The sequence below is a fragment of the Rattus norvegicus genome, chromosome 10 (genome assembly GCF_036323735.1).
Source record: "Rattus norvegicus strain BN/NHsdMcwi chromosome 10, GRCr8, whole genome shotgun sequence".
Classification (NCBI taxonomy): domain Eukaryota; kingdom Metazoa; phylum Chordata; class Mammalia; order Rodentia; family Muridae; genus Rattus; species Rattus norvegicus.
The window spans coordinates 69,227,501-69,367,500 of NC_086028.1; the positions used below are offsets into that span (position 1 = coordinate 69,227,501).

The 140,000-nt window shown below is 45.3% G+C and overlaps 3 protein-coding genes and 2 long non-coding RNA genes across 24 annotated transcripts in view; 3 read left to right on the forward strand and 2 right to left on the reverse strand.

Moving 5' to 3' along the window:
* Window positions 1-5,876: 5,876 nt before the first annotated feature.
* On the forward strand, window positions 5,877-59,860 carry Hnf1b (HNF1 homeobox B). Of its 3 annotated transcripts, none has more exons than NM_001308148.1 (9): window positions 5,877-6,371; window positions 10,815-11,014; window positions 16,495-16,759; window positions 18,691-18,926; window positions 37,560-37,720; window positions 43,410-43,545; window positions 47,407-47,601; window positions 50,198-50,316; window positions 58,924-59,860. In NM_001308148.1, exons 1-9 carry the CDS (start codon window positions 6,028-6,030, stop codon window positions 58,942-58,944), a joined length of 1,677 nt encoding a protein of 558 aa, NP_001295077.1. In that variant the 5' UTR covers window positions 5,877-6,027; the 3' UTR covers window positions 58,945-59,860. The 3 variants fall into 3 exon arrangements, with proteins under 3 accessions (NP_001295077.1, NP_037235.1, NP_001295078.1); NM_013103.2 differs by having other exon boundaries at window positions 43,413-43,545; NM_001308149.1 differs by having other exon boundaries at window positions 16,573-16,759.
* LOC134480708 (uncharacterized) lies at window positions 33,764-37,673 on the reverse strand. The gene is made up of 2 exons (XR_010055432.1): window positions 37,481-37,673; window positions 33,764-34,234 (listed from the first exon to the last, which is right to left on the reverse strand). It is a non-coding gene; the product is annotated as an uncharacterized LOC134480708 (long non-coding RNA).
* A 34,701-nt stretch (window positions 59,861-94,561) lies between the features above and the next one.
* Ddx52 (DExD-box helicase 52) lies at window positions 94,562-117,356 on the forward strand. Of its 2 annotated transcripts, NM_053525.1 has the most exon segments (15): window positions 94,626-94,718; window positions 95,699-95,897; window positions 100,814-100,947; window positions 101,746-101,931; window positions 103,918-104,061; window positions 104,978-105,089; window positions 106,484-106,556; window positions 107,338-107,541; window positions 108,590-108,680; window positions 110,257-110,379; window positions 110,470-110,620; window positions 111,142-111,217; window positions 112,973-113,044; window positions 114,753-114,839; window positions 116,943-117,356. In NM_053525.1, coding segments are annotated over 15 exon segments (1,797 nt in total). In that variant the 5' UTR covers window positions 94,626-94,631; the 3' UTR covers window positions 117,001-117,356.
* Window positions 117,357-118,653: 1,297 nt separating this feature from the next.
* The window catches only part of Synrg (synergin, gamma), an 82,561-nt gene continuing 61,214 nt past the window's right edge, over window positions 118,654-140,000 (forward strand). For 16 of the 17 annotated variants that reach the window (XM_039086970.2, XM_039086972.2, XM_039086973.2 and 13 more), the window contains exons 1-6: window positions 118,654-119,727; window positions 128,849-128,889; window positions 133,758-133,876; window positions 135,343-135,473; window positions 138,270-138,375; window positions 139,048-139,159. In XM_039086970.2, the coding sequence (XP_038942898.1) occupies window positions 119,657-119,727; window positions 128,849-128,889; window positions 133,758-133,876; window positions 135,343-135,473; window positions 138,270-138,375; window positions 139,048-139,159 (580 nt within the window). In that variant the 5' untranslated portion in view covers window positions 118,654-119,656. The remainder of the gene's footprint in view (window positions 119,728-128,848; window positions 128,890-133,757; window positions 133,877-135,342; window positions 135,474-138,269; window positions 138,376-139,047; window positions 139,160-140,000) is intronic. The other variant, NM_053419.2, reaches the window with a different exon arrangement.
* LOC134480841 (uncharacterized) lies at window positions 120,936-124,050 on the reverse strand. The gene is made up of 2 exons (XR_010055717.1): window positions 123,476-124,050; window positions 120,936-121,050 (listed from the first exon to the last, which is right to left on the reverse strand). It is a non-coding gene; the product is annotated as an uncharacterized LOC134480841 (long non-coding RNA).

The window sequence follows — 140,000 nt, forward strand, 5'->3', positions numbered from 1 at the left end:
ACTTTTCAATAAGCACGCGCATACACACACACACACACACACACACACACACACACACAATCCCATCACATTTGGATGTTTGAGGGTGATCCACCTGGGTTAAGAGGTTGATCTGGCTGGCTAGTGGACTGTCTCCTTTCTTCCTCACCATGCCATGTGCTTCCCTGCAGTAGCTATGTGCTGGAAGAAAAACCGGCTCCTAACAGAAAATAAGTCTTGAGTCAAGGGTTTAAGGGTAGCAGCACTCACCTGCTAGAACCTCAAAGCAAACTCTCAGAACTTAATTTAATAGTACTCTGAGGACTGATTCCAAGAAATGTTGGTAAAAGTTACAGGTTTTTGTTTCCTTTACACTTTGACCTATCATATCATTATGAATAAATAGCCATGGCATACCTACTATATGCAGAACCCATGATATATTCTATAAACATCCAAGGATTATCCACTGTGTGCTGGGCTCACCATCAGTCTTGATACAGGTGTTACAGAGGGAGGAAGCAGTGTGCTCTACTGTTCTGTAATGAAGGTTCTCTATGCTAGGTGTAGTATTTATTAGTTTAATATCATACTAGACTGCTGGTTTTTAATTTAATCTTTTACAAGCTACTGGAAACACCCTATTTCTAAAAATGACCCAGCAGGAGAATGTGGGTTGTTGAATCAAAAGACAAGAAATGTCTGCCCTTAGGAGTTTCCCTGGCTAAGTGATTTCATAGCAGCAGGTCTGGGGAATAGGGGCTTGGAGCTGGAAGTGATTTTTTTTTGAAAGGTGGGGGGTGGGCCATGTAGGTTTGGATTTGCTGATTCATTCAAAGGGCTTCACGCATAGGGAATATTTAGCAGTGTTGGTAGTGAGCTTAACTGCATGCTGGGTAGTTAGAAAAGAAGGAAAGGAAGGGAGAGAGAGAGGGAGAGAGGGAGAGAGCGAGAGAGGGAGAGAGAGAGAGGGAGAGAGGGAGAGAGAGAGAGAGGAGAGAGGGAGAGAGGGAGAGAGAGAGGAGAGAGGGAGAGAGGTAGAGAGAGGGAGAGAGGGAGAGAGGAAAGGGGGGAGAGAGGAAAGGAGGGAGAGAGGGAGAGAGAGGAAAGGAGGGAGAGAGGGAGAGAGGGGGGAGAGAGAGGGAGAGAGAGGAAGAGAGAGAGAGGGAGAGAGAGGAAAGGAGGGAGAGAGGGAGAGAGGGGGAGAGAGAGGGAGAGAGAGGGAGAGAGGAAGAGAGAGAGAGGGAGAGAGAGAGAGAGAGAGAGAGAGAGAGAGAGAGAGAGAGAGAGAGAACTCCTGAGCTATGAGTTATGACTGAGCAAGCACTTGATTCAAGTCTTGCTGGAGCTGACCCATTCAAGATATTTCTCTGAGCCAAATCATTGAACTCTTCCAGCAACTGGATGAGGCATAAATTCCATTGTCATCAACACTTCCACATGTTCATGATAGAAAAACAAAAAGAATTAGAATAATGTATCCAAGTCAAACTAGGCATTCCCAGAAAGGAGCTGGTGCATCTGTCTCCAGGACTTCCTAATGTCCTGGGTTATATTTCTTGGAAAGTCATTTCTCCTCCCAAATAAGGCATCTGCTTCCTCATCCCGGAGAGGGAAGAAAGGACAGGAGACCATTTTAAGGTCGATTTGTAAACACAGGTCCTGACCTACAGAAGCACTTACCCAGGTTTAATGATGTGTGGCCCATGAACCAAAAACATTGTCAGCCAATGTTGTTATTGTGTGGGGTTTTTTGTTTGTTTGTTTTTGTTTTCTCACCCCACCCCCCAAGCACACACACCCAACAGGGTTTCTCTGTGTAGCCTTGGCTGTCCTGGAACTCACTCTGACCTCCACCTGCTTCTGCCTCTCAAGTGCTAGGATTAAAGGTAAAGCAGGCCCCATTACCACACGGCAGCCGATGTTTTTAAATAAATAAAGTTTTATTGGAACAACTACAGATACTCATTTGTGCATTGTATGCAACAGAATTGAGTAGTTGCCACCACAGAGACTTGAATGCCCATAGAGCCTAAAATATTTACTATCTAACCATTCATGAGAAAGGATTGTTGACTATTGGGACATACCTGATAACCTACTACATTTCTAGGTTTTTGTTTGGCTTGGTTTTCATTTTTGAGACAAGTTCTTGCTGTGTAGTCCAGGCTGGCCTCAAACTCTGGATCCTCCTGCTCAGAGATGAGATTAGAGGCATAAACCACCCCACCTGGCCACCCAATGGATTTTAATAATAATGGACTATATATGTGGTGAATAGAAAAGATTCTAGAAGATCACTAACCAATTATAAACAATTGGTAAACAAGTTAATGACCACCACTGTATACATTGGAATTCCTTTCATGTTGTTGATTGAGGCAGGGTTTCATAGAGCAAGCCTCGAACTCTCCCAAACTGGGCTTGAACTTCTGATTCTTCTGCTTCTACCTCGAAAGTGCCACCATAAACAGCTTTGGAAAAAAATTATTCTCCTAATTAAAGTATAATTTATGTACAGGAATATGCACACACAGAACAATATATACAAGTCCTGCTGATGTAATCACCTTTAATCCCAGTACGAGGGAAATAGATGCAGGTGGATCCCAGGAGTTCAGGGCTAGCCTGGCCTACATAGTGAGTTTCAAGTCAAAAACAAAAACATAGACTCTTCGGGAATTCAAGAGAATCCCTCAGCAGCTAAAAGCACGAGTTGCTCTTGCAGGAGTTCTGGCTTGATTCGAGGTGGATCACAACTGTTTGTAACTCCTATTCCAGGAGATCTAGTACCCACTTCTGTCTCTAAAAGCGCCAAGCACACATGTGATATGTAAACATACATGCAGTTAAAAACACTTTTACACATAAAATAAAAATAAATTATTTTGAATGGGGGACTGGAGAAATGGTTTAATAGTTAAGAGCACCTGCTGCCCTTGCAGAGACCCTGGATTCGGTTCCAGTGCCCACACTGAGGCTCACAACCACCTGTAACCCGGGCTCCAGTATCAGATGCCCTCTTCTGGCCTCGCTAGACACTGCATACACATACTACACAGACATTCAGGCACACTCACATTAAAAATAAATAAACATGGAGAGATGGCTTGGTGGTTAAAAGCATTGGCTATTCTTCCAGAGGACCCCCATTCCCAGGTTTTTTCTTTCTTTCTTTTTTTCTTTTTCTTTTTCTTTTTTTTTTTTTTTTTTCGGAGCTGGGGACCGAACCCAGCAAGCGCTCTACCGCTGAGCTAAATCCCCCACCCCCATTCCCAGGTTTTAGTCCAGGAATCCACATGACAGCTTAAAACTGCCTGTAACTCCAGTTCCAGGGGATCCAACACCCTCTTCTGTCTTCCAAGGGCATCAGGCACACACGTGGTGCACACACATACACACAAGCAAATCACTCATACAAATAAAAACTGAAAATAAAATAATAATTACATGTTCATGGGCATCCCATCTGCACACACATCTGTAATTGCAATTACTTGATAGTGCCCTATATTGCTCTGAGTAAATGAAGAGTCTGGGTAGGACAATCTCAGGGTATGAACACCTTGAAGACCTACCTGCACTCTCATAAGCTGTTCCCTGGACTCGAAGTGCAGCTTCCTGTTCATTCACATGGGTGGCTGGTGGTGGGGGAAGAAGGGGTTAACACTGGAGTTTTTTGAGAGGGAGAGGTTTGAGTATCTGGTGGCACAGCACAGTTAGGGCTACAAATTAAAACTGCATTGATTAGTGGGCAGTGCTGGTGATGGTGGCTTTTTAATGGGTTTTCCCAGCTCAAGACAGAAACCGATGTTCATTACTTCAGTCATGATGATATTAAGTAAGAGACAGGAGAAACAAAAAGACATTTATTCGGAACACTTCATTATTCTGTTTGGAGCTGTGAGGCAGAAAGAGTCCTCCTACTGGGCACAACCATAAGAATCAGGGATCTGTCACCTGTCACAACAAACTAGGAAGCAAGAAGGTGAAATGAAGGGCCCCCACTTCTGTGAACTTATGACCCCTTTCTCAGATAAACAGCAATAGGTGCAAACCTTGCGTGGGATCCCATGCATACAACCACCTCCTTCCTGCTCCCAGAGTCCTCCCTTCCCACAGGTGATCCAGGTACCTAGCACCTGCCACCAGCTGTCTTTCAGTGAATCGTCACCCTAACCAGACTGAATCAAAACCAGCAGAGTCTACGCACCATCGGGAGGTCTGATCCTGTGCCTAGCAGACAAGGGCTGCCAGCCTATCCCTCGTTAATATTCATCTCTATCTCTGACCCAACCACAGTTCCTCCCAACTGGTTGTGTTTGAAAGTGCACGCAGTAAGAGAATGTCCATCGAAGTTCCTTTGCCCTCCCGACCGGTTCTGAACGTTTGTCCTTTGCCCAGTTCTTCCAACCCCAGCGTCTCCGATTCTAAGAACCCTAAGCTTGCAGTGGACTAGGTTTGACCACTGGCAACGGCGGCCTCCGGTCTTTACAGACTGGGAAGTGTGTACACAGGTGTTAGCCAGCTTTGCACAGGTGGTCTTCCTCAGTGTCTACAGCCTTCCTGCCTCCTGAATATTAGGAGAATATTTCACAAATGAGGGAACCGAGGTTCAAAATGGCCTCTGCCCCGGGAGTGTGTGTGTGGATCTAAGCAGAGCCTTTCCCCGCAGGTCAGGTCCCAGCCTGGAGGTCTGGGTGCGGCCTGTGCCTCCTTCCTTCCTCTCTGGGTCCCAGGGGAAATGTAGGACCGAAACTCCTGCCTTGCCGAAAGGCTCAGGGCTTCCTTCCGGGCCAGACCTGGGTGGGAAAAATAATTTTTTTTTCTTCAATGACTTTGGGGGTGCCTGCTTTAGGTGTCATACAAGACTCCTGCCGCCGCCACCACAGTGAACTTGTGCTTATAGAGCGCGACTCCCGGCACAGCGGACATCCTAGAATTAAGAACCTGAAAAAGTGGGCCTGGGTAGCCCACAGCTGCAATAGTCAGTCGAGCCACTGGTCAAGCTACGCACTCACTACTAGAAAGGAGATTCCGCAGCCCTAGTTTTGGGTGCAGAGCCCTGGCGCGGTTATGTTCCGGGTTTAGGCAGAGGGCGAGCCCCAGGAATCCTGCTCCCCCTTGGCTTGGCGGGGCAAGTGGCTGGTGCAGTCCCGCAGCCGCAGAGCTCCACTTTCGCTACTCCCTCTGGCCATAAATGAATCGGTGTCTCCTTTCAAGGGTCCCGCAGGCCTCTAGCACGCTAACAACGCACGGCCCCGGTCAGGCAATTCTGCAAATCCAAACTACCAGGCCATCTGAGGGGGGCCTGGAGAACAGTAACCGAGGTAAAAAAAAGAAATGGGGTCCCTCCAATTCGTTCTAACTGGCGCCCATTCCCAAACGATCGGATTCTGGCTACATCTCCAGGCTTGCTACCTGAAGACACCTTGGAGACTCTCTGCTCTCCTCATCCTCCCCCACTCCCCCTTTCCAAGGCACCCCAACTTTCTCCAGCTCTCTCACCTGAAACCCAGAAGCGCAGTTTCTTCTTTCTGGACTAAAGCCGAACCTGTCGCCAGTGGAAAGGCCCCCCCACCCCCACCCAGCCTAGGCCGCAAGCCACTTGCTTTAAAGTCCAAAGGTCACCTAAAGTTTGATTGATAAACAGAATCGGTAGAGAAGATTTGGAGCCCCCCAGCGTGAGTACAATGGGCTCTGGCAAGTCCCAATCCCGGCCCAAGTCTCTGGCTCCGTTGGACTGTCCCTTAGGCTCTCCCACTTTCTCGGTTTTTCCCCCTCCCCACCACCATTTGCATCTTGCCGAAAGCCGAGCCCTTCCCACTCATTTGCATATCTTATATGGCCTAATGGTGGCGATCATGGCAAGTTAGAAGTTTTCTGACTCCTCTCGGAGGAGTCTCCGGGACCCCAGAGAGTAACAGGTGTCTGAAAGCTAAAGGGTGGAGGGGTTCCAGGACTTGGGGTTCTTTGTAAAACTCCCCTCCACCCTCCTCTCTCACACCCACCCATCCCCACAACCCCTTCTTTTTCCGTTCTTGGAAAATGGTGTCCAAGCTCACGTCTCTCCAGCAAGAACTCCTGAGTGCCCTGCTGAGCTCCGGAGTCACCAAGGAAGTGCTGATCCAGGCCTTGGAGGAATTACTGCCGTCCCCGAATTTCGGGGTGAAGCTGGAGACACTGCCCCTGTCCCCCGGGAGCGGGGCGGATCTCGACACCAAGCCGGTTTTCCATACTCTCACCAATGGCCACGCCAAGGGCCGCTTGTCTGGGGACGAGGGCTCAGAGGACGGCGACGACTATGACACTCCTCCCATCCTCAAAGAGCTCCAGGCGCTCAACACCGAGGAGGCCGCGGAGCAGCGGGCCGAGGTGGACCGGATGCTCAGGTAAGCGAGCGAGCGAGCGAGTTACGCCCTGGAGCCCGCGCAGTCTCTGGAGTCCCCGGTCCCGGCCAGAGCCATGCGGTGCAGACTGCTGTCCCACAAGCCCCTTTCCCACAGGAAAAATATCCCGGGGGCGCTCCGCTTCTCTGCTAACAACTGAACCTGGCCCTCCGCCGGGCGACCAGGAACCTCGAGGCTTCATCTGCCTCTACCTAGGCGGGCAGCTTGGACCCAAGCACCTTGCTGGCGGTACCCAGGCAGGAGAACCGAAGGTGCGGAGCCTTAGGTCACATGACCAGAGGGGCAGGTGGGTGCAGCGATACAGCTGCGATTCCCCCAGAACCCACCACATTTCCCAAACCTCAAGCCACGCATTTCTCCCAGAGACCTGCAGTTCTTTGCAGAGGGCCTGACAGCATCGGTGGCCGAGGCCTGGGAAGCAAGTTCTCTGGTTGGGTCCTAGCAGCGCCAGTGTGAGCTCCAGGTTTAGAATTATGAGGTGGAAAGTTTGCAGTAGGGTCACCAGTGCCGGGCAAAAGAACCACGAACGCAAGGGAGAGAGAATAAGTGGGGAACGTGCTTCTAAGACCACCACCCCTTTTTGCAAAGGTGGGCGTGTACGCATCTTACTAGCGACACCCCAGCGGTCCTGGGGGAACCCAGGCTGGCTGGCGGTCTCTCGGGTGGCTGCGATCACTTGCCGGTCCTCTCTCCCGGGCCTACGCTTTGACAGCTAGTTACTAATTATCCAAGGAGCCAAGCAGCTCCCTTAGACTACACGTCGCTCCGGGGCCACTTGGCTTCAGAAAGGAGCCCCTCGCGTGGCCTCTTGACTCTTAAGCCCTGCGGCTTCAAAGTTTCAGAGTTCCGGAGTGACTGCGGTGGCCTCAGCGGCTCGGCTTCCTCTCCCGCAGCGCGCGTTTCGGGTGGGATATGACCTTGCATTTGAATTTGCGCTTTGGGGACCCGGCCACTTGCCCTCTAGCCAAAGCAATCTGGAGAACTTCTAAAAAATATATATATTTTTAACCCCCTAAAATGTTATTGCTCTAGTTCAGAAGCTTGGGCTTTTTTCGTTGCTGTTTCTCCATGTAGCAATGATTTCTCGCTGGCTGGGTTTAGGGGCCTGGATGGTGCCAGGCATAGAGAGTACAGACTGGGGTACCGAGCTCCTCGGAAGGTCTGGGACGACAGGCTGGCAGGGAAGTTGTCCAGGGGCCTGGCTCAGTCAGTCGCCAGCCCCCTGGGGCCTAGGTCCTTCCTCCTGAGAGCCACGTCTAGCTCACTTCGGAAGCCGACTTAAGGAAGCCCAGGAGGCCTAGGGCGCCTCTGCACCGTGGTCCCCACGCCGGGCTGGACACAGCAGAGATGTAACATAAACTTCAGCACGTGGAGTTGGGGTGTTATTAATTTATTTCTATAAATCATCAACAGAAAGTACACAAAGAACGTGATTAGGTTGAAAAGAGAGGCGGGTTATTCATTGGTGAAGTTGTAAACGCGGCTTAGAAAGGGAAGGAAATCAAAACGCAGGAGGGGGTGCTCGCAGGGCACACGCACGGAGCTACGGGGAGCTCCCCCAGGTCCCCGGGTTGCTCCAGGAAGCCGACACCCGCAGAGCTCTGCGGGTGCAGAGCCAGTCGGAATCGGGAGTCTTAGGACCTGGGCCTTCTTCCCACCCCCAAGCCATGGGGAGCAGAAGGAGAGGAGCTCAGACTGTAGCTGGGGTGAGGACCCAGGACACACCCTGAAGCTTTGTCCCATTCGCAAGCTGGTGCCGCCTTCCCTCCCCTGGGCCTGGAGCGTCCGACTTTATTAAAGTAATTTTTCAAGAAATTGCTAGCGGCTCTCAGGTCACTGCACAGCCGACTACAGGGTACCAGGCACTCTCTTTTGTTTTTCTCTCCCCGCTCCACCCCCTTGTTCCCCGTAAGTCAGAAAGAAAAGAAAGGTGTGCGGGGGAGGGGGGTCACTCGTCGGAGCGCCCGGTCGCCTTCGCCCTGTCTGGAAGAGCCTAGCCAGAGAGGAAGGTTGCAAACTGCGGTATCCTGTGCTCCCCGGCTGTGACCGGAGGCTGGTGTGCCCTAGAGACCAAGGCTCATGGTTCCCCGTGAGCTGGGGCCCAGGGATTCTCTGTTCCCGGGCAGCAAAGTCACCATTGAGGAAGGAGCGAACCAGACATTGTGGCCACTGTGGGTTTGCATTTGACACCTGCGCTGGCTCTACAAAAGCCGAGCGCTTCTCACTACCCCGAACTTATCCTGGTGAGGAAACTGTGTTTCCTAATAACTCTTTACTTGGGCCTCAGAGCTCTCCTTTAGGGAATATGAAGGACATTCTAGGATCCAAGAGGTTTTTTTAGCTTTTTAGTTTTTTTTTTCTTTTATAAGGTGTAACTACGCCATCTTACCTCCAGTTCAAATCTTTTAATTCCGGGCCTCAAGGTTTTGTCTCAACGGTTTTTGTTTTGTTTTGTTTTTCTTTTTCTTAATTATCTCGCTGTTAATTCCTCCTTTCCCGGAACCACTATTACACTAGGTGGTTTTGTTGTTGGTCTTTTTTTTAGGCACGTAGAATAACTGGTAAAGACGCTAAACAAAGGGAAAATGGCCAAATGATCTGTTAAAGCGATACAGTATTAATTTTTAAAACCCAAATACTGTTTTCTCTAACTTTTGAAGCTAGCGTTCATATCTGTTAGAAATGTTTTTTTTCCACCCTAAAAATATCTATGGGAATGTTAACCAACAATGTGCTTTTAGACGATCGCTGGTATTTACGTGGTTATGTCTAAAATGTTGATTGCCGTGTTTTTCTCCTGCTCAGTGTGAATTCTCCAGGTCTGACATTTCTTCTGCTTTTGTTTTTACTATTTCATTGTGTCATTTTACTTTCTGGGCCTTTATAAATGCTTGAGAAATTCGTTAATTTATGTATAACTAATGTGAACGTTTACAATTCTCAAAAACATCTCATTCAAAGCCTGGCTTTCTCGCAAATTCCATAGCCCAGGCTTTCTGAAATTGTCACAATTCAAATTCCTTTAAAATATCTCCCTTGATTGCTGGAGATTTTAAACACGCTAAACAAACTAATTGATTTTTCAGGCACCATTGAAAAATAATTGTTTTACCACTGTATCTAATTTGGTCTCAGCTTTAATACCAATTTTTATTTCATCTGAACCCAATTTTCTCTTTGCTTTTTGATGTTTCGTTAAGGTAATATATTACATATATATTATATATATATTATATCAACATGTAGTGAAGAATTGTTTCTATAGCTGTATTAAATTAATCATATACATTTGTAATGTTCCTTTAATTCTTTTGATCTCTGCTGTGCATTATGAGACTTAGTCTCTTTTGACTCTGAGGCTTTCTTTGTCTCTTAATTAAAATGACAGATCTCATTCTAAGTCACCTGTTTAACAAGCAAGAAAAAGTAACAGTGAAGTTAAAAACATTGTTTAAAAAAAAAGCCTAGGAGATACCCTCGTGTCTTGTTTATAGTGCAAGCTGTGCCTGTATTTGTGAGAAATAAGAAGCATGTTGATTCTTAGTCCAAACTTGAAATCCAGGAGAACTGCTGCCTCCCAGGTGGCCTTTCTATATCAAAGAGATGCAATCATACAGGCAAACAGAGTATTTGGGATCATTAATGTCTCCCTCCCAATACTGAAATTACTTTTCCTTGATGGGTTTTATTTCGGAGGTGGGGTTGTGGATAATTTAAAAAAAAAAAAAAAAGCATACCGCTTTGCAAGTGTCCTGTTCAACTCAGAGAGAGCATATTTGAGAACACTTTTCTAAAACTCCAAAACCAATGTATTATTCGACTACAAAAGGGATCACAACTATACAAGTGCTTATGAAATATTTCAGTTTGATTGCTGGAGGTTTCTAGACACATCAAACAAAAATAATTTTGTTTAATATATAGGCAGTCTTTAGAAGACTGTTGCTTGTGTCCCAGGAGGTGTGCACACAGACCTACCCCTGTTTTAACAGACTGGACCTCATCAGAAGGATAATAATGTTGGAGAGGTTTCGACTAAAACTTTTAAAACCTTTAAAACTGATTTGGCTCCATGTAGGGTCATCTTAGCTAGCTTGGGCTCCAGGCATCTCCACTCTCCCGTGGGACTCTTGTCTTTACGTCTCTTGACATCCAAGAGAGAGCAGAACAAAGCACAAGCATTTTCTTCCACAGCTTAGGGGATGGGGTATGGGGAGTAGGGATGAGCCTACGTCAGAAGGAAAAGCTAAGTCTTGCACCACAAGGCGGGAGGTACCTACTGCTCTCAGTTTGCTTTTACCCTCTACCTCTCTCAAGGCTGCAGTTCTGACAGTATGGGGAAATGAGTTTGCTCCTAGCAGGTGAATACTTTCCCTTGGGCATCTGGCACTCATCAGCATCCTAATGCTCTGTTTCTCTGTCTAGTGAGGACCCATGGAGGGCCGCCAAAATGATCAAGGGATACATGCAACAGCACAACATCCCCCAGAGGGAGGTGGTTGATGTCACAGGCCTGAACCAATCCCACCTTTCTCAACACCTCAACAAGGGCACCCCCATGAAGACCCAGAAGCGAGCTGCCCTGTACACCTGGTACGTCAGAAAGCAACGGGAGATCCTCCGACGTAAGTGTTTTAACCTTGCCTCTGCTTCAACCAACAGGGACTTTTGCCTTCACTCCTACCTCATGGGATGCCTTAGTTTCCCCTCCATCAAGAAGGCCTGTTAAAGTAGTTGGCAATTCTAAGAAGTTGACAAGTAGATTTAGCCTTATAGTTACTACACGGTGGGTTATCTTGTATCATTTCTCTCTCACACAGCCCCTCTGCTACAAAACTGCTAACAACACTGAAAAGGCCTTCAGTGTGTGCAGTGTACTCTGAATGTTTTAAGTCCTTCTTCCCACTCCTTTCATTGTCTCTGGTTGACATATGAAGACAGTCTTGAGTTTCCAAAGAAGAGATTACCTGATGGTCAACAATATAGATAGATGGTCACTACTGAAATTTTCTTCCCCTCTGGAAAAAGTATAAATAGCTAAGGTGTCCGTCCCCTTATAAATAGTTAAATTTATACTTAGCTAAAGTATAGGTAGCTAAGATCATCAGAACCTGACCCTGTTCCTTGGAAATGGTGGTGGGGTGGTGGCAGGGGTGGGACACTGAGTTCAGAAGCAATTTAAAGCAATCACTCCCGTTTACCAAGATTAGAATTTGGGCTCAGCTGAGAATGACTCCATCTAGTGAAGACACCCTTTCTGTTTGAGGCAGGATACAGTTAAAGTGCACTTAGAACTCTGACCAATTGGATTTGGTTGTTGTTTTGTTTTGTACATAATTTCAATGAAATGTTTTTAGTTTAAAAGAAATCATTACAGGGAAACAAGGGATTCTGAACTATTTTGCATCAAGTTGCCTACACAACCCACATGACCCATCTCCCTATACTGTATGTGTTGTATACATGTTATTCCACACACTTTTCATACAACGTCTAAATTTACCAGGTTACCTTTGAAATGCTACTACCATGTAAAACTCAGAAGCCCTTAGAATGCCCTCTGTTATACCCACAATAATGTTTATGGGGCTACCTGATTCGAAGTGACTGGTGTGGTATGCTGACTCAATTCTCATCACTTCAGGGTTATTTGTTTGGATTTTGTGTGTGTGTCATTGTTGACGTTGCAGTTTTAGGGTTCTTTCTTTAGTTTTTGTTTTGTTTTGGTTTGGTTTTGGTTTTGGTTTTTGAGACAGAATCTCCCTGTGTAGCCTTGGCTCTCCTGGAACTTGCTCTGTAGACCAGGCTAGCTTTGAACTCAGAGATCCATCTGCCTCCCAAGTGCTGAGATTAAAGGCCTGCACCTCTATACTCAGTTTATAGTTTCAGTTCTTAACCCAAAGTCTTCTTTCTGTCCCAAGATTCCTTCTACCCAAGAATTCTGAGAAACTTGGGTCTTTACACTGAGGGGAGTTTGAACCTCGAGCTGTTTTTATTTGGGGATATTCTACCTTGCCATTAAACTTGAACTCTTTGGTTCCAGCCCATTCTTTAGAACTGTTTTAGCTGCCAACATCCCCAACTATTCTCTCTCTCTCTCTCTCTCTCTCTCTCTCTCTCTCTCTCTCTCTCTCTCTCTCTCTCTCCCCTCTGCTGTGAGCCTCTGTGTTTTTGCCAGCATGTTCATTCCCATCATTTTCTGCATTTTCTGGGTAGGAATCTTTCTTTCTGGATGGTCAGTCACTTTAAAATTGCTCTTGGATTTTTTTTTTCTACACACTGCTTCAAAATGACTGTGTCTGAGTTTGTTGTGCCTGTGGTCAGAAAGGCCATCCATGGAAGGAAAGGTTTGGGGCACTTGTCTCTGGCTGAGGTTAACCCTTGACTTGGAACATTGTATGGGCAGAGTAGAAGACTCCGTGGAGCTCTTTGCTGTGTAGAGGAGCAACCCTTAAAGTCTGGGCTGGCTCCGCTTCATGGTGGTCATATTCAAGGAACTGACCTCCTGACATGAGGCATCTCTACAGTTCCTGCAAAACCTAAAAACATCCTCAGGAGCCACAGTCTGCAAAGGCCAGAGCACTGAGGGAGAAGCGGCTTAGCAGTCAGAATGATACTCACTCAGCAACCCCAGGACAGACAGGGAGACACAGAAGACACTGGTCTAATCAGACGCAAGTCCCAGAGCCTCAGGGTGCTCAAGAAGGGATAATTGACCAAGTGGATGGCAGGCTACAAGGGACATTTTTGTTCAGTGTTATTATTAGTTGTTACTGGCTTATAGTTTACAGGAGACAGAACTTAAGGGCCTATTCCTCCTCCTGTAATTATCAGACATGCACCTGCCGTGGTACCCCAAGCACTATGCTAGTCTGTGGGGGGATGCAGACTCACACTCTCCTGAAGGAATGGAGAAACCCGAGTAATTCGTGAGAGCAGCTTTCCAAGCCCTCTAAAAGGCATGCAGCGGGCAACAGGGCAGCTGCTATAGAACCTGGAGAAATCCTGGAGGACTTATTGGAGGAGGTAGCATTTGTAGCAAGACTTTTTTTTTTTTTTCCCAGAGCTGGGGACTGAACCCAGGGCCTTGGGCTTGCTAGGCAAGTGCTCTACCACTGAGCTAAATCCCCAACCCCATTTGTAGCAAGTCTTAAAGGATAAAGAAAAGACACACTAGCATGGGACCAAAGGGGGGGAAAGAGAGGAGATAAATAAAAGAAAGACCAAATGAACGAATTGAGTGGAAATAGAAGAATATGAAAAATAAAATTATACACAAAAGTTTCATGAAAAAAAAAAACAAACCAAACTAATAAATAGTATTCTTCAAGGGCTTGTCTGTACACATAGAACTTTCCTGACTAGCTCCTGAGCCCTGGATAAGGCTACTGAAGCAAACGTTCCAATGTCATTCTTATGGGCATCAAACATTTTCTGTTCCCTTTACTTTGAAAGCAAGTGGAGGAAAATCGGTGGTAGCTGGAGGGCCTGTGGGAGTCTCGTTCTTCAAACACTGGGTGTGGCTGGGCCAGGTCCTTTAGGGCTATAGGCTCTGCAGGGCCCATGGGGGGAAGAGGAGAAGGAGGAGGAGGCGGGAGAAGAGGAGGAAGAGGAGGAGATATTAAATAGTCCCCTCCCCACTGAACAAGGGACTTCTGTCTCCACCTTCACCCTCAAGTAACAGCACTTAAAGAGTTGCTGTAAAGACCAAGCAATATAAAGGGTGAAGAAAACACCTGGAAAAAAAATCTGACTGTGGGAGGAGTCATTTGACTGTGGGAGAAGTTAGACTATGGGAGGAGTTATCTGACTGTAGGAGGAGTTATCTGGCTGTGGGAGGGGTTATTTGACTGTGGGAGGGGTTATCTGACTGCGGGAGGAGTTAACTGAATGTGGGAGAAGTTAGACTATGGGAGGAGTTATCTGACTGTGGGAGGAGTTATTTTGCCCACATTGTCTCACGAAAGCTGGTGACAGTCTGCTTTTACATTTAGCAGAGACCATTTCAGATTTCTAAAAACAGCATGGGCTACCATGCACAGGTGGCCTGAGGACATCCAAATCAAGGCTCCAGTGACAGCTGCCATTTATCCACCTGGGAGATGTTTCTGATTTGGCCATTGGCCACTGGTTAAAAAAAGCCAACCATGACCACTACTGGGATCTAAGTTCGGGAAGCCACCATTTTCTTCTAATGGGCCAAAATAGAAAGAGAGCCCAAGACAGGTCATAAAATCCCAGGAATACAGACCGGAGACACCAGGAAGGGTTTGTGGTTGTGGTTCAAACATTAAGTAGTGAGACTCTGTGATCCAGTTGTCCCAGATAGCATTTTAAATTTACGTCATGTCCAGAGGCATTCCTGTAGCGCTCTGGAGGTTGTGACTGGACACTGAGAACAATAGGACAGAGAAAGGAGAACACCAAGGTCCAGAACAAGGGCAGTAGGGACTAGGAAATGAATTTATGTGTCCTGCACCCCCACGAACCCTGCTCTGTGCAGACACAGGGAAGAAAACAACATAGCTCCCTTCTTCTTCTTTTTTTTCGGAGCTGGGGGCCGAACCCAGGGCCTTGCACTTCCTAGGCACATAGCTCCCTTCTTTTTTTTTTTTGGTTCTTTTTTTTGGAGCTGGGGACTGAACCCAGGGCCTTGCGCTTCCTAGGTAAGCGCTCTACCACTGAGCTAAATCCCCAGCCCCCATAGCTCCCTTCTTAAAGTGGATATCAAACCTCAGTCCAACCACACGAGTCAACATGCTGCCACTGGGCCAGGCTTCTGCCTTTCATTCGTTCGATGAAAGTGACTTGAAGATAGTTCTGCCTGAGTCTGACAGATAGGTTTGTCCTTCTGCCTTTCTCCAGCTCCTTCCCTGTCATTCCTGCAGAGGTCTTCTGTTTTGGACTTTGTACTTGCCATCTTTCAAATTGTGTAGGCAGATCATAGCCAACTCCCTCATAAAAGGGCCCCTGGGACACACCACACACACACACACACACACACACACACACACACAAATGCACATACATAACACACATATCATATATATACCACACACACTCACACAGACAGACATGACAAACATATCCCATATACATGACACACATACCTCATATATATCACACACAGACACCTCACACAACACACACACACACGTACATACACGACAAGCATATCACATATATACCATACATAGAGACAAAGACACCTCACACACATATGCGTATACACACACACATATGCACACGTGCACACACATGACACATGTATCACACACACTATACTAGAAGTCTAAGGAGCATCTTCTCTTTCAAATTCAAAGATGTAGGTAGATTTATTTCAAGGCATGATTTTAAAGGTTTGGAGTTTCATGGTTTTCAAAGAACCTAACATTAGAATGCAGGTACCCAGAGTAGATGAAGAGTGGAGGGCAGAAAGGCCCACACGTGCCTCTGAATATGGTAGATAAGTCTGAGTTGTACCTTTGAACAATTTTCCCCTGGCCTGAGACTTGACTGCACTCATCCCCCTGTCATCAAAATACAAGCATTCAGATCCAGGGGATGGTGGCTCATGACTTTAATCCCAATACTCAGGAGGCAGAGACAGGTGGAACTTTGAGTTCTAGGCCAACCAGGTCTACAGAGCAAGTTCCTGGACAGCCAGGGACACACAGGAAACCCCGTCTCTAAATAGATAGATAGATAGATAGATAGATAGATAGATAGATAGATAGCAACAAGCATTTTGGATTCAGAGTGTTACTTCAATGTCAGAAGGTCGCCAAAACAAAGGAAAATAATTAATTTTCTCAAAACATTGACATGGTGACATTTGTCCAAGAAAGGAGAGGGTGGCTTTGCTGAGGGACACAAGATGAGCAGGGAGGGGCCTGTTGTAAGGTGTCCCCCTCTGTATCCCCACATAAAACTGGGGTGAACTGTAAAACTTAAGGGAGAAGAATTAAGGCGTCTTTGTCCATTGGTCCACCTGTCTGTCTGTCTAGTGGCTGTCTGTCTCTGTCTAGTGTGTCTGTCTGTCTGCCTGTCTGTCTATAGAGTGAAGGCTACAGGCTCTACCAAGTCTACTCCTTTCTCTTTTCAGAGTTCAACCAGACAGTCCAGAGCTCTGGAAACATGACAGACAAAAGCAGTCAGGATCAGCTGCTATTTCTCTTTCCAGAGTTCAGTCAACAGAACCAGGGCCCTGGGCAGTCGGAGGACGCCTGCTCTGAGCCCACCAACAAGAAGATGCGCCGCAACCGGTTCAAATGGGGGCCCGCATCCCAGCAAATTTTGTACCAGGCCTACGACCGGCAAAAGAATCCCAGCAAGGAAGAGAGGGAGGCCTTAGTGGAGGAGTGTAACAGGTAATGCCAGGAGCCCCCTGGAGCAGGAGGGCAAAGGTTCAGCCCCTTGGTCCTGAGATGTTGAAATATTCATTACCCAGCTAAGTGCGACTAAATCAGGGCCTCCCAAAGTGTATTCTACAGAACCCCAATTTAATTTACTAATAAATAGGTTTGAGACACGTCATGAGAGTGCTTCAGGAGTCAGAGCATATTTTAGTATTGTAAAACCTCTGAGGAAAATGGGCAAGGTGATTTAGAGGGCTAAGGCACTTGCTGCCAAGCCTGACTGCCTGGGTTTGATCCCTAGAATCTACATGATAGAGAGAGAGAACCAAGTCTCGAGAGTTGTCCTCAAAACTCAGTATATTTGCTACAACACACACACACACACACACACACACACACACACACACACACACACACACAAATAAAATAATGTTCAAAAGAAGAAAAAGACCGAAAAAACCTGCATTTAAGAAGCCTGCTTAGCACTGACTTTTTCAATCATGGAATCTCCCCTTTGTGAAATGCTAAATTATTATTCCTGTGAGTGCTTATTTTAAGCAAGACACTCTAGAACTTCTGACATAAAACATGATGCTGGAGAGATGTTTCCACTCCACAGAGGCAACACTAAACTGTTCCTTAACTCTGGCCTCCACTAATTGTAACCCCATGAGACCAGAAAGAATCTGGGACCTGGCACAGGTTTTATAAGAAAGCTTGGCACACCGGAACATACCTGTGATCCCAGCACTCAGGAGGCAGAGGGAGGGGGAGGATCAAGGATTTGAGGCCATCTGGGCTACAGCAGCATGAGACTCTGTCTCAAGCAAGCAATCAAGGAAATTTGGCAGGCGAGTAAGACTTGGTTGGATCTGTTTGGTCCGCTCTGTGCACACTGACTCAACAGACTCCTTTTTGTATCATATATATATATATATATATATATATATATATATATATATATATATATATATATATATATGCAAACACTGGAAGTCCTTGGAGAATCCTTTGGCTGTATTCTTTTTCCATATTTTTTTTTCATTCTTATATGGATTCTCCAAAAAACATTTACTCCTTGCTATAGGGGAAGCCTGTGGAGTCCTTGCTAAGTCTCCAAGTCCAGCAGCTTTGGCAGTGAAAATATAAAGTCAGGAAGGCCAGGTGGGGAAACAGGCCAGGTTTGGCACCAGGTCTTCAGGCTGCAAGCCTTCACCAGCAAGTGGTGTGTCCAAGAACAGGGGTCCTGGTGGTCTGGGGATTTCACTGGTGCTTAGAACCAGAGACACCCCTACCCTTCTTTTTTTTTTTTTTTTTTTCCTTCGGAGCTGGGGACCGAACCCAGGGCCTTGCGCTTGCTAGGCAAGCGCTCTACCACTGAGCCAAATCCCCAACCCCACCCCTCCCCTTCTTAACACCCGGTTCCTCTTTGCTAGTTCTTGGCCTCAGAGCAAGAATATGGGATCTGGATTCCCTGCACCCTTTTAGGGTGCAACCCCCCAAAGTCCAGATGTCTCTCTTATATTTTTGGTTGTGAGCCATCTCAATGGCTGAGCCATCTCTCCAGCCCCAGATGTCTCTCACAGTGCCTGGAAGAGACTCAGACAGAGCCAGCAAAGGACTCTGCCTTTCATGAAGCAGCAAAGGAGGCGCCAAGAGGCCAATCACGGGACTGTCTTGAAATTGCCCATCCTTGGTTTGCCCTCCTTTAATAGGCGCCACATAGGGGCCTGTGCTCTGCCTTTGAGGCAACACGGCTTGCTCAGGGCCTGCACTATAGCTTCTGCTGAGCCTTCTCAAATACTGTGAGGATGATCCTTTATCTGGACAGGCTTTTCCCCCACCCCAACTGACCTTCAGCCCCTTAGATTTTTCGTTTGGGGCCTAACACACACAATCCCCAGCCACCCTCATTCACCGTCTCTCCTCTCCGTCCTTTGTAGGGCAGAATGTTTGCAACGAGGGGTCTCCCCCTCCAAAGCCCATGGCCTAGGCTCCAACTTGGTCACGGAGGTCCGTGTCTACAACTGGTTTGCAAACCGCCGGAAGGAAGAGGCATTCAGACAGAAGCTGGCCATGGATGCCTATAGCTCCAACCAGACGCACAACTTGAACCCCCTGCTCACCCATGGCTCCCCTCACCACCAGCCAAGCTCCTCTCCACCCAACAAGTTGTCAGGTAAGTAGAGGTCAGGCTCTCACTGCCTCAGAACTGGCTGCCGCTGTCCTCACCAGTCTCACTGTTTACCATGGTGCTTCACGCCAGTCTCCAGTCTGGCTGGCTGTTCATGGTGCTTCAGAGGAGTGAACGCCTTGGGATGGTGACAGACATGGTTTCTTCCCGTTGCCAGAATGAGCTCATGAAAGAGTGTGTGCCTCTGGTCAGGTTTCTTCCCATCCCTTGCTCAGCTGCTTGGACCTCAAAGGAGCCCTTTGCCCTTTTCTTCTCTCTCTTCCTTCTCTCTGTGTGGCTGCTGATTCAGCCACACTGATTATCTCCTCAGAAGGCTGCCTTTTGGGGGATGCCAGGTCTAAGCTGCAGGCAGGGAGATCACAGTGATGTATCACCGGTCACTATGACCCCTCGGTGTGTCGGACCATATCCTACCCGCCACTCTCCAGTTTCAGCAGGAGTCAAATGGTTGTTAGGGAAAGGCCACTTGGGTGGTAACCTCGGCTGTGCTAAGCCAGGGTTAAGATGGGGTCCATCATCTGAGATTGTCTGTGATGAGTTGGCTAAAGAGTTTGTAGCATGTTGGCCTGGATCAGAATGTCTCTGTGATGGGGTTTGAATATGTCAAGATGGATGCCTATATCCTCACATGAAAAAGGACCCCTATGTGCTAAGCACTGTGCCAGTCATGTCTTCTCCTAGGTCTTAATTCTCCTTAGAAAACTGGCTCACCAGAAATGAGATTTTTGGTACCCATGCTTGTTTGAAACCTCTGTATACCAAACCCAACCCAGCTTTCTGGAGGAAAGCTTGAGAAAAGAAAGCCAGCCATTCATTGCTGTCATCTACAGTCCTCCGAGGTCCCTTCCTCCCCTCCCCTGAGAGTTACCTTTTTGGTGAGAAAGGCCCAAGAGCTGCAAGATGACCCACATGTTGGGTTATCCAAGACATCAGGACAGGGTCCGAGCCAGCAGTTGGGCAATATGCAGGCATTTGTTCCAGGCCTGCGACTCATAGCAGGTATGGTTTTTGAGACCTGAAATTGATCAGCATGAAGCATGACACCAGGCTAGGGTTTCTCTGAGACGTGCTCTGAGAGTAAGGGAGGGCTCAGACACTCCAGAAGAAAATTGGCTTATTCATAAAAAAGGCAAAGAAGCTGAGGGTAGTGAGGAGAGAAAGTGTTGGCCTGACTGAAGAGTCACTTAACCCCCTTACAGTGATACAAAGGAAGGTTCAGCAGATAGGTGGTGGATGGCCTATGGCTGGTACTGAGCAGGGCTGGAGAATTTGCCCACTATGGTGATCCATGGAGCTGAATCTGGAAGCTGTGGGGGCGTGGTTAGGGCAAGGAGCATTGTTGAGAAGACAATGGTCATTGTGCTGGGACCTGTGATCTCCACACCAAAGTCAGGGAGCCCGCAAGCCAAACAAAGGGCCAGCGGATTTCTGACAAGCTGGGGTTGTGCTGAGGTCACTGCAGGGTCGCTAGTTTAGGTTCTCCATGCCCTGGCTGGGGAGCCAAAGAACTAAGGTGGCAGGGCCAGGTGTTAGAAACAGAGCAGAGGCAGGGACAGGGCCAGAGACAGTCTGAGAAGAGTATGGTCCACTGAAAATCGGATCTCTGTGCTGCTCTGAAACTCTGGATCTTTATAAAATTAAAATAAAAAAGGATAGACCCCAGAAGGCCTTCAAAGAAAGAAGCTGAAACCCAGGTAGAGATAATTTGCTGACACTCACATGATGGTGATTAGACATCCGGTCTGCTGATTCTTGCAAAACAAACACACGTTAAATGCAAAACCAAGTCCTGGCGACATGAATTGCGATGTAGCTCAGTGGTGGAGCGTGTGCCTAGCCAGAATGTGAAGAAGGAAAAGGAAAATGCTGGGACACATAGCCCCTGCATCCCCAGGATTTGTATTCTGTAGGGAGCCTCCAGAACCAGCAGGCATCAAGGTCATCTCTGGGAGCACCATGGGCTTTTCTAGGGAGAGAAAGCTCCTACAGCTGTCTCGGGAGGATCCTTGAGGTACGCTGGATGTTTTTAGTAGCTTTTTAGACCTTCCTTTCTACTCAAAGTCTATCAGGGGACTCATACCCAGAGACTGGATTCTCTGGACATACTTTTGAACCTCAGTTCTAAGTAGATATGTGATGAGTGTGACTAATTCACATAAATTCTGAGTTTCTTATCTATCAAATGGATGTTGAGTGCATGCAATGATTAAAGGGGTGGACCTTATAAATGCCACCTTTCCCAACAAACCCCAGTGAAATCCACCCCATTCCCCTCAGTAACTGAAAAGGATAACTGGAGCCAATGGGACCAAGGACAGCCACAAAAACAAAACAAAACAAAAACTGTTTTCTTTTTAATTCCACACGCTTCAACATTAATCCTAACAGCAGTGAGATGAGATGCGTTCTCATCCTGGGACCGACAAAGAAGTGACCACTGTGCTGGAATTAGAACCCTGCCCTTCTCAGGCTGCCAAGATGGCTCTTAGGACTGTGCCCAGGTCTAGGCAGACAGGCATGCTCAAGAAAGGCTTTGGGCGGGGTTGGGGATTTAGCTCAGTGGTAGAGCGCTTGCCTAGCAAGCGCAAGGCCCTGGGTTCGAGCCCCAGCTCTGAAAAAAAAAAAGAACTAAAAAAAAAAAAAAAAAAGGCTTTGGTCTACAGAGCCTCCCCTACCTACTCTGTAGTGGGGCCTCCTCAGTCCCATGCCAAAAACATAGATAACTTGGAACCAACACCAGCATCAGCACTGGTTGTCTGTCTGTCTGTTTATCTGTCTGACTATGTCTTGCTAATTCTCTCTTGCTCTCCATGTACATGTATGTGTACCTGTGTGTGTGTGTGTGTGTGTGTGTGTGTGTGTGTGTGTGTGGTGTCTAAGCCACAGGGTTAGACATTGCTGCAAGCCAATAAGGATGCAATACAAAGGAAGCTAGGAGAGAAGTAGCAGTTTGATGCCCAGTGTCTTTCTTGATGGTTCCCTACCTTACTTATCGGCCAGAGTCTCTTACTTGAACCCATAACTCACTGATTTGATTACTCTGGGTAGCTCTCTTAACTCTGAGGATCCCCGTATCCATCCATCTCCCGCTGTGCCATAATCACAGACAAACCCTTTCCCCGATCAGCATTTACATAGGTGTGGAGCTCTGAACGCCGGTCCTCACGCTTGTACAGGACACTTTTACCCCTAACACTGGCAATCTCTAAGGTTGAGCTGGGTAGGGACACAACCCCAAGATCTAAGGCCCCTGCTCTACACGGTGCCGTCTCCAAGCCCCAGCACCTAAGCCGGGAGCTCTGGCAGCATCAAAGAGAAGAGTCTTCCCCAGAGCCCTCTTCCTGCAGAGTTGTACCTCCTTTTCCTACGCAAGCCCTCTCCTTCCCAGCCATGCTTCCTTGTGCCCCACTTGCCCACGATGACCACAATGTGACCCTGGTCCTGGAATGTCCTACACAATAGAGATGGCAGGAGAAGCACTTTGCCCCTGTCAGCGGCTAGTCGGTTACAAGGTATCCTACAAACACACTCAGCAGAATCAGCTGTTTTCAGCCTTACCCCTCTTTGCCCTTACAATCACACACCAGCATGCAGCCAAGGGTTGTCATGGCTTTGTCTCCCCTTATGCATGCTTAATTGACAATTAAGCCGGGGCTTTGAACCAGCCTGGCTGCTGCTGACGGGCCTTCATCTTTCCAGTGTGTGTCACAGGGGCACCCTTTGTCTCTTCTTCTTGGGGGCCTAAAGTTACTGTAGCAAGGCTGCAGGCGGCCATTTATCTTCAGACTGGAAGGCCTTTATCTGTTGCCCTCCCTGCTCCAGCTCTGGCCAGCAGGAGCTGTCCCTGGTTATAGGGCCCCATGACAACCCATTCTGGGGCCATTGAGCAGGCCCGGAGTGATGGCCTTTACCTCCATTCTGGAGCTGAATCAAGGAAAAGGCCCCCAAAAGGTCAGAGGGCAGGGCTGTGGCAAGAAAAAGGAGCAGGTTGGAGACTGGTGCTTGTATTGATTGCCTCAGAGGAGGAGGAAGCTGGGGATGGGAGCTGGGCTAGCCTTGGCCCAAGGCTGGTATCTGCAGCCCGATCTGGGTGGCCTTGCTCTTTGTACACCTTGATCCAGTCTAAGTCACCTGGCTGCCTCCCCAAGGAGGCAGGGAGGGACACGAGGTTCCCAGCAGCCTTTGCTCTCCCACACATGTCCTTACTCTTAAATGATCTTTTCATAAGGAAATGGGGACTCGTTCTTCAGCAAAGTCAGTGAGTCACAGAAGGGAGAAGACACCTCCCCAGGATAAGTTTTAGACCTCTGGGCCACAGCCTAAAAGGACATGTTGTTTCTGTGGCTGCTGCTTCCCCTGCCTTTGAACTCATCCCTCCCTTTCCCAGCCCGGCAGACTTGGCTTCCGTGACATGTGTCAGAACTTGAAAACAGAGCCCTGCCTCCTACCTCTTCCTCAGCATCTCGATGGCTGCAGGAATCCAATCCCACGGCTTAGACAAAGCAGATTCACTCCTGGCCCGGGTACAAATGGCCTGTATAGGTGTACTTCTCCATGGCACAAAATGCATATTGTACCCGAGGAGACCTCAAACAGAGCCAGAAGCAGGTCACAGACCGGAGAGGAGAAATTAGGATGTTCACTTTCCTGGTGCCAGGCCCTGCACTGGTCACCTCTGTGCTTCATCTCACTTAACCTTTCCCAAGACCTAGGATGGGTGCTGTCACCTCCCCCTATCTGTCAACTAAGGAAAGTAAAGATGGTCAGAATGTGGAGTGATTTACCCAAGTTCGCAGTTAGTCAGCAGTGGGACAGGTTTTGACCTCCAATACACTGTCCATCTGTCCTTATTTATTCTATACAGACACAACTTTTAAACTTGAGAACTAATACTAATACACACACACACACACACACACACACACACAGAGAGAGAGAGAGAGAGAGAGAGAGAGAGAGGCAGAGACAGAGAGACAGAGAGACAGAGAGACAGAGAGACAGAGACAGAGACAGACAGCTCTCCCCTTCTATACTGCTGTTCTCATCTGAATGACAGAGCTGAGGCAGGGAGAAGACTCAGAACCTAGCTAGTTCACTGTTTCTCTCCCAGCTGCTGCCCCTGAGCAAGGTGAATTCTGTGGAAAGAAACCGAGGCTTCTCTTTCCCAAGCCCATTCCTATCTGTGTGGGGATTTGAACTGCCCTTGCATTGGGCCCTGTCTGGGGCACTTAAAAGCTTTAACAACTTAATGGGGCCTGTGAGACAGGGTAGGCACCTCAGCTCACCTCTGGGAGCTCCACCCCCTCCCTGGGCAGCAGACAAGAGGAGGGGTTTATGAGGGCAGCTGTAAAAAATATTCATCTCAGCAGCAAGGGTTCCCAGAGTAAATGAGCCAGTCCTATTGTCCTTTAGGAGGAGAAACAAAATTGCCCGGGATCCTGGCTTGCTCTAGTGGTTCAGAGGTGGACTCGGCTCCAACGTTCTGCTTCTCAGGGGACTTAATCTGACTGTCATTTTATCTCCTGAATTTGGAGGTCATTTTATCTTGTGAGTACCACCCCATCAACTCCCACTAGATTGGGGAAGACAATCAGGATATTAATGAGATTAAGAGGTCCAGTCTTCAAGGTATTCTGCTGCCCAGCCCCCTAAGGGGCCAACCCTGGTCTGAATACAAAGACACGGGGGTGGGGGGGGCAGGTCTGGTGGGCTCTGGCCTCAGCACAACAGGGCCCCCAGCTGATAACAAACTCCTATCACCTGAGGCAGCCTGCTGGCTATGCCTAATCCCTCTGAAGGATCCTTAGAGGATCTGAGGACTTCTTGCTACCACAGTAACTTTTGGAGAGGAAGGAGGCTGCCAGGAAGCATAGAGTCCAGCCTGCAGCTTACAGGAGAAGTGCTCTTGGAATCTGTTTGTAGAATGTTTGATAGGAAGTAACAGGAACTTGGAGAGAATGAAGCATTGGGAGGCAGAGAGAAGCAGAGGTCTGGGCAAAGGGCCTTTGAAGCCACCTGCTTAATAGATGCACAAGAGCTCACCCTATCCACCTACCCACTTCTCAACAGGAAGTAAAAACACAAATGTGGAAGCAAGGAGGGAAACCTGTGTGTGTGTGTGTGTGTGTGTGTATACACGTGCTCGCATGCACCTGCCTGTGTATGTGCATGTATGTATGTGTATGGAAGTGTGTATCTTATATGTGCCTGTGTGTCTGTGAATGTGTGTGTGCATGCTCAAATGTGTTTGTGTGTGTGTGCACCCACATATGTGTATATATGTATGTGTATGCAAGTGTATCTGTGGTTATGCCTGTGTGTGTATGTGCACATATGTGTATGCATGTATGTGTGTATATCTACACATATAATGTGCATACACATGAACATATATGTGTACATTTTATATAATATTTATAATGTATATTAATATAATATAACATATCTTTACAATAAAGCATTTACTCCTAATTATCATCCTGGGCTATTCACAGGTACTAAAGAACAGAGTCAGGTAAAATTTTCACTAAAGAGCCAAAAAGGGAATAGTTCGAGCTTTTCAACCAATACAGTTTCAGCCACAGCCTTTCAAGCCTGCCTCTATAACACAAATGCTGCCATCAACTATGCATGCATGAGTGTGTGGCTATCTCCCAACACAGCTTTATTTATGGCCTCTGAAATTTGAGTTCATGGCATTTTCATGTATCATGACATATCTTCCTTTGGATTTTTTCCAAACTATATAAAATTAAAAATAGAAAAACCAGGGCTAAAGAGATGGCTCGGTGATTAGGAGTGAGACTTGAATTCAATTCCCATCACTCATGTCAAGCAGCTCATGACCGCTGTGTAACCCCAGCTCCAGGGGCATCAACACTTCTGATTTACACATGTAATTAACATGTGTATATATACATGTATATAATGTCCATACACACATACACACATATAATTCTTGATTCACACATTATATGAAAATAGGCTGCTTAGGTCAGCAAATACAGCCCAGCCTGATTACGTTAGACTCTCTAGAGAGTTAAGCCAGGCATCAGTAGTGACTAAAACTTTCCAGGTGAGCCCAGTGTGACCACCATGAGTTGAAAATTAACTCTAAAGCTTCTCCATGTTAAAGTGCATGTCTGTTACTGGGTATGTGTCAAAATGACCCCTGGTTAGGGGTCAAGGGGCAGGAGGGGTAGCCTGAGTTTCTGTATTTCGGTGTTGGCAAAGGAGATGGATGGCTCAGGGGCCTCACTACCAGTAGTGAGCATCTGGGCAACTCCATTAGTAACTAATCTCCCCCTGTCTCCCACCCTCCCCTTGGCTGACAATCCTGCTTAATATGTCTTTATAAAGTTCTCTACAACAGAACCACGGGTCACGGAGGAGACCTCAATTCCAGCCTCACCGTAGTCACTTATTTCTGTGTGACCCTAGGCAAGCTTCTGGAATCTGAGCCTCAGTTTCTCAGTGTACAATGGACACACCCACTTGCACAAAAGCTCAAGGAGGAAATGGTGTGATGCCTATGTATACAGGGAAAACACCCAGACATGGTCGGCTCTCATAAATGATAGCTATCGTTATTTGGTATTGTGTGTTATTTGGAAGAGGGTTTGTTTGTTGATGTTGTTTGTTATATGGCAAGGGGTCCCCTTCGGTGCCTGTCTCTGTTGGAGTCTTGTTCAATCTTGATTTTCAGAGAACTTGGGTATTTCCAACTAGATATTCATCTTGGTGTCTGCCGTAGACTCAGGCTGGTTTCTGGTCACACGGTGGATGCGAAGCAGTTTCTCATCTTCCCTAGGACTGCTCAGTGACACCTATAAGGTGTATCCAGCGTCACGGGCATTCAGTACAGTGAGAAGCTGCTATTGGGATGCATGGACTGAGGTTGGGATTAAAGCTCAGGACTATACATCAGGAGGTCAGGGGCAGCAGATGATTAACGTTTCCTGTGCCTGGCAGCATATTTTTCTCCTTTAATGAAAGTAGGTGTGAGTTCCTCACTAATATGTACTGCTTGTCTATAACTGGGCCACGGACGCTGCCCAATTAGAGGGAGGTTGGATGCTTTCCCGATGGAAGGCGCACCTGAGAGGCTTCCTGCCCTTTGTTCTGAGAAAGGGAGCTGACTCCAACTTCAGGCAGAGTGTGCACAAAAGAGGGAGGGTGGACTCTAGCCTGCGGGTGAGCACAGGAAGCCTCAAAATTCCTGAGAAGCCACTGCACTCCCCTTTAGTACCTCCGTACTCTTACCCTGTGCTCTGACTCAGCAGCCTCAACATAGCACAGTGGGTAGCTCTGGTCACCTCAGACTAGCTTCAGCCTCATCAGGGAAAACTTAATCCTTCGAGAACTCTGGGGACATCAAGAGCTAAGTTTCTAGAGCAGCATACTCCGGATGTTGGAGACACATCTTGGAGGTGGGCTTGGGAACTTAATTGCTTTTCCAAGAGGAATCTATGTAATGTGGGGTGCTGTGAGATTTGCTGCTTACAGATAGCCCTTCCCCTCACTTAAGACCACACTGAGCTAGACGTGCCTAGAAGCAAGGTGTAATACTCGAAACATAGTTCATCGAAACGGAGGTTCTGTCACCACCTGGCATCCTGTCCTCAAATAAGTTCCTTTACTTCATCAGCTCTGTAGGGGGTCCTACTGCATACATAGGGTTGTCACAAGGCTTTGAGGTGATAACATAGACTCCAGGTCGTCTTATGACTGAGCAGGGAAAATTCACTGCCCTTGCAGAGCTCCTGAGCTCCCCAAGGAAGGGCTGCAGGTCTCATTGGGTTCTTGTTAAGGGCGTGGCTTTGACGTTTCTATGAACTTTGGTCATCATTTGAGACAACCAGAACCATGCAACTGAAGCACTGGCGAAAGCTGGGGTTCTCCTATCTCCTTCCTAGAGCACATCAGAGTCATCTGGGGAGCTCATTAAAAACGGGCATGGTAGGCTCCACACACATCTATAGGATCGAGATTGTTGTTATGTGGATGTAGAGCATTGCAACACCTGTCCCAAGACACTGGATGCACAACCGGGAGTTGCCTGTCACTCAGCCAGACAGAACAGGAGAGTATTCTGAAGGACTGACAATGCTCTAGTGGTTCTCTACTCAGCTAGAAAATGAGAGGCAGCTAAAGTTGGGGAGCCCTGAACCCCAGAGGTAACATTTGGACAAAGCATTAAGCTAATTGAGGGTTCTGACCTTTCATTACTTGGAGACTGTGTGTTGCTTCCAGTCTTGAGGCCCCAAACTCTGCCGCTCGTGTACAGAGAGAGGTTTGTCATTGTGCTACTTTATTGTTAAGCTCATCATCTATCTCCCTCCCTCTCTCTTTTTCTCTCCCTCACTCCATCCCTGTTTCAGGAACTCTGTGCTGTTAGAAGCCTTCCACCTTTATTAGGGACCATTAGGGCTTTACAACATTGGCAGATTGGGTGGGGCCCGTCACAATAAACAGATTTATACTGGGTATAAACAAGACACCTATAACTGCCAGAGGTTAACACTTCCGGGGCTTTTGAGTGGCAATCTGTATGCCCTTGCGTTGGAACCTTGTCTGTGGCAGAATGCCTCTTCTTGCTCAGCACCTGTTGGACTATGGTGGCCATGAAGCCTGATTGAGTACTTGAGCAGCAAGGACAGAAACTCTCCAAACAACGCCTGCAGTTTGCAGAGTGCGTGAGAAGCAAGTGCTTCGTTGATCTCTAGGTATTTTAAGGTGGGAGCAGAGATGTGCGGTCTATCTTCTTTGTTATCTAGAATTCTACTTCACAGCTTGCATCCCTTCCGGTCAAAGAAAAACAAAACAAGAATGGTCTGCCTTGTTTCCATAGTGAAGCAGGGCCTTTGGACGCCTGGCTCACTGCGCATGTATTCAGAATGATAGAACCCTGAATTGAGCTATATCCAAGTCTCTGCTGGATTCTTCACTGTCTCTCCTGCTAGGCCTGGCATGGCGGTAGCCACTCTCCTTCATTATGAAATGATGTGTCTGGTTATGACAAAAAAGCTAAAGGCCTAAATGCTCTGAGGCATTGTAGATTTGTTATTCCATTTTAGAGCTGAGCTTAACATTAATTTTTCTATGGCATCTATAAATAGTATTTGAAGCCTAGCTTCTCTCATCTGGAAACAGTGTCCCATCTCTTATCTCAAGTTTACAGTTTATAAACTAGTGGCAACATTAAATGCTCCCAGAAACTTCTCCAAGAGCACCACTTGGCTTTCTCCCTAATGTCCTCCTAGCTCTGTTTCTACTGATTTAGCCCATTCACCTAGTTTAGTTGTATTAGTTAGTACCATGGTCTACCATTTTAGAGCCTTTTATGATCTCTTACTAATCAATACTCCTTGGACAAGAAAAGTGTTAGACTGAGTCATTCCGAGTTTCCACTGAGTGACTGAGGTCTAGACTCTCCGTGTGTCTGAGCTGCCAAGAGACAGAAGAGAATCCGCCAGACTCTGAGCATCTCTGATGGTGTTCCCCAAACGCTCACCCGGTGTTCGGTGTTCCTCCTGCCAACGGCTCAGTGTCTGGTACCCAGGGCTCCCTGGAGTGAGCATCTACTCATAAGCTCGCTGGGTGATCAGCGGTGATTTGTCATGATGATGCTGATGATGATAGTGATGATGATGGTGATGATGCTGATGGAACTGTCCCAGTGGCAATGATAAAGAGGCTGGGGTTTGACCAGGCCCCATAGAGAGGCAGCTCTAATACTTGTCAGGCCTCAAAAGATCTTGTCCCTGGGCATCCCCTCCCAGTGGGCGTATGGCTTATGAATAGGTCACAGTGGAAGACCCTCTCTTTTCTAAGGCAACTTTATTAGCCCTTCAGTCACAATACAGATGTCTGTTTATAGATCCTTACTTTGTGTGGACACCCAGCGGCTCAGTCCTCTGATGGCTTTACAGCCTCCTCACATCGCCCAGCCCACTAGGAGTATCACCATTCTCCTTGTCAGCAAAGCGCCAGAGCCTTTGTTGCAGCCATATTACCCCTGCCTGCAAAGGCAGCCTCTTAGAAAAGACAAGACCCCAGAAGCCAGACTGTATCAGGACACCGTCTGCCCCCACAGGCATTAGACTGACATACCCAGCATTAACCCTTCTTAGGTCCTTACCTTGGTTTCTTTTTCTTAAAAAGCATGGCATGTTGCCACAGTGAATGCCCACAAACAGATCCTTTTCCTTATCTCAAAAGTCAACCCGGTGGACTACAAACTGGCTTCTAGCTTGCTAAGTATGAACTTAGACATCTACAGGAGCAGTGAGGCTTCCTTGCCGAGCAATAAGATGATATGGGGCATGTGCCATCACTCTCAAGCCTCAGTTTATAAACAGTCAGCTTATACTAATAAAAGCATTTGTCCTAAAGAGCCCTGGATCAGATGTTAAGCTTGGGTAGCAAGACTAGAGAATGAAACACACACACACACACACACACACACACCACACAGCACACACACATACCACACACACCACACACCACACACCACACACCACACACACACACACACACACCATACACACAGCACACACACATATCACACACCCCACACCACACACCATATACCATACACAGCACATACACATACCACACACCACACAAATACACACACACATATACACCATACACACACATACACATATACACACCACACACACCATACACAGCACACATACATACCACACACATATATACACACACATTCATACCATACACACACATACACACACACATACACACACATACCATACACATACATACACACACATACAAACACACACCACACACCATACACAGCACATACACATACCATACACACCACATACACCACATACCACACACACACATACACATATACACATCACACACACCATACACAGCACACACACATACCGTACACAGCACATACACACACACCACACACACCACACATACCACACATACACACACATTGCACACACTATACATACCACACACACACTTTGTACACCACACACAAACACACCACATACACATACACACCACACACACACACACACACACACACACACACACACACACACATACATACTATTCTGCACAGGATGAGATCTCAGGTGCAGAAGAAAGTAGCCTGCTGCATCCCCCATACCCATCCATGCCCTTGTCTGATGCCTCCCAACATGAAATTGCTCAGACCTGTCAATAATCTCTCTCTCTTTCTCCTCACCTCTCTATATATATCCCACAGTTGCTTCTCATGGAGCCCTCAGTCTAACCATTCTTTCTTATTGATTCCTTCTGCAAATCCTTGGGTCCCTGACGTAGTTCCTGTTCCATGTAAAAGTTGCTGAGGAGGAAGTGGAAAGATGGTTCTGTAGTTAAGCGCACGGACTGCTCTTCCAGAGGTCCTGACTGCCTCCTTTGGTGTGCATGGAAACAGAGCCCTTATATGCATAAAATAAATAAATCTGTAAAAGGAAGTTGCTGAGGGGACTATAGCCTGCCTCAGGATGTGTATATCCTCAGATACATATATTCTCATGATAAATGCAGCCAAGAAACACGGGTGAAAACCTATAAAATTATTTGAGACTATCTGTGGGTCATGATAAAGTGGCTTACCATATCAGGAGTCCACTTGGGGATTGTAGGGGAGAGAAAAGGGAGTCAACTGCAGAATGTCAGACTTGCTAGGTGGCCCTCAGCAAGAGGCATTTTAAATCACCTCAGAACTTCTGCTGTCCAGTGTGTCACATGGGCCTGTGGCCACTGGGAAACCAGTATAGACACTCATCTGGGTGAGGCCTGCCAGGGTTCTTCAATGCCAGGCTCTTTTGGCTATGGCCTTGGGCTCCAGGCTGAAGTGATCTTACAAACCACCTGATGTTTGCTTGCAGAAACCAGCTCTCTGGCAAGGACACGAGGACAGAGTACTAAGACCAACACTCTGAAAGGAAGGCTGTGGGTGTCTGTCCCGCCCTCCTCCTTGCCTAAAAGTTATGTCTGAAGGCACCATGCATGCTAGCACCTCTTTGCAACTGCTTGCTCTCTCTCTCTCTCTCTCTCTCTCTCTCTCTCTCTCTCTCTCTCTCTCTCTCTTCTTTTCCCTGCTGCTCCTGTTTACTTTGATTTCTATAAGAAATCAGTGTGTGGGCCTCCCTGAAGTGTCATTCAGTGCTTTATACCCCTTGAATCAAGAATGTTTGCAGTCCTCCCAGGCCTGTCTGTGTCTCTCCTGCCATGAATGTGGCTTCCACCTGAGGTCTTTAGGATCTAGAACTGAGACCCACCTAGTGTTTAAATTGCTTTCATTTTACATCAATTTTTTTTCTTCTTAGGCTTTCAGACTTTCAATCTCCTAAACCCCATGCAAACATGGGTCTTTATCCTTAGGGCGAAACGGTATGCAGAATGGCAAAAGTCCCCTGCTTCCCATGGAGAAACTGAGGCAGCTGTGCCAATTCATTTGGAAGCTTTGATTTCTCGAGTCCTCGGTTTGAAGCTAGGGAAGGAAATTGTTCACATTCTTTCAATGATAAATGAGTATCTGAGGAATTCACCAGACTGTAGTCTCTCTTGCCTCTGTCCTCAATAAAAGTGGCTGGTGTTTAGGTGAGGGAGATGAGGGGTTATGAGGACACATGGCTAGGCCACCAAGACTAGTTTAATGCCCCCACCCTCCACTTCGGGCACAGTACAAGGTTGGGACTTCTTCGGAAACAGTTCTGTCTGCCCATGGTTAATGGGCACAATGGCTTCAGTTTGGAAGAACTTTCTCCTTTCATGCTCCCTTCTACCCCAGTTCAGATATCTAGTTTTCAGACCCAGTGGGTTTGGGCTGCGCTCTGCATGAGGTTAGGAACACAGAGGAAGAATGTGTGTGACAGAGCCCTAGCCAGCTGAGTAATGTTTACTCTGCCAGTGGCTGGGGCGCTCACTCGAGCTGGCATAGGTCCACTAACTGGAGGAACATTCCTCCATTATCACGAATAGGAGCTGGCTTCAAAATGAAGTGCCAGGGGTGAAGGCATCCCACCAGGTTTGGGGTTCAGCTTACAGATCCCAGTCAAGAGAGCCCCCAGGCTTCAGTACCAAAGGCCATGTGAAGGACAAGCAGAACCCATATTACCCAAGAGTGCCCACTCTCACCTCTCTCCTTATACGAGAGGAATTCCAGACACAATTTCCTGGTTGGCATGGCTCTTCTCCTCACCTAGCATTTTGTCTCCCAGGAAAGCCACTGCCTCTTTTAACATTATTATATTAATCCAGCTTCTATCACCAGAGGTAGGAAAGCTCAGAAAGTCTCTAAAGTTCTTTAGAAAAAAAAAAAAAAGACCAAAGTCTAAAGAGTTGACTGATCCAGAATCATAATGGACTTAAAGGGAAGATGGGAAGAGAGAGAGAGAGAGAGAGAGAGAGAGAGAGAGAGAGAGAGAGAGAGAGAGAGTGTGTTAAATGTCTAGGGACTTATGCTTTTTCTGGTTTCCAGAATTGAAGTCTTTGCTGTTTTTTGAGTATCTTAGAGAGGTGGGCTACGGTTAGCTCTATGAGCTACAGGTAGAAACCCCTGAAACAGACTTGTAAGATACTGGACCTTCTCTGGAGTCCTCCTGTAAGGTAATCAGGGTTGGCTTTGAACACAGGAGGCACTGCTGGTCTCATATAAACCAGCACATGCATCTACACACACACACACACACACACACACACACACACACGTCACCTACGTTGCATAAGAATAGACACAGGGCTGGTGGGGGAATCGCACCATCGGTGATGCGTTATGAAAGAGCAAGCTTTCCATCAAAACATGAGCAGAGTCTGCAGTTGTTGGGTGGCTCAAAGCATAAATGCTGTCCAATAACAATCATGGCAGTTGGGCCTGAAAGGGTCCTGAAGTTTGCCTAAGGATGTAGGTGTCAGGAGGTCACAGGTCACTATTGAGACATGCAGGACAAAGGATTGTCTGCAGCCAGAAGGAATTATGATTCCTGATGAGCACAGATGTGGCTTATAGCCCTTGAGGGATCGAGGCGGCTGGCTGATATTCAGGCGGCGTGCGTGCATGCACAGGGCCGTTTATTATATTCTGTGTGGTCCTATTCGGCTTTGTGCAAATTTCTGAATTCATCCAGTGCTTCTCAACTGTGAAATCTGTGTGACTTCCCAGCGATCCCCTGGTAACAGGCCCGGAGCAATTCACACCTTCAATACAGAACTGACCATACTTTCTCTTTCTGCTTGTTCCTTGATCAAAGCGGCTGTGGTCTTCCTCCTTCAACCTGTAAATACGCAAAATGCTCTTTTAGCAACAATAACTAAGGCATCTCTTCCTTTGAGAGGAAAAGTAAACGCATCGGAGCTCAGGGAGGCTCCTGATGTAAATCTCTAGAGCCGCAGTTCTCAACCTGTGGGTCATGACCCCTTTGGGGGTCCAATGACTTTTTCACAGGGGTCAAATATCAGATGTCCTTCATATTAGATATTTATATTCTGATTCATAACAATAGCAAAGTTACTGTTATGAAGTAGCAACAAAAATAATTTTATGGTTGTGGGATCGCCACAATGTGAAGAACGGTATTAAAGGGTTGCAGCTTTAGGAAGGGTCAGAACCACTGCTCTAGAGCCTTCAAAGCCTTGAGGACAGGACCATTAAGTAACAGAGTAAATGAAGAACTTGTTCCCAGAGGTACTGTAGAGAAAAGAACTGTAGAGGGGACAGGGAACCACATAGGCAAGGCACAGAGTCGATGGCAGAGCCATCAGATCTGAGGTGACCCCATGAACTGTGGTGAGAGGTGGTTCATTTTAAATACGGCAGGATGCAGATAGATGTAAGGACCCCATTCTGTCACAGGTATTTGGGATCCCTCAGAAAGCAGCAAGGGGTCATCAGAAGCTTCTGAGCAGAAGATAGAAAGGCCTTGCAAGACGGAGGACCTGAGTTTGATCCCCAATTACCTCCCCTGACCCCGTGCAAAATCTGGGTATGTTGACCAAGTTTTATAAGCCCAGTTGGAGGGAAGCAGAGGCAGGCAGATTCCTGGGGCTTGCTGCCTAGCTACCTTAGCATATTTGATGTGTTCCAGGCTGGTGAGAGACCTTCTCAGAAAAAGAAAAGTTAATTATGGGATGGCACACATACACACAGAAATCCCAGGGTACAGGTTGGTGAAGAGTACCCTAGAGATGGATACTGGCCTAGGAAGTCAAGGCCAGGGTTGCTGTCTCTTGGAACTGTACATTTCTTATGTTCTTTTGATACTTCTAGTTAGTCTTGTTGGGTGGAAACCACTCTGTCTGTTTCATAGGTTGCTGGAAATTCAGTAATCACCCTAGGTCCATGATGCCCAGAGAACAACAGCATCCAGCACCTTGGGGAGGTCTCTAGATTGCACTTGGGTTCTTTCTGTGACCCACAGGGTCCATGATAGAAACATGACCAAATAGTGACTTAAGCCAAGTAGCGAGTGGAAGGCTTCTGGTCATGGTCTGCCACAGCCATTTCTCCCAAATGTCTTTGTGACAGTTAATCTGGTATCTTTGGTAAATCAAGGTTAACCCAGAGGCCTTGTCACCTATCTCCATGGCCAGAGCTAGGACAGCAATTGAAGAAATAAAGAACAGTCACTTAATGAAGTTTCCAATGTTTGGATGAATACAGTCTGAGAGCAGGGGAGTGGGTGGGATACTTGGAGCAACTGCTATGTGTCCATTGTACAGTATATGCCCTGAGTACTTGCACATTCGCTAATTCATTGTGACCTAAGGGGTGGACCTTGTTAACAATGAGGAAATCGAAGCCCAAGGGAGGCTAATAATGTCCCTGAGCATACATGGCTATGGCCTGATGGAGCCAGGATTTAAGCCCAGGTCACCCAGCTCCAGAGCCTACACATTCTGCTTTCCTCGTTCATTACCATTTCTCTCTTCTGAAGCACTTCTGCCAGTGCTCTTCTGAATTCATGGAATATATGAAGACCTGGGCTCTATTTTCTCTAATAAGAGCATCTCTTCCTGGTGTGTGGCCTGTGCACAATCTCATCATATCTGTCCATTCCCACTCCTAGAAGATCACTCCAGTGCCTGTAACATCTGAGAGGAGTACCCGTGAGGAAGGATGTAAATGGACCTAGAGCTGGCAGGCCTTCTGCCTGGTTCCCTTCACACTGCACTGATGACAGTCCCCTTGCCACCATCCTCCAGCTTCTAGATAAGGGACATGGGACTCACCCAGTAGATAGATGGCAAAGCTGTGATCAAAACAGGGATCCTCCAGCTCTCAGCCAGACATCATAAAGGGGGAATTTAGAGACCCATCTGTGCTTAATACAAATGCTAGAACACGACAAATGTGTTCTGCCAACTAGTCTCTAACAAGAGGTTCTGAACTCTTACCATACCAACCTTGTGAAGGCTTTTGTTTCCCATGGGTATCCTTAGTTAATTATTTTAAAATAAATAATCGTGTAGCCTGTGGTAGGGGAGAAGCCTCTGTGTGGCCCATATTTGATCATCAGAGGACTGACTCTTTTCCTTCAGCCAAATTAAATAGGCTAAGTCCAGAGACTGTTTGACTTGAGACCAAATCGATGGTGGGGACAGGCTGGGAGGTGAGCACATACCTGACTCCCAGTGTTATCACCGCTCTCTTGGGAGCAGGGTATCTTGGGAAGGTAAATAGCTGGTCAGGGAGTCAAAATATGCAGGTGAAATCAGAGTGAAGTCCAGATGCTTCCAAAGGAAAGAGCAGCAGGACAGCAGCCAGGTCTGCCAAGTAGCTTCCTGGGTAATGCAGCAAGCAGTCTTGCCAGAGCAGGAGCCTCAAAAAATTGCTCTCTACCAGAACATTCCATCTGTGCTAAGGATGACCTTAGGAGTCCTAGAATTTGAGAATCTTCATATCCATGTCTTGAGGTCTATCCTACTACCAGCTCATCCTGCCATGTATCTTTGCTTGCAGTTCAGGGGCATTTAGCATAATGCTAGGAGCTGGAAAGAGGTTGCCTCCAATCCTTAAATAGCCCCAGAGTGGAAATATTCCCATGGGAGGAGGCAGAGGTGCAGAGCGAAGGCAGGATTTGAACCTGTTTGTTCATAAATCCTAAAGTCTGTCCCCTTCTTGCTAGAAAATTCTTCCTAGTTGGAAATGTGCCTCACCCTTGTGGGTTGGTCTGCCTCTGCCTTCAGAGAGATCCATGCTTTCAGAAGGTTCAACTCTTTCTCCTGCTTTCCATCTGCCCATCCCACCCCTTCGTCCTTCAATAGAAGTTGACTAGATGGCTATCAAATGCCACAACCCTGGCAATACAATAAAGAACAAGCCAAAATGGACCCAAGTGTCTTACACTGTGCTGGCTCCCAACCAAAAAGGCAAAACATTATATTTGTATATGATATTCATATATAATCTTATATTCTGCAATTAAAGTAGAGATCATGCCACCCTCATTCCAGAGAAGATTGCTGATCATTCTTATGAGTGAACATGGAGGAAAAAACAATGTTGTTTTCTTGTCACCCACCACTGAAAACAGGAGACACTGAGTCATTGTCCAGGGGCCCTGGTGACACTAATTTCCATATTGGGTTCATGTTTTGCAGGAGTACGCTACAGCCAACCGGGAAACAATGAGGTCACTTCCTCTTCGACAATCAGTCACCATGGTAACAGTGCCATGGTGACCAGCCAGTCAGTTTTACAACAAGTCTCCCCGGCCAGCCTGGACCCAGGCCACAGTCTCCTCTCACCTGACAGTAAAATGGTGAGTACTCCTAGGCCACTGGAGCTGATAAGATAAGAGGCAAGACAAACAGAACTTCTCACAAGGCCTGCCTCAAACAATGAACCATTGTAGCCCCACCAGGGAAAATGGGGGCTGTACAGAGCAGGAACCAAAAGGTAGGCTGGTGACCCAGCCTTTGGCGGGTAGAAGAGGTGTTCAGTTTGAACCCAGCCAATAAATCTGACAGAGCCCTGCTCTTGTTTTATTGATTGAATGCCTCATAAAGGAGCAAGCCGGGTGGGACGCTATTTGTTTTGGGGCTGCCAATGACATTTGTGTTGATAAAATGTTCATTCATCCTTCCCGTCCAAGGCCTCAAAAACCAGATTTTTTTTTAACCCAGAAAGCACCTCACTGTGAAACAAGCCCCCAACTCCTTTCCTGACTCCTTTGGTCCTGATGAGGACAGTGTCAGGATGTAGAGGACAGCAGGAAATGGGACTCCTAAGCTGGGAGGGAGGACATTATGGCAGGTGTGGTGGCTGGAGTAAGAAACAGTGACTTCAAAGGTTCAGTTACCAACTCTCAGATCTCAGCTCTGGCACCTCAGAGTGGTACAGTCTTGGGCAAATTATGACTTTGGTTCTCCCTCCTCATCTATAAAATAGGGGTAGCCGCCATCAGGTTGTTGGGGAAGTGTGATAGCATATATGAGAACGCTCAGCACAGTGACTGTTTCATGAATGGTTGTGCTGTCCCTTCAGGTTTGATGGCATTTTTACTGAAGTTTTATGTGGCTCTAACCAGAGCCCCACAACCAGATGAACCCTTATCCTGATCAGTAAGGCTCATCTGAGTGTTCTGAGTTCTGAGTCATACACACACACCTAACTTTTATTGAAATTGTCCTTTGACAGTTTCATACATGTATTATAGGACATTCTGATTCCTGTTACCCCCAGTCTCTGTGAACCCCTCCTTATGCCCTCCCACCCCCACCTTAGACCTACTCTCCAATTCATGGCTTTGCGCACACAAGGGCACGGGAGAGGGCTTTTGAGACAACAGGTGTATTACAACACTAACCGTGAGGGCAGGAAATGGAAAACTTCATTCTCTGGGTCATGCTCTGTTTCATGGGAGGGAGGAGCTGAGGGTTCCTGACTTCCACGCCGAAGGCGGAGTTGCACACATTCCCGCAAGGTGCCCGATCCCCACCTGTGACCATGGCTGGTGGGGGCTGGAAGGTGGCAGGGAGCATTTGCCATTTTAGACCTTGACGTGTGTGGTGTGTAGGCAACACAGGAGAAGTGAGTCACAGGTGACCAAGTCTCCAGTTCCTTAGAAGAAAAACAACATGTAGGTCTTGAGGGGAGCCCTGGTCTGGACAACTCCAGTTTCAGGAGACCTGAGCTGGCCTCCCTCATGGGAGTCTTTGTAAACAAACCAGATGGGGCAAGCAAGTAGGAAGCATTTCTCTGTGCTCTCCCCAATCCCTAAGAGACCATGACAGCAATGTGTGCACACTGCCTTTGTGGTTTCTTTTGTATGTGAATGAATATTCTGCTTACATGTGTGTGTTTTATACACTGTGTGTGTTGGACCCCCTGGGCCTGGAATTACAGAGAGTTGTGAACTGCCAGGCAGGTGTTGGGAATTTAACCCAGGTCCTCTAGAAAAGTAACCAATGCTCCTTGACCCCTGAGCCATCTCTCCAGCTCCCCAGTTTTTATGATTTCTTGATAGTCGAAACACAAGTTAGGGTTGAAGCATTGTTCAGGATACCTTGGAAAAGAGGCCTTTACTTCTCAATGAATTAAAATCTCCTAAATGTGACCAGGGAGGTAGTTCAGTGTTTAGGACAACTTGGTTATTCTTTCAGAGGACCGTAGTTTAATCCTCAGTACCTACATAGTGGCTCACAACTGTTTGGAACCCCAGTTCTGTGGAATTCAATACCATGTCCATGGATACATGTGTAATGCACAGACGTACATACAGGCAAAACATTAAGACACACAGAATAAAATTCCCAGGTTCTGGGTTAGGGATGTAGCTCAGTGGTAGAGGTGCTTTACCTAGAAGAACACGCACCAAAAAAAGTAAAATTCCAAGTCTTAGCTCTTACTTCTTAAAGACCCCTGGAGTCTCTTTTTGTGCTCTCTTGATCTTCCTTCTGAGGTACAAGCTACATTGCCCACATCCAGGCTGTCCCATACACAGTCTACAGACACACTCTTAAGCTTTCCTCAGCATTACCCTTGCTAGGCCATGTGCTAGATTGATGATTGACCAAGAAAGCACACCTCAGTGTTAGCAAACATCTGGAAGCTTGTTTGCAGGGACCAGCTTCTCGCTTGTCTCCAACACCCTGGTTCATATGTTTTGTCACTGTTGCTCAAAGTCAAGAGTCTGTTCCCTGTTAATGTATAACAAGTGCATCCCAAACTGTGGTCCCCCGGCACAAAAGTGGAATATGGTTTAAAGGACATGGTGGGATGTGGAGATGGACTGCTACATGAGCATAAGGGACTGAATGTGGATCCCTAGAAGTCACCTAAAACTGAGCATGGTAGGGGGATAGGGAGATGAAAGACCAAGGGAGTTCCTGGAAGTTCAAAAGCCAGCTCATCCAGCTAGCCTGGCCATAGAATGGCAAACAACAGGAGACCCTGTTTCGAACAAGGTAGAAGATAAGGACCACACAGTCATACACACATGTCATATACACATGCGCATGCACACATACACAGAAACACTTCACAAACCACACATATACACCATACCATACATCACACAAACACACCACACATACATATATACAAACACACACATACATATACACACCAAACATACCATACCACACATCTCACAAGCACCCCACAGATACACACTACACACACCATACCACACATACACACCCCACACCCACACCATACCACACATCACCCGAACACACCACACATACATATACCCAAACGCACACACACATATACATACCACACACACCATATCACAAATCACACAAACACACCATGTGTACATACACACCAACACATATACACACATATATACATACCACATATCACATAAATGCATCACACACACACACACACATACACACACACACACCACATACATATTTAGAAATAAATAAATAAAACAGGAACATGGGCAAGAGAGCACAAATGTGCGGTCTTGGCTCTATCAGTGCAGGGTCAAAGAATTGCTTGGACTCAGCTTGGCCTCAGCATCTTCGCCTGCAGACTGAGAGAAATGATGCCTGTGTGACAGGGTTGGTGTAAAGACTGCTTATGGCTCTGTTTGGGAGTAAACCCTCCCTGCCACCGTGTGCCAGAATGGTATAGCTACTTTAAGGCTGTGGTTTGTGTGTGCTGACTTCTTTTTAATTCCTGCAATACTTTGCCAGTGTGAAGTTGGACCTTACAAGCAGACTACCTGCTTTCAGCTACCACTTAAGGCCTTTCTTGTCTTTCTTTTTATTTGAAGAATTAAGTTTAGAGACATTTCTTAACCTCTCTAGACTATCTTCTTTCTGCACAAGCTAGGGCTAATGGCACTAACCTTACGTGTTATAGCTACATAAAGAAATCATCGAATCAAAGGTATTACAGAATTCAGGCTCTCTGAATTGTTGTGTTAAGGGTCATCATGGTATCTTTGGCAACTCTCTGGCTTCCATCCATCCCGGAAGCAAACAGGAAGTAATGGCTACTTCTTCAAGTGGGAAGTCACTTGACCAAGGTTACCAAGCACAGTAAGTGGGTGAGACTAAAACAACCCAGCAAACCTTGGCTTGAGCATGGTCTCCCTCACTTACTGTCAAGTGACATACAGCTCATCTGTTTCTCTCAATAGGTAACACAGGGACAAAAGTCATAATGCTTGTTCTGTTTGTGTCATTATGAACTGGCGACTTCCGGGAAAGTGGTTTACAAACAGTAAAGCTACGTATGCATTGTTTTTATACTGACATCCATATTTTTGTGGCAGCATCAAACTGAAGTGCTGCAGAAGTGAACTGTGCTCCACTGACTTTCCCTAAAAGTCCATATTACCCAAGGGATTTGGTCTGAAGGCAGGGCACAGATTTTTTTTTTTTTTTTAATGACTCTGACATTCTGAAAAACAAGTTCAGCAAACAGGCTGGTTCTCTCTTGTTTGATGTGGTCAAAATTCCTTATTGGTCATGTGACCTCTAACTCATTTCTCGATGTTCATTTTAAAAACACAAACAAACCTATTCAAGATCCCACCTCCTTTATTTTTTTTTTTCAAGTTAACCTTGGAAAGTGTGGGGTTGACCAGAAGGACGGGACAGGAGCTATCATCTTTCCAGGTAGAAGTTTGAGACCAAGAATCTAAAGAGCTCTAGAGAGCTTTGTGTATGACAGACCTGACACCCTAACTTCTCTCCAGGGTTCCTGACTCTCTCAGCAATACTTGGGTCGGCTTAGGAGGAGAGGTGGTCTTTTCTTAAGAAAAAAATTGGTGGTGGTGGCACACGCCTTTAATTCCAGCGCTAAGGAGGCAGAGGCAGGCAGATCTCTTGAGTTTGTGGTCAGCCTGGTCTATAGAGTGAATTCCAGGACAGCCAGGGCTACACGTAGAAACCTTGTCTGTAAAAAAACTGAAAAAAAAAGGAAGAAAAGGAAAAAATTAGAAATTATTTTAAAATCGTGACTAGCAATATGTCCGCAAATGAAACTGACTTTTATATGACTATAACTAGTATAAGGACATTAGGAATATTTCTGATAATATTAGGATAAAAAGAACACATTTTTATAGGAGTTTTTATTTAACACTGGTGAGAAAGTTTCTGTCAGTGGGCATATAAACACGTTTGTTAAATCAAGGACAAGTCCTTGATAGGATGTGATGCTTGGAGAGATGGAGAATAGGAGAATGTATTAGTGGAGACAAATGAATGAACGAACGAGAACAGACATGTACAGACCTGTCTGTGAAAACTGGTCGTGTTCACCTCTGAGCTTGTCACTAAGATGTGCTGGTGAAATGCAGTGAACTGGTTGTTCTGTCCTTAGTGACATCAGCTCCTTGACTGAAGGAGGAGGAGAAGGAAAAGAAGGAGAGAGAGGGAGAACAATTGTAAAGGATGGTGAGGATGTTGGAAAACAGGAAAAAACCTTAACTTCTCCAACCCTTAGTTGGAGACTTTCTTCTAAAATAGATTTTAGAATGGATCCTGGGTCAGACTGATCAAGGTGAACCATTTCCAAGCCTCGGGATCTCAGGAAGTTGCATACCTACTCTTGGCCTTGGTTTTTCCTCTGAGAAGTGGGCGTGTCAGAACTCCTGAGACTGAGCTGAAGCATGAGCAGGGTTCGGGGAGAGCTCTGGATGCTTCCTGGCTCCCAGTCTACCCTCACGAGAGTCCTAGGTCGTTTCTGATTTTTAACAGTCACCTATGTGGGAAATCAGGACAGAGGGCACAGGAATAGTGAGCAAGTGACCGTCGTGTAACACATGAACAGAAGAACTTCTGGAGTAGGCCAGCAACTCTAAGAGCAGACAAATACAAGTGCCATGAGGACAGGGCCCTTCCTGTCGACCCTCTCCACTGTTTAACTTTTGTTGCTGGGTGAGTGAAATTGAAAAGCCATACATACCATCCTGAAGGCGGCCCTCCTTGATTAATCCATTGGGGTTGCTTGACTCAATCGCCCTTCTTTGCTCTCTCCAGCAGATCTCGGTGTCTGGAGGAGGACTGCCCCCGGTCAGCACCTTGACGAATATCCACAGCCTCTCCCACCACAATCCCCAGCAATCTCAAAACCTCATCATGACTCCCCTGTCCGGAGTCATGGCCATTGCACAGAGTAAGTTCCGCTCTGGGTCAGTAGGGCTGGGAGCAGGGAGGAAGAATGAAAAGCGAGTCATTGTGACAAGAAGAGGCACAAGAGGCCCCCTGTGAGATCCCCTTCTGCTCCTAGACCTTTTTCAGGGTAGGGTGGCTGAGACAGGGCATCGCCATCTCGCTGCCCTTGAACTTGCAGCTGTCTCCCTGCCTTTGCCTCGTCGTTGGAGTCACAGGCATGCTCAATCGTGCCCAGCACACTTGTAGTCTTGACGTTTACTTCTCTGGCTCTTGTCTCCTCTACAATGTTTAGAGCATGTATCCCACAAGAAACATCGTTCTAATGGCTTCGAATCCAGGTCATGATTTCCTAGTTGTGTAACCAGGTCAAATCACTCAACCTCTCTGGGTTTGACTTCCTCATCTATAAAAAGTGTTGTTAACACCATCCAATGATAAGGAATATAGACATGGTTGTAAATCTAGAAAGCAAGACCTCTCGTAACTGTGGCTTATCCATTTGTTTCCTGTTTATTCCTATCCCTTTGTGCTCTCTAGAAAACTCTTGAGGTTGGTCATTAGGATAGAGCAAGGTTTTGATGGGTTTCTGAAGAAGTCATTTCATGTCATAGACAGCTCTTGTTTGGGTAGTGCTAAAAATACAGAGAGGACCCAGAGAGGGCTAGTGACCTAGTATCTCTGAGCTTTCAAATCTTTAAAAAGAAATAGGTTGTTTAACACGTGCCTGAAGAGCTCAAGGAGGCCCTTGTTCTGCAGCCAGCCTTGCCCCATCAGAGGTGGGCCACTGCTGACGATGGGAAGGCTGAAGTTGGTGAGGCAGGCTGGGAAACAGATGGTTATCTCAGGGTGTGGACGTGTTTTAGCTTCACTGTCACAGGTTGTCTGTGTGTTCTGATGTTTTGGGGCTCCACTGTCACTACTCAGGTAAAGTCATTGTCTCAGACCATCTTTGTGACATCGGGAGAATTTCCTCAGATGGAGTCAGAGATACCTGAGGGTGGCACGTGGGCCATCATTTTTCAGCTTCACACTGCCCCTCGGTCCTCTTGGCATCCCTGTGTCAGGTCTCCATGCTGCTTGCTTCCTTGTCTTGTTGATGCATTCTGCTCCCCTCCCCTCCTGTCTTCTAAGAACTGAAATCATGTAAGAGATCGACTTGTGCCTTCTTTGAGTGCAGAACAGATCAGGGCCCATTGAAAGCACATGGATTTATTGAATGACTGTGTGTGCAGCTCTCACCCTGTCTTTATCTGCTGGGTTGCAAACACACTTAGCACTTCTATTGGCAAAGGGGAAATGGGAATAAAGAAGTTATTAAGAAGATTTCCAAAGTTAAAAACGACTTCAAATTCATTTCCATTTCACTGGCCCTCAGACTTCAGCAACCAAACTAATACTAGGGAGTTAGATAAAGAGTGAGGTGCCTAAAACCAGCTTGTTTACCTTCTAAAAGATTTCATGGGCTTGGAAGAGTTGGCCCAGCAGGTAAAAGTGCTTGCTTTTTGATAACCCGAGTTTAATCTCAGAACCCACATAAAGGTGGAAGGAGAGAACTGACTCCTGCAAATTATCTTCTGATCTATATATGTGCATGGGTCTCTCTCTCTCTCTCTCTCTCTCTCTCTCTCTCTCTCTCTCTCTCTCTCACACACACACACACACACACACACACACACAGAAAGAGAGAGAGAGGGGGGGGGGGATGGGTAAGATATCTACTTCCTTATTTTTTCCAACAAACTAACACACAGATTACATGACTTCTTTCTTCCCGTACTAAGTTTGACCAACACACACACTTAACTGTATTATTTTAGGTGCTTTCTAAACTAAAGCTTTCCCTAGGGCCACGCTGTATTTTCCAAGTTTGTTCTCCCCATCATGTGCACTGATGCGTCTCAGCGTCCTCACAGCATCTCCTGAACCATGTAAGCAGGGTGCACACTGACCTTAGGCACATGTGCATATGTGCACTGGGGTAGACAGAGCATAAAGAAGGGTGAGGAGCGGCAGGAAGCTTGGCTGAGGCCCAGGGCCTCCTTTAAGGGAAAGTCGATTAGAGAGATTTCTTGTTTTCCCTTGTGTACAGGGACTTCCCTCAGGACTGAAGGACCCTGGACAAGTGACTTGCCACTGCCAAATCCTCACTATCCTTGTTTCTTCCGGATAAAAGGGCCGAGGGTCACACACACGCCAGGGGAGCTAGAATGACATCAGAGGCTCTGTCCTGGGGCAGAAGCACACCGGGATCTCAGACTACTGAGAATGAGATTCCTGAGCCCCGCCTCTGCAGGCTTTGACTCTGAGTCCTTGGGCGGGGCTCAAGAATGTATGTTTCTTAAAGAGGTCCTCTGGGTGGCCTAGACAGGCTAAAATTCTTTTCTAGGCAGAGATTTTCCTAAGAGAACAGTGGGCATGGGCTCCTGGATAAGCATAAATTCAAGGTTTCTTGGGAGCCAGGAACCAGCAGTAAGAGGACGGAAATTGAAATGGACTTTCAGCATATCTGTGTCCCCCCAGGGGGTGATATTCTAGTGATATTCTGAGGGTGATCAGGTTTTCCAAGCCCCCCAGTCCCACCCAAGGGAGTCAGGAAGAGGGTTATCTGTTCTTCCTTTCTGTTCAAGAGTCTCACCTTTTAAGTTTCTGATAATAGTATCTTCTAGAGCTCCAAGTGAGCAATTGTTGAAGACTTTGCCCTATCTCCCTGGAGGACGTCCCACAATCCTGCTTATGCTTTCAAAGTGTTCTCCCTTTCAGAAAGGGCTCTCTCTCTCTCTCTCTCTCTCTCTCTCTCTCTCTCTCTCTCTCTCTCTCTTTCACACACACACACACACACACACACACACACACACACACACACACACACACACACAAAACACCTGGCACTTACCTACAACAAGCCTTTCTCTGGATGTCTTCATCACAACCCCGACTTCCCAGAAAGCAGGGTCTAAGGGATATTGGCAGCTCCAGGGCAGCGACTGGGATACCTTCTGTCCTTAACCTCTGACCTCTACTCTGATCTTTTCTCGCCTCCCCATGATCATGTCAGGGAGCAGCCAGAGTATGGTGACAAAAAGACCCAGGCCTTTCAGAAGAAGGATGGGTTCAAAGAAGCCTCAGGATATAGGCGTGACACCAAAGCTCAGACTTTCAATGCCCCAGAGCAGAAAGATGGCCAGGCCTACTGCCTTGTCTTTAATTTACTGCTTCCTCCTCTTCCTCAAATCTGGTTCTTCAGGTACCAAACTCCCTAGTACCTATCCACTTCACAGACAGGCGAGATCTTGTAGTTTCTTCCTCTCTGCTACTGTGCACAGAGTCATTATCTGACCTACCCCAGGGGCTTTGTGAGCTCTGCTGTGTGTCCTCGGACCTCTTCCTTCCAGGATTGTAGAAGAAGGTTTGGTTTCCTTGACTGGAAGCCAACAGGCGATTGGTTGGTGGAGTCAGGGGGGATGGGAAGGGTGGGAAACAAGGAGATGCTGCAGGCTGCTGCTCCTTCTAGAAAGACAGGTGTGGGTAACAAGCCACACCCTAAAAAAGATCTTCTTAACTAAGCCAGAGGACACAAGGGCAGGCTTCTCATCCCCCAGCATGGATGGAGACAGCAAATAGCATTCCCAAGGCTCCAGTGACCGCAGGGAGCTGACTTTGGGAGGTTATAGAATGATTTGGGCAGACTCTTAGGCTTCAGAAGTATATCTCTCCAGATCTTAGTCCCCTTGTTTTTAAAGTCACTTTCCATGTGACCTCTTCTATAATAGACACGCTGGGCGGGGTCTCCATCTGTGACTGATATCCCATCACCTCTGTTCACCCCTGGTGCCACTCTGACTTTTCTCCTTTGCTCTCACAGGCCTCAACACCTCCCAAGCCCAGGGTGTCCCAGTCATCAACAGTGTGGCTAGCAGCCTGGCAGCCCTACAGCCCGTCCAGTTCTCTCAACAGCTGCACAGCCCTCACCAGCAGCCCCTCATGCAGCAGAGCCCAGGCAGTCACATGGCCCAGCAGCCCTTCATGGCTGCGGTGACTCAGCTACAGAACTCCCACAGTAAGGATGCGTGTGCCGGGGTGGCAAGTTTCCTGGGAGATTATTGGTTTAGTCTTCCCTATCTGTCAGCAACCGGGGCCATTTTTCAAGCTCAGCTCTTGAGTGTTGTTCTTGCTTTCCTGTCCTCTTCCCTGGCCCCAAGGCTCCAAGGGAGAAGTTTGTACAGGCCTATAATCAAAGGGGGTCAGTAAGCACACGGAGTACATGGCACTTTCCCATCCCAGCCCCTTGAAGGTCTCAGCAGTCAGTCAGTGCCTTCCCCTAAGCATAACATTAGCAGCCATCCCTAACAGGTCAGAGTTGGCATGCTGGTTGGGATCTATTTGTCTCTCTAAAACAAATGAATTTTCAAGAGTCCTCATGCCCAAGGTCTATACACACTGAAAATCTCTAATCAGAAAATGTGAAACTTGAACTAGAAAGACAGTCCTTGCTAAAACACTTGCCCAACAGCATTAGGTCCTAGGTCCAATCCCTGACACTGAGGAGAAAACAAACAGGGCTAGAGAGAGACCTCCATCAGGAATGTGCTTGGTATGCAAGCATCGGAACCTAAGTTTGGATCTCCAGCACCCACATAGAAAATCTGGGTGTGCTGGCATGTACCTATACCCCAAGCTCTGGGCAGATGGAGCCAGGTAGGTCCCCGGGATTCACTGGCCAATAGCTTAGCATACTTGGTGAGCTTAAGTTAGTGAAGCTCACCAGAGGACCAATAACTGAGGTCACCCTCTGGCACACCTATACATATGCACAAATGCAGACAGGCACACATACCCATACATACACATGAACACATATACAACCTAAAAACCAAGCAAATTAAAGCCATCAACATACACAGAAAATACCACCTATCCTCTACCAAGTCAAGGAGCAGAAGTCTCTGTTCCTTACACAGAGGGTCCCCACACTCAGCTTTTCTGCCTCTCCTACATTTGCCTACCCCTGCCTTCCATCCTGAACCCAGGCCTCCACTGTTCTGGCCAAGCCTGGCTGTAGTATTAATTTCCAAGTTTGGGAAGGAGTTATAGAAGGGATGGATATCTTGCCTGCTTCAAGAAGTATCCAGGCTAGACTCGTCTTAAATAGCATAGCCACTGCTCTGAGCCTCATTTGCTTCATGCATACAATAGGAATAGTACATTCATGAGGCCATTATGAACATGAAATAAAAATATGGGTGATCGGGCTGGAGAAATGGGTCAGTGATTAAGAGCACTGAGCACTCTTCCAGAGGACCCAGGTTCAATTCCCAGCACCCACAGTTACATGTCTGTAAGTCCAATATGACACCCTCACACAGACATACCTACAAGGCCAAACACCCAACCACATAAAATAAAAAAACAAATTATTAAAAAAAACATGGGTGATCTGCCTTTCCTAAACATGAAGTGTTGCAGAAATGCAAGTGTTTACTCAGTCACTTTTAAAAGGCAAGGAAGGCAAAGGGGATTTGAGCTATTCCTCCAGCTGCCTTGGATAAACAATGCTCTGAGGTCGAACAGCCACATTCAGCCTTCTGTCCTCAGGGCTCAGTCCTGACTCGGACCTGCAGGGCTGGTTTCTAAGCAGCACCTTACACTCCAATTACATATCTTTGGCTTTTAAAACTCTGCCACAGCCTGAAGAGTTTGGGACCCACAAGGGCCTCATTCTTCTTCCTGTGGGATCTGTGCTCCCCATCCCTCCTCCCCTCACAGGCCTGGGTGGAATAGTATCACAATGGTCGCCATGATCCATGAGATTGCCCAGACACAGTAGACCTGACCAGCCACGAAGAGAGAGCCCAGTGGGGCCAGACCAGGAAATAACCAGCAGCCAGTGACCTTCACCTCTACTTTGTACTGAAGGCCTCCTTGGTAGGGTCCATGTTTTGGGAACATGCTGGTCCCTCCCTCGTGGTCAAGCATCCACATGTTTTCATTTGCTAGGTGACCTAGAATCGACATGATTCTTTTGGATAGCTCACATGAGTCACGGGGGTTCCAGATGTGGTAGGCAAGTATTAAAACAACTAAATATTGAGTCACATGCTCTTAGAGGTCTTATCTCAGTTGTCTCCTTTTGTTTATCCCTCATATTTATGTGACATCATAAGACTTTGGTATCATTGTAGTGAAAATTGGAATAATTCAGAATTATACAGTTAGTTAGTATATCTAATTATTAATTATTAATCAGTCTACAACTGTTTCCCAGAGAAAACAAGGAGTTTGAATTGTATCAGAAACAGCATGCACACATGTGGGCAGATGCTTCATGTTGGCCAGCAGGTGCTCTCCATATAGATAAGGTCACTTGTTGATCCTTAGGCTCCTAATATTTTACCCAAAGTCAGGGAAACAGAATGGTGCACAAGGCTAAATATTTAGTTCAAAGCAGTGATATTTTCCTACAATAGGTATCCATATTTTGCAAGGGAGGAAACCAAGCAAAGATCAAGTACCTTGATTAAGAAGCCAAATGTCTCCTTAATACAATGCTTTCCCAAATACAATCACCACCCCGGGGAAGTGGGAGCTACAGGGTGGTTTATGTGGGTATGTGAATGTGTGTATTTACTGAGCTTGTCTTCTCTCTGTCTCTCCAGTGTATGCACATAAGCAGGAGCCCCCTCAGTATTCCCACACCTCCCGGTTCCCATCTGCAATGGTGGTCACAGATACCAGTAGCATCAATACCCTCACCAGCATGTCTTCCAGTAAACAGGTAATGCCAGCAGGATGGGGCCAGAGTGTGTGTATGCACGTGTGTGTGTGTGTGTGTGTGTGTGTGTGTGTGTGTGTGTGTGTGTGCATGTATGTGCTCATAACTCAGACTCTCAAGGTACCAATGAGTGAGTACATACTCAGCCATGATTTTATTCTCAGGAAATTCTTCTTCAGTTAGCCCCTAAAATGAATCAACCCCTGAGGTCAGAGGACAAAATAGATGTGCCACAGACCAAAAGAGCTTATTTTTCCCCAACTAGAGTATTAAATAAGACTGAGGTTGGATGGGTCACTGGAGTCTGGATGACGTAATGCTGTTAGACTGGAACTGAGCACTCCTGACTGGGAGGGTTGATGATCCATGCAAAGGGTTTTTCCAGAATGGGATGGGAAGCTTGGGATGTCTGGTGAGCTGCCAGATTTGCAAAGGTGGTCAGTGGGGAAAGGGAAAGGAAAATCAGGGCTCCTGGGACTGATTCTCTTAGTCTAGGACCCGTACCACCACAGGCACTAGAAGCCCAAGGAATAGCCTAATCATGTTAACCCTTTGAGGACTCCCCAGTGGACAGTGTGACTTTTTCAGAGGTCTATGCCCATTTGGATGGTTTATCAAGAAACTTAAATTCAACTTCCTGGCGCAGAGAGCACGGGGTAATTCACAGCAGCTTAGTCATTGCCTCAGTGGATGAGTAATTCCCACCTCCCAAAGAGGTGCTGGAGTCATAAAGACAGCTACCCAACAGGGAGGGCCGCAGCTCAGAGAGCTGGACTACTACTACTATAGGATACCGAGAACCAGAAAACAGGACAAGATGTCTGAACGTGGTTGTGGATTCCAGAGAACACAATAAGACCTTTCAGTAGCTGGGGTCTATGACTGTGGGAACTGTTTGGCTTCTATCGATTGCTAGATAAGGAGGTGACAACCTTGAACTTGGTGTCAGAAGCACTCATCAAGGTTTGGTTGTGTTGATTGTAACCCCCCCACCCCCAGACACCCCCATAAGTCATACCTCACCCATTGCCACTAGCTTCTGATCAGACTCTTCCACGGGCTCAGGAGTCCCAACTCTCCCCTTGACTCTTCAGGCCCTAGAGCAAAGTAGGGCAGGTTCTGCCATTCACTTTAACTTTTGTTTCATCTTGAAAAGGACAGTTGTAGCGTCTACTTGTTTCGAGGATTTGGAGCAGTTGTGTATGTTAAGTGTCTGGCCTATCTCGAATGCTAAGTGCCTAGCTTGGGTCGCTGGACTCAGACGTCAGGGAGGGAGAAGGAGAGGTGTGTGGGACCCGCTCTGCCAGTCTTCTCTCACCCAAGTGAAGATTAAAAGACCACCCTCCATTGCCCTGCCCTTCGACTCCCAACTCCCGTGCCATTTCCCACTCTTTGTAGCCATCAGGGAAAACATTTATCTGTGCTCACCAGTCTCAATCAAGGGGTTAGCCAGGCGCAGCAGCCCTCCTTGGGAATACCTTCCTCTTTTAAAGTTTTATCAATCCATCTGCTGCTTGGGCAGCCCTGGACAGGGCAGTGATTAATTATCGCTGTCTTTCCCACATTGACTTTGATGCCTGCTTGTTGAAACGCGTCCTCTGGGTTCGGGAAATGGTCCCTTAACCTGCTTCAAGAAGCTCCCAGAGATGCTGCCGTCAACCCCCACGTGGTTTCTGCCCTCCGCTGGGCAGAGTGGCTAGTCAACCATGAAGTTGACTGAGCAGCTTCCTTGACATATTATGAAGGTGTCTCTGTATTCCAGGACATCACATGAGTGACCGACCCTCATCTCTGCAACATTGAATATGATGATAATACTAATAAGAATTTTTTTTATAAAAAGCCTCAGGTGGGCATGATGCTACAATACTTGTGATAGCAGGATGCAGAAGGCTGAGGCGGGAGGAGCACTGTCCCACAAGACAAATGGAAGGCTTTATAGTATTGAGTTGCTGTTTTCATTCCATTGCAACCTTCTAAGTCCAAAGATGTGAACTGAAACCCAGAGTGGAAAGTGACCTACCCAAGGTCATGCAGACGAACTTGGCCTCCAGACTTTGGTCTTTGGCTTCCAATCCTGACCTCTTTCCATTTAAACACCTTTCCCCTCTCTTGAAAAAAATACCCATTGTAATCACCAATGCCTTTTCTGGTTGGAAGTGGTTAGGAACCAGAGCGAACATTAAACACGTATGCTAAGTTTCAAACAGAAAACTTCCTTCCTGCAAACCAAAGCAGAAGGAAGAGTGGGAAAGGGCAAGCTGAAGTGAAAACGATCTACGAACTCTCTGTTCCCTGAGGCATCAGGATGTGAGCAGCTTTCGTTCTTTCTTCATTTTAAAGCATTGCTTCCCACGAGGTATTTCAAAACCATGCCTAGGTGTTGGGGCCCATGAGAAATGTGGGAGAGAACGGGTCCTTGCTCATATATGTTAGGGGAACTTGTAGGCTAAGCAGAGCCTTCTGGAAAGGGCTTCTCAGGACAGCCCATGTGCTGATGTGTGTGAAACCAGCTCGGGTCACAGGGACACACCCTGGGGACACACTCGGGATGGTGCTATTCTGCTGCGTTAATTCTGACTCCACCAGCCCCTGCTGTGCAACCTTGGGCAGTTTCTCCTCACTGGGACTGTTGCTTCCTTTATAAATGAGGAAAACCCTACCCTGTCTCACCAGTGCCTAGTCAGGTGCAGGGAGAAGCTCCCTTATATTCCTCCTTCTCTGTGCTCCTCTATGAGGCCATTCTCTCCCCTTCTGCCTTCTTTATTACCCACCTCAGTGCTTGGTCTACATGTGGTCATAGGAGGCCCTGGCAGCAAAATGTCCCAAGATTAGGGCCATTGCTCCTGAAGGCCCAACGTTTTGTGTGTATGCTCTAGATCACTGTTTCCCTTGCTGCTACCAGACAGATACTCACCTTCCCACCTTACCCCCAAAAAGCGAGTGGATCAGGAAGCACCCACAGTATCAGAGCCTTTTGTGTTTTGCCAAATGCTTGGACACTGTGAATGTTCAGTGAGTGAGTGGGTGGATGGGCAGAAGGATGGATGGACAGACGGATGGACAGGTGGATAGATGGATTCAGAAATGCTGTTTGTTTTTGGGGTTTTTTTTTTAGTACCTCCAATTTTCCAACAAGCATTCAATCTGCTGTCCTACCATATATTATCTGGCTAACTCTCTTCCTCCTCCTGCTAAGTAGATTTGTGCATAAAACTAAGGCTCTAAGGTGAAGAGGGAGATGAGCAGTTTCACACAATGATAAACCCCATAGCAGACTTCTACCAGACTGTAATCTTTCTGCCTCAGATTCGCTGACAGCATTCACTTCCCAATATCTTTTCCTTTCTTCTTAATTTTATTGTAACTTACTTTTTGAGGTAACAGTTTGGGGTCCTTCGGGTAGCCTCTGAACCAGTCGCTGCTTTCCTGGAAGGCGGGAGAGAGTGTGCTTATGTGCAGAAAGGAAACTGATTGGAAACTTAGATCCTAGAGGGACGATCCCTGGCTGGCTTGGAACTCACTGTTCAAACAAGGCTGGCATCACTTTTGCATTGATCCTCCTGTCTCTACCTCCCAGGGTCTGGGATTTGCAGGTGTGTGTCACCATACTTGGCTTCCAATAACTATGCATTCTTAAGCACCGCAATGATGATGCGGGGTTGTGCAAGCACACGGCTGGATCTAGATGTGAACTCGTAGTTGTGTCACTCATCCCAGGACTTACTGTTGCTACTACAGACCTGCCTCAGGGTCTTAACAGAATCAAGTTTCAGGATTCCTAGGCTGCCAAGAGTCTCCTTCCACCTGTCCTTTCCAGAGAATTTGCCTCTTCTTCTTCAACACCTGGGTGTCTCGAGCCACATTCTGAGAGGGTTTGTGCCTGAGCTCCTGCGTAGTCACAGCCCGAAGACCTCGGAATAAGATTGCACCAAGCAATGACTGCCGTAAGAACCAGAGTGGGCAGGCTGTAAGCTGACTCCTGTTCACATAACACACTCTACCCATTGTTTCCCTTCCTAGTTTATAGAGAGGTCAAGAGAAGTCCCCAGAGGTGCTAACAAGAGAAAGTGAGTTGTTTCATCATGAACCCCCTGCAGCAGCCCCTCCTTGTCAAACTTCCTTCATTGCTGGGGTTAGGGAAGGAAGCAAGGTCTGATGGTTAGGAGCTGGGAGCTGGCCAGACCCAGACTCAGAATTCTACTACCTTCTACCCATAAGCCCTCAGGGAAATATGTCAAGCTCCAGTTTCCTTCTGTATACATTGAAATCTCTTTCATGAGATCATTGCAAGGACCGACTACAAGAAGTTCCTAGTAGAACATGCCTCTCTATGTTTGATCCAGGGGAACATCTAGTCCATGGAAGCTAGGTCACATCTGGTTTCTGCTGCTAGTAACCCCGAGTGTCTCCTGGGTCTGAGAAAGAGGTTTATAAATGACCAATACCATCTATTTCCTCCTGTAGCTCTGACTATGTGTACCTCTGTGAATCGTGTACATGTGGTGCCCAAGGTGGCCAGAATTGATGTTGAATTCCCTGGGACTGGAGTTATAGCTGGTTGTGAGTGCTCGATAAATGCTAGGAACTGAACTCCAGTCCCGGCAAGAGCAGCAAGTGCTCCTAACCACTGAGCTATCTCTCCAGCCCCAAGGCAATGATTATACACCATAGCTAAGTGTAATAGCTTTGCCATTACAGGTCCCTATGGATTTTGCTTATAGTCTGTATAGATTGTAGTTCCTTCCCCTCTAAAATTATAACTATAATGATTACTTTCACACAGTAGAGCTACAATTAGCCTAACAAATTACCAATAGAAGTGAGCTATTTCACCCACCAATCTTCTCTCTTTCCTTACTCCCAGTTCAGTCTCGAGACCAGTGCAGGCTTCTGGCCTCGCCCTCCACTGTGTCTCACTACCACCACCGCCATGCTATAGATTCAGTGGCTGCTTTCTGATACCATGCTGCAGCCAATCCCTCCCTCCCTTGCCTCTTGGATTTTAAGGCATCACCTCATTCTGTAGTATTCAACACTCCTCCTACCCTTAGCTGGCAATTTATCTCTTCAACATCGGAGCACTGAAGGGCCCAAGGATCCCTCCTTGGCCTCTTCACACTCAGTCACACACCAATCCTGTGACTTTGGGCCAAGTGCATGGGCTGATGACACATGTGATCTGTCCCCAAGGTGGTCCTGGTCCTGCCCACAGAGGGCAATGACAGCGTTATCTTTAGTGAGACACATGTATGCCTGATACACACAGCACACCTTTCCAACTGAGCCCACCTAAAGCAGAAACTCTTCATTTATTTGCCCGGGTTTCTCCTTACCCAGATCACTTCCTTGTTTTATAATTCTACTTCTAAAACCCCCTGCCCTCCTTTCTCTCAAGAGACTTTAATTCTCTTCTTCATTACCCCACATCCTGTCCATCAGTTAAGTTCTGCTAGGAGACCTTTAGAATTCATCCAAAATCTGACATTGTTCACCACACCCCAGGCACCATCATAGCTCAAGCCCAGGCTTCTCTTGTTTCTACTTGATCTCTTTAAGTGACCCCTGACTCCCCCTTCCGCTCTTTTTTTTGGGGGGGGGGTTCTTTTTTTTCCGGAGCTGGGGACCAAACCCAGGGCCTTGTGCTTCCTAGGCAAGCGCTCTACCACTGAGCTAAATCCCCAACCCCTCCCCTTTCCGCTCTTACGTGCAACATTGTAGTCTGATTGCAGCAGCCAGAGAGACCCCAAGAGAGAAACTAAGCACATCCTTCCCCTGTCAACATTCCCTGATAGTTTTCATTGCAATCAAATGAAGGAGACTTATAAGTGATCGGGCTGCTAACTCCATCCTCCTTCGCTCCCTGGGCTTAAGTGGAACCAGGGACTCACAACAGCCAGCAAGTGACTGTGCACTGGGTCTCTTCTGCCAGGAACACAATTCAAATGTCACTACCTCCCTAAACGATCCCTCAAGTCAGCCTAACTTAACATGCTTGCTCTCCAAGAGAATTTACCTCTACCTAAGAGCTGTTTGCATATGATATGTGCACGCGATGTTTAGTAGCGTGTTGTCCAAACTCTCTAGAATATATACTGTGTAAAGTCATAGGCAGGTTGTATTCACTGTTGCATGCCCTGGACACCTAGCAGGCACCCAACTATGGGTTAAATTAATAACAGCCACTTACCTCAAAGGGTAGATGGAGGCCAGCAAGATGGCTCGGTAGGTAGAGACCAGTGGCCTGAGTTGGATCCCCAGCACCCACATGATGGAAAGAGACAACTAACTTCTTCTGCAAGGTGTCCTCTGAACCTCCACACACAAGCTGTGGCGTGTGAATGCCCGCACACTTGCAATGAATACATGTAAAAAGAAACGGTGATAGATAGGGGTTGTGCATACAAAGCCCTATACCTGGTGTCTGCACACAATGGAACTTCAGTGTGCACCATTATGTAACATGTCCTCTGGGGATGAGGGTCACCAGTTACCACACCTTATAGACAGAGGGTTACCCAGTGACCTTCTGGGCTGAACCCCCATGAAGCTGGGAGTACTGGCACCCCAGTGTATACCTTATCAGATGTTTATGTTTAGACTCTGAAAGGAGCAAATAACTCCAGGTCCCTTGACCACATTTAGGGCTCTGCCACCATTTTATTATGTGAGCAAACATCTGATAGCTGGGAAGCCCATCCCTAATGACAGGTCATAGAATCTCACTGGCGTCTCCTTATCGGCCCTTCGTGTTTGCTCTCCTATTGAAAGCTGAGAGGTCACAAGCCATTTTCTCTCTCTTCCACCTGAAATCTGAAAATTGGAAGGAAAAAGAGGGAGGAGGGGCTGATAGTGGGGCGTTAAGAGACTGGAGAGTGGGGGTGGGCAGAGGCAGGAAGAGGGGCAAAGGGTATCCCAGGGTCCTGACCAACACCTCAAGAATGTAGGAGGACCAGAAACACAGCTGCTCACACAAATGCACAGCTTGGGGCCAGTCTTAGGAGTCCTAACAGCATCAAGATAGAGGAAGGGGCCACAAGTTGGACACTATTGAGAATGGCCACATGAATATCTTTGAGGCAAAGTAATCTGTACCAATGCAACCAAGCCCACTGCAGCCTTCCTTTCTGTGGAGGAAAGAACTGAAGGGCAAAGAATAATTCGGCTGAGAACGAAGCTAAGTAGAAGGAATACTCTTGGTCTCTGACACAGGCAGGAGGTTACCCAAAGCTAACTGGAGCCTCTGGCTTCACAGTTTTCTCAGTTCCAAACCACTGACCCATCCCAGCTCACTCTGAATCCTGCTTTCTTAATTTGTCAAGTGGACCTACAATTATCTCATGGGATCATGGTTGAGAGTCCTAATCGTAAGAAAATAATGGAAGAATAGGCCTGTGTTTGTATGAGCATACATGTGGACATGTGAGTATACATGTGAACATGTGTGTTTGAAGGGAGAGCCTTGAGAGAACAAGCTACTAGGCTGAAAGGAAAACCTTCAGCACTGACAAAAGAAAAAGGATGAGGAAAAAGACATGTGGGGTGGGTGGGAGGGTTATTGGGGTGACTCTAGAGATTGAAAGCGGAGCCATGATTTTCTGAAACAGTCACTTAAAGCCTGGGGCTCTGAAAGGGGAGGGAAACTGTCCTACATGGGTCCTATGGCTCCTCCCAGAGGGTGGCTCCAGATACTCTGAGGTCTCCTTCCCTGGTCCACCCAGATGTATGGCATCAAACACCTTTAATCTTTGACTTCTTTTCTTCATATCTTTGCCCAATGATAACAACCCTTGAGAAAATTCCTTAGGATTTCCAAAGCCCTCTCCCTGATGGAAACTTTGAGTAAAAGGGCATTCCCTCACTCACTTTGTGGCCTTGCTGCTCCCGGTAGATCAGCGGTGTGAGCAGAGCCTGAGGAGTTCTTAGAGATGCACAGTCCTGGGGCAGGTGAGGCCGCTCACCCAATAGAGGAGCTTGAGGCCAAACCCGATAACAGGAGTTTGATAATGGAACTCACATGGTGGGAGGAGAGAACTGATTCCTACAAGCTACCATCTGACTTCCACTGTGCGCGTGTGTGCGTGTGTGCATGTGTGCATGTGTGTGTGTGTATGTGTATGTGCGCACGCACACACACACATAAATGTAAATAATTTTTACACTACAAATACAAACTCCTAGGTCTAACCCAGACCAGGGATGGATCTATGTTCTACTGGGATCCTTGTTCCTGGTCATTCCATCTAAGTTTGGAAAGGAGGAGACCTACTCCACAAGAGGCCTGTAGTTCCCACCCTGATGCTTTGTAATGACCCTGAGCACTATATAAATGCCATTCTCATAAAACCCCACTTCAGGGTTAGACTCAGTAAATCAGAACTAATTCAGGCTCCCCAGCAACACGCTGGTTTTCTGAAAAGTACCCAGGGAAGCTTTCCTAAAAAGAAAGCTCCAGAAGAATCCACGATACAGTCAAGTGCCCACCCCATTCCAGCCCTCCACCTCCAGAACTTTACTGGCCCAGTTGGGTGTCAGCTCCCTTGGAGAAGCTCAACTAATGGTCTGTGTGCATTCAGCTAAGCTCTTTCTCCCCTCTCTCTTCCCCCACAGTGTCCACTGCAAGCCTGGTGATACCCACATAACCACTCACTTTGTGCACAGCAACGAGGACCCCATTTTCCACACCATCAGTTTCTGGGCATCTGTCATAGAGAAGTCCAGCGACCTGACAGGCACCTGGGAAGCCAGGAGAGATCCCTGCTTACCTGACATCCTGCCGGGGACCTCCGACAAGCCCAAGCCACTCTCAGGAGGTGCAGCCCGAAGCCCAGCTTCTCTTCTTTGCAGTATTGTCGTAATGCCTCTCCCAAGATGCCAAGTGCCCTTGTTTCTCCCAGAGGTGGCCGGTGCAAAATGGTGCAACAGGAATCGAGAAGCCCATGGAGTTTCCACTGCAATCCGTCATTGAACAAACTGATGCAAAAACTTGAATCTGTTACTGAAATAAGATGAGGACCGAGGAGGGTGTGTGCTACTGAACTGAGCCAGACACTGTAAATAACTGACAGACCCCCCTCTCCCATCCCAGATGATCTCAAGATTTCTTCTAAAGAAGTAAATTTGTCCAATGGGTGTAAACTATCAACTACTGTAATTAAGTGCAATTTTCCTTCCACATATCTACCCCTGCCCTGTATATAATACTAAAGTGTCTATCACTTTTCTTTGTAAAGGTCAGAGTTGAAATTCCAAGAGTGACTTGCTCCCTCCCCCTTCTCCACCGAAAACCACCCAAAGTGGGAAATGAATCTCTTCACCAGCACCCCTCTGGCCACAGGCAAAGTATGCCACAGGCCTCTGACATACTTTGGACAGACTGCCAGCTAACACCCACCACCCCCATGTTAAGACACATCTCTGGATCCCTAGAGGGGTGGGACATGGTGGAAGCAAGACGCCCTAGCTTCCTGTGGGCCTAGGCGGGGACACTGACTGGCTGATGGCCATCTCAGGAAGCTTCCCATTAAAGCAATTTATTTTGTCACTGCTTAGAGTCTCATATCTCTTCTGCTATGGCTTTGCCAAGAATCCCCAGGCCTGGTCTCATTGAGATTTTCCAGTGAGTCCACTGGATAAAATGTTATCCTCTGGGGTGGCCTACTTTCATTTCTTCTTGGAGCACTCATGTTAGCTTTCTCACACTTCATTGTGGAAAACGTTGACTGCATCATCATACATCACAAGGTCAAGGACAAGGTCAAGATCATGGCCCCAATTCTGGGTCACTTATGGTCACAGAGACAAAAAGTATAAGGGAGAGAAATGCAGTGAGATACTTCTGAAATCTCATTTTAAGCATTAATTCTAGGTTTTTTTCCTACCTTCTTGCCCTCCCATGGAACTATCTGGGCCTAGAGAAGGGGCTCTTATGGTTGTTTGGTCCTCTCTCTATTGAGGATGCTAAGGAATCCAGTGCTAACTTGGGAGGAAGGACCTCGCCTTGGGCTCAATGCTGCCTCCTTTTCCCTAAGTGCTTTTCAATGCTCCAACACACTATTTCCAGAGATTGTAAAGCCAAGAAAACTATGGGGACCAGTCTCTGGGTGGGCAGGGTTTTCATATATCCCAATAGAGCAGAAGATGGCCATTCTCAGAGAGCTAGAAAATTTGCTGAAGACCTGTGTACCCAAAGCAGGAGCAGATATAAAATACTGGTCCCTGCTGGTTCTTGGGTTTCTCAGACAGTGTAATTTGAGGCCAAAGTAGTCAAGAGGAAGTTCATAGTTAGGTTGAGGTGAATCCAGGAGAAGGGCAAGCATCACACATACACACATAGACAGCAAAGATGCCTTCAAACTATTTGAGAAGACCTAAAGGTGTGCAAAGTCTTGAGAGATGCTTCAACTGTCTCATGCAGAGGATCTGGCTTTATTTCCTAGCACCCACATCAGTCTGCTCACAACCACCTGGAAATACAAGTCCATGAGACCAAACACCCTCTTGTCACCTCAGCGGGTGAGATGCTGTGCACACAGCTAAGCAGGAGAGCTAACAAAAATAAAATCTCCATTAAAAGAATGAAAAGGGCATGTCCAGTTCCAGAAAGAGCCAAGGAGGAATGGCATCAAGCCTATGCCTCGGCTGGAGCCCAGTAACTGGGTCACACTCTTTGGAGAACAGCAAGCAGCATTTGGCAGAGTTTAGATTAGTGGTTTTCAACCTCCCTAATACTACAACCTTTAACTGCAGTTCCTCCTGTTGTGGTAACCTCCAACCATAGAATTAGTTTTGTTGCTACTTCATAGCTGTAATGTTGCTACTGTCGTGAGTTGTAATGTAAATATCTGTGTTTTCTGATAGTCTTAGGCATCCCTATGAAAGAGTTGTTTGACACCCCCCCAAGGGTTCACACCCTACAGGTTGAGGGCTGCTGGTTTAAATCGTTCAGTATTGTTGCAATAGCCTTGAGAACCTAGAGGTCCTATTGATCCAAGAGGTCATCTGAACACAGGCAGAGGAGAGGGAGGGAGAGTGGATTAGGCACAGTCTTAAGGAACTTTTCTTAAGCAAACCCTATGTGACTCAAGATATATAGAACAGAGAGAGACCCAGGCAACTGGCAGGTCCTTCCTAACATCCCTTCACCAGCGGAAAGATGAAGAAAGGGATCCACTGTGTGGGAGTCCAGATGTAAACTGCCCATTCTGAAGGTTTGTTTGCAACTAAGAACCCTCATCCATTTCACCCTTACACACCAGCTCCTTCCTTACCCACAGAGCACAAACTTCTCTCTCAGGACCCGCTCATGTTCCGGAGAGAGTCCTGGGTTAGATGCTCTTTATTGTGATAGCTTCCCCCCCCCCCCCCCCCCGAGCTGAGGACTGAACCCAGGGCCTTGTGCTTGCTAGGCAAGCGCTCTACCACTGAGCTAAATCCCCAACCCAGATGCTCTTTATTGTAACATCCATGAAATGAAATGAGATCCTTAATGATCTGCCTCAGATTGTGCTAAACCGTTCTGAGTCGGGTGGTTGTGGCGTCTCCCCTCCAAAGGTACAGATAGGTAGTTCGTCCTGTTTGCTGAGGAATTCGAGTGGATAAGAGCACAATGCAGCTGAGAGTCTTGAGTCCTTCACTCACAGTTGGGGGGCAGACTTTGGTAGGCTTCTTGGAGTCCAGATACCTTGATTGGGATCAGCTCCACTTTCTTATGTAAAACCCCCCTCCCCCACGGTAATAATCATGCCTGACTCTTAAGGTCCTTTGAGGAATGACAGGGCTAACGTCAATGGCTGAGAGCTAGGAAACCTGTACACACTGTATTGATGTGCGTTCTTGCATTGTAGAGTTTCCTGAACTGGGCTGATGCTTCCAGATGCCAATCAAGACTTTTCTCATCCCCTGTGTGGTGCTGGGCGTTTGGTCAAACGCTTTTGTCTCTGTGGTATAAGGCAAATGACATGGTAAACTGAGGCTTAGGCAGAGCAAACCCAAGGAGAGAAGGCTTGACTGGGGAGGTTTGGTCTTCTGCAGGAAAAGGAGATAAAATGGTACACTCGGGAAGCTACAGAGAGCTCTGGAAGACTGGAACTTGTCCCTTAAGGGTGGTGGGGGTAGGGGACAGGGGTCCCAGGAAGACTCAGGGAGCCAGAAAAGGCAAAGTCAGGAGGAGACAGGAGCCAGCTGTGCTGGAGGTAAAGCTGGGCTGATAGCTCCCTTTGTAGCAGGGATTAGAGGCCTCAAAAGCCACCGTGGAAAAAGGGGGCAATTGTCAGTAGCAGACTGCACAGGGAGCACCTTGCTTCCTCAACCCATCACACAGGCCGCGTGTTGATAACATAGTCATCAGCTGAACTGACTGCCTGAAGTCTCCTCCTCCCCCTTTCTGTCTCTACCTCTCTCTTCCCCTCCTCTGCCTCCTGGGTGCAGGGGTCATTCCATTGTGCAAATACCGAATTGTCTGCTGAGACTTCCAGCATGACCATTTATTACTGAACCTTTGGCGTGTGCAGGACTTCACACACACCTGGATGAACTCTTTCCTGAGTGTAGAGAGAAGAAACACTTTCTAAGGGAGGGCAGGCAGAGCAAACACAGAAGGAGCTACATCAAAGGCAGGGTCACCAAAACCAGTCCCCTGAGGCCTACAGATGTATATTTATGCCAACGCATCACAGAAGAACGTTGAAGATGTTTCATTTGTATCTTATTTTCTTTCACTATATATACTGTTAAATTCCCAAAGGAAGATTTCTTTCCTGTGTCCTATTGTCTTAACATCCATCATAAAACAATACAAGCTACTCAGAACTCATTATGAAAAGGATATACAAAGGGTTTGGGTGGGGGGTTGTTTATTTGCAGTTTTTGTTTTTGTTCGTTGAGACAGAGTTTCTCTGTGTGGCCCTGGCTGTCCTGGGATTTGCTCTGTAAACCAGGCTGGCCTCGAACTCAATGACCTGCCTGCCTCCTCTGCCTCTGCCCTGCCCCTGCCTCTTGAGTACCGGGATGAAAGGTGTCCACTACCAAGCTTGATACAAAGTTTTTGGTTTGTTTTTCTTTTCTCTTCTTTCCTTTTCTTCCCCCCCCCCCCCCCCCCGGAGCTGGGGACCGAACCCAGGGCCTTGTGCTTGCTAGGCAAGCGCTCTACCACTGAGCCAAATCCCCAACCCCTGGTTTGTTTTTCTTTAAGACCAAAATCAATACCACCTAAGGGAAAAGGGTGTGATTCTTGGGCCAGGCCGGGGCGTTTGACATATAGCTTTGCTTTTGAAAACATAGAGTCCAAAATAATCTTCCCTTTACATTTATTCAAAAAATATTTTCTGGGCAGGGGAGATAGGTCAGTTGCTAAAGTGCTTGCCACACAAGTATGAGGCCCTGAAACTGAATTTCTAGCACTCACGTAAAAAGCCAGGCAATAGGGAGACAGAGACAGGAGGATCCCTGGAGCTTTGCTTGGTCTAGCCAATCAATTAGCTCCAGGCTCAGTGAATGACTTTCTCAAACATTAAAACGGGAGCTAAAAAGATGGCTCGGCAGTTAGGAGGACTGGCTGGGCCCAAAGAGGATGGGGATTCCACAGAAAGACCAACAGAGTCAACTAACCTGAACCCTTGGGGGCTCCCGCAGACTGAACCACCAACCAAAGAGCCAGCATGGGCTGTACTTAGGCCCCCCCAACACATGTAGCAGATGTGCACCTTGGTCTTCATGGGGGTCCCCCAACAACTGGAGCAATCGGAATCTGTTGCCTGCTTGTGGATCCCGTTCCCCCAACTGGGCTGCTTTGTCTGGCTTCAGTGGGAGAGGATGCGCCTAGTCCTGCAGTGGCTTGATGTGCCAGGGTGGGGTGATACTGGGTGGCTCTCCCTTCTCAGAGAAGAAGTTGGGAAGGGGTGGAGGGAGCACTGAGAGAAGAGGGGGCTGATATTATGATATTATGATTATATATATGATATGATATATATATATGTTAATTAATGGGAAAAAGGAGCACTGGCTATTCTTCCAGAGGACCCAATCTCAATGCAGAGTGCCCACACAGTAGCCCACAACCATGTAGAGATCCAGTGTCAGGGGATCCAACACTCTCTTTTGGCTCTTGCTGGCATGCCACAATCACAGACACCTACAGGGAAAATACATACATAAAACATAAATAAATAAATAAATCTTTTTTTTAAAAAAAACTAGTAGAACTCAGAGTGGTGGTGCACATCCTTAAGCCAAGCACGTGGGAGGTAGAGATAGGCGGATCTCTGAGCTTGAGGCCAGCCTGGTCTGCATAGTGAATTCCAGGACAGCCAGGGCTACAAAAAAAGACCTTATTAAAAAAAAAAAGTGGGGAAAAGTTAGTGCCAACCTCTGTCACTTGCACATGGGTCCACTCAAACATACTCAAAGGCCACTTCTCCCTGGGGTTTCCACTGGACTGGGATGGGAGGCAACCATAACTGGATAATCATCATAATAAAGATACACGAAGTAGATGAGCACGGCAGGTGTTAGTGCGACTGCAGAGAAGAAAGGAGAGGGGAGGGCAGGGACCCATTTCTGAATGGGACTCCCTTTACCTTTATGTTCCAACAGGGGCTTCGTTGGCCATCCCACCAGGGAGAGATCTGAGTGTGTTTCAGAGTCGTGTGCATGGCTGGTGAGATGGTTCAGGCAGTAAGAGAGGGCTTGCTGCCAAGTGCGATGACGTGAGTTCAATTCCCTGGAACCCACGTGGTGGAAGGAGAGCGCCAACTCCTGAAAGTTTCCCTTTGACCATAATGCACACCCATGCGTTAATAAAGAATTTAAATAATAACTAACGATCACCTGAGGGGGCAGCTGAAGAAGACATATCCCTTCCCCTTTCTCCTCAAAGGGGTTGGAATGGTGGCTTCAAGCAAAAGATGAAGCAATGGCTTGAAACAAAAGAGTTTTGCTATCACATTTGGGAGTGGGGAGTGATTTTAGGTGGAAGAGGTATTCTGCTGGGACCCCAACCTAGGGTCCTGTGCACTTTGCACTGAATTATATTCCCAGACCTGTAGTTTGGAGGTTTTGATATTGTCTTTTGTTGAGATGGACTTTCACTGTGTCGCCTAAGATGGCCCGAATTGGTGATCTTACTGCCCTCGCCTCCTGAGCAGCTAGGATTATAAGCACACACTGCTGTGCACCAGCCCTCAGCAAGCTAACCGTGAGGAGGAGGGCTGCATGCCTCCCCTCCAGCAGCCCTGTAGCTCTGTGCCCTTCAGTGCCCTTTCAGGCTAGTGGCTGTTCTCATTTCTTGGCTTGTAGTCACACAATTCCAATCTCTACCCCTGTAACCTCCCTCCTTTCATGTTTCCTTCCTTCCTTCCTTCCTTCCTTCCTCTCTCCCTCCTCCTCCTCCTCCTCCTCCTCCTTCTTCTTCTCTCTCTCTCTCTCTCTCTCTCTCTCTCTCTCTCTCTCCTTTTTTAGATGAATTTATTTCATTATGTGTGGGTGTGTTGCCTGCATTAATGTTTGTCTGCATGACACATGCTGCAGCTTCGAGCTTTAGGAGGTCAGAAGGACTTGGAGCCCCTAGAACCGGAGTTACAGATGGCTATGAACCACCGTGTGGGTGCTGGGAACCAAACCCAGGTAACAATTGCTCTTAACCACTGAGCCACTTCTCCAGGTCCATCCTTCCACATTTTAAAGGTATATTTGAGTATACTTAGGGTCCACAAGCACTACCTGAGATAAGCTTCTTGACCACATTTGAGAGGACCCTTTTCTTCTTAACATTCAAGGGTACTAGGGTCCACAAGTCACCGCTTCCCAGGGTCACCATTTAGACCCATGCGGGGACTTTAATTCCAAGCTCAGACGTAGGAGAACTAAGAAGCTCGTTTCATTCCTTTTACAGTGCTTCCCATTACGATTTATCTGGTTTGGTTTTTTTTTTTTTTTTTTTTTTCTTTTTCTTTTTCTTTTGGCTTAGGAAATGGGGTTGATAAGGAGAGAAAAAAAGTACTTGTTTCTTAATCTTTATGAGATCTGTCAGGAGCCCCAAATACTTAAGAATGGCTCAAATCAGTACGCAAATGAAAAACTCAAGGATGTTGCTCGTGCTTGTATCACGGAGACAGAACAGCAGGCTGCCATGGGAGGGAGTTAGGGTTAACCATTCATCCCTCATTTGTTCATCTAGTAAACATTTACCGCTGCCCCAGAAAGCTGAGTCTTGATCTTGGGTAGCACAGTGGTTGGTGCTGGCCTAACATGCACCCGACCCTGGACCTGATCTCTAACACTTTCAAAGGTATAATAAATAATCCCAGGCTGAGATGATTACTCGATCTTGGCTCTACACGTATTAGCCGAGGGGTCATTGGAAGGCAGCTGAACGTCTAAAAACCGAGTTGGTGGAGATACAGGTGCATAGAGCCAGCCAGCTCACAGCAAAGTGTCATGTAATGCAAGCTCTTTGCATCTCGTTGCACTTGGATGACCAAGGGAGGCGTCGTGATAGCTAGGCCCTATCCCTCCCACCTTGGGTGTCACTCCCTGCTAGAAAGGAAGCTCAGTGAGGCAAAGACATGGTGTGTTCTTCACTCTTGTCCCCAGCAGCTGGCACCTGGAACATAACAGGCACTCGGTAATAATGTGTGCATGTAAGTATGCCGTGGAGTTTGATGCAAATATTCGTGTCGCCACTGCCAACACCTCCATTCTCTGGAGGCTTCCAGGACTCAGAGAAAGGAGCTTGTCATGGCTATTCCCTCTGTAGATGGGGATAGGAGACAAGAGAGAGGAAAATGGTGGTTCTAGGGGGTGCTTGATGGCTACCGTAGTACTGTGGCAACTGTGACTTATTTAGGACAGTCCAAAAGTGAAAGTTCAGAGCATAAGGAGAACTAACAAGGAAAATGGCCTCTCTCAAATCTACATCAACTTCTAAGCCTGAGGTTCAGGCAACTCAGAGGAGGGTAAGAGGACAGGGAGGAAGAGGGAGAAAAGAAAGGAAAAAACCCTCCACCTACTCTCAGGTCCAATCTTTGAATCCCATCTCTACCATTTGCAGAAACATGATTGGTTCTCAGGCTTTCTTAAAAAGTATTGTTTGAAAATATTTATTTAATCTCTAAATGAGTCCTATGCCTACATGTTTAAATGTGCATTAGAAAGTGAGTCACCATGCGGGTGCTGGGAACCAAACCCAGGTCCTCTGGAAGAGCAACAAGTACTCCTAACTATTGAGCCATTTCTTCAGGCTTCTTTTTTTTCTTTTTCTTTTTTTTCTTTTTTCTTTTTTTCAGAGCTGGGGACTGAACCCAGGGCCTTCCGCTTGCTAGGCAAGCGCTCAACCACTGAGCTAAGTCCCCCACCCCTTCTCCAGGCTTCTTAAAGACAGAAAACCTGTTATACCTTGCTTTACAAGCCTAACCCAGGTCTTAATTCCTTCGACTACAGCATATTCTTCATACTTGCTCAATATGCAAATTACGTAGGTGTAGAGAGGAGACATACAGTAGGCGCTCATTCACAAACTCATTCGGTGACCCTTTTGTGTCTACTGACTTTGAATCAGGCAGAGGATTCCAGGATGATCTGAAAGAGGTCCTAGCCTAGCAGGAGAACAGGCAAATGAGCAAAAGTGTAGACCTCTGGAAGTAGAGTAGCAGCATCCTAGAGGAAGCCCTGCCTGGGTAGAAGTACAAAAGGTTCCTTGGTAGACAACAGACTGTGCCATATAGAATGAGTGGCAGCCCATCAGGAAAACAGGCAACAGAGGAGACATTCTAGCTTGAGGAATCACAGTCTACAAAGTGCATGTCCAAACCAAAGGGCTCCTGAAATTGTTTTGACCTGTTTTCTTATGTCTACATTGACACCCACCCCCACTGGCCCGGTGCCCCTACATGAACTTCTCTTGTAAATCATGATCTAACACAGTGAATTGTGTTCTCCCAGCTGTGGGATCCTCAGGTCAAGGTAATGGGGTCACAAGCCAGCCAGCGCCTCGGTGGAGTGAACAACGAAAGGGCCGAGAATCGAATCCAGGGGCTTCACATCTCAAATGAGCAGAGAGGCAGGGCATGGGGTAAGGCGCATGATGTTTACACTCAGAAACTGCAAGCCACTCGCTTGCAGAGTGTCATTACATGTGCAGGTGGAGAGGTAATTTTCCTGCTACTCAAGGACTCTCGATCGGGCCCTGATTGGTTTGAGGGAAATTGTTTTATGACCCTGAGCCAGGCCATGATAGATAGGAGATGTGGTTTGGTGGGCAGAAGTTTACAAGGCAGGAAATTGCTTCACTGAGCACAGCCATTCATAAGAAACACCTCTGGGAAAAGTAGTGGCTGACCCTGGGTGAGTCTGCCCTGGTCACTTGTTTACATCAGCAACAGCCGGTGTTCCTGGTTGCACAATGTGGCAGCGTCATTTTGAGTGGGGGAATCTTTGCCCCTTGGAAGAATAAACACATTCCTTGCTTGCAGTAGAATTAGCAGACCGCACAGGCTGTGATGGCCCTCCTGGAGGCCTTAATGTCATAGGAAGGTGACCTTCCACATAAGTAGCCAGACGACCAAACTCGGTTCAAATTCTGTTGCATTTTCCTTTAGTGCCGTGAGGGCTCAGATGAAAGTAAGGTGTGTCAGAGTCGGCGATCCTTTGTCAAGTAGATACAAGAGCCGTGCTTGTCCCTGGTTTGGAGCCCATTGGTCAGCTTGGTGGCTGTGGGGGTGGGGGGTGGGGGGGTGGGGGGTGGGGGGTGGGGGGTGCGGGGTGTGTGTGTGTGTGTGTGTGTGTGTGTGTGTGAATTGTTTGGAAATGTTCCAAATCCCCTGTTTCCATTGTCCCAGCAGCCTTGAGAGCCCATAGCTGAGTTCCAGAGTCCAGAGGTTTCAGCACCTGAAGATGTTTAATCTGCATTCGCTATGGGGAGGAGAGATAGGAGGCCATGACTGGAGTCTCCTGAGCCACAGGGGTCTGTCTGGCAGGTCCTTGGCAGCTGGCAGCCCAGCATCCTTCTGTAGAATCAAGGATCACACCCTCAACCTTTCCCCATCACCCTACTGGCAGCTCCCCTCTTGGTCCTATATGGGCTCTGAGCCACAGCCTTGTCCCTCTGTTCTCTTGGGCCTTGTGCTCTGTATATGTGCTGTGGAAGGTTCTGTGTCGATTCCCAGCTCTGACACAAGAAAGAAATGTGAAGACAACTCTCATTCGTAAGGACACAGGCTCACTAAGGGTCTCTGGGACAGCAGAGGCAGCAGGGGACCTTGGGGGTGGGGGGGATTTTGCTTTAAGAATTCTATCTTTGTATGGTTAATCATGGACAACTTATCATGATCCCTGACGTAGTCTGGGACCTAGTATCTGTGCATCCAAGCTATTGAGAAGAATACCCAGAAGCAGGAGCAGCTGCCTGGAGAAGAACTTGAAATGATTCTCAACTGAAATGTCGTCTGTTTCCCTGGAGACTGCCCATTTCATTCTGCCTCTCCCTTGCAAATTATAAGGGAACACAGACCATGTGGGTTGGGCTTTGGTTTGTTTGGTTTGGTTCGTTGTTGTTTAGATTTATTTATTTTTACTTTATGTGTGCGAGCATTTTGTCTGCTGATATGTATGTGCACCATGTGTGCTCCTGGCATCTACAGAAGTCAAAAGAAAGCATCTGATCCCCTGGAACTAAGATTAGGGATAGTTGTGAGCCGCCATGTGGGTGCTGGGAATTCAACCCAGATTCTCTACGAGAGGAAAAAGTGTTCTTAATGGCTGAGCCATGAACCTAACAGCCTGCCATTTTTACTGTCTCTACGACCTCATGATGCCCACTACGTAGTAGGTTCTCTATGAAGACTTGTCGAGTGGATAAGCATATGCATTAATGCATGAATGAATAAACAAATGGATTACGTGCGTGCATATATTTAATATTTTAAAGCACTGACCTATTGAATTCAAAGCAAATTTCCACAGACTCAAACAAGTAGGCTGCTTGGATTCCTAGTTTCCTTCTGTATATAAAGCTGCCATGTCAGACAAAGCAAAGCATGAAGAAGGCCACCAAGGAGCCAGGCACACATCTTTTATCCCAGCACTCAGGAGGCAGAGGTTACACAGAGAAACCCTGTCTCAAAAATCAAAACAAAACAAAAAACAACAGAAAAAAAAGCCCACCAAAGTAGCTCTAAGCACAGTCCGCAGCCCAAGACTCTTAGATAATTATCCATTCAGAATCCACTCCAGCTGCTTTCATTCTCCTCAGCATCCCAGAGACTTGCTATTAACTTGCCCTGTTCATTCCTTGTGACAGACCCCACAAAAAGATCCGTTCACGCATTCATTACGGACTGAGGAGGGTCTCCTAATGTTATCTAAGCTGGTGTTGAACTCTTGAGCTCAAGGGATCCTCCTGTCTCAGCTTCCTGCATAAATGGGGTTAAGATCACAGGCCGCCAAACCCAGACAGCCAAGAGCCACTGTCCCAGGCATTTGAAGAACAGAGTTCCTCCTGGACACGTAATTCCTATACCCTGCTAAAGGTACCAGAATAAACCCACAGGTAAAGGGATGATCTTGTAGTTTCCAGCCGGAGGAGTGTATAGTCTTGATGACCCACCACACATCAAATCACCATGTGGTCTGAGAGGCAAAGGTGCAGCCCCTTCAAGTTGTTAAAGTCCCACTCCTGCACGTAGTACATGTGATTTGGCCAAATGTCACGAATGGTGAGCCTCTCGAGGGAGGGTGCAGGACAGTGAGCCAAGGTCTCCAAGAAACCACAGAAATCAATCCCAGCACTAGGGAGGCAGAGGTAGGCAGATTGCTATGTTTGAGGCCAGCCTGGTCTACAGAGCAAGTTCCAGGACAGCCAGGGCTACACAGAAAAAGCCTGTCTGGAAAAACAAAACAAACAAAAAGAAGCCACAGGAAAAGCTGCTTCTCTTCCTGGACTATGGATTTGATCCAGAGCAAAGTAATCCTTAGCCATACTGTTAAGTAAAAGCAAGCTGATATGTTATGTAAGAAGACATAAAGTTTAAATTTGCCTTAAAGATAAACTACAAAGCTTCAAAGACATTTCTTTTCTGCAGTGCTCTGGGTCCATTGAGAAGTAGGCATTCCCTCAGAAGCCCTGGCTCAAAGGAGCCACACAGAAAATATGATGTAATGTACCACTAGCCTCTCCTCACACTGGAAAGGTTCCCTCAGTGCACTGATGCCATTGGTAGAGCAAAAATCCCCTCCATCATCTGAGCTGAGTGTTGCTTTCCTTCGCCTCCCAGGTTCCCATGTGTAATGTCGTGTACACCTTTGTGTTAGTCCCTGTCTCAGTGGCCACAGCAACTCTCCACATGAATGAGACACTGGGTAAGCATGCCTTGGGATGAGCTCCAGACAGACACCTCCCCTTTCTTGTTCCTGATGCCTCCAGATGACAGGAAGCCCAGACAAGGAAGCATGGGTACAGATGACAGGGACAGGGGCAACCAGGGCCCAGGGAAGGAAGTTTCACTGATTTAGTTTTTTGTTTGTGTTGGGGGCTTATTGTTGTTGCTGCTGCTGTTGCTGCTGTTGTTGTTATTGTTGTTGCTGTTGTTGTTGCTGTTGCTGTTGTTGCTGCTATTGTTGCTGTTGTTGCTGTTGTTGTTGCTATTGTTGCTGTTGTTGTTGTTGCTGTTGTTGTTGCTGTTGTTGCTGCTGTTGTTGCTATTGTTGCTGTTGTTGCTGTTGTTGTTGCTGCTGTTGTTGCTGCTGCTGTTGTTGTTGTTGCTGCTGCTATTGCTGTTGCTATTGTTGTTGCTGTTGTTGCTGCTGTTGTTGCTATTGTTGCTGTTGTTGCTGTTGTTGTTGCTGCTGTTGTTGCTGCTGCTGTTGCTGTTGTTGCTGTTGTTGTTGCTGCTGTTGTTGCTGTTGTTGCTGCTGTTGTTGCTGGTATTGCTGCTGTTGCTGTTGTTGCTGCTGTGGCTGTTGTTGTTGCTGCTGTGGCTGTTGTTGTTGCTGCTGTTGCTGCTGTTGTTGCTATTGTTGCTGTTGTTGCTATTGTTGCTGTTGTTGCTGCTGTTGTTGCTGCTATGGCTGTTGTTGTTGCTGCTGTTGCTGCTGTTGTTGCTATTGTTGTTGCTGTTGCTGCTGTTGCTGTTGTTGCTGTTGCTATTGTTGCTGTTGTTGCTGTTATTGATGTTGTTGCTGTTGTTGCTGTTGGAGACACAGTCTGACTATTCAGGCCTGGCTGTCTGGAACTCACTCTGTAAATTAGGTTAACACTTATTTTGGTTCCTGGATCAAAAGATTAGACAATTTCTTCCCAAGTAGAGATATTTGAAATGACTCTGTCTATATATATGTTTATCTGTGTGTGTCTGTGTGTTTGAGGGAATATTTGTGTGTGTCTGTATGTGTATATATGTCTGTGTGTTTGTCTCTGTGTGTATGTCTGTACATGTATTTGTGTGTCTATGTGTGTCTGTATGTGTCTGTGTGTCGGTGTGTGTGAGTGTCTGTGTGTCTGTCTGTGCATGTCTGTATGGGTGTTGGTGGTGTGACTGTATGACTGTGTTTGTCTGTCTATCTGTGTGTACCTCTGTGTTTCTCTCAGTGTGTGTGTGTGTGTGTGTGAGAGAGAGAGAGAGAGAGAGAGAGAGAGAGAGAGAGAGTTGAGTCTCTTCCTCTCTCACTATTTTATTCCCTTGAAACATTATCCTTCACTCAACCTGAGTTGCTCTACCTAGGTTTGCTAGCTCAGGAGCTCCCCAGGATCTACCCGTCTCTTCTTCACAGTGCTGAGGACACAGGCACACACAGCCATGCCCCAGCCTTTATGTGAGTGCTAAGAGTTCAAACTCAGGTCCTCATGCTTTTGGAGAAAGTGGTTTTCCCACTGAGCCATTTCCCTAGCCCCAGAAATGGCTTTTACCCATATTTTTGAGAGGATAACATTGAAATCAGCTCTACTCTGGGATGTTTTAAGGAGGGGAATAAGTAGATATGTCTGGCTCAAGGGTATCTTGTCTAAGTTAGTTCACTCTGAAACAAATGTTCTTAAGATTCCAGACTCCTGACCACCAAAGCATATTCCTTGGGGTCCCCAGCCCCAGGCAGCTTCCTCCTCTGACCTTCAGGCAAGTGAAGTGCTACTGGGTTTCCTTAAGGATAAAACAGTATCTCACTAACCCATGTACCCCTACTGCTTAGTGGAGTCACTACACAGGGACACTTTGGGTAACTATTTGTGGGTACTGAGACAACAGTGTTCATCTGGTCATAACAAATATTTATATGATTATAATTTAGGCATTCCATTGGGCAGAGGGATTCAATGATGGAGAAGAAATAGTCTAAGGCTGGGGGATGTAGCTTCACTGGTACAATACGTGCTTAGTATGCTGAAGACCTCAGCAACTCACATGGGCACATACACACACACACACACACACACACACACACACACACACACACCCCAGAGTTTCTGTCTTCAGGGGCCTTGTAGTTTAGTAGGATTACAGCTGCCACAGAAAGCACGCACCACAGTGGGCACTACTACCTGGTGCCCATTGTGAAAGTGCCACAACAGAGGAACCTCTGAAACAAACAGTACGGTAGCTGTCTGCTCGTTCAGATTAAGTAGCCAAAATGAAGACCCCTAAAGCTATCAAGGCGGGCTCGGTTTCCTGTAGCTAAAGATATCAGGAGGAGCAAAGGTCATGCTCAAAGGTAGATCATCACAATCACAGGAATGCCCGTGGTGGGTGGGCTGATGGTGACCCTCCCATCACCCTGTAGGAAAGTAAGGCCCAGAAGACACCTGTTGAGACAGGTAACTCCCATTTGTTCATTGTCCCGTGTTTGCAGAGGAGCTGCAGGGAGCTGGAGGGGGGGGGCAAGGAACGGGTCACAAGCAGGTGAGCCTCCTTATAGACCTTACTACAGAGATAGGGCAGCTGTCCTGGGCAGGATTTATAACTCCTGATTCCAAGGCCTTATCGTAAACAAGCTTTTCTCAACTGCAGCATCTGGGTAAAGGGGTGTACGGGTAGGAGCAGCCTGGAAATGGGGGTGGGAGGGAGAATCTAGCAATGCGTAGGGTGAGGATACACTGATGGGAGAGCTGGAGGTGGGGTGGAGATATTTCTGACTAAATGGTCCTATGGGACATTGAACTAATTAATTACAATGCTTTTCCTCTTGCTCCATTCCCACAAGCAAAGGTGGTAAACACGCTTTGGCACCTGGTGAGATCCTGGACAAGCCCAGAGAGCCAGCCATAGGAGCATTGTCCTGGCCTGCCTCCTACTTATTGTTGACTTACGTGCAGTTGGCAAGTGCTTCTGGTCATTACCTACCTCTTCTGAGGCAGGGCTACTGAGGCGAGATCCTGGAAAATGGTGAACTTCCCCCTCAGGCTGCAGTACTGATGGCAGAGAGGGACGGGGACCTTAACGCTACAGTTAGAGAGGTGGAGGGTGGGAAAGGAAAGGAGATGGCAAGTGGGGACCTCAAGGCAAAGTGGGTACATCTGTCTGTCCCTTGCCAGGACAAGCTGCTGCTGCCTCTCTGCTTTCAGGTCTTCCCGTAATCCTCATCCCCACTTCATGCCTCCAGAGTCCAAGGGAAGCAGCACTTCACCCTGAACCACACTCCTACAGAGCAGCCTGAAGAAAGGGAAAGGCCATTCAGGTGAAGGCCTGTTCCTAACCGTCCTTGACTTGAACCTTCTCTATGTTCTACTCCTAGGTGGACTTCGAGCCCAGCACGAGGGGGACCCCCAGGGTGCGCCTCCCTCCTCCTGCTGCTCTTCAGAGACATCAAACACGCTAGGCCTCATGTGTAGTAGGAGTTAACAAACACAGCAAGGCCTCTCCTTCAGCCTCCCAACTCCAGCCTGAGCAAATCCCCCCTGAGACTTCAAAGCCAGCCATGTGTTTGCCTGGCCACCGAGCAGCAACAATGCTTTCCCTTTTGACCTGAGAAAGCATCCCTGGCATCATTACTGGAGGAGGCCAGACCTGAGCATGGAAGCCTGCTCTGAGGTAGGCATTCCCCATAGCTCACTCTGCTGACCCAAGGACAGGAGAATGTGTGAGTCAGGCCTGATGGGAAAGGCAATCCCACACCTTAGAGAAGACTGCTCTAGTCAGGACTCCAAACAGAGAGAGCATGCTACACCTACTTCCAAAGCAAGCTGTGACTGGCCTCGTCAACACACCCAGGCATGGTGACCACAGCATGCACTTGCTGTTCCCGTTTGCAGGGACTCTGGGGGACATGGCGATGTGGGCCAGGTGTGCGTGATTTCTTTTTTTTTTTTTTTTTTTTTTTTTGGAGCTGGGGACCGAACCCAGGGCCTTGCGCTTCCTAGGCAAGCGCTCTACCACTGAGCTAAATCCCCAACCCCGTGCGTGATTTCTATAAACGAGCATGTGAAGATCTACAGATCCCGGTCATCCCAAGAGCCACCAGTGTGATCTTAACTTCTATTCTGAAAGCTAATATTCATGCTTGGTCTTAAAGGCCAGAGAAGGGTGTGGTAGAACAGCACAGGGTCTGAAGAGAGGGCTCAGTGGTTAAGTGCACTTACTGCTCTTCCAGAGGTCCTGAGTTCAAATCCCAGCACCCGTATCAGGCTGCTTCAAACTGCCTATACTTCCCAGCTCTTGAGCTCACATAGTGCATATAAACTCACACAGCCACATGCACAGAGAGAGAGAGAGAGAGAGAGAGAGAGAGAGAGAGAGAGAGAGAGAGAGTCCAGTCAGTAGTCAGTGTTGGAAATGAAGAAACCTGTTTGGAGGCGGGAGATAGGCTTATTCCCCGCCCCCAGCTACTTCTGAACAGCAGACGAAGCATACATCCTTTAGGAACTCTTATTTTAAGGATGGAAGGCAAAGGCAGTTCTAGGGCCCAGAGAGATCATTAGCTCAAAGTTCTTCCAAAGGACCTGAGATTGGTTCCCAGTGCCCACACTGGAATACACACACACACACGCACACACACACTGAAAATAAAAAGAAAGAAGAGTGTCCTAGACTTAGCGCTCAGCTATATGATTATAATGATGTAATTCTTCCCTAAAAAAGGTCTCACCTTCTGTGCCTTCGCCACTCCATGCAAAAGGCAGCACTAAGAGTGTCCCAGCCCTTTGTGAAGATGTGCTCAGGATAAAGGAAATGTGGGATAGGAAGCTTGGAGGTGCATGGACACAAGGGTCACTCCAAAAGTGGGTTCCTACCCTGACACTGCCACTTACTCCCCATGTGATTCCCACAGCATTAACATTCCTTTGTTTTGTTTTGTTTTGTTTTGTTTTGTTTTGTTTTGTTTTGTTTTGTTGAAACAGAGTGTCTCTGTGTAGCCCCGACCATCCTAGAACTTGCTCTTTAGACCAGGCTGGCCTCGAACACAGAGATCTGCCTGCCTCTGCCTTCTAAGTACTGGGACTAAAGGAATGAGCTGCCACTGCCTGGCTGAGCATTAACGTTCTAACCCTGTGTCTTCATCTTTAAAGAGTTGGGACGTTCTAGAAGACTGTTCTAGATGCTCTAAATACAAAAATAAAAAAATAAAATAAAAAAAATTAACGAGGGCACCACTATGATCCTGCACTGGGAGGTAGAGGCAGGAAGGTCAGGACTTTAAGGTCAATCTCTGTTGCATGGTGAATGGGAAGCCAGCGTGGGTTACATGAGATTCTGTCTCAGAAAGCACACAACAAAAACAAAAGTACTGAATGTGATAGTTATAATACAGCACAATTATAACAAGACGATAAGAAATATCTCTTAGAATCCCCGGTCGAGGGCTGCAGACCCCACACAGAGGGCCTCCACAGTAGCTGACTTCGAAGCTAGAGGTAGTGTAGCCCAGCAGCCAAGAGCCCAGATGCTGTAGCTGGGCTCCCTGGAGTCCATCCATTTTAACTTGAGCCCTTCACTAAACATTGTCTCTGTGCTTTGTTTCCTTATCTATCAAACAAAGATCAAAACTGCATCAGCCATAAAGGACTATGGCTACAACGAAATGTATTAACACAGATCAAGGGCTCAGAAGTGGTGTGTGTGACACACAGCACCATATAAACATTTACAATTCTTATTATGGAATTCCCAAACTAGATGTCTACACCATTGCTTCTACAAACACCGTGCAGGACACAGGTAAAATTTGAAGCGTTGGGTAAATGCTGTGAACACGCATTAGAGTTGGGGGGTGTCCATGAAGCCACAGGGATGGTTATAAGAAGGGTGGGCGTTATGGAGATGGGGTAGCTAGAATCTCAGCCTCAGAGGCACCTGGAAGTTGATTTGTGCCAATCCAGTGGAAGGATAGAAGGCTACTCTACTAAACTAGGCATTCTTAAGCTGGGCTGAGCTAAACCCAGCCCTCCAACTTCTACAGTCCCTTCTTAGGCCTCTCCCATTATCAGTTAAGGTCTGAAAAGACTGCAAGACTTGTCATTAATTCGTGTAAAGAATTGAATTTCAGCTCCACAGTAAAAATTCCCAGAGAATGGGTGCTCTGACACTGGAAGACTGTTTACTCTGTTGGGGGCCGTCCCAGTGACCTCACACACCCCTGATCGAGCAGGTGTTTCCTAGTAACCTGCTGGCAGCCTCTGTGCTCTCAATGCTGTAGACCTGCCAGAATCAGAGAGACTTATAGGCAAGCTATCAAGACCATTAAAATTGTTGTGCAAGGTTGTTGAGTTGAGGAACAGCACCCGCCCCCCAAATCCAAAGGATTCTTAAGCACCTGCAAAACAAGCAGAAAAAGTAATCTTTAGGAGCTCCTGTTACTGCATACACAAATGCTAAATGTTATAGGCACTGGGTCCACTAAGAGAAGCATTCACAGAAACTGAGAAAATCATAAAACTTCACTGAAGGACATCCAAAAGACTCTTTAAAAAGGGGAGCGATCCATTATTATTTAAAAAAAACAAATTTATTTATAAATTCGATGTAATTTTAATAGAAATCTCAGCTTTGATATTTCAGTATATAGGAAACTTAAAAGTAAATCTTAAAATATGAACTAGAAATGGGAACAAGAATGGCAAAGACAAGGCAAGCATAGTGCCAGGCCTTTAATCCCAGTATCTGAGAGGCAGAGAGGCAGAAGCAGGCTGATCACTGAGTTTAAGGCTAGCCTGTTCTACACAGTGAGTTCCAGGACAGCAGGACTACCTAATCCCAGACAATAACAAAATGATTGCAAAGGCATTTGGAAAAGGAGGGGAACGCCATGTGAGTTCTGTCAAGCAAAGGCTAATGGTAAAAGTAATATCTAGAACACAGGCTGGAGAGATAGTTCGATGATACTTGCTGATCTTGCCTGATGACCTGACCCTGATCCCTAGATTCCCAAGGTGCAAGGAAAGAACCAACTCAGAACTGACCCCCACACGTGGGCCATGATACATGCATGAATGTATGCACATACAGACACACAAACACACAGACACACAGACACACACACACACATAAAATACAAAAAACAAATACATAAAATACAAAACAAAACCATGAAGCCAGTTCACATCCTAGTATGGAAACAGGGGGGTCTTGGTTACTTACTGAGAAGCTAGTGACAGTTGATGGCTTCTCGAGGAGGGAGAATCGGTTTCCTTTAAGGGTGTGGGCCATAGAGTAAAGGTCAACCACACTCTGGTGTGTGACCCCACAAGCATGAGTGCAGGGACAGCATAAATTGGACTCAATGAGTTATTAACCTAAGAAGACACGAAACCAAGGTGGATGGAGAGGTGAGGGTAACTGTAGGCGATAGAGGAAAGTGGGGCATGAATGTGATGAGGAGACATTGCATGGAATCCTCAAAGAATTAATAGACATGTTTTGAAAAGGAATAAGAAGCCTGGAGAGAGGACTCAGTAGTTAAGAAGACTTAACTGTTCTTGCAGAGGACCCAGCACCCACATGGTGGATCAAAACTGACTGAAACTCCACCATGGACCCCCCACACACCCCAGCACATACATGCAGACAAAACACTCATGCACATAAAAGCAAACAAACAAATATTTTAAAGTAAAAAGAAACTAGACATCAAGAATGAGTGAATGAATGATGAATGAGTGAGTGAATGAATGAATGACTAAGTAAATGAAAGGAAGTGGGAAGAGCTTGTGACAAAAGCAGCTTCAGAATTCAGTGTTAGGTAGGAACTCAGGGTCTCCTCTCTTTTGTGCCTGCAATGTCTGTGATGGAGAACACAGGGTGGGAGACCCATGTTCATAGCCAGGCTGACATGTCCCTGCCTCTCTCTGTGTGCTCCAGAGTCAGAGTCTCTGTGGAAACGTGGGCACTCTATATTATTAAGCCGCACAGCAGCTAGAAAGTTCTCTCAGACCCAGACTCCGCCTTGTTCCACCTGTGGCTATCTCTCTACGCATCACTAAGCATAAGCTGATCTATCAGACGCTTGGGTCCCCTCTGCTGGCAGAGGGATTCCCACTTCCCAGTAACCCTGATGGTGACTGGTCCTCACGGCTACCTATGCACCTGGACCAGTTTTAAGTTCATATAAAGGACTGCTCCAAGAAGCTTGATTTATATGAAGTTCAGACAAAATCCTACAATAGACTCTGAGGTTTCCCTCCTACTCTCAGAAGCCTTATTAAAGAGGTAAGGAGGTTTTGTCTTGGGACAGAAGGATCCTAGAGATTACAAGACGAGACAATTGGTATTCCCTGTGCCACAAGTCTATCATATTGGCCTCTAAAGTAATAATGGTTCAACATGCATTCGAAGTATGTTCTAACTTTACATGTACTTATCCCACTTGGTGCACATAACAACCTGATTCCCGCTTGATCCACATAACAACCTGACTTTATTTTAAACGGTAGAACACAATGATGTTTGAAAAATTAAAGCACTATTCAGAGGCCATGGGGCTAATAGCTGGCCTTCTACCTCAGGCTCTTTCAGCTCAGAGGCAAACTTGGAGCCACACCAAGCCTGCACAAGTTTTTCCAAATCAGTTTGCTTTACCTCTGGTGATCTAGCTTCCAAGATAAAAAGATCAATACTTCCATCTGGTACGGACCACCGTCACATGCTCAGGGCATCCAATCGACATACGGAGGTGACGCTGGTGGTGGTAGCGATTGGATGGATGAAGGAAGTGGAATGTTTCTCCCTTTCAGAACACTGCCCTTGGTTAGATGGCCTAAGACAGGGCGAAGAGCCTTCCTGCCTCTCTTCTTCCCCCGTTCGGGGGCTCAGCAAGCGGGCACCAGTTGAGTTGGCCTCACATCTGGAGCATAAATAAATAAAGCCAGCTTCTCCCCAGGCCTTTCTCTCAGGACCCAGCTGTAGGCTGGAAGCAGAAAGTGAATACGCAGAGTGAACCAATTAGTTCACTGTGGTGCCCTCATGACCTCTGACCCCTGCTGGGACACCTCATCCATTAGCTGTCCCCTTCCCTCCCCACCCTCCTCTCTCACAGTTTGAGCCGTTGTCTGGCCATTCTCTTGCAGCAAAGAAACATGCTCAGGCATTGGGCCCACAGCTTCTACTCTCTGCTCTTTTGTCCCCTCCCTCTGTTGTCCTTGTTTCTAACCTGGTCACCACTCCTTGACCCTATGTTCGACCCTCCTGGGGTTGAAGAGAGGCTGCATCCCAAAGCAGGGCTTGCTGGGAGGAAGAGAGCCAGCTTTGGCTTCCCCTTGTTCCTTAGATTTCTTTCCACAAACAAGTTTTGATCTTGTTTCTTGAAATGCTGTAACGTCCTCCCCGGGAGGATGATTTCTTTGAAAAGCAAATGTGTTGAAGTATCTATCTGGGTGAAGTCCACGGTATTGTCCCATCACAATCCTGGCTTAGCTTCTGTGAAGCTTGGATATATGTATTTATATATAATGTTCATATATGTATATATATATATATATATGTGTGTGTGTGTGTGTGTGTGTGTGTGTGTATATATGATATTAGAAAGGGGAAATCCAGCTCAAGATTATGCATATAGGCAGATATTTTGTGACTAAGCATAAAGCAATAATCGAAACAATAAAGTCAGCTCACTTTATTACTCTTGCTTAAAACCTTCTAAGTGTTCACAGCACCGACTAGCCCTTCAGATTTCCAGCTGGGAATGAAAAGATACTGGTAGTGTCACCCTAGCTGAAAACAGCAAGTGTGGGCACTTTAACTCCAAACCCTGGTCCTGGCTAAGCGGGTGACCTCCCATTTTCAGAGTATGTTCTGTACAGAGCACCTTCCCACACACCTTGATCTCTCATAATAAACAATGAGGTGATGTCATGATTAATAATCATTTCACAAGAAAAAGTAAGTTACTGGTTCTGAGTTTTCCCTGAAGAACTGTTTTTTATTTATACATAAATGAGCCTGTGCTTCCAGAAGAGGATGTCAGATCTGCTGAAGCTGGAATTCCAGGCGGTTATGAGCTGTCTGGTGTGGAGCTGGGAGCGAACTCATGTTAGCTGGGAAGAGCAGGAAGAGCTCTTAAGTGCTGAGTCATCGCCCCAGCTCAGGATTGTGTGATCAGTTAGGGAACATGGGCGCGGCAGGCACTGCTCCAGAACTCTGAAGCCCAGTGTGATGCTTCCTCCAATTTATAAAGTATGTAAGGCGTTTAACCCCGACGGATGGATGCTGTTTTCTTCCCCATAAATCACCCAGGACAGCATCAGGTAGCAATGACTAGCAAAACATCTGATAAACCTTATTGTCAGCCCTCACAACTTCCCATACATAGGAGCTGTACTCCCCCATTTTACAGAGAAGGAAACTAAGACTTAGAGAGGTTAGGAATCTAACCCAGGTAGGTGGAGAGACATAGCTCTTGCAAGTTCTGTTCATAGCACCCACATCCTGCTGGTCACAACTGCCGGCAAATTCAGGGAATGTGCGCCCTCTTTTGGCCTCCATGGGCACTGCACTTACATGCACAAATCCACATGGTCACCTGTACATATATATTCATAATTAAAACTTTCAAAAAATGTAAAAGAAACCAATCCGGGCCACACATAGCTACTAAGTAGAGGAACTAAGATTCTAATCTGAACATGACTTCCCAAATCCTGTGTTTCTTCCAATTTCTACTCTAAAAAAACATTTCTCAAGGGTGCTAGAGAGATGGCTTAGCGGTTAAAGGCTCTGACTGCTCTTCCAGAGGACCCAGGTTCAAATCCCAGCACCCACATGGCAGCTCACAACTGTCTGTAACTCCAAGATCTCACTCTCACATAGACATACATACAGCAAGATCTCACTCTCACATAGACATACATACAGCAATACACCAGTGCACATAAAATAAAGGTAAATGCATGCTTTTAAAAGGCCTGTGGAAAATATAATAATACATAAGGTAACAGGAAGAGAGGGCATCAAGAGTAGCAGGGACTTTAGAGATCCATCTGTTCTCTTGATGGAACTCACTGCCAGGAGAGCTTAGCAATGCTAATATATGGGGACATCCTCCTCGGTATCTGTGTTGATGCTAAAGAAGCAAGCCACATCCTTGTGGTAACCATGTCCAACTGCAATAAGGCAGGGACTGTATCTGATTCACCATGATCTACCCTTCCCTCTTGTCCATCACACCCCAATAGCCCCAGCATAGAGCCATATACAAACAAGGCTCTTGACAGGAACTTCCCAACCAATCTAGTGAAGGGTACCTTGAGAAGGATTTGACTGGTGGCCTTGCTGGCTTAGAGGGAACTGCAACCCCAAAGCTTGACCCCCTTTCTTTCTCCCTCATCTCTCTCTTCCTCCCTGAAGTTCCTCCAGGCTGAGTGATGAGGGTACCAGAGATGACTGATAGTGCTTTGTTATACAAATCTTCTCATATTCCTTCCCCTCTATTCTGCAGCCAGTTCATCATGGTCTTTCAACACAGCCTGGGATGGTGCACTGTGGTTCAGTCCTGAGGACAATTGTTCGCACCACTCCTGGTGTTCAGATCTAAAAATGAAAAAGAGCACCTGACTGTTGAAACTATCGTAAGCTTCTCTGCTTCTCCAAGGATCCAGCGCACAGTCAGAGCATCATAAAGAGAAAAGCATGCAGCTATCAGGCTCGGATTGAAGGCGAGTTCTGCAGCTGCCTGGGAACTGCAGTACTGAGTCCACGGATGATGCATGAGGCCTGGGGGGTGGGGTGGGTACAAAACCACACCACAAAGAAAACCCGGAGATAGATTTTACTCAGTGCCCCAGGAACTCCAGCTCTCTTGGATCAATTTAATTAATTAATTTTTTTAATTAACTTGAGTATTTCTTATATACATTTCGAGTGTTATTCCCTTTCCCGGTTTCCGGGAAAACATCCCCCTCCCCCCTCCCCTTCCTTATGGGTGTTCCCCTCCCAACCCTCCCCCCATTGCCGCCCTCCCCCCCTCTTGGGTCAATTTTATTTTCAGTTCTAGAGATCAAACACAGAGCCTCCTATGTGCTAGGCAAGTGCTCTCTCATTCACTGAGTTACAACATGCACCCAACCCAAAGTAAAATATTTTGAGGCCTCCTATTATGTAAGCTGACATTAAACAAATCCAAATAACTTTCATCATGGTTATTTGAGTAAAATCGAAGTAATCATTTTTACTGTGTACATGTGTGTGTTTTCGTGTGTGTGTGTGTGTGTGTGTGTGTGTGTGTGTACATCTCTGTGTAAACATGGCCATGTTTCTGACACAGCATATATATGGAGGTCCAGAGAGCCACCTATTTCAGCCTGAGCTGTTGTTGTGGTGGTGGTGGTGGTGGTGGTAGTCTGTTATTGTTGTTGTGTGGTTGTTGTTGCTGTGTTTTTGCTCTGTTCTACAGACTGTCCTCTGGCTTCTGAGGAGTCTCCTGTCTCTGCCTCCCATTTCCCCACAGGGACACAGAGATTACAGACCCAGCTTTTACCTGAGTCAAGGAGTCAACTCAGGTTTTCAGGCTTTTGCCCGCCCAGCAAGGGGTTTTACCCACTGAGCCACATCCTTGGCTCTCCTTCCCGAGTTGATTCCGGCACTCGTGCATTGCCGCGTTCACTGCCGTCATCCTGACCGTTTAGTTTAACAGTCATACTGACTTGAGTTCTTTGGGGGAAACCACACCTGTTAAATGCTGATATAAGAGCATGTTAACACGGGCCCCTTGACTTTGCTTAGGGATTATTCCATAACATCACCTTATTGCAAAGAGGTCTGGATGTTAGATGTTAATTACCTGACTTTTGAGAGTCCAGGTAAGCACACCACTGTTTCCTACTGAGTGCTGCTGCACAAACAAACCATCTTTCTCCATCTTCATTTTCCTTTCAAACACGCAGAGGGGATGCTTGCTCCCCATCCTAGAAGACGGAAAACTCAAAATGCAACATAGAAAAACAAACAATTGTTGTTGTTTAAAGACTGTGTCTCCTTATGCTTACCTGGGTGGTCCTCAAACTCATCACTGTAGACTAAGCTGGTTTTGAATGTGTAATCTTCCTGCCTCAGTCTCCCAAATGGTAGGATGACAGTCGTGCGCTACCACACCCAGCAGAGAGATGTTTAAGTGTATCCTCATGTGTGTGTGTGTTTCATCTGAATGTTTCCATTTCTGTTCTGTTGTAATAAAATAGAAGGCTATTCCAGAGCAAATTAAGTGAAACAGAGAAGATGCATGTGAGAGATTTTAAAAGCACTAAATCATTCATTAACACTAATTATATAATATCAAATAGGGCAATCTGATTTGGATATTCCCCTGAGAATTTTTCTCCAGTGACTATACAGTCATGGCCCCCAAACACCCTGGGGTGGCACAGCAATAAGTCTACTGTGGCAACAAACTGTGTTGAAATCTGTGAGAGGTGGCACAGTAACGGTCAATGCCTGCTGGGAATTGTGTAAATCACTGGTTAATAGAACACATTATGGTTCAGCAGCAGACTGTTCTTCATCTTTCATTATTTTGTTTTGTTTTGAGACAGGGTTTCTCTATGTAGCTCTAGCTGTCCTGGAACTCACTATGTAGACAGCTGGCCTCACAGAGATCCACCTGCCTCTGCCTCCTAAGCGCTACCATCAAAGGCACGGGCCACCATACCCAGTCATTGCTCTCCATCTAATGAGGTCAGACCTTTGCGAACCTGGGTTTTCTGCAGTTGCATAATCAAAACCAAGAACTATAAGGACTATAAGGAGAAGCAAACATGGCACTGTGTAGCTGAGGCCATTATTCTGGGTGTGCAACAACCAAGACACTCGTACATCTCACTAGCAGGTAAGTGTGCATATTTTAGAATGAAATTAAGGTATGTTTTCTTTGTGAGTATGTGTTGTGTCTTCAGATGGCTACTAAGTTGTGAAATCATAAACATGTGTTGAGATATTTGGACCTAACTACTTAATATATGGAATTTAAATTGTTTTCATTTATGTATCTATTCGTTCATTCATTTATTCATTTATTCAGGGGGCAGTGCTTGCACATATGTGTGCATTCCAGGGAACATATGTAGAGGCAGTGTGCAGGAGTCAGTTCTCTCATTCTATTACGTGGCTTTATATTAAAAGCCACGGTTTTAGAGGCTGGGGAGATGGCTCGGGTGGTAGAGTGGCTGCTGTATAAGTTTGAGGACCTGCACTAAAATCCCCAGCTCCAACACGAGTGGCGGTATGAGCTGTGACCTTGGTACTGGAGGTGGGAGTGGGGGTGGAGACAGTGACAAGTAAGTTTCCCAAAAGAGACCCTGTCTCAAAAGAACGAGGTGAAGAGCAAGAGAGTGAGAGACCTTACGTCACCCCTTGATGGCCACAGGCTCAAGAACCTGCACACACTGTAAACATATATACGTTCACACAATATTTTTTAAGCCATGAATTAAACTGCCCTGCCCAGTTCCTCCCTGCCATTATAGAATTCATTCTACTGTTCTCCCTTTCCAGGTCAGTAACTTCCTTTTCTCTCTGTGAGGAAACGGAGCCTCATTCTTTATAGTACATTACTTATTTACCTAATCCCAGAAGACCCAGAATGAATCACTGCCAAAAAATTAGAGGCCTGCTCCTGCAGGAAAACTCTCTAGAGTTTAATAATAATCTAGCGTTTTCCTTTCCTTTAGTCTGAGAGTATTTAGTGAAACTACATTTTCTATAAAATCCCTCGGGCTAAGGAGATCCCACCACACACGCAGCTGCTTTTCCATGGATCGTTGTGCTATACACTTTTATGTCATTTCAGGTTGTTTTTATCACATGAGCTCTAAAACACAGAACTGCACAAAAAGAAGTACTTACAAGCCAGGAACAGTAACCCACATCTATAATACCAGCTTCTCATGAGGATGAGGCAGGAGGATCACATTGACCCCAGGGTGTTGGGCAACAAAGCAAGACTCTAATGAGACCTGGGGTAGGGGAGGAAGCAAGGGGTGAGGGGGGAAGAGGGGAATGTCATCCCATTCCTCTGCTCAGTCCAGCCCCAGTGCTTACTTCTTTCCCATTCACTGCTTACAGGTAACTAAGGCATTTCTGACTCGGTCTCCCAGGTTTTTACTCTGTTCACAAAAGCAGACATGGGCTCATTTTCTCACTTGGTTTTGTCTTGCCCCAGTAAATATTCTTTTACACTTTGCAGGGTTTTTTTTTTTTTTTACCCCCGCTAAATCACATATCCTAGAAATCATTCCCTATTGGTCTGGACATCTCTTCTGGATTCTTTTGTATAGGTGTATAGGACTCTCATGTGCTTATCCAGTCATTTATTCAACTACTCTGTCACACACACCACACTGTCAGCTAGGTTGCATTTATTATTCTGCAAGTATAAATACAAGTACTGCAACAAAGAACCTTGTGCGTGAGTATTTTCAGGTTGTTGGGGGCATATATTCAGGGTAGGTTCTTGGAATAATGGCTTGGAAGTCGACACTTTTCAAGTACGTTTAGGTGCATAATGAGATCTGAATACAGAAATTTAGAGTAGTTTTGTAATCATGTCCATTATATAGTTGTCCAGATGGGTACTTTTGTCTGAGATTTTGAGTCACTGGACATTGTATACCATGTTTTGCTTTGTTTTGTTTTGTTTTTTAAGACAAGGCTTTGATTCTATTAGTCAGGTTAGCCTGGAACTCATTATGTAGCCCAGGCTACTCTAGAAGCTGTAAGGAACCGGCTCCAGCCCTCCCGAGCACTGGACCGAGAAGGTTCACCATCACACCCAGCCACTCTACATCTTTCAACAGCATAAACGCATCTCAACAGAGGCTTTCTGACGACAATTGACTGATGACCTCCTCCTAAGCGGACTCAGACCCATATATACTCATTGAATTTGACTTTTAACTCCAAGAAGAATACTTCACAGGAATACTGGGGGAGGGACCCCTTGGATCAGAGAAACAATGGTAGGTGAGGACAGGTGGCCTCTGCCTGGGGAAATGAACGGTGTCAGGATGTCTCTGCATCTCTGAGGAGAAGGTATTTAATCTGTGCAGTGCCAGGGTCTCATGATAAAGAATGGAGGAGCTGATGTGGCGATGCTACAGAGCTGGTAATTTGTACAGCAAACCATGCGAACACTGACATGCTAAACAAAAAGCGTCTCCTTTCTCCCTATGTGTGTATATGTGTGTGTACGTGTATGTGTGTACGTGTGTGTGTGTGTGTGTGTGTGTGTACATTCTATGTATGTATATACACACAGAAAGGTTGGTAATTATCTTAGGCTGAGATGGCCTCAGCTTTGAAGTTGGTAAGATATTTTTAAAATGTTTCACAATTATGATTGGACACTCCTGATTGGGCGTCTGAGGAGTAAGAGTAACTACATCCCAGCCAGTCCGCTCCTCGGTATAGCAACATTATTCTGGAGTTTTACTCTTTGTGTCTTCCTGTTGGATGGCCTCCCTTATGCAGGGAGGAGATGCTCTGATAACCATCTATCCCGAAGAGACTGATTCCATTTGGAAATCTTTGGAATTTGGGGCTTTCGCAGCTGGAGATCAGAGATAGGATCATCTTCCTACTGCTGACCAAGAAAAGAAAAGAAGAGAAAAGAAATCTTCCTTTGTCATTCCGACTGTAAAAGGAAAACAAAAGTCTCCCTGTGGTACAAACACTAACACTTTACCACATTTACTTTGCCTCTTTATGTTTAGACAATTTCCTTCACATGGTTGCTTACCAGCCTTCTCCACTGTAAATTCCCCTCCTTTAATCCCTGTAAATAACAAATACCCCAGAGGATATTCTCTGTGACTATGTAAATATTCTCCTTCTTGTTTGGGACAACTTTCATGAAGAGATAACAGGAGCCTCACAAGACTCCTTAAGTACCATTCTATGCAAATGAGCTCGTGCCAAATCCTACAAGCAAAAAGTCAAGCTTTATTAATGACTGTTGCCTTCCTGACATTACTAACCAGCTGTGCCCTAGGAGCTCAAGCCTGGAAACCACACAAGCAGGTTCAATATCCAACGTTGCTATTTACTGTGTCCGAGAATGAAAAGCAGACTGCTTCATAGTGTTGAGCCCTGGTTTCTTTCTTTCTTTGGGGGTTGGGGGGAGCTGTTATAACAATTCAGAGAACTCAGATAGTCTGAAATGTACCCAGGACTCTGCAGTAAATGGGCGATGCTCAATGAGTGATGTCTGTTAATAATTGTGAAGGAGACTTGTTTTAGCTTTGAGCTCTGATGTAATCTCTCGTCCAGACAGACACGTTCTGTCATACTCCACACTGCGTTGTTGGTTTCAGACTGTAGGGAAGACTAGTCGGAAAGCAAGAGCTGCCCATGTAATTTCACTCCAGGATATAGGCTGTGGGGGGTCTGTGGACCCAGAGTTCTTGTCACTGTAGAGGCTACTTGATAAGAGGATTCTAGAGCGGGCATTCCAACAAGACTGGAGCGCCACCATGAGGTCAGCGCTGGTGCAAGTGCTGTTTCTTTGAATTCTGTCCTAAGGACATTCGGAATGGGGACTGGACAGTCAACTTCCCACTGGGTCTTGTTTACAGTAAAGCCTGCAGAGTGCATTCTGTTGATTCTTATGGGAAAGGAAGAAAGGAAGGAAAGGAGGGGAGGGAGGGAGGGAGAGAGGGAAGAAGGAAGGAAGGAAGGAAGGAAGGAAGGAAGGAAGGAAAGAAAGGAGGGAGGGAAGGACAAACTAGGAAAAGTAAACACTTTATCTGGATTCTGAGGTCTTGATGTGGCTTAAGAATTTAGAAACAAGACCTTAGCTTCAAAGAAAGTGAGGAGTGGTCTTACCATGCTAGCCGCTGCTGGGTTTGTTATTTATAACCCACTGTCGTCTACATGAACTAGATTTTAATTGAGGCCCTGGAGGTATGGTTCAGGAGTCTCTATTTTCCTTGGAGATACACAGCAATTCCTTTCTCTAAATAACCCTTAGAAACTCAGGACTGGGGAGGTGGCCTAGTAAGTAAAGTGCTTACCGCACAAGCATGAGGGCTTTAGGGACATCCCCAGAACCCATGTAAAGCCTGGTGTGCTAGCCTGGATCCGCAATCCCAGTGCGTCCCCAGTGAGATCGGAGGTGGAGACAGGAGCAGCTCTGGAAGCTCCCGGGCCAGCAAACAGACCATGTCCCAAGCAAAGCAGAAGCAAAGACATGACACCAGAGTTGTCCTCTGACCTCAGTATGAGTGCTGAGGTCTAAGTCTGTAGCTTAAGTTGACTCTGAACTCGCAGCAATCCTCCTGCTGTGGCATTCTGACTGCCAGGACTACAGGCACCAGCTGCCACACTCGGTACTTAATGTGCTTTGATTCCTCTCTTTCCAACTGTCTTCAGTTTCACTGACTCTAAACTTGCCTCCCTTGCACTGCTGTGATCTTAAATTTTAAAAGTGTTTCTATCATTGGCTTAACATCCCTGAATACTCTCAGTACCTCTTCATAAGGCCCTTCACTAGGAAGCACCCACCTCCCGGTCCAGTTCCAAGGCTTGTTACAAACTTGCTTCCAGCTTTCTGGAACCATTAGTAGACTTTCAAACACACAGGACCATTTCCATTACTCTGTACATTCCCTGCTTTATTTAAATACCTTTATCCCCACCCCCAGTCGGTGGTGGCAAATCCCGGTACTTAGGAGGCAGAAACAGCCGGATCTCTGTGAGTTTGAGGCTATCCTGGTCTACAAAGTGAGTTTCAGAACAGCCAGGACTACATAGAGAAACCCTGTTTCAATCAACCAACCAACCAACCAATCAATCAATCAATCCATACCTTTACCCATCACACCTATTGGAGAAAAATAAAAACCTTTTACACAGCATCTCATGTAGTGTCCAGGCTAGCCTTCAACTGGTTATGTACTGAAGATGACCTTGAATTTATTTTCAAAATTTTATTTCTTGTGAATGTGTACATGCCACAGCGTGTATGTGGGGGTAAGAGGACAGCTTGTGGGACTCTATTCTCTTTTTCCACCATGTGGGTTCTCAGGAATGAACTGAGATCCTCAGACTTGGCAGCAAGTACCTTTATATGCTTAACCATCTCACTAGCTTGATGACCTTGGACTTCTGACCCTTCGCTTCTGTGCCAGGACTATAGCACATGCCTAATTATGGGGGCTGAAGCTAGGGCTTTGAGAATCCTAAGCAACCATCTACTAACTGGCTATATCCCTAGCCTGCTGTACCAAATTCATCCTCTCTACAAAACCCACGCTAATGTTCTACAATGCCCATTCCATCACCTCCGAACCTCCAGTAACAACTCCTTCACTCCATTTATCTTCTACTGCTGTTCCTAGAACATTTTCATTCTCTGTTTGAGCTCTACACCCTAACAGGCCCTACTCCTTGAGAACAAAGATGGGCCCTGCACCCATAGGCGGTGGTCTACGGTGGACACTGTAAAAACAATGCTCTCGCTGAAGCTTGTTGGATGATAAGCAGGGAATATAAGAAGAAAATATTCCAAGACACCCCTTCAGGCTATGGAGTGGTCATTCTGTTCATAACAACAAGCTGTTCCAAGAAGCCGCCACCTTAGTGTTGCACAGACTTTGTGTTCTCACTGGCTACAGTTGAGAAGCCATGTGTGTCCAACAATCACACCATACTAGTTTTTGGAGAAATTCCAGTTATACAGAACCAGGATTCAATTTCCTCTCCACTTTTATTGGCGATACTTTGAAATAGCCTTGTTTTGTTTTTTTTCCCCAGGAGGAAATGCTCTCTTAATGAGTCAGCTGGACATTGTCGAGGCAAGCAATGGTGTAAGTTGGCTCCCATTTGACTTCATTCATTCAGTCTGCCAAAATCTATTAATGCCAAGCACCAGTTAAAGAAATAGGTCCACTGCTAAATTCATAGAGATCTTTGCGTGCTTTGTCCCATTTCGCTAGCTCAGTAAGATTTGCAGAGCTGGGGAGATAGCTCAGTTGGTAAGTTACTAGCCACGCGAGCATGAGAATTTGCGTTCAGAATTAGGGAACCCATATACAAAGCAAGGTGCCCTGTGCACCTTGGGGATTTGGGAGGTGACTTAGGGTACAGTTGGATTACTGAAGCTCATTGGCTAGTAAGTCCAGCCAATTAGGGAAGCTTCGGTTTCTGTAAGAAACCTGAAAAAAATAAATAAATAAACATGGGGGATGGGAAGATGGCTCAGTGGTTAAGAGCACTTACTGGTCTTATAAAGGACCTGGTTCCGGTTCCCAGGATTCACCTAGTGGCTCAAAACCACTTATAACTCCAGTTCCAGGGTATTCAGTGCCTTCTTCTGATGTTGGAGCACCAGGCACAAATCTGGTACCCAGGCATTACATGCTAGCAAAAACACTCAAACAATAAAATAAAATAAATAAATCCTAAAAATAAATGTGGAGAGTCAGAGAGACGGCTCCGCAAGTAAACGTTCTTGCCACCAAGCCTAAAAACCTGAGTTCAATTCCTATTAACTACAGGATGGAACCAACTCCTGCAAGTTGGATTGTGACCTCCACACATGCTGAAGCACATGCATGATAGCGCATAAAATTAATATAATGAAATTTAATAAATATACAAAAGTGAAGTACAGTTGAGGAGTCACACCTGATGTCTGTCTCTGGATATACACATATGTGTGCATGTGTGTATGTGCACACCCCATGAAACCTGGACATATACCACAGAGAGAGAGAGAGAGAGAGAGAGAGAGAGAGAGAGAGAGAGAGAGAGACTAAAAATTGACTGCCTAATATAAAAAGACTTTATGCTTGGCAAATGTATTTAGAAGCATGACACATTGCCTCAGCTTCAGAAATTTCAAAGCCCGTGGAGCTATAAGTGCAGTGCAATAAGAAAAAAAGCTAAAATAGGTGGATCTCTGTAGGACCAAGTTCCAAGCCCCTGCTTTTAAAGTAGAGGATATAGAGCACTGATTCAAAGAGCAAGACAAATCTATTCTCTGAAAGGAGGGAAGTGAACTGGGTCATTGGTATAATGTTAAATATTTCCTAGTAAGGAAGGCCACCCACAGGGCTTTCCTCAGCTCCTGGGAAGTTAACTCTCTAGAGAAGCATCAATATCATGGTGCTATAACTGGATGGAAGAGACTATAACCTCCACTGTATTAACCTGGATAAACTTTGGTCCTGGCTAAGCCAAATGCTACAAACTTCTTCACAGCCTTATCTGGTCTTTTGCATGGGTTCTCAGGATCAAAGTTGGATCACCAAGTTTGCAGGGTTGGTGTCTTTACCTGCTGAGGCATCTTCCAGTCTCCTCAAAGTCCTATTTTTAGGAGGAGTAAATATACTTAAGAGTAAGATGTCCCTACTGTAAGCTGTAAGAAGGAATTAGGGAAGGGATTCATGGTGTCATACGCTCACTCCGTATCTGCTCTACTGGAGTAAGAAAGTCTCATTAGAACTGACTTTCCCCCTCTCCTTTCTATATCATATATCTACACAAATGATAGAAACATAAGATGTTAGAGTCTATGCACTGTATTATTTATATGTTGATGTCTCCCAGTTTTGTTTCTCCAGTCTCTGTCCTGAGCTTCAGACTCTTGGGTCCAAATACCAAATTGGATGTCTTCACTTAATCAACTAGTGATCTTCATGTCTACAAACATAACAATTCCATTGGTTTAGGTCTCATTCTCACCAAAAGGATGTGCTTCCTTTATTCTTAGTTCAGAAAATGGCATGCCATCAACCCAGTCCAAACCATAGTATTTAGTTTTCTTTAGAACTATTTCCTCAGCCCACACAAACTCCATCGACTACATTAATCTCTACCTCCAAACTATATCCCAAATCAATCCACACTTCTACAGATATCAACCCAAAGGCAACATCGTTTCTTCTTTAGTCTCCATTTCCACTCTTATCTGTTCTATGTCCCTTTTCCAAATAACTCCAAATAAACATGTATGATACTTTCACACATTCATTCATCAAACATTTGTTGAAAGAAAACAGAACCAGGGATCCAATAGTAAAGCAAAAATAGATCTTCATATTCCTGGACTTACATTTCAGAAGAAAGGTTAATACAAAAATAAAAAAGTTGAGTAATTCAAACACAATGAAAATGAATCTAAAAATCAAATGAGATAAACTAAGATAGCTGCCCCTTCCACAGATTTTGTTTTTGTAGCACGTTTACATTAAAATCTAAATACTCAAGCGCAAAGCCCCGGGTTCGGTCCTCAGCTCCGGAAAAAAAAAAATCTAAATATTTCATCATGCCCTTGTTATAGTTTTGAGATCTGGTTTGTTTGCCCCTGTTAGCTACAGCCACTCTGACTTTCTTTCTTCATTTCTTCCTTCGTCCCTCCCTCCTTCTTTCCATCCCGTGACACCCCCCCATCCCCCCCCCACACACACACACAAAACACCCTGTCTTTCCTTCTTTCTGTGGCACTGGAGAGAAACTCAGATCCTGGTTTCTGTTCTAACAAAGTTTCAGACCCTTTCCATTCTTCAGATGGGTTTCCTCTTATCTGGAATGCTGTTTCTACGTCTTGGGAAAGTGGCCCCTTCTCAGTTCAAACATTTGATTGAACTTAAGCAATCTAACTAAAGTAGCTTCGACCCCCTTCTCTGTCCATCACACCTTTTAATTTGTTTCACAGCACTTCCCGTTTTCCTCAGTTACAGTAACTGGTTAATAGTATCTCTGTCCTTGCTAAACTGTAACCTAATGTGCAGAATCTTGGCGTGTTGCTCATCAAACTATCACTAAAAGTCTAGAATAACCCCTCCAACGTTCCATGCCAGTCATGGCCAGGCTCCGCCTCCTGGAGCTACTTCCGCCCACTGCCTGTCCGGAAGGAGTCGCAGAGAGAGAAAGTCGTAAACGCAGGCGCTGTGAGGCTGTGGGGGCTTCTGGGTAAAGATGGATTCCTACGATCTGTTTCGCCGGCTCGGAGCCGGCGCCAAGTTCGACGTGAAGCGGTTCTCAGCAGACGCTACTCGATTCCAGGTACTTTCTGTACGCAGGGAGCCGAGTGACCGAGAAGGGGCGGGATCTGGAGAATGAGACCGGTGCCAGCCGGGCAGCCGGCACGCTGGATGCCCCGAAGCCCGGCTCCGACCACCTGGAGCATTTCCCTCCTTTGGGATTCAGCTTGACCTAAGATTTACCCCAGACTTCTGAATGATTGTTTGCTGAGCTCTGGTAGACTCAGTTGAGCCTGGCACAGATACTTTTGTTTCCCGGCTTCTTACTTTACTCACAAAGTTGGAATCCTTTCCGAGGCCCCTTAGAAACTAAGAAAGCACTTTTTCACCGTAGCCTACCCAGGTTTGACTTAATATGCAGATAAACTGTACTGTAGTGGACAGTTTTTTCCCCCATCACTCCAACCAACGGCATTTTAAGAAAACAACGAGAAGAGTGATGGTGAAATAAGGGGATTTCTTAGAGATGTAGTGAGCATGAAGGAAGTCAGTTGGGGCTCACTTGTGAAACATTTTAAACATAACCTTACTGTAAAAGAACAGCCTTTATGGAAGGTGATGTCTGTATTTCTTCGTCCTGACTGAGGTGTTGTGGTTACATTTGAACACTGGAGCAGGGTTTTCTGGAACCAAATGCTGTGTCTGCTAGTGAATATTTCTAAGATCTTCGATATGTTACTTCCTGATATCTGGATTTTTTTTTCTTCTGTCTCACTGCTATTTACCTTGTAGGGTTGGTGTGAGAATGAAGTAATTTAAACCTAATAAACATCCTAGTAAATGTATAAGTATTCATTGCTGTCGTTGTTACTGGTAGGAGGCCAGAGAGGGTTTTTGTTTGTTTCGATTCCATTTGCCTGAACACACTACTTGGCTCAACAGATTCTTGTTTAAAAGGGTGAAAAGGGTGAATTACTGAACTTGAGACCTCCATATTGCTAGTCATGGGTGAATGGAAACAGTTCTGGCAGTAAATTTCATTTAAAACTTTTGGGGTTTTAGGTAGGAAAAAGAAAATTCGGTTCTGATTCTTCAGAGACCGTGAAGGGACTAGACTTCTTCGGAAACAAGAAATCTGTCTCAGATGAGTGTGGAGGATTACAAACACAGCAGGAGCTCCAAAATGAGGAGACAACAGAAGGGGGCCTGCTGGAAAGGAGTAAGGAGCCGAAGAAGAAAAAGAGAAAGAAGATGACTGCAGGTTAGTGTTGGCTTTCTGCTCATTTTTTTTCCAGTTACAAAACAGTATGAGCTGATACAACACATACCCATTCCTTGGATTATACCCAGGTACTGGCTGTTGATTGCTGCTGTAATGCTAGTTATGCATTGCCTTTGGAGAATAATAATCCAAAGTGGGAGTGCTCTGTGAAAAGATAGGCACCACTTCCTTAGAGTAGATACCGCAGACTGACTTCCCACACCTTTGCCTGTACTGGGTTTTTTATTTGACAACAAGGATTCCCAATCTCCCTGGGATTGGAGGCTAGGGAAACGGAATAGCACATACAGATGTCACAAGATCTGAGTCTGATTCCCAGAACCCACATAAAGGTGAAAGCGTAGAACTGAGTTCACAGCCAGGCCATGTCGCTGAGTTCAAGGCCAGTCTGGCCGCCAGGGATACACAGGGAAAGAAACCCTGTCTCAAAAAAGAAGTGACTCCACCATGTTTTCCTTTGACGTCTACACATATGCTATGGCACAAACCCCTACCCCCAATAATAACACATTAAACCAAGTGCTGGGTCACAGGCATGAGCTACCACATCTGCCCTAGTGCTATTATTGGGGTTGTTTTGCCTGTTTGTTTTGTTTTTTGTCAATCTAATTAATGAAACTCTTAATTTAGATTTCATTATTATTATTCTTTGAAGCAAATATGTACCCTGGGCCGCCCTGTAACTCCTGTTGTAGTTAAGCGTGACCCTGCACACCTCATTCTGCCTCCCTCTCCCAACTGCTGTAGTTTTAGATGAGCACCATCACCTGGTTTTATGCTGTGCTAGGGATCAAACCTAGGGCTTTGTGCATGCTAGATATGTAATCTGCTCACTGAGCTGCATCATCCCCACCCCCTTCTTTTATGTATGTATGTATGTATGTATGTATGTATGTATGTATGTATGTACTTATTTATTTACTATAAATGCACTGTAGCTGTCTGCAGACACACCAGAAGAGGGCATCAGATCTCGTTACAGAGCCACCATGTGGTTGCTGGGAATTGAACTCAGGACCTCTGGAAGAGCAGTCAGTGCTCTTAACCACTGAGCCATCACTCCAGCCCCACCACCTTCTTAAAATTTATATTTTCTTGATAATTAAATGAAGTTAAGCATCTGTTTGTTTGTCTTGAGGCAGGGTTTCTGGGTAGCCCTGGGTGTCCTGGAGCTCACTATGTAGACTAGGCTGGCCTCAAATTCACAGAGATTCGCTTGTGTCTACCTTCTGAGTGCTGGAATTAAAGGCCCATGCCACTACATCCAGCTTTGACTATCTTTTAATATGTTTTGTGGATTTTTCATTTCAGCTTTTCTAAGTTTTCTTTTCCTTTGCATAGTTTTTCTTTCTCTCCCATATAGGAAATGCTCTGTAGGAGCATTTATGTGTTATGTCTATTAAGTTTCCTAGCCATGAATCTTTTTGTATAAAGTAAATACATAAATTATATAATGATGGGGAGTAAATTTCTTTCCCAAACTTCATTTCCTGTTCCCTAGTTGTGCAGTATTTTTCTTGAGATAACTGTATTCACACAGTTCTGTGCCTGTTTTCAAAAAAGATGGATATACTATTTTCATATGCACATATACTTCAGAAATATAAGTTCTCTATCTACAGTCTGTTAGGAACCTTCTGTCCCTCCTCTCTGCTCCCACCTCCTCTTTCTTGAGATGGTCTTATATGTTCCTGGCTTGCCTGGAACTGGTTATATAGACCAGGATGGCCTTAAATTTAGGGCAATACTTTTGCCACTGCCTTCCTTTTTAAAAAAACAAAACAGAACATATACCAAACAGAAAAGCAAGATATCTTGGAATTGTTTAGAATCAATAGAACATTCACTGACTTGCTCTCTTTATAAAGCATAGGAACCATTGTGTTCCACAATTAAGTTTGATTTTTAAAAAATAGTATTTTTATCCATATGTGGTGTGTGTGTGTGTGTGTGTGTGTGTGTGTGTGTGTGTGTGTGTGCATGTGTGCGCGTGGGCTTTCATATGATGTTGCACATGTGGAGGTCAGAGGACATTCTGCAGGAGTCTATTAGTCTATTTTCTCCTTCTCTCATGCACATTCTGGGAATCAATCTCATGTTGTCGGGCTTGAGGTCTAGTACCTTTGCCTGTTGAGCCATCTTGCCAGCCCTTAAGATTGATTTTACAGGGTCATCTATGATTGGCATTTAGTTTTTCCTATAGTTTTGCTGTTGCGGTGTTATAAAAATGTCATTGTACTTTGTGTGTTTGTATGACTGTATCTGTCCGACAGATACTTAGAATTCAGAGCTGGTGAGTAGATTTAGATATTAAATATAATCTACAGAAACATTGTGTCACTCAGAAACTGAGTGTCTTGTTCTTTGTCACACACACTGTATATATACTTCCTAGGGCAAGTACATACCTGGTTTGACTAGTGTCTATGTCAAGAACATTTATTATGCTTCCATGTTTCTGCTATTACATTATAAAAGCCTCTTTTTTTCCCTAGTTTCAAGGAAGGTGGTGAAACTTTTGTCTACTATTAAAAGAAATGCCACAAATTTAGAAATAGGATTCAAATGTTGGACAAGCAAAAAGCCATAGATGTGTATTATAGCCATTCAGTAATAAATGTGTGTAGGCTGTAGGACTATAATATATGTATTTATATTTAGTTAGATATGATTGTGGATTGGTGGTGATTGGGGTTTATTAGTTCTGCTGTATGTGAACCAAGTTTACCCTAGACTGCAAGGCACCATTGATTCTCCTCCACAAGCTGCCTACAGGAGATGTTTCTGGGTCTCTGTCTCTCCTTTCCTCCCCACTTCTCTTCCTCAGCCTCCCAACACCTCCCCGCAACTTCTGTCTGTCTCTCAAGTAATTCTTCCCTGTGATACCTACTGGAAATAAAATGTTTTCTCTCCATATAAATTAATCTCTCGTATTTTACATTTCTTTTGTACTAGGTTATTCACCCATTTCTTCTTAGTTTAGTAAGCTTCATATATTATGGAAATTAGCACAGAATAAAAGATCTCTTATGTTTCCTACTTGTCACTACATTTTGTAACATTGAAATCCTCAATCCTGCTTGTTTATTTGTTATAAAGAATGAATGGAGAGGTTGGGGATTTAGCTCAGCGGTAGAGCACTTGCCTAGCGAGCACAAGGCCCTGGGTTCGGTCCCCACCTCCGGAAAAAAAAGAAAAAAGAAAAAAAAAAGAATGAATGGAGCTGGGCGGTGACACACACCTTTGATCCCAGCACTCAGAAGGCAGAGGCAAGCAGATTTCTTGTGAGTTTAAGGAAGCCTCTTCTACAGAGTGAGTTCCAGGACAGCCAGGGCTACACAGAGAAACCTGTCCCAGAGAAAAGGGGGAGGGGTGGGGGAGAGAGAGAAGAGTGGATGGTGGATATAGTAGCACGTGCTTTTTAATCCTAGCTTGGGAGGCAGAGGCAGGCAGATCTCTAAATTCTTGCTAGCCTTGTCTATATAGCAAGTTCTGGGTCAGTCATAGCTACATAGTGAGACCCTGTCTAAATAAATAAATAAGATGGACAGGGAATTAAACTCTTTTCCATGGCTTTGTGTTTGTTTTTAATGGTATCTCACTGTATAGCCTATAGTGGGTCTGAAAGTTGAGATCTTCCTTAGACCAGGCTGGCTTCAAACTCAGACCTGCCTCTGCCTCCCAAGTGCTGGGATTAAAGGTGTGTGTTACCACTGTGGCTTATAACTTATGGTGCACTTAGCTTCCACCTTTCCTTCCAGACTGTCTTTGGACTGTGCTGTTTGATTGGTTGGTCCTTGCATTCCATGCCAGTGTCACTCCCTTTACTTGCTGCAGCCGTACATCTAAGAACAAAGAGAAAGCAGAGCGGCAGACAGACTGCCAAGGCATCTGATCATCCGCATACAGTGCACTGGGGGCTGCCTGGTCCACATCCAGGCTAAGTAAGAACTCAGTTACTGAGCTACAGCCAGTCCACATACACACTTTAACATACATGCAGTTTCACTGCATGTTAGTTATGTCTCAGTGAAATTAAAAAGTGCATTTTAATAATGCCACAGAGGAGCAGGAGAGATGGCTTAGCAGATAAAAGCCCTGACTGCTGTTTCAGAGCCTACAGGATGAATTCCTAGCACCCACATGGCGCTTTACAGCACCTATAACTCCAGTTCCGGGGGATGGTGGGGTGCCTCTTTTTTTTGTTTCCCTGGCTACCTAGCATACAAATATAATATACAGATAAAACACTCATACACATTAAAAAAAATCAATTAGAAACCCAGGCATAGTAATATTGGCCTACAATCTCATCACTCTGGAAGCGGAGGTAGGAAGACCTATAGTTCAAGGCCAGGCTAAAAACATAAAATATTCATTGAAGATCTTTGCCCACTACTCATAGAATTTTTTTAGATTGTTCTCACATATTTGTTGTACCGTACAAACATTAAAGATGGCTAATCTGGTCACTGAGACAATCAGATCTGTTTCTAATTGAGCCAGTGTTGTTTACAGATAGAGGAAGAACTGCTGTCTCTACGACATGGACAACCCCAAGCACGGTCATTTCATTGCTATTGCACATGAGGTCTTTCTCTATCACAGTAGTTTCTGGCTCGATGTTTGATGAACAAGCCGGCTGCCCTTGTGGACTTCTCAGTCCATCTCCTGTTTGACGCATACAGTTGTCTTAATGTCACAGCTGACAGCCAACCAGAGGAAGAGGGCGAGCCTCGGCCTCTGACTGCCACGTCACAGCCCGCCCAGTCCTGGCCTTCCATGCACTTCTCTCCCCATTGGACCCTGGCGCCTTTTCTGGTTTAGTGTGAAGTGTAGCCAGTTTGGCGCACCTAACACTGTTGCGCTTGGCACCTTTGATTTTTAAAATACAGACGTTCCTGCTCAAGAAGACCTTGACGGGACGATACAGTGGACATCCTCTGTGGAAGCAAAGCTTCAAGATAAAAAAGCCAATGGAGAGAAGAAATTAACTTCAGAAAAGTTGGAGCATCTCAGAAAGGAAAAGGTTTGAAAAATACCTTCATCTCCCAAAAGTGTGCACAGAGTTTTCACTGGACTTCCCATTTGTGAAGTTATTTTGTTAAGGTGGAAAACTAATTACATTTGTTTAGGTTTTATTTGAATGAAGACTGACAGGAGCCATCTGTGCAGTGCTGGGTGCTTGGTTATAGTTACAGTAAGATCAGGTGGAGTTTGGTTCTGGCTGTTCATGGATACGTAGCATGTATGTGTAAGAGTTCTTGAGCTCCTCAAGTTTCAAAAGTAATAGTGTGCCTAGAATCTGTTGCTTTCTCTACCCTTGCCACTTGGCTGTTGGAGACTGCAGTGCTGTGCTTCAGTGACCCAGACACCAAAATGTGGCTCTCTGTGGACTATAAGATGACCACAAGTTGCCCAGTCAGTACCACTAAACACCCTTGGCATTCAGTTTTAAGAAATTCAGGGCCGATGGGCTTGCTTTTGTTTTTAAAGTATTCAAAAGCACTGGCATTTGTAGGCTAAGAACCAGATTGAAAACATAATTTCAGAGCTTGCCTTCTGCAGGTTTCTAAAAGTTATATAAGTGTGACAGAAACACATTACAGTGCACACAGACGGGTGGGTCCCATCATTTGGGAGGGTTTTCTGTGAATACCGTGAGATGTACTTAGTGTACTTACTTGATTAGGGGCTTGTATTTAAGCAGAAAGCTTCTTGTGTCGCTGTAGCTTATGCCAGAACTGTTCCTGCTGTTGGAAAGCATCTAAGATTGTTGTTTGTTGTTTGGCCATATCCATGTTGGCTCCTTTGTCTCAATTTATAGATCAACTTCTTTCGGAACAAACACAAGATACATGTCCAAGGAACTGATCTTCCTGACCCAATTGCTACATTTCAGCAACTTGATCAAGAATATAAGATCAGTCCTCGATTGCTCCAGAATATTCTAGATGCAGGCTTCCAGGTGCCCACACCAATTCAGATGCAAGCCATTCCAGTTATGCTGCATGTGAGTATGAAGATCTAGGATGCCTGTAACATTCTCCTGTGTCTCCATTCTCTTCCTGGCCCCTTGAAATCCTTTCCACCTTTAGTCCCCTATTAAGTCTTTCATTTGATTTGAAGGTCCATCTCAAGTGTTTGTACCCCATAAAACCTGCTCATTACAAGTAGATGCCATCATTTCCTTTATTAGAACCTCGTGTGTGTGTGTGTGTGTGTGTGTGTGTGTGTGTGTGTGTGTGTGTGTGTGTGTGTGTGTGTTGTGTGTTGTGTGTGTCTTGAGTACACATAATAACCTTGAATCCATGATCCTACTGCCTTAGCCTCTCAAGTGCTGGCACTTTGGGTGTATGTGCTATACTGTGCCTGACACTTGAATATTCTTTTTCATGAAGCATTTAAACCCCCGAGCATGGAGGCTGTGTTTTGTCTTTTCTTTCTTAGTTAAGTTTGAAATGCCCAGAAGCTGCAACAGAAATACAAGTGCTTTTAAAGTTCCTATGCATATTCTAACTTGGCCTCCTCACTGCCTTCCACACTCTTTATTATTATTTTTTTTCTTTTTTTCCGGAGCTGGGGACCGAACCCAGGGCCTTGTGCTTGCTAGTCAAGCGCTCTACCACTGAGCTAAATCCCCAACCCCCACACTCTTTATTATTGACATATCCTTCACATGCAGTAAAGCACAGAGACTTTAAGTCTAAACACTGTGTAACCCACACAACTGTTCTCCAACAGAGCTGTACATTTCTGTATACCTCAGAAAATTCTGTTGTGCCCCATTCATTCCTTACCCTATCTTACCCAGAAAAAAAAACCAGAACAGTTTTCTGATTGCCATATTTTTACTTCTAGGATTTCATGTAGGACTGTCAGTAATCTTTTACTTAATCTCTTTGAAACTTATCACACATGTGCTACTAAGTAGCATTCTACTGTATGAGTACATTAGCGATATCTTAATGAATCACTTGTTGATAGAAGTGCAAATTAGATGAATTGTTTGGAAACTAAATTTTCCTGAGGACTTTAAAAAATAACAATGATGTAACCATGTAGTGGTGGCGCACACCTTTACTCTCAGTGCTTGAGGAGCAGAGACAGGCGGATCTCTGAGTTTAAAGCCAGCCTGGTCTACACAGTGATTTCCAGGATAGCCAGGGCTGTGACACAGAGAAACCCTGTCTACAAAAATAAACTAACAAATGCACAGTGAGAAGTCCCCTACCTCTCTCCTCTCCTCCTTTTCTCCCTTTTTCTTTCTCTTTTCTTCCCTCTCCCCATTTACAAAATAATCAGTTGGCTTTCAATTAAAGTAGAGGAAAGCTATGACCCCATTACACCCCATTCCATTAGTTCTTTGCTTGGTGTACTAAAATATACACGTGTGTTTGAGTGATTTTATTAACTTACATTTATTAAATTTGCATTACTTTCCTCTTAGGTTATTTCTACCATTATTCAGCTTAAGACTTTAAAAATTACAGTGATCCCTTTGAAGATTGTTATATTTTTGTCACCCAGGTTGTCCCCACTGTTTAATTCTAACATTGACTCACTCACTGTGTTATTTAACAAATTCATCCCAAGGGGATCAAATAGTACAGATACTGGGGTAAAAGATCAGTTGTGCTATGTGCTTTGGTAACAGAGTTTATGGGAAAGAAAACTTGAAGTAGTAGTTCTGATTCTCTCTGGGTTTTTGTTGTCCATGATGCTTACCATTCAAATGTACATTAGTGGCAGTGCTCTAACTAACTCTGTTAGGGCAATGGTGTCGAGGGTAGGATGTGGGGAAAAAATAGATGGGGGCCATTAAAGAAGTGGGTAGGGTGTGAACAGTTGGATTTAGTTCATTCAGTTCTAAGTGGCAGAGTGTGAGTCGGGGTTATTTGTTCAGTTTTCTTTGTTGTTTTCATGGCCGCTCACGTTGTCTAACCAGGCTCTGAAAGCTTGATAAACTCATCTTGTACTTGCTGTGCTCTGTCATTAGGGTCGGGAACTTCTGGCTTCTGCTCCTACTGGATCCGGGAAGACGTTGGCATTTAGCATCCCCATTTTAATGCAGCTGAAACAACCCACAAATAAAGGCTTTAGAGCCCTGGTTATATCCCCAACCCGAGAACTTGCCAGCCAGGTATGACTTAGAGTTTCAAAAGAATGTATTTGTGTGTGGCTTGTTATTTTTCTTGCTAAGTTGGGAAAGCTCTCAAAAGAGTGTACTCTGTATAAAACAGCATATGGGCCGCTCTTGTAAATGTCTACAATTTTCCAAAATGCGATTTGACAATCATGCTTCTTTGGTAAAGGCTCCAAGATCATTCAGATTGAGAGGGTACAGTGATATATTCATTGCTGAAACTTGTTTTGCTCATTTAGAAAAGTGAGAGATTGCTGGGCATGGTGACTCGAACCTGTAATCCCAGCACAGGGAGGTGGAGAAGAGGATCAGTACTCCAGAGTCATCTTCAGCTTTGGTTACATACCTCAGAAAATTCTGAGACCCTGTCTCAAACAGCTGAGTGCATGGCACATGCCTTTGATCCCAGCACTCTAGAGGCAGGGGATCTAGAGAGTCTCCGTGAGCTTTTGGCCAGGGCTACAGAGTGAGACCTTGTCTGAAAAAAAGAAGAAAGGAAAAGAAAACACCCCAGTTTCCTAAGAAAGTAAAAGCTCATTGATGAGTTCCTCTCTCCCAGTGTATAAATAAAACACATGCCAAGCAGTAGGACGTCTCATTCTGAAAACTGCAACAGATGGAAGGAATTCGCTTGTCTCATGGAAGTGGTTTAGGATCTTGAGTCTTTGAGCACTGCAGGCCATCCTGCAGCGCACTGCAGGTCCCTCTGTGGTTGGTAATAGGGACACCAAAGGCATAAAAGAAGCTGCGCGCCCAGGCCTCGTGTTTTTTTGTTTTTTTTTTTTTCCGGAGCTGGGGACCGAACCCAGGGCCTTGCCAGGGCCTTGCTCTTGCTAGGCAAGCGCTCTACCACTGAGCTAAATCCCCAACCCCCCCGTGTTTTAACATCGGTTCTCTTACCTCTTTGTTTTAGATTCACAGAGAATTAATTAAAATATCTGAGGGTACAGGATTCAGGATACATATGATCCACAAAGCTGCAATAGCAGCTAAGAAATTTGGACCTAAATCATCTAAGAAGTTTGGTAAGAACTTCCTGCTTAGTGTATGTAAGGGATTTGGAAATAATAAAGGTCCTAATTGCTATATAAAAGTTGTTACAGTACAAGTCAGGAGTGTGTGTGTGTGTGTGTGTGTGTGTGTGTGTGTGTGTGTGTATGTATGTGTATATGTGTGCACGCGTGTGTAAGTCAGGATTTTAGGTAACTCATTCTGGCTTCAAATCTATTTAGTTGAAAATGACCTTGAACTTCTGAGCCTCTTGCTTGGCTTCCTAAGTGCTAGGATCACAGATGTGCACCACCACACACAGGCTATGTAGTGCTAGGAATCAAACCCAGATCTTTGTGCATGGTAGGCAACTAGTGTACCAACTGAGGCACATCTCTAAGCCCCTAATTAGTTATTTTATTTTATTGAGACAGGTTTATCTGCATGGTCCCTACTATCTAGGGACTCGTTCTATAAACCAGGCTAACCTTGAACTCAGAGATCCACCTGCCTCTGCCTTTCAAGTGCCGAGATTAAAAGTGTGCGGCACCACCGTGCCCCGCTTTCATTAGTTATTTCTGAGGAAGCTGAACATGGACTTTCCTCCCTCTTTTACCCAGAAGGTCTACGCCTGTGTCACAGATGATTCTCCCACCAGTCACCACAGGGACACTTGTAGTTGTTGCAGCTGGGGTGGAGGCTAGAACTCCTGTTAAGCCTCTCAATGCCCAAGACAGCTGTCTGCAGAAAGCTGGGTGGCTCACAGTGTCAGCAGTGCTAGGGTTTGGAATCCTACCTCTTGCCCTTGGTTTTTAATCTTGTCATGGGAATACCTTGGCGGATATGATTGGATTACTTGACTCCCTTATATGAACCAGAGGCTTTGCTTTTAACTTGAACTCTGAGAATTTATTTAAGATTTTTCAAGCCAAGCATGGTGGCATGCACCTGCAGTCTCACCACTGAGGCAGGATCAGAGAAGTTTTAAGGCCAGCCTGGGATTAGGATGATACAGTGTTGTCTCATAGAAGTTGAAATGGCTCCAGGTATAGTCAAGGGTTGCAGCTCTTGCCTGGTGCCTATAATAGCAGGCCTTGACTTTACTAACCTGACACTCAGACAGGGGTAACAGGACCACGGGTTTGAGGGAGTCTGAACTACACAGCAAGACTCAGGCTCTGGCAACCAAAAGGTTGAGGAAACTGCTCAAATTGTAATAAAGAGAGCAGAGATAGAGATAAAGAGATAGAGGGAGAGGTTTACACTGTGGTGGAGGGGAAAATATATATGGCTTACTAATAATTTGATTTTTGTGTTAACAGCCCCTCCCTTCCAACTTAAGGTTATTAGCTGAAATTCTGAAGGTTTACTTCTGTACTCTAAGAGTGCATCTTAGGTCTGCAATCCCTCCTACTTGTGTTCCCTGCAGATATCCTTGTGACCACTCCAAATCGACTGATCTACTTGCTGAAGCAGGAGCCGCCAGGGATAGACCTAACAAGGTACACAGTTCTCCTGCCTTTCCCTCTCCTGCTTATGTTACTAGGTTCCTCATTACTGTGACTGATTATTTGACAAACAGAAATTTAGGGAAGGAAGGGCGGGCAGGCTGCAGTTTGAAGGCGTATGGTTCATTGTGACTCTGGGGCAGGAAGGTGAGGCCTGGAGTCCTTGCATCCACAGTTAGAAAGCAGGACAGCAATGGCTGTTGGCTATTTGCTGCCTTTCTCCTTTTTATTCGGTCTGAATCCCAACCCAACAGTGCCGTTTGTAGCGTGGGTCTTCCAGCCTCAGTTAACCTGGTCTAGATAATCCTCACAAACGGGCCCAGAGGCCTGTCTCTGGTGATTTTGGGTCCTGTCGGGTTAACGGTGTCAATTCATCACAGTTACTTTGTTCTTAGTTGCTTTTCTTGTCCTTTGGTGCCAGCTTATGTCAGTGCTATGCTGAGATTAAGAATGTGAATTATCTAGCAGAAAACTGGGAGTTAACTGGTCAGGAAGAAAATTGCACGCTTGAATAAACAGTACATGCTCCCCAAGACCTTTTTGCATCTTTTAGCAAAGGCCAAGGAATCCTGAAGGAATCTGCTGTTGTTGCTAATACAGCTTGTCTTTGAGGATTTAAAGACTGAGTTTCATTTATCATGTGTTTGTGGTCATTTTCCTTGGATTTTTTCTCGTTTGATAAAGTAGCATCACTGTTGGACTTGTTTCATGCACACTGACATTTGGAGGTGCATCCTCCAGATCTGTAACCACAGGTTGTTCTGCTGTTCCTTAGTGTTGAGTGGCTGGTAGTAGATGAGTCGGACAAACTGTTCGAAGATGGCAAAACTGGGTTTCGAGACCAGCTGGCTTCCATTTTCCTGGCCTGCACATCCCCCAAGGTCAGAAGAGCAATGTTCAGTGCAACTTTCGCATATGACGTTGAGCAGTGGTGCAAGCTCAACCTGGATAACATAGTTTCCGTATCCATTGGAGCAAGGTGAGCACTTGTTCTTTCACATCACCCCACTCACTTGTTGTCTTGGGACTGGGCGTGTGGGGAGTTGTTTTGTTGTTTTGTTCTGACTCTGAGATAGTTGTTTAGTGTGACACCAAGTGAGAGAAGTTTGACCGATAGAAATGTGCTTTTCAAAGTCAAGATTAAGGACTTTTCAGAATAGCACAATGAAGATTCTCATGTTTGCATATTTATTCACCTTAGCATCATTCATTCATTCTTTCTTTCTTTCTTTCTTTCACAAAACATGCCATAAGCTCTGTGGCCACCCATACTTAGTTTCTCTGATTGTGTAAGTAGGACTGCATGGTCCTACTGCTGTTACTTAGCCACGTGATAAGTAATTCTGGTATAAAAAGTGAATTTGAGGGGTTGGGGATTTAGCTCAGTGGTAGAGCGCTTGCCTAGGAAGCGCAAGGCCCTGGGTTCGGTCCCCAGCTCCGAAAAAAAAAAAGTGAATTTGGTAAGCACCAGGGATGTAGTTCCATGATTGACAGAGCAGTTACGTAGCAGGAGATCTCTGTTCCGTTCTCCTGCACTGGAAAAGGGTTTGAGCTAGATAAGCATTTTGTGCTAAGCAAATGCACTACCTTAGTTTAAAAAAAATGATCAAGGAGAAGCCTGGGTTGGCAAGATGGCGCAACAGTAAGGGTTGCTTCCACTAAGCTTGCTGCTGAGGTAGATAGATCCCAGAACCATGTGTGGAGGGACAGACTTGGGAAAGTTGGTGCTGTGTCACACAGGTGACATGGTGGTCAGAGGACAACTCTTGGGAGTTGATTTAGTTTCAGGCTGACCCATTTACCCGGCAAGAGCCTTTACCTAAGCTCTGTGCCATCCCTGGCTGTTTGGGGTTTTGGTTTTTGTCTTGTTTTATTTTTAGACAGCAAAGCTTTTTTACATCTAGTCCCAGCAGACTAGTTTTAAACTCACCGAGCCCTATGCCACCCTCCCAGATGCTGGGATTGCAGGTCCTTACCAGCATGCCTCGCTAAAATTTGATTCGTAAAAGATACATTTTTCTTCGCAGGAATTCTGCAGTTGAAACTGTTGAACAAGAGCTTCTGTTTGTTGGATCGGAGACTGGAAAACTTCTGGCCATGAGAGAACTTGTTAAAAAAGTATGTTCAAGTGCACTCTGGACTCCTGGTAAAGGTCATCCACATTTGATCATCATCCTGCATTTGTATTTAGTGTTGATCCAGTGCATGGTGAGGTGTCTGTTCCTTGCTGGAGTAGTGCCCCGAGTCCACCTCTGCCTGTCCATGTGTCCTTCACTCCCTCATCTCTGCTGGTTCGTTAGAGATGACCTGGGGCACTGAGGAATGAGTGATGCCTTCAGTCTGCTTCTGTTTTTTTTATCACAAAATAAGTACTGAGGAGAAGCCTTGGTTAGAAAGTTAAGAAGCTGGAGAGTTGGCACTTACGGTTCTTTCAGAGAACCTGGGTTCAAGTCCCAGCACCCACACGGAGCCTCACAACCATCTCTAACTCCTGTTCCAGGGCACCTGACACCCTCTCTGACCCTGTGAGCACCAGGCACAAACTTGGCCACATACATACATGTAAGCAGAACACTCATTTACATAAAAAGATGTGGGTTCAGGGTAAGGAAGCAGAAAGTATAAGTGGTAGGTCTGCTTTTTGGAATTTATTCTTCTAAATGAGCACAGATACATCAACTGCCTTAATGGTAGAGGAGTTAGGACGGTTGAAGATGGAAATCTTATGGAGGCGTTTTACAACTCTGGGGCCTAGAAGAGGCATGGTACAGGAGCCAGGGCATGGACTTCTGAGCTGGACAGCCTAGGGATTGGAGCTGTACCACTTTCTACCTCAAAGGTGACAGCAGATGTGACCATAGAATGCTGAGAGCTTCTAGGTGATGAAGCTTAGGTGTTTCTTGACTCTGCTGGGGAGTAGGGATTTTGTATTTGTTTACATTGGGACAACTAGAGCTAAAGATACAGGAAAACTCTAAAGTTGTAGTAAGTAGGTGAATTAAAGACAGTTTTTACATTATGACCAGAATCAAAGTTCTGGGGCTAAGAGGTGGTGGTTTTAGCATGGGCATACATTATTATAAGAAGGCAAGTTTGTTGGAATTAGTTTGATAAGAAATGCCATTCAGGGATGGATGGTGAGGAAGATGGAGGTGGATTGAGACACTGGCAATAGAAGTGTATGTCTTAGAAGTTCTATTGCTGTGATAAAACACTGTGACAAAAAAAAAAAAAAAAGTGACTTAGCGAAGAAGAGTTTATTTCAGCTCACAGTTCCACATCAGAGTCCATCACTAAGGGACATCAGAGCAGGCACATAGAGGCAAGAACTGATGGAGAGGCGCTGGAGGGATGCTGCCTAATGGCTTGCTCTCGGATAGCTTGTTCAGCCTGCTTCCTTATAGCACCTGGGATCACCTGCCTAGAGATGGCACCACTCAAAGTGCGTTGGCCCATCAATCACTCATTAAGAAAATATACTACAGTCTTGCCTGCAGACAAATCTTTATGGAGGTGTTTCAGTTGAGAGTCCCTCTTCCCAGATTTCTTATGTTTTATGTCAGATTGACATAAAACTTGCCAGGACAATGCACTAAATTGAATGGGTTGTTTGTGAACTAAAGACATATTATGAGGTATTGATTGTATTCTTTCTGACAAGCTATATGTGCTGAGTTTTGCTTCTTTCTCCTAGGGCTTCAATCCACCTGTCCTTGTTTTTGTTCAGTCCATTGAAAGGGCTAAAGAGCTTTTCCATGAGCTCATATATGAAGGTATTAATGTGGACGTCATTCATGCAGAAAGAACACAGCAGCAGGTAGAAAGTCAACTGTACTGCAAACATCATGCACTGCCTGTTTGCTGTGTAGACTGGTACTAAAGCATTTAATCTGTCTTCTTTCACCAGAGAGATAACACAGTCCACAGCTTCAGAGCAGGAAAAATCTGGGTTCTTATTTGTACAGCCTTGCTTGCAAGAGGGATTGACTTTAAAGGTGTAAACCTGGTCATCAATTATGATTTCCCAACCAGCTCAGTGGAATACATCCATAGGATAGGTGAGCCTTTGTTTCCATGCCCTTGTTGCCTACTTAATCTTTCTCAGCACCTCTACTATTCCCACTAGATATACTCACTCTTTGGTTTTAGGTGCTATGAAAATCCAATGACCTTTTTTCAGGCGTGGGGGAGGTTACATTTTCCTACTTAATGATGTGTGTGAGCATGCCGATAGTGTGGGGGATTGAAGGAGGAAGACATCAGGTGTCGGTCCTCAACTTTCCAGTTGTTTGAGGTAGTGTCTTTCTTGCCCTTCCTTGTATATGTCAGGATAATGACCTCCGAGCTTTCAGGAAGTCCCTCATTTCTACCTCCCATCTTAACATAGGGACACGGATTACAGACATGTCTTACTGCTCTAGCTTTTACGTGGATTTTGGGAATTTAAACTCCTATCCTCTTGTTTGTACAAGTGATTTCCCACTGAGACATCTCTCCAAATCTCAAAGTCCTTTATGTAAACTTTGAGAGTCCAGTTAAACAAACAAATAAAACATTTTCATGGTCTGGTCTCTCTTAGGTCGAACTGGAAGAGCAGGGAATAGGGGAAAGGCTGTTACATTTTTCACCGAAGATGATAAACCATTACTAAGAAGGTAAATTAAGGGATGGGATGTAGCTGGGTTGTAGAGCTCTTGTCTGGTGTGTTTGATTCTAGCATCACTCCTACCACCCCACCATCCAAAAATTTAAGAAGCATGTAAATTAGGAAATATAGCTTGGTATTTTGGTTGCAGCTGATAAAAGTGTTCCATTATTTTTCTGTGTGTATTAGTAGATAATTACAAATGACTGTGTCCCAGATTCTGTTACTGATATATTAGTTAACTAAATTCTGTTACTGATATATTAGTTAACTAAATTCTGTTACTGATATATTAGTTAACTAAATTTTAGCCATGAGCTAGATGTGATGCTTGCTGCCTGTGATCTTAGTACTTAGGAGGCAGAGCCAAGTAGATCACCACAAGTTTGAGGCCAAGAATCAGGGGAGAGATCTGGGACAATGTTTTTGCTCTTCCCCTACTAGAATTTGGAAGTGTTGTCAGTGAAATATATAGTTTTAGGTTTCAGAGTAACAGAACTCACCAGAGTTGGGCAGTGCTATTTATTGTTTAATTGTATGTGTTTGTGTGGGGGGTATTACTGTGTACCTCAGGCTTGCTTTAGTCTCTGAGTAGCATGCTATCATCAGACTCACAGCCTATACCTCCCAAATCCTGCAGTGATGGGCGTGTTGCTAAGGTTGTGGGTTACTGAAAAGTTACTGAAATCTCTGTAGGGGTTTTTAGTCCAGTCAGGGCCCTCTTTTACCATGGTGCATCCATTCTTTTATTTTGGGACCAGATGGAGTTTGGAATTTAGTCCCAGAATCACTTGCCATAGAGGAAAAAGTATTTTAGTGGCACATTTTATTTTTGTCAGTTGTAGCCCTTTGAAGTCTGGATATCGTACACTTTTAGACTCTCCAGTCTTAATTTAGTTCATCATTACAGATTTTTATGCAGATTTCTGATTTTGGAGACAGGGTTTCACTGTGTAGCCTAGGCTGGCCTGAAACTCACAGTCTGCCTGCCTCTGTCTCCCAATAGCTAGTATTATAGGCTTGTGCCACCAACCTCAGCTGTAAAGGTGCAGTGTCCTCTGTATTCTGACTGCCTACGGTAATTTTTGACTGAAGGATTACTGATAGCACCTACATTCTATACGTGTGCCTTCAAAGCTTCCACTTTGTCAGCATGCTTTGTCTTGCTTTCAGCTTAATCTACTGTTCCCACTCGATATACTCACTCTTTGATTTTAGGTGCTGTGAAAATCCAATGACCTTTTTTCAGGCGTGGGGGAGGTTACATTTTCCTACTTAATGATGTGTGTGAGCATGCTGATAGTGTTGGGGATTGAAGGAAGACATCAGGTGTCTTAATAATCACGAACGAGGATATGACTGATGACTCCAGCATCGGCTAGCTCTATGATCATTAGTGTTTCATCTGTAAGAAGGGGTTTGTAGGAGTTTCCACACTGTCATTGTGAGGCTCACATGGGTTATTATATGTAGAAATCTGGCGGTCCAGCCCTTAGTGATCCTGTCACTTAACGAACTGAGGCTCACTTCCAGCTTTGCTGAGGATTGGAAGCAGCTGCTCCCTACAGTTACTCATCCTTGTATTGATTTCAGTCCGGTGACTGCTTCTCTCAGGGATCTAGTGTGGTTACATTTGACAGCAGTTGGTATTCTCTGAGAAGACTGTTCTGGAATATTCTGTGTAGTTTTAGTTCCCCTTGTGTTGTACATGACTAATTTTGTACACTAATGAACTGTGTTCCTGGTCTGTGGGTTTCTTTTTCAGTGTTGCCAATGTTATCCAGCAGGCTGGTTGTCCTGTACCTGAATACATCAAAGGTTTCCAGAAACTACTGAGGTGTGCGTTTAAACTCATTCCGGGCCTTTTCTCCGGGTCTTTACACACTCTTGCTTTTTATTTTGTTTCTTCGTCTTTGCCTTTATTTAGTTTGTAGTTTAAGTGTGTGTGTGTATGTATGTCTGTGTATATACACTCCAGAATGGTGCATGTTTAATTTTACTTTTTTTTTTTTTTTTTTGCTTATTTGGTTTTTGTTTTGTTTTGGAGACAGAGTTATACTACGTAGCCACAGGTTGTCCTGAAACTCACTATGTAGGCCAGGCTGACCTCAAATTCACAGACATTTGCCTGCCTTTGATCCCAAACAGTAGGATTATAAAGGCATGTATGCCACTGTGCCTGGCAAACTTTTTCCTGTTTTTAATCTTTTTTTTTTTTTTTTTTTTTTTTTTTTGTATGTAAGTACACTGTCCCTGTCTTCAGACATTCGAGAAGAGGGCATCGAATCCCATTACAGATGGTTGTGAACCACCATGTGGTTGCTGGGAATTAAACTAAGGATCTCTGGAAGAACAGTTAGTGATCTTAACTGCTGAGCCGTCCTTCCAACCTCATGTTTTTAATCTTATATACAAATGGTTCTTGAGTTATAACAGGTTTAAGATCATCTAAGCTCATTGTAAACTGAAAGTATTATAAGTAGAAAACGGGCTAGGCAGTGGTGGCACATGCCTGTCGCCCAGCATACAGGAGGCAGAGGGAGGTGGGTTTCAGAGTTTGAGGTCAGTCTGGTCTACAGAGTGAGTTCCAGGACAGGCAATACTACAAAGAAAAACCATGTTTCAAAAAAACCAAAAAGGGGGCGGGGCGTTTAAAAATGCATTAAAGCACATCTAATCTGCCAAACATTCTAGCACAGTAGCCCAGTGAACTGTAGGCTTTCAGGGCTTATGTGGTTTCAGGTGTTTTTTGAGGCAGGGTCTCACTCCTTACTTAGGTTGACTTGAAAGTCACAGCACTCTTTCTGCCGTGACGTTCTAATTACTGAGATTACAGGCTTGGGTCCCACACCTGCTAGAGTATAAGTAGAGTGACTTACTTGGAGTTCTGGTTCCCTGCTGCCATCCAGCATGGCTACAAAATTTTGTGCACGTACTGCCTGCTGGAAGGGCCAAAGTGCAGAGCAGTATCTGCCGAACAGGAGACGCTGCATTATAAAGGGAAAGGCTGTGCTGTGGCTTCTCTAACAGCATCAGCTGGGTGTGCTCCTTCCCTCTGCTCTTGCCTGTTGAGTTTCCTGTGCGTGTAGCCGAGTGACATTTACTGCATTCACAGTCCTGTGTACTCAGCACCTGTCTGCAGGACTCTTCCTCTTCAACATACTCTAATCCCAACAGTGAGGTGCCTTTAAAGCCTTTTTAAGTAAACATTTTACTTTAGAATACATTAGTTTCTTCTTAGCTTTTCAGTTTTGAAATTGGATTCTTAAAAACTATTCAGGGGATAAAATATGCTTAAATTACTAATAATGGTTACTTGTCTCGAATCAGATTCTTTAATGCTTATTGACATAGAGCATGAGATTGTCTCAGAATGTATTTAACCACTGCCAGTGTGATTTAAAGGTTGATTTCCTGTGACCTTGCAGAGCAGTTGTAAGCTGTCAGCTGATCTGGTCCACTGAAACGAGTAGAGCCTCATGTAGCTGCAGCTTCTGAATGAGCTTGTGCTTGATTTCTTTCCTCTCTCACTTCTTAACTTCCAGCAAACAAAAGAAAAAAATGATTAAGAAGCCATTGGAAAGGGAGAGCATTAGTACAACTCCAAAATATTTCTTAGAGCAAGCTAAACAGTAAGTACCTATATGGTAAGAAATTGATACATAATTAGAGTAGACAATGTTTCTCCTTAAGAGGCATTTTTAGAATATATAGATAATCCATTATAGGATATGGTAAAAATATGTCTTGGAATGCCTTTGATTTGGGAATTTGCATATTTTAGTGTTGAAATTTTTCTGTATCTATATTATCTATATTAATCATCTGGGTTTCCTGTCATATTTGAAAATAAAGTTTGCTATGAATTAGAATTGCACTTCATATTCTGCCCCGTCTGTCATGCTGCTGAAGCCAATAGTTAGGATCCTTGACAGATACTGATCAAACCTTTCTTGAAGTTTCTGTCTCCTGAACAGGATGTCATATGATCTTAGGCTTATGCTGAGGTGCACTGTATCCTTTAAAAATTATTACTTAGGTTTTTTTCAGGGCAGGGGGTAGGGGTGGGGGAATACTTAGTATAGGTCTTGTAGGATACAAACAGGTATGTTTTATCTACTAATGCTAGGAAGCTATATGTTTTGGTAGGGGTTTACCAGAATATTCTGAGTTCTATTATCCTAATTAAAGAAGATGATACTTTTCACAAATTTCCCAGTTCTAGAATAGCATGTTCTCTAATAGAATCTGGCAGCTTGTGTGTGTGTGTGTGTGTGTGTGTTGTGTCTGTCTGTCTGTCTGTCTGTCTGTGTCTCCTAGACTAGCACAGTTCACTACAGAGACTTGATGCTGATGAGGTAGAGAAATTAGTGTAAAACAGGCCATACGAGAACATTAGATGGCTTTAAACAAAGGAATTTGCATAAGGGGAAGGTCTGGGGGGCTGGTACTGTTAGAGAAGTGTCGAGGAGGTAGACATGTTTAAGGACAGGTGAGATTTAGGTCTTTAGAAAGAACGAAGCGATCAGTCGTCTGAAACTGTTTAGCAGAACAGGAGGCTTGCACAGCATTCTAGTGCTGTAGAAATAAAGTCCACTCCAGGTGCTGACAGTGCACAGCCTATCCCAGAATTTTGATGTTTTTCCAGATTGAGTGTGGAGGAATTCACACCACAAACTTAAAGATTTGGAAGCGTAGTAATTTAAATTCCATTGGTGCTTTCTCAATTTTATGAATTCCTAATATAGTAATGTAGGGATGTGATGTGTGTGTACAGTTTTTGTGTGGCAGCTCGTTTGTCTGGAGTATCATGAGGGCCATTAGGCGCCTTTCAGGGTCTTACTTCTTAGGAGAGCTAAAATTACAAGTGCACCTCTCTCAGGTGGAGGCTTTTCTGGAACCTGAAAGTCAGATGGTGCATAGCATGGAGACTATTGAATTTAATAGGATACAGCAGTATTTTTTATTTTTTTATATTATTATTTACATTAAACACTTTTGAGTACACTTTAAATGTTTTGTGTTTATAGCATTCTTTGGGCTTATTACAGCTTAGCTACAAGAAGCCTCAGGAGTGCTGGTTAAGTCTGTGGTATCAGCCACACACTAAGGCTTTCTTCCCATTTCTTCTAACTTAAAGACCGTCTTTCTAAACATAAGACCAAGATCCATCACGATCTGGTTCGTGCTCCTTCTCCACTACAGAGACAGGTTGCTTTGGGGAGCATAAGCTCATGTCTCCAGCTTAGCTTCCACATTCAACTTGGAACCCGATCCCTCGTTGTCTAGAGGCCTCCCTTCCGGCCCTACAGACCCAGCCTGGTGTGGCAAGGGGCAGGTTTGGATTTGGAGCCTAAAAGCTGATTCTAATAGGAACTTTTCTTGGACGACTTGGGCAAGTTGTGTGATGACCAGCAGGTTTTATCTTTCTGCCTTGTTGTCTTCATTTGAGAAATGCATGTACAAACAACACTTAACAGCAAACAGTGTCTAGTACTTAGCACAGAACCATTAGGTCAAGGCCAGACTCTGGTTTGTGCTGTGTAGTGGTGTAGTTGGTTATAATGTTTTTCATGTGGACAGTGATTTTAATGCTAGGCAGAGACCTAGTAAACATCTTTATTTCCAGTTCCTCAGATGCTTTGCTGTACAGCATTCTAGCACATGTTTCTTTAGCCTCGGTTATAGAAGTAAATTTATAGAGTTTCTGATTCACCATGTCTTCCTTTTCATAGGAAAAAGGTTGCTGGCCAAAACAGCAAGAAGAAAGAAACTCTTAAAGGAAAAAGTTAAAAATAAACACCCTGCAGTGCAATTTATGAACTCGGCATGAATTCTCATGGAGTACCTACAACTATCTTTACCAAACATTTTAAGTCAACAAGGGTATGAGAGAACAAAATGGTCCTGATTTAGTGACTTGTCAAGCTTCACTTTGTAAATGGGATTTATACAATGGAAATAACATGCATTGACATTTCTGCCTGAATCTAGAGAGCTACTTCTTATAGAAGAACAAAGCTGATGCTAAAATAACACCCATGTGGTGAACTCTTAAGGATTTTGCCCTTCAAGTGTGAAGGAAAGTGTGATGCATGCTGTGGAGAGGCATCTGGAACAGAATTTTAAAATAAAACCTTGAGCTCGCATGCACCATCCACACTTGTGTGCGTGAGAGCCGTGTGTGTGGGGTGTGAACAAGAACGGTGACACAGGCCAGCCACAGGAAGAAGCCTAGGGCTCCCTTTAATGTGTCTTGTGGTCTGAGCCATGAGGAGGTCCCCGTCTGTGCTTATCCAACTTCCAGAAGATTGGAAACTGCAGTCTGTTGAAGTTTACTTTTCCTTCACTGGTGAGGAGGCTCATGCTTGACTGTCAGTGTTCAACTGGAAGATTCTGCTCAGCCTCCCCATCTGACTCCACTCTCTGTCATTTAACCATGCTCTTTCCACTCAAGATGATTTTGCTTGAAAGCTGATAGCATTCATTCTATCCCACCCTGATAAGGAAGAACATTCCCGTTACACGATATACCTGGCTTCATTGTCTCAGACACTTATCTTTGCTGAGGCTTGATGCTCTTCATCCACCCTCGCCATTCCGACCAAGGCAGTGTGCAGTGTGCAGGCTTTACTTAATTACCTGCTTTGCACAGTGGAATAAAAACGGTTTGGTACAAGTTGAAGCACTTAAGACTGGAGCCTAGAATTGCTCAGGCTTGGTGCTGCCATAGGACTGCAACATAGGTGACTGCCAGCAACTGAATTAAGCCTCTTCTCCTTTACTCTAGGCAGCTGATGCTTCAGTCTAAAATCAGCACAGGAGACCTTTTTAATATTATTTGTTTTGAAAAGGGATCTCTGTATTCTGGACTGGTCTAGAACTCATAGCAGTTCTCCTGTTTCAGCCCCTTTACTTCTGAGAGTACAAACATAAGACTGTCTTGAATAGATGGGACAAAGATTTTTTTTTAATCAGGCTTCATTTAAATAAATTGCTCCAGAGAGCAAAACCTATTCTTGCAGACAACTGAGTCCGTGTGTATCCTGAAGTAGGTATACATTTGAAACTTTTGTCAACTGCATGCTTTCATTTTAGACCTTCAGCTTTTTTCCTGTGTTTTAAGACTAAAAGTACCTCCTATCTTTGTGTCTGAAGCTTTGTAAACTCACAACAGATATTCCTTCAACAAGCATTTAGTTTATTTTTCTTTTAGAACGGCACCACTAACAGCACCACTCTCGAAATTAATGGCAGTGATGAAGTAGAGAAACATTTGTGTGGTGTGAGACCGTGATCTCAAAGCATCTGAGCCGGAATGGAACTCCGATGGGAACTGTCCTTGGAAGGGTGCAGATAGAGATGCTAACAGATCACTTTAACAATCCCTACTTCATTGTTTTCTCTTCATTCTTTCCTGAGCAACTACCCAATCCATGAAGTAGCTACAAAACTTGTATCAGCTTGTTTTGTCAAAGGGTCAGTAATGGATTTAAACTCCTATATCAGTAAGGACTCTCCTACATAAATGTTAGCTTTGACCAGGGAAGAGGAAGAGTGAAATAGTAAACAAGACCAAACAACAAGAAAAAAATCTACAAATAATGGGTATGGTCCTAGTTAAAGGACCAAGGACTCTGGGGACAACACTGGCCTGGACACACTGCAGCTGCAAGATCTGAGCATATGACAAGAACTTCTTTAAAGATTGATTTTTCTCATTTCAAAAATAGCAGTACTAACTCATAGGGACACCAGAGATCTAAATGCACATAAAACTGACTGGTCTAGTAAACTAATAACCTGTTATAATTGTCTCTTAGCGAAAGCTGTAAAGCAAGAAGTGGCAGGGACTGGTTGTGATAAATCCATTATCAGAGCTTGACAAACTTTACTTTCAACACATTTTACTTCCAGGTAGCTTGATTAGGGGTGGAGGTGTCAAAGGAAAAATACCCTGTGTGGGCTCAGTATAATTATGCTTGTTGCGTCTCACGACACAAAAGTAGTGCATCTTGAAGGATATCCTCTTCGTGTGTATTGAGTTCATGTGTGCTTTTGGTTGGCTTAAGTAAAAAAAATACTGTCAGTGCCTGTGATGGATGCTGAAGAGAGTCAAGAGTGCCGAGGGAAAAAGCTATAAAGGCCGTCTAGGATCCGCCAGTTGTGTAAAGGAACAGCAGAAGAGCACCTGTGTTCCATCATCCGGTTAATCAGGACCTACTGTGTGCACTAATGAAGATCCACATTTGCAAAGTAACTACACCAGCCGCAGTGATATGACTCCTGCAGCATGCGGCGGGGCTGCGCCGCTCGTGCCCGAGGGCTGTGAGTCACGTGGGCGCGCAGCCCCGCCCCGTCGTCGGCCGGGACTTGGTGGGGTGGTGTCTGCCCCGGAAGTGCCTGTCTTCGGCTGACAGCTGCTGGCGCGGTGGCGGCCCCGAGCAAGATGGCGCTGCGGCCGGGAGCCGGAGCCAGCGGCGCGGCGGGGGCGGGCACAGGGCCCGGCGGGGCAGGCAGGTGGGTCGGCGGGGCGGGGCGCGGGACCGGCGGAGTGGGCTGGTGGGTCGTCGGGATGGGCAGGTGGGGCCGGGCGCAGGGGCGACGGTTGCGAAGCGCGAGCGTCCTGGGGACTCGCGGGGAGCGCGCTCGGGTGCAGGCTCCGCCGCACCTGCCGCGGGGCCTCGAGCACTCGCGAGTCCCTTCCAGGCTTGCTGGGCTCGAGATGGTGTTGGAGCGAAGGCTGTGACAAAGCCGGAGGAACCGTTTTAGGAGTGTAGAGTATTGTCTTTCTTCTCATGGAGCGCCCTGTCAAGTCCTTTTCTTTTCTTCACTTACAAATGGGAAAAATCTGAAGACCTTTGAATTAGTCATTGTCTTGAGATAGAGCTCGTCTAGATAAAAACTCTTAAAATTTGTCTGTCATTTTGAAACAAAGAAAATTCACTGACCAAGAGTAGTTATGCTCTTGTTAAAACAAAAGCTTCCAGACTTTATTGTCTTTTAAAAATAAAAGTCTGCTTGCTCTTTGTTACATTTCAGATCATTTTTAGCCTGAGCCTCCTATATCCAGAATGGTAAAGGGGCATTGTAACTTAAGTTCATTTTCATTTAACGAAATGTTTGATTCCAGAAAGTCTACACCCATTTCTATCATGACTCAGTTTGTATTTAATTAGTTAACATACAGCACACACATTCCGAGATAAAATTAGCTTTACATTTTTAAATATCCTAAGTTATCTTTGGAAAGCAAAGTTTCAGGTTTTTTCATGTATAGTTTAATTTTGGAGTCACTTAACACTCCAAATGTGTAAAAGATTTTAAAGTTACCACCTCTTACAGGTGCATATGTGATTGATATACACACACACTCACTCACTCACTCATTCACGGAAGAAAAAAAGCAGCCACTTGAATAAAGTAACTGTGTGTGGCCGGTTTTCTGCTTCCTCTACAGTCTTTGACTTTAAACTTAAAATGTTTTACTTCCTCCTCTTAGTGGTCATTAGAAATCACTTTTGCCTGCAGAATATATAACACATGATGACAGTTTCTAAAATGGCATTCCTAAATGGCATTAATCTATATCAAATGTATGATTAATAGTGGGACTAGTCCTAGAAAATTTCAAAGAATTTTATGTTTTAGGTGCAAATTTTTTCTTTATAAAAAAAAAGGGGGGGGGGAAGAACCCAGGGTATAGAAAAATGAAGTGCATGTCTCAGTTTCGTTTATAGTATTTTAATGTCACTGGTCTAATCAGCTGCGCTGGTGCATGCCTGCAATCCAGCTCTGAGGAGATGGAGGCAGGAAGATGGGGAATTCGAAGACCTTGAGATCCTGTGTTAGGGAAAAGAACAAGGACAATAACGTGTGCACTCCCAACAGGTACCAAATATACAGGAGACAAAGTGGTACAATGGTTCTTTGCAGGGTATTTGGTGTGTTACATTTATTAGATACTTCCTTGGGGTGAGAAACTGTATACTCGGGAATATTTCAGTTTGGGGAAAGCAATGCTAAGAGCTAACGTTATCTGTAAGAAAGTTAACAAAGTAGCAGAGTATAATTGGAGAAAAACAGAAGCCAACACTCTCTAAGCTTTCAGTGGGGAAAAGAAATTACCAGCTGGAACTGATTCTGAGGCCTGCTTTCTGCCTTAGATACTATCTCTTAAATACTTTCTTTTAGCTACTTAGTTTCCTAAAAGGTTAGCCAAAGGCAGCCATATGCAAACAGCCGCTTTTGCCGGATACACTGAATGGACTATCCTAGAGTAAATGCTTGAGACTTATAAACAATAATATTTGCCTTTAACCAAATAAAGCAACAGAGTTGAAAACAATCGGGATGAATCTTTAGTGACCCCACTTATAGTCCTGTGTAATGTCTACACATGTAAACGTATAAAGTACTGTTTGAGGATGTTATTTTGTGATAGTGTCTTTTATTAATTTAGCTCAGGCTAGAGTTGAACAGATAGCCTAGGGCAGCCTCAAATTTGTGATCTGATTACCTCAGTCTCACTATTGCGGGGTTTGTGTACTCCAGCACACTGATCATTATTCGTGATGCTCTAATACTACAATTCCCAACCTGTGGGTCTGGACCACTCTTAGGGGGTCACACATTAGCTATTTACATTATGGTTCATAGCAGTAGCAAAATTTCAGTTATGACGTAGCAATGAAATAATTTTATGGTTGGGGGTCACCCCTACACAAAGAACTGTTTAAAGGGTCCCAGCATTAGGAAGGCTGAGAACCACTGCCGTAAGCAGGTCAGAAGATTCAAGACACACCAGGGTGCTCAGATGGTTCACAAAGTAACCTTAGCGCTCTGCTTCCCTGCCCTGCTCTTACAAGCTCTATGGCTACTTCTTTGTCTCTCCATTCTCTGCTATTTCTTGCCTATCTTGGCATGCTTTTTAAATGTAAGTATTTGTGAACTCCACATAAATGTGTAATAGTGAAGTTGATTTTCAGCTGTACCGGGGGGAGGAGAAGGAGTTGAAATTGTCATAAGGGGATTGGGGCAGTGGTGGGGGCTAGCAAATGCTATAGGAGGAACACATCCTCAGTGCCGGATGGTCTGCTATTGGATGGAGAGAAGAGTTTCATGGGATAAAAAGGAAAGGGAAAGTATGCTCAATCCCAAAAGGCCATGAGGGGAAACCAGGAGAGCTCTGACCCACAGAGGGATCATACTGTTCTCAGCCCAGGCGTGCATCTTCTGACAGGATCTACACTGAATCTGTATTATATGTATCAGAAACCAGAGCCCGAGGCTGAGGAGATCCATTGAGAAGACTGTATTTAGGAGTCCAGGCATGAGACATTAAAACATGTTGCAAATGTAGGTTAGTACTAAAAGGCTTGTGACAAGCAGAGTTCCGGGCCTGAGACTTGGCAGCATTTCAGTTAGCATTTGTCCCTTCAAGTCAAATTCTTGGAAGCTCACTTAGTTCACACCCACCCCATCCCCGACCTTCCCTCAAGCTTAGCTGTCTTATCAGCATCTTAGCTGCTTGTCCAGCGAGTCTAAGAATTAGTTGTCAGGGCCTGGGTGGGGGGTGGGGCATGCTGCCAAGCACAATGACCTGCATTCAACGCCAGGGACTCCTATAGTACAAGGACAGAACTGACTCCCCCAAGTTGTCCTCCCAGAACTGCCTTTAACTCCAGCTCCAGGGCATATGATGCCCTCTTCTGGCCTCCTTGACTGTCCACACACAGAAACACAAATGAAAAGAAAAACATGTTAGTGCTGGTTATCTAAATGTTTCATACTAAAACCACAGGGGTCACTAAGCAACTTTGGGTTGCTAAATTTTTACTAGAATAGGTCGTATCTTTCAGTACGGTTGCTTTGTTCTTATGTGTGCTTAGTTTCTCAAGTTTAAAAATCTATGACAGGTATTTTTAAATCATATTTAAGATTTATTAGTCTGGGTGGGTTTTGACTAATGTGTGTATCACACATATGCCTGATGTCCTCAGGAGAGGGTGACAGATAGCCTGGAAACAGAGGCAGGGGTGGCTGTAAGCCACCATACGGATGCTGGCAACTGGACTCAGGTCCTTTACAAGAGCAGCTTACTAACCATCCCCCCGGCCCTGTAATACAGCTTACATTTTGTCTCTGTGGTTGCCTTAATTTGGGACCTTGACACATGTTGGGTTCTGTGTCCTCACTTGACAGGGGAAAGAGCAGACAGGTAGGATAGTAAGGGGACTACAACTGGCTAAAAAAGAATAGAACTCACTCCCAAGTTTTACCAAGCCACTCCACCATACTGGTGACCTGAATCTTCAAGGCAGGTTTGGCAAGCTTATCAGTCGTGGTGTGTAAGTGGTGCCTTCTAAAACAGATGATCACCAGCGCTGTCCTTGAATGCAGAACATTTTATCAGGTGGACGGCATGGTGGCACACATCTATAGTCCTGCTATCAGGAGATAAAACTGGAGGGTGGATTGAGCCTAGAAGTTTTGTCTTAGATAGACAAACCAGTTAATGCATTACTCAACTGTTATTGCCTCTTGTATACCATTAAGAAAAGGGCTGACTCTTTAGGCCTGCTTGTCAGCCACAGGATTCACCAGTGAGCAGCCCCTCCACACAAAAGCGAGATGGATGTCCAATTAGAATGCTAGATCATTTTGTCTTTAAAGGGAACAGAACAAAACACTAAAACACTAGAACACTGTAGAACACTGTAGAACACTGTAGAACACTGTAGAACACTGTAGAACAGAGGGATCTAAAGTTGCTCTTTTAGGCTTTTTCCTGTGAGTGTGAGGATGAGTATAGTTTTGTTGTTGTTGTTTTGTTGCGTCTTGTTTTGTTTAAAGCCAGAGTTCTAGAATTTGACATTCAGTTCCTGGTGCCCATGAAACCTACTCTAAAACCTCTCAAGAGCATCTTTGAATCTGAAATTGAGAGACTTTCCCAGCCAGGAGGGTTCCTTTCTTGGGTTGGAGAGATGGCTCAGTGGTTAAGAGGACTGGCTGTTTCTGCTGGGGTCTTGGGGTTTGATTCTTAGACCCACGTGTTGGCTTATAAGCAGTTATAAGTGCCACAGGATCTCACGCCCTCTTTTGGCCTTCATGGGTACTGCATGCTTATGGTGTGTAGCTGTACATGCAGCCAAACACCCCACACATAATCTGAAAAAGAAAAGCCTTCCTCCCTTTCTTGATTTGTCCCCTTTCTGGTCTCAGCGAAAGGGCTAGTTCCTCAAACCAGATCCCTCTCACTTGTTAGTCCTGTTCCCTCAAAACCCAGTGTTTCCATCAATAAGGACGCCATGTTTATGTTCTCTTGGCCACTTGAAACCACCCACTGGTAGACCGTCATCCTCAAGGCGGTGACTTTTTTCCTCATCTTCTTCTGACAATCATTTCTGTGCTGGTAGACATTGGCAGCCACTTTCTTGAACTCAGTCCTGAGTTCTGAGCTGCTCCTGCCTCTCAGCGGCCATTCTCCCGTTGATTTCCAGGGTGAGACTCTCCAAAGTTGCCTGTGGTGTTCTCTTGCTACATGCTCTAACTTCCTTGCTTATATTAAGCATTCCATGGTTGGTTGGTTGGTTTTTTTTTTTTTTAAAGTTTTATGTATGTATGTGAGTACACATACATAACAGACACACCAGAAGAGGGCATCTGCGCTCATTACAGATGGTTGTGAGCCACCATGTGGTTGCTGGGAATTGAACTCAGGACCTCTGGAAGTGCAGCCAGTGCTCTTTTTTCTTTATGCTTTTTTTTTTTAAAATCTTTATTAACTTAAGTATTTCTTATTTACATTTCAATTGTTATTCCCTTTCCCGGTTTCCGGGCAAACATCCCCCTAAACCCTCCCCTTCCCGTTCTATATGGGTGTTCCCCTCCCCATCCTCCCCCCATTACCTCCCTCCCCACAACAATCCCGTTCACTGGGGGTTCAGCCTTGGCAGGACCAAGGGCTTCCCCTTCCACTGGTGCTCTTACTAGGATATTCATTGCTACCTATGAGGTTGGAGCCCAGGGTCAGTCCATGTATAGTTTTTGGGTAGTGGCTTAGTCCCTGGAAGCTCTGGTTGCTTGGCATTGTTGTTCATATGGGGGTCTCGAGCCCCTTCAAGCTCTTCCAGTCCTTTCTCTGATTCCTTCAACGGGGGTCCTGTTCTCGCAGCCAGTGCTCTTAACCGCTGAGCCATCTCTCCAGCCCTGGTTTGTTGTTTTTAACCTTAATTTAAAAGATTTATCTGGAGCACTGGATTTTTCCAGATCTTTCTCTCAGGTTTGAATTTTTTTTTCCCTCCCTTCCTTCCTCCCTTCCTCCCTTCCTTCCTTCCTTTCCACAGGGTCTTTCTATATAGCCCCGGCTGTCCTGGAACTCACTATATAGACCAGGCTGCTTTGAGATCTCACAGGGATACACCCGCCTCTGCTTGTGAGCACTGGGACTGTAGCTGTGCTCTACCATGCCCAATGCCCAACTTGAGTAACATTTATAATTGCCTGTTGGGTTGTTCTTCAAGGTCTTGTCTCCAGCAACCTTTCCCATGCCCATTAAAAAGTTGTGCACTGGCTCCTACGGCCAGCACAGAACGTCCCAGTCCTTGCAATTGTCCCAGTCAGCATTCTCTATGATCTCTGCGTTCCCACTGCTCCCCACCCTACTGGCAGCTACTGGGTTCTCTCCAGTCTTCCCTTTTCATATCTTCTGCCCACTTCCTTCCCATCCCTCCTGACTTGTTTGTCACTCTTTTTAAATCTCATTAAGAACATTGTGGTATTTTCTTGGCCAGTTCTTCTTACTCCAAGTCTTCCCATATGCTGCCATTAAAGTTACCTCCCAAAGCACGCTTTATGACATGCTGTTCTTCTCAAAATGTCTGATGGCAGAGGTGTCACAGCCAAGCCACAGTGGCATACCACTTCACATCCATTTGTGTGTGTGTGTGTGTGTGTGTGTATAACATTATATATAGATTAAATTATAAATATGTATAATATGTTATATATGTTATATGTTTTAGTTAGTTTTAGATAAACCTAATTTTAAAGTCAAATATATAATATATATAAAATATATAATTATATATGTGTATTATATATAATATATACACATACATAATTGTATGTACATATACACATATGTATACATATACATATATAAATATGGGACTGGCAGATGGTTCTGTGTTGAGAGCACTGGCAGTACTTCCAGAGGTGCTAGGTTTGATTCTCAGGACCCATGTAATGGCTCACAATCATCTGTAACTAATTTTCTAGAGGATCCAACTCCTTCTTCCTTTGTGGGCACCAGGTGTACATTTAGGGCACAGACATACGTGCAGGCAGGAGACCTATACATCAATCACACACACACAAAGGTGGTGTGGGATGTGAAAGCAGAGTCTTGTGCATTGCTGGTAAGGATGTGGATTGGTGCAGTCACCATGAAAAACAGTCTGGCAGTTTCTCAAAAGTACACATAGAATTACATATGACCTCCTTCACAGGTATATATAAAAGAACTGGGATTAGTCACTCGCACACCAGTGGCCTTGGCAGTGTCGTTCATATCAGCTAAAGGGCAGAAGGAACCCAAGTGTCCGTGTAGAGATGGGAGGATAAACAGTACACTACGCAGTCAATCAGAGTTGTTTGGGGCACTGAGATGTTAATACCTGCGACAGTGAACCTTGAGCAAGTTTGCCTGAGTGAAATAATCCAGATACAGCCTGGGTCTATTTGATATGTAGACTTGGAATAGACAAATTCAGGAATGACAAAAAGTAGAGTACCGAGCTGGGGTGTGGTGGCTTACCTTAATGGCATCAGAGTTTCTGTGGGGGCTGAGAAGGTTCTGAACGTGGGTAGTGAGTGGTGGTAATGGTTTCAGCACTGTGAATATCCTCAATATCACTGAATGAGACGCTTGAAATTATTCAAATGGTAACATTTTCTTTTTTTTTTTTATTAACTTGAGTATTTCTTATATACATTTCAAGTGTTATTCCCTTTCCCGGTTTCCGGGCAAACATCCCCCTCCCCCCTCCACTTCCTTATGGGTGTTCCCCTCCCAACCCTCCCCCCATTGCCGCCCTCCCCCCATAGTCTAGTTCACTGGGGGTTCAGTCTTAGCAGGACCCAGGGCTTAACATTTTCAATCATACACACATACACACAAACACACACATACCAGCTTCTGACATAGAATATTCAAAAAGAGTAAACATTTTAAAGACTGTGGCTGGGAGTGATGGCTCAGGCTTCTAGTTCTAGCATAGGAGACAGAGGCAGGGGGACTCAAGGCAACCCTGACTACATAGTTCTAGGCTAGCCTATAGAATGAGACTCTATTTAAATAGACTGTATACATTTTATGTGTGTGTGAGATGAGGTCTCACTGTAGCCTTGGCTTGCCTCTGAACTCACAGAGATCCACCTGCCTCTGCCTCTCAATTGCTGGGAGCGAAAGCATGAACCATCACCAGATAGATAGATAGATAGATAGATAGATAGATAGATAGATAGATAGATAGATAGATAGATAGATAGATAGATAGATCCTTCCCAAGGTCTTGCACATGCTCTACTAGTATCCTGTTGCATGTAATATCCTACCACTGAATCTGGCAATCTGGTTGTTTTTAAATCATATATGTAATCACAGTCATTTTGATTAATGTCCTGCATCTCTGGTTTCAGAACTTTTGCCAACTGAATATTGTACATTCTTCTTTTTTTTTTAAAGATTTATTTATTATATATAAGTACACTGTAGCTATCTGCAGACACATCAGAAGGGGACATCAGATCTCGTTACAGATGGTTGTGAGCCACCATGTGGTTGCTAGGATTTGAACTCAGGACCTCTGGAAGAACAGTCAGTGCTCTTAACCACTGAGCCATCTCTCTAGCCCCCTTCTTTTTTCTTTAATTAGCTCAAAAGCACTTCTACAAATCCTCCCAAGAGATAACCTAAAAATTAATTGTTCTCTTCTGAGCTCTTAGTATTTGGGCCTTGCTTAAGCAGTTGGTACATTGTGGTGCAATGATTTGCCTGCACCTGTGCATTCAAGATGGTCAGCTGTTTCAGTCTTCGGTGTAGTACATGCTCATTAACTGTTTCCTGAACGGACAGGAATTCTCCATCATTTCATGGATGGAGGAATTGGAGTTCCGGGAGATCACAAGGTGACAGAGGCAGGACTTAGTGTCAGGGCCTTCTGTTTTCTATCTCACCCACCTTTAAAAGTTCCCTTCTCATTAGCATTCTAATACATTAGATAGTAAGGAAATTTAATCTTTATTAAATTTCTAATTCTGGGGCTAGAGAGATAGCTCAGTAGTTAAGAACATTTGTTGTTCTTGCAAAGGACCTGGATTTAGTTCCCAGCACCCACATGGCAACTCACAAGCATTTGAAACTCTAGTTCTGAGGGATCCAATGCCTCCATTGGCACTAGGCATGATGCAGTGCACAAGCAAACGTGCAGGCAAACACAGATGTACATTTTTAATATATTAATAAGTCATCGCTGTACTACTGAACTGATGCCAGGCACCGCCTGATTCTTTCATTTGTGTAAGAGTCAGACTTTGTTTGCAGTCTTACACTGATGTATTTGTATTCTGCTTTCAGCTTCATGTTTCCTGTCGCAGGTGGCATGAGACCCCCTCAAGGTATGTGAAAGCTACATTTCTTTGTCAGTAATGGGATGGCACCCAGGGCTAGGCTCATACATGCTAGGGAAGCACTCTGCCCATAAGCCACATCCTCAGCCTCCAAATTGAGGTTGATTTCCAGTTTCCTAACTTAGAATTAAATGGGTAAAAGTTAAAAATAAGTTATATTGCTACCCAATAAAGTAAAATTCCCTATAAGTTTTAACTCTGTATGTTACTTTCTCTTAAAATTTCCTTTAAAGCCAGGCTGTGGCACCCACCTTTAATCCCAGCACTTGGGAGGCAGAGGCATGCAGAGCTCAGTAAGTTGGAGGCCAGCCTGATCTACAAAACAAGTTCCAGGACAGCCAGGACTACATAGAGAACCCTGCCTTGAAAAGCAAAACAACAGCAACAACAATAGTAATAATAGAGAATTCTTTTTTTAAATGTTTAGTTTGGAGAGTGAAAGGATCATTCTTCATGCCTCCCAAACTTACTCATCTGCTATATTAGTAGGTTATTATTTAACCTCAGAGATGAAGAAAAATTAAGAACAAGTGATAACATTGTAACAAGCTGCAATTCTCTTATCTTCTTCCACCTTCTCTGTGCCATAGGGCAGGAGCTGTGTCTTGTCCTCTCCAGTGTGTCCAGCACCCTGCCTGCATGTATGATAGATTCTATGTAGATACTGGTTGAATGAATAAATGAGTCTCTTTAGTGTTTCATGCATGTTTCTTTCTGTATGTTCTTATTATTAATAATGATGTACAAAAAGGAGATCTCATATTCTGATTTAAAAGTAGCTAAGTCTTAAGCCAGTGGTAATACCTTTAATCCCAGGACTGGGGAAGCAGAGGCAGGCAGATTTTTATGTTTGAGGCTGGTCTGCAGGCCAGGCTACATTGTAAGACCCTGTCTCAAGAAAGAACAATATTTGTGTCTCAGCCAGCTATGGTGGCATATGCATTTGGGAGGCTGAGGCAGGGTTGTAAGTTTGAGCCAGCCTGGACCACATAGCAAGACTCTATCTCAATAGAGATGGATGGATGGATGGATGGATGGATGGATGGATGGATGGATGGATGGATGATAGAATAAAAAAGAGTTGAGTCTCAGTTCCCATCTCTTGGTTATAGGACTGGAGTTCACTGGTTTCAATTTTAGCCATACCTTATTGATGGCTGGAGTTGGGAGATAAAATTTTGGTCCATTCTGCTATAAACAAAAATGGAAGGAGGAATTTACTGACGTTTGTCTTGATCCTTTCTTCAGTTCTACTTCCTTCCGCTCTACTCCCCTCGGCCTCTAGATGCCTTTGAAAATTGGTCCTTCTCACAAAACCAGTGCTGATTGGCTATGGTAGACTCAGTGAGGAAACAGAAACTCCTGGGTCCCCAGCAGAGATGAGAGATAGGGCCCTCCACGCAGGTAGAAGTAGTTCACGCTGACTTTGTCTCCATCGCTGGGAGAGGTTGAGTTTCAGGCCAACTTTCCAAGGGTCAGTTGTATTCTTTTCACGGCGTGCATGAGTATGTGTGTGCTTCCTAAGGCAGCTGTGCTCAGATGTCCCGGATTTCCATCAAATGGTCTAAGGTATTCTGTACTTACAAAACTGTGTTTCCCGTCATGTGTAGTTCATTGCTTTGCATTTTTTAACACTTTGATGTAAAAGTCCACATATGGAACACAGAAAATGAACGAGAAAAAGATCCAAGGATTGTCTGATACTTTTAATTCTAAATGAAAAATTTAAAGACATTTAGTGTGTGTGTGTGTGTGTGTGTGTGTGTGTGTGTGTATTTGTGTTTGACATGAAAGTTGGACTCCATGAAGGTCAGAAGAATTGTCATATCACAGGAACTGGTGGTTTTAAGTCACCATGTGGGTGCTGGGAATTGAACCTAGGTCCTCTATCTAGAGCAGCAAGTGCTCTTAACCATCATTTTGGAGGATTTTATTGTTATTGTTTTTTTAGTGATTTTTTCTTTTTACAAATGTATATAGTTTGTGTCTGTGTCAGTGCCGCGATGGGTGAGTGTATAGAGGTAAGAATGAGAGTTGAGTGTAAGTCGGTTCTCTCCTTCCACCATGAAGGTTCTGGGAATTGAACTTAGGTTGTCAGGTTTGGCAGCAAGCCCCTTACCCGCTGAGCCACCTCACCAACTCTTGTTTCATTTTTAAGATGTGCCCCAGGCTTTTCTGGAACTCACTATGAAGTTGAAGATGACCTTGAACTCCTGATCCTGCTGCCTATACTTCCAGCACGCTGGGATCACAGGCTTGTGCCACCATGTCCAACACGAGGGTTTTTAAAAACGTATTTTAGAGTGGACTTTTCATCATTTGAAGACTTGAAGCACAAATCATTTCTAAAAACATTTACAGCAGCAGTATTGCCCACAGTAGTGTGTGTACTTGATCAAGAGACAAGGAGAGAAAACTTACTTTTGACTTCGTAAACTTTCATGCTTTAAATGTTACGCCAAATACCTAAGTTACCCATTCAAAAGTAGAATGACCATTAGAATATAAAGATGAGAGAGAAACAGGCTGCGTTGAACCTGTTCTGGTCACCAATGAGACCACAGTCTCTGCCTTTGGTGTCCTTCGAGATTCTCTTTTTTGGATGTCTGTGTTGCTGGCTCCCTCCCTCTCTCCTTCCCTTCTTTCTTTCCTTACTCCCTCCCTCCCTCCCTCCCTCCCTCCCTCCCTCCCTCCCTCCCTTCCTTCCTTCCTTCAGGCCCTTGTGCTCGTGCTGCCCTGCTCACAAAAACACGCCACGGAAGAGCAAGTGCTGTGTCCTCCTCGAGCTCCTGTCTTCCCATTATTCTGCTTCATGTCTTGCCCCAGCTCTTACCATAACTTGACCTGTAAGGGTTTGGTTTTTTGTTTTTATTGTTTGTTGTCTCCAACTACAGCATGATTTCCATAGTGTGGGGCTCTGGGTCTGTTCACTGCTGTGCTCTTAGGATGCTGGCTGCCATGGAGTAGACCCTTGAGAATCTGAACAAAGCACTGAATGGGTCATTGAGTAGCCTGCCTCTACCAGCTGTTACCTCTCAATGCAAATGTTTGTGCTTCTGAAATTAGGGAGTAAGAAACATGGAGAGCTTGAAAACAAGAGAGATGTGCTATACTGTTCTTTCCCTTTACTGTGTAGTACATGCTTGTTTTTTGAAATAGCCTCTGACCTCTGACCTCCTGTCCTAACCTACCTAATGCTGGGATTACAGGTTGTTTCCACCATGACAGCTTCTCTACTACTTTCAATTGAATATTTGGTGAAGGAAGAGAGGGAGGGAGGGAGGGAGGGAGGGAGGGAGGGAGGGAGGGAGGGAGGGAAGAAAAAAAGGAGGGGTGGAAGGAGGGAGGAAAAAAGAAAGGACAGACAGATGGACAGACAGACAATGGGCTGGGCCTGATGGTACACACTCTTAACCCAGCACTCAAAGGCAGACTGATAGATCTCTGTGATTTGAAATCAGCCTAATCTATACAGTGAGACCCTGTCTAAAAGTAAACCAGGAAGCAAAACTCCTTGTTACCTGCAGCATTGTGTTATTGTCCACACTTGAGAACCACACAATCACGTTTTTACAGTGTTCTGTGGTGTAAAGTAAGCTGGTGATTTTTATATTGGGCTGCATTCATGCTTATCCTCAGATCAGCTGCATGCAGCCCACAGGATGCACATGCCTGACAGAGTCAATGAGATGCAGGGTGTGACAAAAGGCAAAATTCGAACACAACTGTGTCTAAGCTACGTTCTCACTCATGTCGTGCATAAGATATAAGGGGCTATCCCCTATACTATAGGAACCCCCAAGAGCTCTTCGTTCTTGTCTGCCCTTGGGAATATTTCAGTGGAGAGATTTAGGAGATGCTGATGTACATGAGACATCCCCATGGTTTTCCTGTCCTCAGATTACATACGCTTCGCATGGCAGTGGCTGTTCATGTAAGGATGGGGAGGAAGAATAGCATTACTTTGACATAATAAGCATTAAACAGTTTTACAGATGAGAAATGAACAAAGTGAAGAAAACCAGGAATGGTGGTATACACATGTAATCCCAGCTCTCAGGAAGTTAGAGGCCAGTCTGGCTACATAATGAGTTCTAGATTGGGGGAAGGAGAGGGTCCCAGAGACACACACAGACATACAGAGAGAGGGAGCAAGCAGATTACCCAACAGAGAGTGAGTAACCCATGCGTTTGGCTCCCAGAGTTCATGGTCTTAAGTGTTATCATCTGCTGTCCTACAGTAGGCAGTCCCAAAACTTTGCAAAATAAGCACTTTGTTGTGCTGCTATGTGCCTGCAAGTCAGGAATTCGAGTGTGGCTTTGCTGGAGGTTCTGGCTCAGAGCATCTTACGAGGGGTAGTAAAGCTGTCGGGCAGAACTGCGGACATTGGAGGTCTTACGGAGTGGAAAGATCCGCTGTTCCTAGGATGCAGCAGTGCTTTCCCCCAGCTCAGGTTCCAAGGAAGCAGGAGAAGCTAACAACCAGCCCTGGGAGCCAAGGCGTAGAGGCACACGAGAGGAGATGGCACAAGCTTACGAATACCAGCGGGCAGAATCAGTGGGGCCCGTGATGAAGACTAAGAACCATACTTAGGCCATGCTATTCATTTCCTATCCACATCCAAGCTCTGCAGAACCAATATTACTTTCATTTGACAGAGGAAATCCTATAGCTTGCCCAGGATCAGATAGCTAAGTAGATGATGGAATTTTTGCTCACTTCTGTCTTATCAGGACCTCGTGCTCTTTCCATTGTAATACACAGCTTTTCAGTTGAGTCCTCTGGCTGTTCCGGTTTCAAGGAAACATACGTTAGAACATGTTGACTTCAATAAAGCCTTGGTGTTTTCCAACAGGCCTGATTCCAATGCAGCAGCAAGGATTTCCTATGGTCTCTGTCATGCAGCCCAATATGCAAGGCATGATGGGAATGAATTACAGCTCTCAGATGTCCCAGGGACCCATTGCAATGCAGGTACTTCCTTCCTAGTTGATTGTTCATAAAGTTATTGCTTGTTTCTAGGCACCTGCATGTCAAGAGCTCTGTCTTGATGTTGTCTGTAGCAATAGTTTGCATTTTAACCGAGTTTTATTATATCTGGCTTCAAAGGATTCTCTTTGTCTTGACTTCCAAAGTAGATTGAATGCTACATACAGTTCAAACTCAAAGGCTCACATATGCTAGGGAACTGTCTTTGTTACTTTTCTATTGCTGTGGTAAGGCACCATGATGAAGGCAACTTATAAAAGAAAGAGTTTCTCAGGTGCTTATAATTTCAGAGGGCAATTCCATGACCACGCAGTGGGGAATATGGCAGCAGGGAGCTGTGCAGGCCGGTGGGCACTGGAGCAGAGGTCACATCCTATCTACAAGTGGGAGGCAAAGAAAAAGAACCGCCTAGGAATGGGGCTGGATTTTGAAGCATCAAAGCCTGCCCCATTCACACCTCCTCCAACAAGGCCACCCTCCTAACCCTTTCCCCCACTGTGTTTCACCCACTGTGGACCAAGCATTCAAATCTGTGAGCCTATGGGGGCCATTCTCATTCAGACCACCACAGTGACTACTGTAAAAAGAATAAATGTGAGTTATTGGAATTAGCAGAGTAGTGGTAAAGCTATGTGTTCTTTTTTTCTGGAAATATTTTTTTATGATCTAAGAAATAAAAGCTGAAGTAGAAAAATCTTGATAGGGAACTAAAAATTATAAAAAGTGACACAGAAGGTTTAAGCAATTTGAGAAAAAAAATGGCCGTTATTGTTACTCTAGATCTAAAGAGTTTGTGAGTGGATATTGTGCTGAGGAATTCTTATTTCTAGATGTGTCAGTTAAGGGTATATTATTGTATTGATATATATCTTATTATTGATTAGATCTGTTATTTTCTGTAAAGTTTATTATGACTGATATGAACATCAAAATATCTTTTGTTGGATTTTATTTATTTTATGTGTATGAGCGTATATGTACTACCCATGTGCCTGGAGCCTGCTGAGGTCAGAAGAGGCCATCTAATCTCCTACAACTGGAGTTTCAGGTGCTTACAAGATACCATGTGGGTACTTGGAATCGAGAACTCTTAACCACTGAACTATCTTGCCCTCCAGAATCTTCATTATCTTATAAATACTAGGAATCAAGTTCGGTATTACCTGTGGAATGAATGCTATCCACCAGGGTCTTCACTGATGCTAGGAAAACACTTATGCATACCTGTTTCATGTAGTATAACTACATGTTTCTACACGTCCTGAAGGAGGTTATCCCAGCGGTGTCCTCTGACTCTATAGGAATGTACAGCCTACTGTTTTTCAGTATTTCACTAGACTATATCATATATCTTACTAATAAAAATACTAGGAAGTAGTTTTGCAAGTTACTTTTTTAATAATTAAAAAGAAAATCCATGTATTATTTAATCTGTTTCCTGTTTCTTCTAGGCAGGAATACCAATGGGGCCAATGCCAGCAGCGGGTGTACCTTTCCTGGGTCAGCCACCTTTTCTGGGCATGCGTCCTGCAGCCCCACAGTACACTCCAGACATGCAGAAGCAGTTTGCGGAAGAGCAACAGTAAGAGACCCCAGGGTCCAGGGGTAACAGGGTTACGTTGTAACAGCTACTCCATAGATTATCAAGTATTCTGTAATGTGAGGTTGAAGGAGATACATTGTCTTAAGGCCACTTTAGAACTAGGTTTGTTTGCTGTTTGACTTGGAGACAGGGCCCTTTGAATACTTGTGTAAGAAGAGTAGAGTCAACTAAATGTTGTGGCACTGACCTGTAAGTCTGACCTCTCTGGGGGCTGAGGAGGGAGGGGGTGAGTTTAAAGCCAGGTAGGACAATAGACAACAAAACAAAAGACCAAACTGCGCTGGTTCGGAAAGAGCCCTTATAGGTCCTTTGATTCAAATTTTTTGTTTTCTCTCTGAGGGAGGAGAGAACCAGAGAAATGAAGCAGTTTGTCAATCCAAGTTACAAAGACACCAACAAAGCTGGTTGTCCCCCAGTCCCCTTTTGCTCCTGTGAGCATGGCTTTTGCTCCTGGAGACACTGTCTTCCTTCCCAAGGAAATTTCCTGTATGTTTGGTTGTTGTTTTTTTTTTTTTTTTTTTTTTTCCTTTCTTTCTTTTTTTCGGAGCTGGGGACCGAACCCAGGGCCTTGCACTTGCTAGACAAGCGCTCTACCACTGAGCTAAATCCCCAACCCCGTTTGGTTGGTTTTTAACTTTTTGTTTATTTGTTTTGATTTCTGGAATCAGAGTAACGAATAAGGCCCGTGTGGCCATGAATTTGCAGTCTTCGTGCCCAGCCCTCTCCCATGCTGGGATCATAGGTTTTTGTCTCTAGATCCAGCTTCCTAAATCGACTGTTGTTGCTGCTGCTGTTTGATGGTACAGTACTAACTGCTAGGCAAGGGCTGGACCGCAGGGCTATCTCCAGCCTGCAGATTGCTTTGTTAGATGCAGAACAAAGCACGATTTTATGTTCATCTGCCTCCCTGGTTTTTGTAAGTGCTCAGTACACCAAGATCATTTCCTCCAGTGATACTGTCTAGGGGGTGCAGGAAGGGGTTCATGTTCTCTGACAATTCAAGAATTAAAGAACAGAAAAGAAATATTAGAGATCTTGTGGAGTCCCAGGAGAGCCATCTTATGGTACCTGGGGAATCAGGGTCCCCTCTTGGGATTCTTAGTCTTTCTGATAATAGAATTTAAGAATGGACACAAAGGAAAATTTAAGGATAAAAAACAGATTGAAATAGAAGCTTAAGGACAATGTATTAGCGTTTGAAAGAAAAACTCAAGGGCAGGCAAGCTGTAACTCACTGCCTGGAAGTGTGGAAGGGCGACGATAAGCTGGCTCAGAGGTCAGCCACACAGTGGCAGGCAGCGGCGTGGCTGGGCAAGGGAACCTCAGAAACAGTGAGGAAGCCCAGTGCTAGAAGGAAAAGACAAAAGAGAAGAAAAACATAATTACATTTTCCTGAGTCAGGCCTCAGAAAGGTGGGTACCTCGAAGGGACTGCACCAGGAGGAGGGGATTCTAGGAAGGAAAGGAATTTTCTTAGTTAGGGTTTTGTTACTGTGAAGAGACACCAGGACCACAGCAACTGTTATGAAGAAAGGCATTTCATCGGGGCCGGCTCACAGTGTCAGAGCTTTAGTCCATTATCATCATGGCAGGGAGCATGGCAGCGTTCAGGCAGACATGATGTTAGAGAAGGAACTGAGAGTTGTACATCTTGATCTGAAAGCAACAGAAGTGGCTTCCTCCGACAGGGCCACGTAATAGAGCCACTCCTTATGGCCAAGCATTCAAACACAGGAGTCTATGCGACCATAACTGTTCAAACCACCGTGGGAATGGTATCTTTTTTTAACTGGTAATTTAAACAATATTTTTAAATAACACACACCACACCCCTTCTCTTTCCTCCCCTCCACCCCTTGCTCTCTCAAATTCATGGCCTCTTTTTTTTTTTTTTTTTTTTTTTTTTCCGGAGCTGGGGACCGAACCCAGGACCTTGCACTTGCTAGGCAAGTGCTCTACCGCTGAGCTAAATCCCCAACCCCTCATGGCCTCTTATGTACAAACTACTCAGTCCATATAGTTTTACTCATGTTACTCGTGTGTGTGTGTGTGTGTGTGTGTGTGTGTGTGTGTGTGTGTGTATAAAATTTCAGAGCTGACCACTTGGCATTAGATGACCAATTAGAGAGCTCTTTCTTAAAGTGAGCCTACCATCTGGGGTTGTCCCATAGCCAAGGTCCCTGGCCTTGCCTTATTGGGTTAACCCTTAGGAAGGAGACAAAGGCACGTCGCCACCTAGGGGTGGGTTTCCCTCTTTACACTTGGAGTGGTAGGATGATGTATGGCATGCAGAGGCCCCAGGTTTCATACCCAGTTCTACCTCCCACAAAAGGATATTTTCTTTGCCTTGCAAATTAGGTAAGATATAAAAGCATAAATGTAAATTAAGTGAATCATTCCCTAGATTCATTTAAAGTATTTTAGAGCTAGTTTATAGAAGAAACAGATTGTCATAAGAGAATTACATATAATAAAGAGTGAAAATTATAGGGCTGGAGAGATGGCTCGGGGGTTAAGAGCACTGACTGCTCTTCCAGAGGTCCTGAGTTCAAATCCCAGCAACCACATGGTGGCTCACAACCATCTGTAATGAGATCAGATGCCCTCTTCTGGTGTGTCTAAGACAGCTACAGTGTACTTATACATAATAAATAAATCTTTAAAAAAAATTATAATTGTAGAAATGCAAGTTGGTCCTGCTGAAGCTGTCAGTGTGAATGAGAACGTAGCTGTTACTTCTTGAAGCTGAATGTTGATGTAATTGTTTTCTCTTCAGAAAACGATTTGAACAACAACAAAAGCTCTTAGAAGAAGAAAGAAAACGACGTCAGTTTGAAGAGCAAAAACAAAAGCTCAGACTTCTGAGTAGCGTGAAACCCAAGGTGATGCACCCGCTGTCTCCTCCCAGAGCACACTTGCCCTGTGCATACCTCCTCACTCAGGCACCAGCCCAAGCTGGGCTCTGGTGGATTTCTTTACATCATGGTTGGCCTAAGTCCTGAAGGGAATCCTTTTTCTTTTTCTCTACAGATAGGTCTCTATTGTTGGGCCATTGTCTTCTCAACTCTTTTTTTTTTTTTTTTTTTTTTTTTTTTTTTTGACCATCAAGACACTATGGGTAATTGTTTTCTTTGGAAACATTGATTGTCAATGTAGGAATCAGATTTGTCAGGATCCTCATAGAACTTTTACTATCTCACAGCCCTGTGCAATAGGATTTGAGAAGGAACCTTAATGTTTTTATACCCTATAGAATGTCTTTTTATGCATTATTTTATATACTTATTGATGTCTTGGAAAATTAACTGTTGCAAGTATGCTGTGAGACTACTGGGCCTTGTACCTGAGAGTCAAAGGCAAGAAGGTGGCTGTATATGGGCCTGAGGCCAGCCTGGGCTAGACAGAGGCTCTAAGGCAAACTCTGCCTCAAAACAAAAACAAACAAACAAACAAACAAACAAGCAAAAACAGAAGAAGAAGAAGAGGTTACTAGAAGTAGATATCTGGGCATTAGTTTAAGAAGGGAAGAAGTGAACACAGGCTTTGTCTTGCAGACAGGAGAGAAGAACAGAGACGACGCTTTGGAAGCCATCAAAGGAAACTTGGATGGGTTTTCCAGAGATGCTAAGATGCACCCCACTCCCGCATCTCACCCAAAGAAACCAGGTAACTTCCATTTTAGGAGCCTGGAGTGTTCTTTCCTTGGGAGGTGGCCGATCATCTCCCTGTGACTAATTGGCCTTGTGTGTGAAGGTCCGTGCTGAATTTTTCCTTCATGCTAAATTCAGATTTGAATATTTTACAATGTAGGGATCCGACCCAGCTAACAGCTAAGCTGGAGGTTAAAATCCTTAGCCCTCTGGTTAAACTTAGCCTTGACAAGGTCCCCAGGAAGAGCCTGCTGTGCAGGACATGATGGCACACGCCTTTAATCCCAGCACTCACTGGAAGGCAGAGGCAGGAGGATCTCTGTGTGAGGCCAGCCTGGTCTGATGGGACAGCATAGAGAGAGACTCTGTCTTGAAATAAGAAGAAAGATAGACTGTTGACTCAAAGGAACAGTGAGTTTACTAGTCCCTTGTCATTATGAGGTGGGCACTTTTAGGAGCTAAGTCAGATTTCACTGTTCATGTGACAAAATTTAGAAATTCTCAAAATAGCCATGGCTGTGATGTTTCTCAGTAATCAAATAAAACTCAGGAAAGTTCAGCGTCTTCAGTAAATTTTCTTTATAGTTTTTAATCCTGAGGTAATCAAATAAAACTTAGAGAAGCAAAGTAAATGGATATTTTTGTCTTGTTATGGTTTTAAAGAGTTTGTCGAAATTGTCTTTTCTGCAAAATGTTTTCTCATCTTTTGAAAATTAAATACTTTGATGTTTTGTTATAAGGTAACTTCAGTAATAATGTACCATAGGCATTATTAATAGGCAATTTTCATAAATCACTTAGCAAGTCAAAAAATACTATCTTCTGCTAGTAAATATTAAATCATCAAGTTTTATCTT

Excerpts from the sequence above, each read along its gene's own strand:
- Hnf1b (NM_001308148.1), top strand. The coding sequence starts at position 6,028 with ATGGTGTCCAAGCTCACGTCTCTCCAGCAAGAACTCCTGAGTGCCCTG. Across the intron at positions 6,372-10,814 it reads GAGGTGGACCGGATGCTCAG|TGAGGACCCATGGAGGGCCG; the intron begins GTAAGCGAGCGA and ends TTCTCTGTCTAG. Across the intron at positions 16,760-18,690 it reads TTAGTGGAGGAGTGTAACAG|GGCAGAATGTTTGCAACGAG; the intron begins GTAATGCCAGGA and ends CGTCCTTTGTAG.
- Ddx52 (XM_039086999.2), top strand. The coding sequence starts at position 94,632 with ATGGATTCCTACGATCTGTTTCGCCGGCTCGGAGCCGGCGCCAAGTTC. Across the intron at positions 101,932-103,917 it reads CCATTCCAGTTATGCTGCAT|GGTCGGGAACTTCTGGCTTC; the intron begins GTGAGTATGAAG and ends CTCTGTCATTAG. Across the intron at positions 111,218-114,752 it reads GATAAACCATTACTAAGAAG|CAAACAAAAGAAAAAAATGA; the intron begins GTAAATTAAGGG and ends CTTAACTTCCAG.